Raw genomic sequence first — 128,834 nt, 5'->3', positions numbered from 1 at the left:
ACAAATACACACGAAGGAACTTTAAACGCATGTTGGTAGGTGAAGTGAGTCAATCTGAAAAGGTGACATACTGACTGCATGCTTCCAATGATATGACATCCCAGAGAAGGCAAAACACAGGAACAACAACAAGACCAGTGGTTTCCAGAAGTTAGGAGGGAAAGAGGATAAGTCTGTGGGGTACAGAAGATTTTAAGGACAGTGAAAACACTCTTTATGATAATGGTGGCTATGTATCATTATAAATTTGCCCAAATGCACAGAATTACAACATCAGGAGTGAACGCTAATGTAAACTAGGGAGTCTGAGTGATAATGGCTTGTCAATGTAGGTTCACCGATTGTAACAAATGCACTACTCTGGTGGGCATGTTCACAGCTGGGAGGACAGGAGTTCCACAGGAAATCTCCACATTCTTCCAATTTTGCTGTGAACCTACAGCTGCTGTAAAAAAAAAAAAAAAAAAAAAAAAAGTTTATTTATTTTTTTAATGTTTATTTATGTTTGAGAGAGACAGACAGAGAGTGAGCAGGGGAGGGGCAGAGAGAGAGGGAGACACAGAATCCAAAGCAGGCTCCAGGCTCTGAGCTGTCAGCACAGAGCTTGATGCGGGGCTTGAACTCATGAACCGTGAGATCATGACCTGAGCTGAAATCAAGAGTTGGACACTTAACCGACTGAGCCACCCAGGTGCCCCAATAAAGTCTGTTTTTAAAATATCCACTTGAGGGGATCAACAGCAGACTTGAAAAGCCAGAAGAGGGGCACCTGGGTGGCTCAGTCAGCTCAGTTCCAATTCTTGATGTCAGCTCAGGTCATGATCTCACAGTTCGTGAGATCGAGCCCCATGTTGGGCTCTAAGCTGACAGTGCAGAGCCTGCCTGGGATTCTTGCCCTCTCCTTTTCTCTCTCTTCCTCTCTCTCTGTCTCTCTCTCAAAATAAACATTTAAAAAAAGAAAGAAAAGCCAGAAGAAATAATCATCGAACTTGAAGACAGATCAATAGAAATTATCCACTCTGAAGAAGCTAAAAAGGAATGAAGAAAAATAAACAGAGCCTTAGAGACCTGTGAGACATTATCAGGAATATAAAAATGTATATAATGGGAGTCCCAGAAAGAGAGATAAAAGACAAAGGAAGAAAAAATGTCTGAAGAAACAACAGCCCCAAATTCCCAAACTGGATGCAAAATATTAACCTTTACATCAAAGAAGCTCAACGAGATCCACACCTAGACATATCAGACAGAAGACGCTGAAAGTCGAAAGGAAAACCTGAAGGCAACAAGAGTGGAAGGGCTTCTGCACCGGGAGGTAGTGTGGTGACAGCTGACTTCTTGTCAGAAACAATGAAAACTTGTAGGCAGTGGGATGACATTAAAAAAAATTTTTTTTTATGTTTATTTTTGAGAGACAGAGAGAGACAGAGTATGAGCAGGGGAGGGGCAGAGAGAGCGGGAGACACAGAATCGGAAGCAGGTTCCAGGCTCTGAGCTGTCTGCACAGGGTCCGACGTGGGGCTCGAATCGTGGACTGTGAGATCATGATCTGAGCTGAAATCAGTCACTTAACCAACTGAGCCACCCAGGTGTCCTAGTGGGATGACATTTTTGAAGTGTCAAGAGGAAAACTGTCAACCAAGAATTCCATATCCATCAAAACCCATCGAACTTATATGCTGAAAACTACAAACGCTGCTGAAAGAAATTAAAGAAGTACCAGATAAATGGAAAGAAATCCCATGTTCATGGATTGGAAGACGCGATATTGTCAATATGCCCCAAAGTAAACTACCACTTCAGTGTAGTCAAGTTATATGAATCAAACTTCCTACAGTTTTTGAAGAAACGGAAAAGACAGAATTTGGATGTATGTCAACTTACAAAGAGTCCTAAAATAGCTCAATGACTGTGAAAGGCTAGAATCTGGGAGTACATACAGAAGTCATAAACACAAACTGAAACAATCTTTTTCACAAGGGTTATGAGGGTATGCTATAAAAACTTTATGTCAATAAAATTAGACAATTTACATGAAGTGGATAAATTCCCAGAAATTCCTAGAAAAACATGAATTATGAAAACTGACTCGCAGAACTGGCATATTTAATTAAGAATACAGACCTTGAGGGGCACCTGAGTGGCTCGGTCAGTTAAGTGTCCCACTGGCTCAGGTCATGATCTTGCAGTTCATGTGTTGGAGCCCCGCGTGGGCTCATTTTTTTGTCAGTGTGGAGCCCACTTGAGTTCCTCTGTCCCCCCCTCTCTCTGACCCTCCCCTGCTTGTGCTCCCTCTGTCAAAAATAATGAAAACATTTTTTAAAAATAGAAGCAAGAAGGGGCGCCTGGGTGGCGCAGTCGGTTGAGCGTCCGACTTCAGCCAGGTCACGATCTCGCGGTCCGTGAGTTCGAGCCCCGCGTCGGGCTCTGGGCTGATGGCTCAGAGCCTGGAGCCTGTTTCCGATTCTGTGTCTCCCTCTCTCTCTGCCCCTCCCCCGTTCATGCTCTGTCTCTCTCTGTCCCAAAAATAAATAAACGTTGAAAAAAAAAAAAATAGAAGCAAGAAGACACAAGGAAAGCAACTTTTCCCGAAGCCTCCAGAAAGACGTGCAGTGTTGCTCACACCTTGATTTTAGCCGACTCTGGTCCAATTTGGATTTGTGACCTGAAGAACTCTAAGAGGATACATTTGTGTTGCCTCAAGCCACTGAGTTTGTGGCAACTTGTTATGGCATTAACAGAAAACTAGCAATTATACTGATACCAAAGTCAGACAAAGACATCACAAGAAAGCAAAACTTCATACCAATATCCCTCATAAACACAGATGCATAAGTCCTCGACAAGATATTAGCAAACCGAATCAAGCAGCATATAAAAAGGCTTACATACCACGACCAAATGGGATTTGTCCCTGGAATTCAAGGTTGGTTTAACGTCTGAAAATAAATAAAATAAAGGACATAACCCACATGAGCCTCTCAATAAGTGATGTAAACGTTTGACAAAATCCAACACTCACTCAAAAAAACTCTGAACACTCAGATAGAATGAAACTGTTCCATGCCAACAAAGAGCACTACACAAAGTTCTACAGCTAACGTCCTACTTAATGGCAAAAGACTTGATGCTCTGCCCTAAGACCAGGAAGGCCACTTCTGGCCAACATTGTACTAGGAAGTTCCAGCCAGTACAATCAGGCAAGAAACAGAAATAAAGGGCATAGAGATTGGAAAGGAAGATGTCAAACTGCCTTTATTTGCAGAAACGTGGTCCCATATGTTGAGCACCCCAAGGAACCCGTACCAAAAAAATCCACAAACAACACAAAAGCAAAAACAAAAACAAAATGAGGACTAATAAACAAATTCCACAGGGTCATAGGATCCAAGATCAATATACAAAATTCAATTTTATTTTGGGGGTACCTGGGGGGCTCAGTTGGTTAAGCGTCCAACTTCCGTTCAGGTCATGATCTCGCTGTTCATGGGTTCGAGCCCCACATTGGGCTCTGTGCTGACAGCTCGGAGCCTGGAGCCTGCTTCCGATTCCGTGTCGCCCCCTCCCTCTGCCCCTCCCCCGCTAGCACTCTGTCTCTCTCTCTCTCTCAAAAATTAATAAACATTAAAAAAAAACTAAACAAAATTCAATTTTATTTTTATATGCCATCAATGAAGAGCTTGAAAAGAACAGTAAAACCATTCCATTGGCAATGACACCAAAAAGAATAACGTACTCGGGAATACCCTGAAGACAGGAAGTGCAAGGCCTGCACACTGGAAACTACGTGGAAACCACGCCACGGGGCTGAGAGGACTGAAGACGGGAGCCTGAGTGGCTCCAAGACCACGGACTGGAAGCTTCAATACTATCAAGATGGCGGTTCTCCCCAAACTGATCGCTAGAGTCAATGCAATTTGTATCAAAATACAGAAATTGGTTTTTGTTTTTTGTTTTTTGTTTTTTTTCAGGAACTGGCAATCTGATCTTAAAATTTATCTAGAAGGGCAAAGGACCCAGCCAAAACAATATTGAAAACTAAGAACAAAGTTGAAAGACTCGCGCTTTCCAGTATCAAAACTAACTATAAAGCTACAGAAATCAAAAGAATGTGATTCTGGCATAAGCACAGACACTTAGATCAACAGAAAGGAACTGAGAGGCCAGAAATAAACACTCATCTTTGTGCCCAATTAATTTTTGACAAAGGCGTTATGATGTTTTCTGTGTCAACTTGGCGAGGCTACAGTCCCCTGTTACTCAAACAAAACTTAATCGAGTTTTAAGTTAAATGTTGCGAAGGCATTTTGTAGATGAGATTAACGTCCACAATACAGTGGACTTTATGTAAAAGCACTGATCTTATGTGACCTGGGTGGGCCTGATTCAGTCTGTCGAAAAGACTTAGCACAGCTGAGCCTTCCGGGGAAGGACCAATTCCACCTCTGGGAAGCGGTGCCAGAGTCCTCGCCCACCTTTGCCCTTACAGACCTGCCCTGACAGCCGCCTCCCACTGCTGCTCGCCGGCGCTCTGGTGGAGCCTTAACTGCCGCAGCTGTCGAGGCAACGTACCAGGGAAAGCATGGGCTTTTCAGGAAGTGGTGCTGGGCCATCGTCATCTCACACCATCCATAAAAATTTGCTCAGAATGGTTCATAGACCTAAATAAATGGAAGAGCTAAAACCTTAAAACCATTTAGAATAAAGCATAGGGAAAAATCTTTATGATCTGGGGTTAAGCAAGGAGTTCTTAGCTATGACATCAAAGCTGTAATCCATGAAAAAAAAAACCTGGTAAGTTTGACTTCATCAAAATTAAAAACTTTTACACTTCAAAAGACATCTCGGGGGCACCTGGGTGGCTCAGGTGGTTGACTGTCCAACTGCGGCTCAGGTCATGATCTCACGGTTTGTGAGTTCGAGCCCCACGCCGGGCTCTGCACTGACAGCTCGCAGCCTGGAGCCTGCTCACAGCCTTGGATTCTGTGTCTCCCTCTCTCTCTGCCTCTCCCCACTTGCGCTCTGTCTCTCTCTCTCTCTCTGAAAAATAAATAAGAACATTTAAATTAAAAAAAAAAACAAAAACAAAACACCAAATCAGACTGGCTAGAGTTGTAAAGTTAGGTGGTTCGAGTATGAAGAAAACAAGCCAGTAATCACGTTGAAAGGTGGGTGTTTATCGCCTGGGGTGGGGAGGAGGAGCTGGTGAGTTTCTAGGAGCCTCGCCGTGTCCTTTTTCTTGACCTGAACGGGTGCTTGCTTTGTGGTAAAACTTTGAATGTATATTTTGCTTTCTACACTTTTCCAGATGCATGGTGCATTATACAACATTAACCCCTCACAATACCAACCAAAAATGATACGGTTTTTAGAAACAAATCTCACAAAAATGACCAAGACCTGTCCGCAGAAAGTTACAAAGCTCTACTGAAATATGTTAAGCCAGGCTTTCTACAAAGCGTGGCATTGTCATGGAATCACCATTCCCCAAGCTGATCTCTCAATCAGTGCAGTTCCAGTCAAATCCTAAAAGGTTTCCCCAAGAATCTGACAACATCAAGTTCTAAGGAAAAAAGCCCAAGAAGGAGTCAAATAACTTCAAAGAAGATGTCCCGGCAGCTGTCATGACTTCCAAAGACTAACAGGCCACCGGACAGTGTGCTGCTGACCCTCATCCTGGAAACAGTCCGGCAGGAACCCATTTATCACCGAATGGGAATTACAGAGCATGGAGAAAAGAGGGAGCTGGTTGATAAATAAGTCAACAAAATAAAACTTAAACATCAACAAAGAGTAAACATAAACATAATGTCTGGTATGGAGGGTCGAGTGAGAGGACACAGATGGGACGGCGTGTGCTCAGGGGGACCACTGCCCCCAAATAAAAATAAACAAGGCGTAAAAAGGCAGGACAACTAGAAGGCACAAAACAAAGTCGGAGAAGTTCAAGTCTGTCGCTGCGTTGTAGGCGCTGCTTCCACGCACCGGAAGCAGGAGCGGCGCCGGGGACCTCGGACCTCGGCACTGGACACAGGCTCCTGTCATATATTCGGCCTTAGAGACATGGGGCTCCTGTCCCCAGCTGCCCAGCAAGTGGGATCTGGTGGACAGAGCTGGCCACCCCCCCCCCCCAACCTCCTTGAGGAACAAAGCTTCCCAAGCGTCTCCCCCCTCCCCCCTTCCCGCCAGTTCTCAGAGCCTCTTGGGTCAGCCTGGCCCCATTCTGCCCTTGATTCCCGGGCGCGGGGCCGCAGGTCCGCGGCACCTGGCCAGCGTCCCCCCCCCCCCCCCCCGCCCCCTCCTCGGGCTGACCTTGGCCCAGGGCCGCAGACGGCCCCCAGGGCCAGAATGGATGGGCGGTGAGGGGGCTCCCGCCACGCGGGGCCCTTGGGGAGCCGGCCTGGGATGATTCTGAGGTCTGCGGGGCTCAGAGGTCATGCTGAGCTCAGACGCGGGGTGGGGGTGGGATGGTGCCGCACAGCCCGGCGCCCAGTCAACTCGAGCTTCGCCTCTGCGGGGCCCTTCCCTCTGCTCCCCGGGTCCCCCTTTGGGATTCGCCGAGGCCGGGGTCGCCGATGACGTGTGTGCACGTGTCCCCGGCCCTCGGGCTCTGTGTGCCCTCCTCCAAGATGAGCTGGGCCTGCTGCGGGGACCCGGGCGACAGGGAGACGCGGGACACGCCCCCGCGACCTCCGCGGCCCGGGCGGACACGCGCGGCCACTGGGCGGCAGCACTGAGGCCATCCCAGGGCGCGGGGGACGCGGGGCTGCGAGACCGAGTGGGGGTCGCTTGGACGCGACCGCCGCCCTCCAGGAGCACACCCCCCCCCCCCGCCCGCGCACAAACAACGCCCACCGCGCCCGAAAAGCGACAGGGGTCTGGAAACCTCTGCGGTCGAGTCTAAAGGATCTCTACCTACGGGCCTCCCCCAGTCAGCGACCTGAAGCCAGTTGGTGGCCAGGGCAGGGGGATCGGAGAAGTCAGCGCCACCCCCCCCCCCAACTTGGGCCCTGCCATCTACCGCTGGCACCGCGAGATCCCCCCACCTTCCAGAGCGTTCAGGGGATTCCAATGGATCAATTCATTATGTGTGGACTCCCATCCCCCCTATTGCCTCCCAGGGAGCTCCTGGGCCCCAGAGTCCGGGAGAAATCCGGGGAGTCCATGCCCTTCTCCTGGCTGGAGAAGCACCCAGGACTTTGGTCCCACAGGGTGGGGAGGGGGTTGCGGCGCAGACTGAGAGAGAGAGAGAGAGAGAGGGAGGGAGAGAGAGAGAGAGAGTGTGTGTGTGTGTGTCTGATGGCTGCTGCAGCCATATCCAGCCGCAGGGGACCAACTAGGTGACCCTGGGAGCTACTTTCTCTGAGGCCATACAGCCTCCGTACCGATGCCTGCGAGGAGGGGCACACAGCAGGTGCTTAGGGATGTGGGCTAGGGCCGGGAGGTGGCAGACTGGGGGCACTGATGGGGGAACTGTGACTCGAAGTGGGGGCTCGGAGCCGAGCCACCCCCACCAGCCTCCCAGCGTGAACCACGGGTTAGGGAGGGCGGTGGGGGCTATAAACAGATTTATTAGGGGCCCCAGGCAAATCCACAGGGTCCCCTCCCTCCTACTACCACCAACGACCGAGATGTCCCCGAGATGTCCCCTCGTGCCCACAAGCGTCCGCCGTGTCCAGCCGGGCCCCTGCTACAAGAGGTTCACCGTGGCCACCACCTGCTTGCAGCCAGTGACGGCAAACTCGCGGCCAGCCACGCGGTAGTACTTGAGCTGCGCGGCCAGGAGCTCGGCCCGGGCCTGCTCCGGGAAGAAGCCCTCCCCGGCCATCTCGTCCCGGAAGCAGCTGACCACGGCCCGCTTGTCCAGCAGCAGCAAGGGCACGATGGCCGCGGCCTGCCACAGCGGGTGCTCGCGGACCAGGAGCGCCCGCAGGCCGGCGCGCAGCTCCTCCTCGGCCCGCACGGCGGCCACCGCATCCCAGTCGCCGTGAGCACCGCGGGCGCCGTCGGGGCGCGGGGGCAGCGCGCGGGACGCGTTCTGCAGCACGAAGCGCGTGATTTCCGCGCCGCCCGCGCTGCTGAGGAGCACGTAGATGGCGTTGCGGAAGTGGTGGGCGCGCTGCGGCTGCAGGAAGCCGTGCAGCTCGTCCAGCAGCGCCAGGGGCAGGAGCTCCGCCTCATCCAGCACCACGAGCGGGGTCTTCTCCTCCGCTTCGGCCCGCTCCACCACGCCGGCCACCAGCCGGGCCAGCTCCTCGCGGCAGTCCTGCGCAGCGCGCGCCTTGGGGCAGTGGTGCCGCGCGTGGTACTGCAGCACGAGCGCGCCGTCCTCAAGCACCGCGCGGAAGTGGCGTGCCAGCAGGCGACCCACGTGGCTCTTGCCCACGCCGCTGGGCCCGTGCAGCGCCAGAAGCAGCGGGCGGCTGTGCACGTGCGTGGCCAGGTAGTCCCGCAGCAGCGCCACGATGCGCCCCACGGCGGCCGGCTGCCCGAACACGGCGCGCTGCAGCGCCTTCTCCAGCCCGTCGAGGTCGTAGCGCTGCGCGTTATCGTCCAGGTTCTCGATGGCGTTGAGCACCTGGAAGCCCACGATGGCCACGAGCAGCAGGAGGCAGCGCTGCGCGCGGCTGCGGCGCTCCGCGTGAGGCCGGTACTTGCGCGAGGTCTCCGGGTAGAGCACCACGCGGCTGCGTCGGCGCCTCTTGCGCGGCGTCCTGGACGGCGGCTCCGGGCCGTCGAAGGTGAAGAACCGGGGCTGGTCCGGGTCAGCGTGCGGCGCCCCCGACGCGGAAGCCGACCCCGAGCCGGGCGGCTGGGGGCGCCGCTTGCGCAGGAGGCACACGCGGCGGCGCAGACGGACCACTGCGCGCAGCGGCGCGATCACGCTCGGGCGGGGGACGCCGGGGCCCGCGGCCTCCAGACTGGGCTGGCCGCTGTCCATGGCGCAGGGGCGGCGCTCCGCATGCAGGTCGCCCTCTCTGCAACAGGAAGATGGGGAGGGTCTCCAGGAGTCGGCATGGCCGACTGGGACCCTTCCCTGGAGCGACGTCCCTCCTCTGGGAGGTCCCCAGGGAGTGCGGAGCGCGGGGGGGGGGGGGGGGGGGGGGGGGGGGAAGGGTGACTCCTGGTGCCGGCCTCTCCCCGCTGACCAGGAAGCGGCTCCCCGCAGGGCCCCATGCAAATCTCTCGGGTCCTCCCAGGAACAGCCGCGGGCCTTGAGGAAGTGGCGGCGCGGGGAGGGCGCAGCTTATCGGGCAACCACCCGGCTTCCTGGAGAAGTCGGTGCTAGCTGGCGCCGATTAGGGGTAAAGAAGGGTCAAGGCCCGGCCCCGCTGCCCATCCCTCCCTCCCTCCCGCCCGCCCCGCCCGCCCCGCCCGCAGCTCGGCCTGCCAGGCGCCAGGGGCTCTCTGAATCCCAAGTGGGAACCAAGGGGAGCAGGGACCCTGGCACCACCAGAATCCAGAGACATCCCCCGCGCACTTAAGAACACTTGGGGGGGGGGGGGGGGGGGAGGGTCGATCAGGAACTTCTGCTTTTGAGAATGGGCCCAGGCCTCCGACCCCCCACACCCCCCAAAACAGGGATCCTCCCTGCACCCCAGTGAACACACATGGAGTGGCAGCAGAGAGCCCCCAGACACTAGTAGGGTGGGGTGCAGAGACAAGAGCCAGAGGAGGAAAAGGGCCATTGAGGAGACAGAGCTGAAGAAAGGACTGATGCCCTGGTCTCCAACCCACCCCATACCTGCAGCTGAGTCAGGTTAAGTTCCTGCTGGCCCCCAGCCCACCCAGGGCAGCCCCCTGCAGAGGCCAGATGCTGAGGCCGCAACTCAGGACACAGAAAATACCAGCTTCCTGTCGAGGGTCCCGATGGGGTCAGGGGCCTGGCTGGCAAGCTCAGGCCTGGAGGGGTAGCAGCACCTGCAGGTCCCGGGAGCCTTAGGTCGGGAGGAAACTCTGGGGAGGTTTCCGCTTCTGTGCAGAGGAAGTGAGTCAGGGGTGTGGCAAGTGGGCGGGACTTAGGCTGGATGGAGGCGCCAGACGAGAGCCTGGCTGGCTGGCCCAGGTCCCCTGGCTGGCCATCGGGTCACCCACCCTCCTCAGCCCTGCAGCCCTCCTGGCTGTCCAGGCCCAGGTCACCTGGCAAGGCTTGGGGCATCCCCTCCCCAGAGATCCCACAGACACCTGCATCTCAGTCTAGCTTCCAAGGAACCCCTGCCTCCCCAGGGGCACTGGCACCTGATCCCCCACATGGAGCGGAGGAGGGCAAGAGCAGAGAGGGTGGGCCGGGCCCCTCTGTCCAGCTGGGTGCCCCCAGTCCCTTCCTATTCCCCTCTCCCCCACCTCCCTCCCCTCCCCTCCTGACCCCAACCTGGGGTCATTTCGTTTTCCCCTCCTCCCCTCCCAGGGACTGGGGCTCCATCCCATCTCCCTCTCCTCTTCCCCTGCAACCCCCCACCCCCACCCCCAGCCTAGAGCCCTCCCATCCCAAGGATAACACACTGGAACAGAAATTCTAGCCCTGGGGTTAGACCCCCATGTGTAGCTCAGGGTCCTGGTCAGGGAGCAAATTTACCAAGAACAATTTACCAAGAACAAAGGACTTAGGCAAAGAAGTGGCAGGTGGGGGCTTGTGTGGCCCTGCCCCCCGCCCTAGTCCATCTCTGCACAGTCGGCCTTCCTGAATGACCTTCTGCTCTTCTCATTCTGACCGACGGAGCTGGGCCCTTCCAGGCCCAGAAGCACCTCTCCTGGGCCCAGACCCGTCTGCAGCCCTCCCTAAGACTGGGCCCATCAAGCAGTCCGGCTAGTCTGGTGCTGCCTCCCTCAGTTCCCGAGCCCTTCGGCCGTCCTGCCTGTGGTCCCTCGAGCTCACCCCCTTAGCCTCCCTCTGCCCACACACTGACTCTGTCCCCTCTCCTAACTCTTCCTCGCCTCACAGTGGCACCAGGCACGTCGTGCATCAGGGAAGTGTTGGTCACGGGCTGGAGAGTTCCCATTGTCTCCAGGTATGGGATTCCCAGGCCTCTGGTGATGCATGTTCCTGCCTGCCCTTCAGTCTGGTGCCCTCGGGCAGGGTCACTGCTTCTCTCCATCCTCCCATCCAGCCCTGGGGCCTGCCTCCCAGGACCGGCTGCCCTCCTCTGTGCGGGGCAGGTGCGTGCGGCCTTGGGCCCCCTACCCACCATGTGGCCTGGCAGTACTCTCGGGCCTTCCTGGGGCCAGTGGGGGGGGGAGGGGGAGGACACTGTCCAGGCCGTCCCCACACCCCACGATCCCAGCATAGGGGCGTGGGGGTGGGGTCCTGCCTGAATCTCTGCTTCCTAAGGAAAAAATGGAAAGGGACTACCCCTCAGCACGTGCACCCACAGACGTCTCCCCCCTGCTCCCAGGGGCAGGGCCAAGCATCCAGACCGTGGCCCCCAAAGCAGAAATGTCTTTAAGAAGATACCTGCCTACTTATGCTACGTCCACCCCTCAGGGATGCCCATAAACAGCACACCCCCTGGATTTACCCAAACACCTTTTATTTACACAAGTCAAAGTCTCACTGTGCAACAGTCCCTCACTTGGCCAAGTGCGGGTGCGACTGAGTAAGAGGGAGCACACCCCTCCAAGGGTAAACTGAGGCAGCCAGCCGGTGGCCTGGGCTTTCCTCAGCCCCACCTGCTACATGGGGCGCAACTTCCTGCCTGTGGGGCTCTGGGTCAGCCAGCCGGTCCCGGCTGAAACACTCAGACGCTCCTCGGAAGCCAGGTTCGTTCTGCAGATGGGGGACTCAGCACACTGTATGATTCTGCCCGTCGGTGCCAACAAGGCTGGGCCCACCCCTCCCCCTTGGCTCGGCACGTGTCCCTCTCCCACCCTCGCCCCATGGAAAACAGGTGGCTTTTTCCTAATTCCAACTACTGCCAATCTGCCTCCCCTCCCACAACACGAGGCGGCAACCAGCCAGAAGCTTCCACGGCCTGGAATGAGCTCAAGCGGCCAGGAGGGGCAGAGCAGACCCAGAGCTGTGCTCCACAGAACCAGACGGGGACCCGCGAGGAGCGAAAACACGATCCCGTTCCCGTGGACCACACACACGTCCCAGGACCCAGTTCGTGGGGAGGCGGAGGCGCAGAAGGGGGCCCCACGTGCAGGAGGTCCCAGGGTGGGGGGTGCTCCGCTCGGCCAGCCCCAGCCCCCCCAGCGGCCCGCCGGCCCCCAGGAGAGACGGGGTCCCGTGCTTGCAATGGCAGGGGAGCTCCTCCTGGCCGGCCACGGCCACGGCCCCACCGGGGGCCCTGCCCAGTCCCAAGCAGCCCCAGGTGAAGGCTCAGAGCCCAGCCGGAGTGGACACGGCGGGGAGGGGCAACTCCAGGGCCGGAGTCTCAGCGGCCTGGGCCGGGCTGGGCTTCCGGTGCTCCAGCTGCTCCAGCCGCTCACCGAGCTGAGAGTAAAGTTCCTTCACGGCCTCTCCGCTCTGCAGGGGGGAAAGTGCGTGGTTCGGGGCAGCCCCACCCCCCCCCACCCCACCCCCCCGGGGCCGCATGGGGGCGGGGCGGGCGGCACAGGCCCGGGAGGCAGGGCACCCACCTGGCCCGTGGGCTCCAGCGCCTTCCGCAGGGCGTCCAGCCTGGACGGGGCCACCCGGTGGTGCAGGTGGATGAGGAGCCGCAGCACGTGGCGCTGCACGTTCTCCTTCCTGGAAGAGGCCACAGCAGCGCGGCGGGTGGGCGGAGCCTAGAACCGACCCCTCCCCCCTGGCCCCCCCCCCCCCGCCCCCACCCGCCCGGAGGTGCCGCAAGCTCGGCCTGCAAGCTCGCCCGAGCCCCGCAGGGTGCAGGCAGGGGGTGGGCACCTGGGCGAGGCCGTGAGGAGGAAGCCATCGAAGAGGCTCCTGCAGAAGTCCTCCAGGGCAAACTCATCGGCCAGCAGCGCCAAGTTCCCCATGAGCAGGTGCAGGAAGATGTCCCCAAACGCCAGGTCGCCAAAGGTCTCCACTGCAAACACAGGTGTCAGCCCCACTCAGCCCGCCGCCCCCGCCCCTGGATGGGCCAACGGGGAGGCCGCGGAGCAGCAGCACCCCCTGAGGACGGGGTGCCCGGTTTTCCTGCAGCCAGAACCGGGGCGGCCAGCCGCCCCCACAGAGGCGGAGAAGCAGGGCTGTGGGGATGAGGGTCGGCGTGGGGAGGGCACGCGAGCCTGCTGCCCGTGGTTCTGCCCCATGGCCAAGGGACTTTGGACTAAGTGGACTCGAGAAGAGGGAGAAACTGAACAGACTGGAACTAGAAAAGAAACAGGAAAGTGCCACGGCACCGGCCCCCGAGTTCTACCGGACTGCGAGCTACGTGGTTCTAGAAGAAAGACAACAAAAGGAAAGATTTTCATTTTCTGAAGCCACGGACTCAAACTAAAATAATCAAAAAAAAAAAAAAAATTAAAAAAAAAAACCAACCTAAAATAATCAGCAAAGGTAACTACCAACGTATCTCACTGATGACCAGAGACAGAGTGCACAGCAAACAAGGCCGACGACCCAGCTGGAAGGCAGCAGGTCACGGGGTGGGGGGGGGGACACACATGGGGACACAAGTGCCACAGCAGCCACTAGAGAAGTGCTGGTGCTGACAGGGAGCTGTGACCATGGCACTATCTGAGCCCCAGGCGCCACTGAATGCCACGGGGAGGCCCGGGCACCATCAGATGCAGCCGGGCTGTGCCCGCGCCACATGTGACCAGAGCCCCCGCTGACCTCACGGCCGGGGGCACTTTACAGGACACTCAGGCAAGGGCACGGTCGCCCACCCCAGGGAACACTGCCAGCAAAGTCCCTAATGGGAAACAAATGCCCTGGTTCCAACCCTTCGCACAGAACCCTCCAGACAAGGAGAAACACGAAAGGCAGCAAGGGGACACGAGGGTGGAGGGGAGACGCTAGCTGGAGCCCTGACTTGAACTAACCACCCACATCAAATGTCACGTGACAACGAGAGCCCCGTGGCCACCGTCGGGCCCTGGACCCAGATGTGACCACAGCCCCATTCTTTTGTAGAGACACCTGTCAAGTCCTCCGTGGGTTTACGTCCAGACCATCATCCGGGGGACGAGCGGCACACACGGACCCCCATGCAGCAGGTGAGAGGCACTGGGCTTCACCACGCTGTGCTCTTTGCTTGTAACGTCATCAAAAACCCCCACGATAAAAAGCTAAAAAATAAACAGAAAGGAATTTTTAAAACTGACATCTGATCTTACTAGCACCCGGTAACGACAGAAGAGGACAGCGTACCCATCCTGAGCACAAGGGAAGATCGGAGTCCCAGCGCCCTGGGCAGCAGCGCGTGGCTGGGAGACACCGACGCGGTGTCGGAGGCAGGGAGGGAGGAGCCCTCCCTCACCGGATGCTCCCGACGCAGGCAGGACAGCCCGCTTCTAGCTGACACCGTTAGACGCGAGAAAGACACAAAGGTACTGAAACGAACTGGAACGATGAGACAGTCCCAAACGGCGCCCTTGGAAGTCTCCAGGCTCCAGCCCCTGTGGCCCTGTGACACGTCTACATGTGGACGTGCTACCTCATGTGGAAAGAAGCCCTACGACAGGAGACGACACCGCATGCCCAGGTGGGCCCGACAGCATCACAGGGAGGCGGGAGGCAGGGGGCCAGACTCAGAGGGATGTGCGGGCGGGAGGAGCTGGAAGGGTGAACCGCGAGACCAAGTCAGGAGCCGGGATGCAGGCGGCTCCTAGAAGCTGGAGGAGACCAGGAGACAGATTCTCCCCAGAGCCTCCGGAAGGAGCCAGCCTCGCCCACACCTTGCCTGTAGCCCCGGGACACTCGCTTCACCCTTCCGGCCTCCAGAGCGAGAAGAAAATAAGTTCGTGCTGTTCACGTACATGGAAACTAGATACGAGGTAAGATGCACAAATAGCTTCCTTCCTAAAGAAAACACGGGAAATGTAACACGGGCACCACCCTCAGACGTGTCAGTGATCCAGAAATGCACTTGGCCGGGAACGCGCAGGATCCTTATGAAGCAGCCTCAACACCCCAGACATGAGCCGAGCCAGCAGAGGCCCCTGGGTCTGGGCAAGCATGGGAAGGCCAGGTGCTCCCCAACACCCTTCTCCTTGCCTCCACCTGCGGCTTACTCTTGAAGGGGTCCACTCGGGCCCCACCGGGAAGCAACCGGCCCCCTGGCCCCACGTAGCCAGAGACCGTCGGGGGTGAGCTCTCTCAATCGTCTGAGGCCTTGAGGGGCTCCACCTCCCTCGCCAGTTAGGGGCAAATCATGGTAGCTTTTCCACCACAGCCAAAAAGATGCTTTCACAAACGGTGACAATGGCGAAGGGTGTCCGTGAAACCGCCAAGCCGAGTCGCCCCCACCCCGGCACCAAAACCACCTCCAGAAGACAAAGACGGAGAAGCGCGCCAAGCCAGCCCCTCAGCGCTGGGACAGGGCAGCAGCCCGGGGCCCGGCACGGGGCCTGCCCGCACTCACCCAGCCCCGGCAGCAGGCGCAGGAGCGCGTTCTTGTTCCTTTGCTTGGTGATGTGCAGCACGTAGTACAGCCCCACCTCGCAGGCCATGCGGTGCTCCTGCAGGAACCTGCGCCCGGCAGGGACGGGTCACCCCTGGGCGACGCCCTCCGCACGGCCTCCGTGGGGAGCCGGGGGGGGCGGGGGCGCGGCACGCCCACCCGTGCCCGCGGGGCCCATACTTGGTGAAACTCTCCGGGAGCGTGTTCGGGTACGTGACCGGGGCTTTCTCCTCAGCCGGCAGCTTCTGGTCCACGTTGAAGGTATGGTCGTCGACCACGAAGGACATGAGCATGGGCAGGAACCTGGTGATGAGCTCCGCCTCCTACGCCAGAGAAGACCCAGGAGCGGGTCGGGCACAGCCCCACCTTTGTCCTGCAGGGACCCCGCCCCTCGCCCGCCTGCCTGCATCTACCCTTTGGGACTTCAGCCTGAGGGCCTGTCCCTCCTTCCCGCCTCCCGAGACCCCGCCCTGCTGATCTCCCGAGGCCCCACAGACCCTCTCGAGGAGGCGAGGAGGCGGTGGAAACCATCCCACCCTCGTCCTGTTACCATCTTGGGCTCCTTGAAGACCTGGCTGTCAATCATGTCCCATGCCCCCTGGCCCAGCGCCAGCAGCCTGAGCAGCAGCAGGAGATCGGGACTGTCCTGTGGGAAAACGAAGGCCTCAGCACGTGCTCACCCAAGGCTCCCCTCCACTGAAATCACTCGTTGCCCGGCAGGGTCCTCATGCCATGGCCAAACGCCTCGGCTTCCCCCGCAGCCCCCACGGCACCCACTGCCCATCGGAAGTGCTGTCGTCCGGCCGACACGGGCCTGGCCACACACCCACCCAGAAGGCGGCGTGCAGCCAGCCGCCGCGCTCACCCTAGGCAGGGTCTCCTGGCCGACCAGCTCCTGCAGGTGCCTGACGGTGCTCAGCGACAGGGTGTTGATGGCAAAGGGGTCACACAGGATCATGGACAGGTCCCTGTGAGGATGAGCACACTGCGTCAACATGGCGCGGCCACGGGCGGGCTGCCCTGGCCGCTGTCCTGGGGGGGAAGGCCCCTCCGCGCAGAGCAAGCCCACCCACCCGCCCGCCCTGTGCTTCCTCGGCACAAAAACTTGATGTTCGGAACTTATCCTTAACTTGCTCAAAATACTGAAGGGCTTTAAAAGGTTTTTAAAAAATCAGGCCCCCGTTTTGCTTCTGAGGACCTGCCCCTGACGCCGTAAGCTCACGAGGGCCCCACAGAGATGGTCGCAGAGAGAAAGAGCTGCAAAAGAGAGCTCGACAGAGCCGGTCCCGCCAGCACAGCGGCCCCGGGACGGCGCTGACCACCCACCCCGGTCGCAGTCAGGCCCCGGCTCACCGAAACTCTGAGAGCCTCGGCCCCAGCAGCCAGGTCTCAGCCGTGTGCACGAGCGCCAAGGCAGCTCTAAACCACACTGGAAGCAACTGCAGACACAGCCTGCTCATCCGGACACCTGTGGACAGGACCCTGGGGGCTGGGGCACCGGCGCAAGGCCGACCCTTACCCTAGGACTTGCTCCTGCCCCTTCTTCACGCCGTCAAGAAACCCCTGCAGCTCTCGGGCTCTCTTGCTGTCCACAAACCGCTCACGAATGCAGGCATCCAGGCACCAGGTAAACTGTGGGGAGGGAGCCCAGCCGGGACGTGGTCAGAGGCCGCGGCCTCCAGACGGCTCCCGTGGTCACCGCTCAGCTGCAGCCACCACCCCGAGCCTCACGTCGGCAACAGGACCCGCAGCCTCACGTGGTCTGGCCGGTACGGCGCAAAGGCGCACAGGCCTGAGGTCCCACATGCCCAGCAGGCCGGGTGGTGCTCGGAGCAGGCAGCATTTGTGCTCTGTTCTCAAGGGGGTCTCCCTGGCAGCCCCCACTGCGGGACCCTGATGCCGCACAGCCCCCCGGACCTCACGCTGTCTGGGGCTGCACAGCATCCGCGCGGGAGACAACAGCGGCACAGAAAGCCCCATGCCTGGAGCACACAAGTGGCCCCTGAGGGCTCTGGAGCAGGGGAGGGACAGTGGCCCGGGAAAGACCAGAGAAGGCTACAGCAGGGGAACAAACAGCAGGCGAATACGGCAGACGCGGGGCCGGTGGCTCTGACTCAGGTGCCCCTAAGCCTGGGCGGCAGAGGGGGTGTGGGGGCTGGCACAGGGCTCGTGGCCGGGTGGGTGGGCGGGTGGGCGGCCAGAGCCCTGAAGGGGAGGAGCCGGAGGGAAGGGGAGGAGCCGGAGGGAAGGGGGCGGGGCGGGCGGGCGCCACCTTATGGCAGGGGTCCACGGAGCAGATGTCCCCGACGTCCAGCTCGTGCAGGGACATGAGCAGCTCGGCCCGCAGCGTGCAGTAGTGCACGTTCCGGGTCCGCAGGAAGAGGGTCCGCAGGAACTGCAGCACCATGTCGTACAGCTTCACGTTCTTCCCCACCATCTGCGTCAGCTTCTGCACCACCTGGGGGAGGAGACCCGCGCCTCGGGGTCACGACAGCCACGGGGGCAGGACCGCCCCAGCCCGACTCTACTCCTTCCTGTGCGGGCCGGACCCAGAGTCTCCTCTGTCACAAGACGCCAGCTCTGCGTCAGGTGGTGGCAACCCTGGATCCCACAGACCCTGAGAGCCCATCGGCCTAGGACCCCAGCCTCCAGGGCTGCCCATCAGCTGGCACACGACACTGGGGCACCGCTGAGAGACGCTGGCCACTGTGGCCCCGCCAGGGCTGCCTTGCTCCCTGCGTCCTCCCATGTCGAGCACCTGTACCCCTTCCTCGGCAGGGACCACCCGCCTCTGCAGCCCGCACCCCGCGTGGAAGTCTCCAGCAGCCTCCACCAGCGGGAGGGAGCACGGCTCACCGCGCGACCGTGAGCAGGAGGCAGGCCTCTTGCTCTGATGGTGGGAAGCAGACAGGACGAGCTGGGGTAAGAGACGCCACAGCGCCCCAAAAGCCACCAGGCTGTACACGGTGCGTGCAGGGGGGAGCAGGGACAGAAGCAGTGAGCGCCCGCCAGGCGACCTCGAGGGCCCCCAGCGAGGCCTCTTCAGCAGGCCTCAGGGACCCTGACGCACAGAGCGGACCCGGAGCACGACCCACATCTCAGCACGCGGGCAGCTCCGGTGTGGACGAGGGCAGACACGTGCCTGCCCTGACCACAGCCCAGGCCCACCTCGCCGCGAACAGGAGGCAAGGCGCAGGCCGCTGGGCACGGAGCCGTGGCCCTAGTGGCCGACCCACACCGTGAGGACCGTGGGTGCCACACACACCTGCTACAACCCCCGCCCCCGCAGTGGTGAAGGCCGCACAGGTGGGAAGGACCCAGGCCGACAAGAGCAGGAAGAGACCACAGGCAGGAAGTATCACCACAACCACTGGCCAGATTTGGGGAGAAAGCGTTAGGTCAGATCCCACTTCAACCAAACGCACAACCCCAGGCGAGAAAGCTGAACAAAGAACCAGCAAGACGCCCCCGCACCACTCGACCCGGGCCTGGTGGCCTCCGCCGTTAAGCCATCATGCCGGAGCACGTCAGGCAATTGCAGTGGCCCCCCAACTCACTGGGAAAAGCCAAAGTGTCCATGGTGGCCTCCGGCCCTCCCGAGCTCACCGCCCCCCGCCGCGCGCACACACACTCACCTGCTGGCTCTTGGTTCCAGCCACATCAGCCTTACCTTCCCACACAGCCAGCCTGCTCCCCTTCAGAGCCTGTGCTCACACCCCAGCCTGGCTCCTCTTCCTCACCCCCAGAACCCAAGCTGCCCGGCTCTGCCTTGCCTTGCTCTGGGACCTCATGCCTTGACCCTCCACTCCTCTGGGTGCCCAGCATGTGACATTTACTGTGGAGCATCTGCTCCCTTACAAACTGCAGGTGCCCCAGCCAACAGCCTGACCCCCAGAGTCACCGAAGGGTGCAGGCACTTATGGCAGGAAATCAGAACTCAAGAAACATTCGCTTGTCAGAGTGAGGAACGAATCCGACGTAGAAAGAAAAGACGGGCGCCTGGCTGGCTCAGGTGGAAGAGCACGGGACTCTTGATCTTAGAGTTGTGTGTTCGAGCCCCACATTAGGTGCAGGGATAACTGAAAAATAAAATCTCTAGGGGTGCCTGGGTGGCTCAGTCGGTCAAGTGTCCAACTTTGACCCCGGTCATTATCACACGGTTTGTGGGTTCGAGTGCCGTATCGGGCTCTATGCTGACAGCTCAGAGCCTGGAACCTGCTTCGGCTTCACATTCTGTGTCTCCCTCTCTCTCTGCCCCTCCCCCACTCGTGCTCTCTCTCCCTCTCAAAAAAAAACAAAAACAAAAACAAAAAAAAATAAAAATAAAAATTATTAAAAATAAAATCTTTAAAAAAAAAATTTCCCAGAGCCAAAGGACGACACAATGAACTTCACCGGAAAGGCCTGCCGACTCCCAGAGCACCAAGGACATAAAACCAGAGAGGTCCACGTTAGGCACCACATCACAAAGACCCCCAACCACACGTACAAGCCCACCCCTCCCAGGGGCAGAACGACTGAAACGTGCACAGGGGTGGGAAAGAGGGTGGTCAGGGGGCCCCGTGCCCCACCTCGCCCTGGCGCCTCGTCTTCGGGGAAGGGCTGAAGAAGTTGTGCAGGACGGAGAGCTCGGTGCTGAAAAGCGCACTCTCCTTCTCGAGGATGTACTGCTTCAGCAGCGGAGAAACTTCGTCGCCAAACAGAGCCTGGTTGTCCTGCCAGATCTGCCGTTTCACCTCCACGGCACAGGCCCGGTACAGCTCCTTGTCAGCCATCACCAGCTTCAGCTTCTTCTCCGGAACCTACAGGACCATATCGGCCACCTGTGAGCCGCACCTGTGCCCCAGGGATCTCCCTCAAGACGAGTCAGGAGGCGGGGCGCCTGGGTGGCGCAGTCGGTTAAGCGTCCGACTTCAGCCAGGTCACGATCTCGCGGTCCGGGAGTTCGAGCCCCGCGTCAGGCTCTGGGCTGATGGCTCAGAGCCTGGAGCCTGTTTCCGATTCTGTGTCTCCCTCTCTCTCTGCCCCTCCCCCGTTCATGCTCTGTCTCTCTCTGTCCCAAAAATAAATAAACGTTGAAAAAAAAGAAAATTAAAAAAAAATTAAAAATAAAAAAAGGCCTCAGCTCCCCCAGCAGAAACCACCTCAACCCAGAGCCACCAACAGGGGTGCCTGTGACCGGACCCCAGGCCCCAGCAGATGTAAGCAGCCAAGCTGAACACAGACAGTTCTTGCCGAGTCGCCATGGGTCCCACAGCCCAATTCACACACCAGGCATCAGTCTCCGTGTGGCTTGTCAGGGAAAAGCCAGCACAGAGAACATGCCCCAGGGCTGCTCGGGGTTTGGGCAGGCTGCTCACGAGACCCCCCCAGAGCTAAGGTGCCAGCTTGACGAAGCACATGCACGATGTCCCCAAGTAAGGGCTCGTGCAGAGAGCGCCCTGAGCATGTGGGCCCACGGTTTTTACCTTGGGCAAATGTTTCATGACACACATCACCACTGGCTGCAGGGACGGCATCTTCACCAGAGAAAAGCTCTTTTCTAGAAGATCTTCCAGTTTCTTGTACCTGGAAAGGCTCGTGTGACTAAAGGAGCAGCACAGGACCCAGTCTGAAGCAGCTGTCTGTCCCCAGACAGATGACAGATAAGGGTATAGGTTTCCACGGGCGGGGCACTCGAGTAAAGGCCCCCTTTTCGAGCGGGGGTGTGTCGCCAAGGGAACGCTAAGTGCTGCTGAGTCCGTTCCAAGGCTGGGAAGGGGCCTGCACATGTCACCTGCCCACCTACCTTTCCTCAGCCTTCCCCTCTGAGGCAATGGCGGACACCCGCTCCAGCAGCTTGTCCCGAAGCTCGTCAAACACCGACTGGTGGAACTCCAGCCGAGGTGTCCCATGCAGGTCCAAGAAAGGCAAGGCCGACTGCAGGGAGGGCAGCAGCACGCCATTCTCTGTCTGAGGAAACAGAGGCCGGGGGGTGGGGGGGTCGATTTTACTTATTGGGGCTGGGCTCATGGGGAGGCTACAACAGAAACTTCAGGTCGCTGCTACACCTGGCCAGCACCCCGGATGCCCTGAGTACCTAAGAAGGCAAGGATGCCTCCCAGCAGCCCTGGTTGCAAACCAGGGTATATGTATACATAACGGCAAACCCCGGTACCCAACCAGATGTCCATCAGCGGGGAACCAGCTCAGGGCACCCGCTTCCTCCATCCTTGGACATCTGCCCACTTCCCCCGCGCCCCCGCGCCTCCGGCAGGACTCACGCCCAGATCGCCGGCCTCCCCACCGGGGCCCACCTGGAACTGCTCGATGGCCTTGAGCGGCTCCGTGCAGTTGGTCAGCGTCTCCTTCAGGTCTTCGCCGTTGGCCACGCCCAGGTCCTGCAGCCCCGCGAACATGGCCGAGGCCCCGGCGCCCGCCCGGCTCGGCGCCCCATCCCCGCCGCGCTCCCCTGGCGCCGGCGCGGTCGCCGCAGGTCCCCCCGAAGTCCGCTCGCTCGGGCCTCGGGGACCGCCCGAGCTCCGCTCCCCGGCGCCCTCCAGCTCGGCCAGGTCCCGCCCGCAGCGCGGCTCCGCGGGCACCGCAGCCGCCCACTTCCGCCCTGCGAGGCCGGGTCCGCCGACCGACCGGTCCCCGGGAAACACTGCGATCGCCACGCAGAGGTTCCTGGGAGCGGCGTCGCGCCCGGCTCCAAGCTCAGAGGACGTGAGCGGAAGCTGTGCTCTGGCGCGGCGCGGGCTGTCGACGGGAATCCCGCCCACCTGAGCCCCACCCCAACCCCGAGGCACCAGCCCGCCGCTCTTTTGCGGCCGGACCTCGAGGCGTGTGCTGCGTCTGACCTCATCCTCCTCTGGGGGCACAGCGGGGTGCTGCGGGGCACTTGAGGGTGGGGGAACCGGGGAAGGGGGCCGGACACCGGAGAAGGGGTGCTGCCGGCGGGGTTGGCCTGCTTTACGAATTTCAGCACTGACATTTTAACCAAGTATATTTTATGTTTATAACCATGAACAATCCTGCTGTTGACCTCACAGCAGCCTTTTGACTGTGAAAATAGTTTTGCTTCAAGGAAAGGAGCATTCGACCCCGGAAGCTCCCTGCCCCTGGGCCTCACCAGGTGCTCGACCCTCTCTCTCCCTGGAACCTGGCTCCCTCCTTGCCAAACCGGGACAGGGATGAAGTTCACAGCACAGGGTTGCTGCAAATGCGACTAAAATCTAAGTGTGCCTCCAGAGGTGCCTAACAGAGACCTAGGAAGCGACCTGGGGGCAAAGTGGTATCATGACCAAGGATGGCTATACTCATCACCATGAGCATCTAACCCCAAGTTCACCCAAGGTGGTGGGCCCTCAGGCTGAGGTGTCCATCCTGACTGCGAATTCAAGTTTCAGCTGTCATGGTGTCCCTTGTCCCTTGCAGCGCAAGAAGCTGACACGAAGTCAGTGGCCACTGCCTGGTCTGCACCCTCCCTCGGCTCCTCCTTGCTAAGTGTGCAAGCCCCTGGACCCAGCAGTCAGCCCTCTGCAGGCCCTCACCTCACCAGTTCACCTCCTTTCACCCGAACAGCCCTGTATCCTCCCAAGCTTGGCCACGCCAAACATCACACCCTCTCCCTTTTTGTGTGCGTTGGCTTCTGAGGTTTATCCTGCTAGAAATTCCCTCACATTGCCCAGCAAACTCTTGATTTTTCTTTCTAATGTTTATTTTTGAGACAGACAGAGCGTGAGCCAGGTAGGGGCAGAGAGAGGGAGACACAGAATCTGAAACAGGCTCCAGGCTCTGAGTTGTCAGCACAGAGCCCGATGTGGGGCTCGAACCCATGAACCCGCAGGATCATGACCTGAGATGAAGTCGGACGTCCAACCGACTGAGCCACCCAGGCGCCCCTTGATCATCTTTAAAAGTCAGTTCCTCTACTGCTTCCTCCAGGAAGCCCTCCCTCCTCAGCCCAGCTACAGGGGATTGCTCCATCCTTCCCGCTAGCCCCACTTCTGACTTTGAGCACTAGGGGTTGCCAGTGGTGCAGCAACAAGCAGAGCCCCCTGAGCCACGTTCCCAAGACCAGGGCTCTCACAGCTCTGTCTCTGTTGCCTGCTGCCTGAGCCGGTCAGCCCAGGGCCCTAGGACGGCCATCTGCAGTCCCACTGCTCCGATTCCCAGGGGTGCTGGCACTCAAGCCCTAGAAGAGGTCACAGGTGGGCTGCATTCAGACCCCCTGGGCCTTGGCCCCCCTGCAGAATGGGGCGATGTCCACACCACAGGAGCAGCTGCTGCAGTGCCTTTTTGAAGGGGTCAAGCTCTGGCCCAGGACTTGGGTGGCATAGGGGGGAATCCCCGGAGGAATTGGTGCAGTCACCACCAGCTGCAGTGAGGCCCTTGGAGGGAGGCACTCTTGGCGACAACCCCTGGGTAGAAGGGCAGGTTGCTGCCGTGGGCAAGTGCAGGGCCCTAACAAGTGAAGGCCCAGGACGTCTGTTGGCTGTGGCGTGGCCTGCACAGCCCCAGGCAAGTTCATAGGTCTTTGGTCAGGAGCTGAAGGATGCAGAGCCAGGCCCTGGCAAGCTGGTCCCCTGGGTCCTCTCTGGTGGCTGGGCAGGCTTTGGGTGGGCTGGCAGCTGCACCAGTCTGCTGGGTGGCACAGCTAGATGAGGGTGCTCTGTACTGCCCACAGGTCTCCCTCCCACCCCGTCCCCCGCCAGGAAGTCCCAGGCCGCCACCCCACCCACCCTAGAGAAGAGAGCACTGAAGGGGAAGCAAAGGGAGACCCCTGGCTGAGGAAAGCCAAACGTGGCAGGTCTGCAGCAGGCCACATCCGTGCGACAGCTCACGAAAGACACAACAGAGCTGGAAAGAACCGACAGCATCTCTGTGTGGCAAGGGGGTGGGCAGGTGAGGGCTTCCGGCTGGGCTCTCCTTGCTGTCCGCAGCTCACAGAGGGATTGGCCGGCCAGGAGGGGGCATCAGAGGCGCCCAGAGAGTCAGAAGGCCAAACTGGGCCCCACCCCACCCCCCCACCCCCCGGGGAGACCAGGGTTCCGTGGATACCCGGCCGGCCGGCTGAGCCCAGCAGGGGCTACAGCGTGCAGAAGGGTCCTGTGTCATGGCGCTTGGGTCTTCGCACGCCCTGGATGACCACCCCAGGTGCTGAGGGGAAGCGCGAGTTATAGCAATCCTCCACATGGTAGGCAGCTGGGCCGGGAGTGTGGGCTGCAGAGAGAAGGCGGGAGCCACACCCAAGCTGCGGCGCCAGCTCCCAGCTCCCCCACAGGCTGAGTCCCCCGTCCTGCTCCCAGGGCCTGGCCTCTGTCATCAGAAGCCTCCTTACAGGAGCTGACCCAGGAGGCGAACGCAGGTGAACGGCTCATGGAGAAGGCGGGCGGGCGGTGGCTCTGCAGCCGGCACCCAGGAGAGACTTCGTAGGTGTTGGGGCCTGGGCGCTTCTCGCCCCCCGGGGCCTGAGGAGGGGCCTGGAGCCGGGGCTGGGCACGGTAACCCGCACCCCCGGCCCACAGCAGCCCCGGCCGGGAGCGGGCCTCAACTGTCTTGGAGGCGGGGCGGCGGCCCCCAAAGCTGAAGGCCGGGCAGGCAGGCCGGCTGAGTGGTTGATAGTCCGCGGGCGATGGCCACTGAGGGGAAAGAGGCTGCTGCAGGCCCCTCCCGCCCTCCCACAGGTCCCCTATCCACGCCCCCTCAGGCTTCTCCTCCAACCCTCCCCCACAGGCCCCGCCCCCTCGGGCCCCCTTCCCGCCCGCCCCACGAGCCCCGCCCCCAAAGGCCCCTCCTCCAGCCCGCCCTCCACAGGCCTCGCCCCCACCAGCCCATACCCGCCCCGCAGGCCCCTCCTCTAACACGCCCCCACAGCCCCCGCCCCATAGGCCCCGCCCCTCCCGGACCCCTTCCGCGCACCCCCACGGGCCCCGCCCCCGCAGGCCTCTCCTCCAACCCGCCCCCACAGGCCTCGCCTCCTCGGGCTCCCTTCCCGTCCGCCCCACAGGCCCCGCCCCCTCGGGCCCCCTTCCCGCCCGCCCTACAAACCCCGCCCCCCAAGGCCCCTCCTCCAGCCCGCTCTCCACAGGCCTCGCCCCCACCAGCCAATTCCGCCCCACAGACCCCTCCTCCGGCCCGCGCCCACAGCCCCCGCCCCAGAAGCCCCGCCCCTCGCAGATCCCCTTCCGCGCCCCCACAGGCTCCTCCTCCGACACGCCCCCAGGCCGGCCTCCGCCCCTCTCAGGCCCCCATCTTCCAGCCCGCCCCACAGGACCTGTCCTGCCGGCCCTCCACCTTTTGCTCTTGGTTAAAGTCGACTTTCTGTGTGAAGGGGCTTTCGCTCTGGAACCACGCTGTCTGCCACGCCCTGCGGCCACCGCCCTCTGCAGTAGCGGCAGCGTGGTTGGGGAGGGAAGGCTAGTAGCCGGAGCCCCACTCCCAGGGTAGGGGGCGAGCGGTGTGGAGGGGCGCAGGGAGGGGCCACGCACCGCGGGAGGAGTGCTTGCGGCCGATGCTGAAGTGGGGATGTGGGGAGCACTCGCGTATTGAAGCATCGGGTACCTGGTACTTGGTGGGGCCGGGGATCTGCAGGTCGGTCACGATGGGTGGGCGCCGCTCCAGTACTGGCAGGAAGCAAGCTCTGGGCCTAGAGTCTCCGCAGGCGCCTCCCCCCCACCCCCAGCCCCGCCCGCCTCCCCAGACCAGACGGAGGTAGGGGGTAGCCAGGACCCTTACTCACACAGCTCCTTCAGGTTCTGGGTGCAGATAGGGGGACGCTCCTGGGGGGGACTCATTTGCATCCCGAGGCCAGGTGGGAACTCCTGCCCTCCAGGGGTCCACATCTCCTCCCAGGCGGCCCCTGGCGGGGGGCCCAGCAACAAGACACAGGCCTTGGGCCTATAAGGGAGACAGATAAGCACCTTCCAACCAGTCCAACGGCCACTGCATTTGGGCTGCCCCCCACACACAAACACCCGAGCCCACCCACGGCTCCCTGGGAAGTTACTGGTATGGCACAAGTGTCTTCTGCCTCAGGGGGCCATGGGTCCAGTGTTTGCCTCCATTGATGTAAAAATTTGCCAGGAATTTCACAGCCTTCTGGTCAAAATTCATCCTCAAAGTGTCTTGCTCCCTTCCCCAGGGACACCTCAGAGCTCTGTGACCTCAGTGGCCAGTCAATGGGCACCCCCCGCCTCCGTTGCCAGGGACTCCTTGGAGAAGGAACACTGCCCAGCCCTGGAGGGACTTCCCCAGTGGGCCCCTCTGAGGGGCCCCTCCCCTGGCCTGCCAGGTGGGTCACCCTGGTGTCAGCCTTGGCCGGGAGGACCCCTAGTCGGCCCCAGTGACTCCTGGCTTGGCCTCATTTCCTCTCTTCTCCCTTCTTATCCCAACCCTCTCCTCTCATAGAATGGGGGGTCCCCTGGAGAGCCCGGGTCCACTTTAGCAGGCCTTCTGGGAGGACCGAGGCCTCCGCACAGGGATGAGGCGAGGTGGGTGCTATGGGATGCCCAGCTGTGCAGTGCCATCCAGAATGAGGCAGTAGGGGGGTAGGGTGGAGGGATCCAGGGAAACTCTCTGGAGGAGGAGGGGCTCCTGCTGGAAACCCAGCCTCAAAAAAGAAAAGTAATGGCAGGTGGGCCTGGGTGAACCATGCTGACCGTAGAGGCTGTCTTGGGACTGGAGCTGCCTGGTGGCTACGCGGGTGCCAGGCAGTATGGAGATGTGGGGGCCCGGCTTCCGCTTAGGAGCACAGAGGCTGTCAGGTGTCACAGATGAACGGGGCTGCTCAGGCTGAAATGCAAAGGAACAATAAGCCCAAATGAGCGCGAGCCTGCTTGGGCACCATGGCCCTTGCTGTGCCCTCTGCAACTGACCAGCCTGTCAGCCCCAGCCCTGTTCTTGACCTAATCGGTACAGACAGGGCCCAGTCAGGAACATCTTATCCTCCAGGCCCACCCTACCTAGACCCAGTCTCTTTCTCTCCTGATCCCTCCCATCCAGCACTGACCCTGCCTGGCCTCCAGAGGTGCTCCAGATGGAGGGACAGACGGACAAATGGAGACTTGCTTGAGGAAACGTGTGTTTCCTTAGGGTGAGGGGCTCATGACCTGTGCTCAGGGCCCTTCCCTTGTACAGTGTTCCCTGAGAGCATAATTGACAGTGGCTGTAGGGGGAGCTTTATTAACAAAGCACTGAACGTTTGGGTTAGTTCTGATTGCTCCCTGTAACACCTGTTACTGTGATGGGTGACACAGCACAGACGTCTTCAGCTCAATGTCAGTCATTCCTTGGAGTAGATAGATTCCTACGAGTGGAAGCGCCCCGTCAAAGATCGTAGTGTCTTGTATGGGTGTGGTATGTATTCCAGGTGCTGTCTGGACAGTGCCTGGGACCTTGCTGGCAATGAGCATCAAAGACTCCCAACGTCAGACCTCAGCCGTGTTTATTTCAGGTTCGGTCTTCTGTGTATAGACTCTGGGGTCTTAAGATGTTCGTGACATGGGCATTTTTCTATCATTGCACTAATTTTTCTTGTTTTTGTTTTATAAAGTTTCTATACTCGTACATGTCTGTCCACAACACTCGTTGCAATCTTTGTTCCCAATTCGTAGTCTGCCTCTGAGTATTTTTTTTTTCAACAGGTACTAGAATCTGCTCATTTCTTCTTTGGTTGGTACCTTCCTTTGTTTTTATAGTTGGAAAGTCATTCCTATACAACAAAATAAAATCAAATCAGGAATTGTTTAAAATGGAAGACAGTGCCCAGTTCCAGGGGAAAGGCTCTCCAGAATGGAGTCGCAACAGCTCTGAAGCTCAGAAACCCCCGGACGAGGCTTCCCACGATGCTGTGAAGCTTCCAGAGCCTCTGGTCTCAGGAGTGGGCTTGGGTGGGGAAGCTACTTTTCAGCTGGCTGCTGGCCTCCTGGGGGCAGCAAGAGTCCACGCCTCATTCCGCCCCACACTTCCTGACAGGCCCAAGACAGCTGTCCCAATTCTGTGAGCTCAGGGAACCTCAGTGTGACACCTCCTTAGCCTGTTGCTTGTCTGGGCCTAGGCGTCCCACCTGTAAAATGGGAGCACTCACAGGGTTAAGGAAGGGCCCAGCCCAGGTAGGGCCCAACAACGGCAGGCCTCTTCACAATGGTTTCCAGGCAACAGGGACTCCTCTCAGGGAAGGGAGTCAGACACTGAAAGGGGCTGGAGCCATCAAAGGCGCTATTGAGGCAAGATGACAGCTACTCAGAAACACAACCTCTTCACGCCAGAACCTCACTATATCCCTGGGTAAGTGCTGGAGCCCCGGGGGAGTCTGGGGTCTGCAGAGGATGGGGGAGGGCAGCAGGGGAAGGGCTCAAGGCCACCTGTGAAGACGGCACAGAAGCTGGTCTCCAGGGAGTGGGGAAGAGGGCCCCGGAGAGGCCTGGGGCAGGAGTGGTAGGGCCGGGGCTGCCAGGGGCGCAAATCTCCCCTCCCCTCTAGCACTGTGCTGAGAGCCCTACCAGATGGCCAACAGGTCTGATAAGAGCAGAAAACTGGGCACGGCCTGGCAGCTGGCAGAGGCTGGCCAAATAAACTCCGGACGCTCACTCCATAGAATGCTGCATGTTAGAAAGACATAAGCATCCGGAGTAAACTGACCTGCCAGGCTGCCAGGCTGCCTTACTCGGTACCCCCAAGGTAAAAACTAAAGTAAAAGTAAGCCCTCTCTGGAATATATGTGCACACCTACACACACACACACACACACACACACACACACACACACACGGGAAAGAAAAAGTCTGGGACACCTGGGTGGCTCAGTCAGTTGAGTGAGTTCAAGCCCCACATTGGGCTCTCTGCTGTCAGCAAAGAGCCCACTTCAGATCCTCTGTCCCCCTCTCTCTGCCCCTCCCCTGCTTGTGCTGTCTCAAAAATAAACAAACATTAAAAAGAAGAGAAAGAAAAGAAAAGGAAAGAAAAGACAAGACAAGAAAAGAAAAGAATCCAGAAAGGAGTCAGACCCGACTTTCCAAATGGTTCTGGGCAAACATCACGCCAGGTGATACAGAAGAGGGCTCTTACCCTTCTTGCCTCCGTCCTGCTTATCTCTCAAACTAGCAATTCTGCATTCACTTTGACAGTTTTTAAAAACGCTTTTTAAACATTTATTTAGTTTTGAGAGACAGAGCATGAGCAGGGGAGGGGTAGAGAGTGCGGGAGATACAAAATTGGAAGCAGGCTCCAGGCGCCGAGCAGTCAGCACAGAGCCCGGTGTGGGGCTCGAACCCACAAACCGTGAGATCATGACCCAAGCCGAAGTCGGACGCTCAACCGACTGAGCCACCCAGGCGCCCCCACCCCTTTGACGATTTTTTGAAAGAAAACAATTTGCCTTCCTTGGGTGATCATACAGGCCCCACCGCTACCCCCATTTGGGGCCTGCACTGCGATGCCTACACTACTCCTATCTCTCAAGGACACTCAGCCCGGGGCGTTACCTCCTACCAGCAGCCCTCCCACCTGCTTTTCAAATCCTGGCTCCACACAGTTGGCTACTGGCCTCCCGGGGGGCCAAAGTCAGTGATGCCTTCCCGGGATACCACATTGCGTAGACTGGGCTGTGCCTCAGTCCGGTTCTGGGACCTGTCCCCATCCCTGTAAATGCTTCAAAGGGGCAGAATCCCCCATTCCCTCATCTTTTTTTTTTTTTTTAACGTTTATTTATTTTTGAGAGAGAGAGAGAGAGAGAGAGTGTGGGAAGGGCAGAGAGAGAGGGAGACACAGAATCCGAAGCAGGCTCCAGACTCCGAGCCGTCAGCACAGAGCCCGACGCGGGGCTCAAACTCACGGACCTCGAGATCATGACCCGAGCCGAAGTCGGACGCTCAACCGACTGAGCCACCCAGGCGCCCCCACCCCCACCCCTTCCCGGTCCCTCGTCTTTAAGCTCCTTGTTCGTGGGTGGCTGGGTAGAGAGTGGATGGCAGTCTGCTGGTGATAGGACTGCGTCTCACCGGTGGGGCAGACCTATTGTCCGTGCTTGGCCTGTGCCGCCCATCCAAGCCTCGAGAGCCTCCGAAAGCCGCTGCTACTGAGATTCCCATTCTGTGAGGTCAGGTACCTTCGCCTGTGGCCGGCAGGCTGGATCCACACCCTGTCACAAGGGCCCTGCCCTTGCCCACTGGCCCTCCTCCTCCTCCTCCCTCCGCAGCTATGCCGGCTTCTATCCGCAGCTGCGCTACCAGGTGGGGAACACCTACGGGCGCACCACAGCGCAGCTGCTCACAGACCCCAGCGTGAGGAAGAGCCCCTGCTCGGTGTTGTCCCCCATATCCAAGCCCAAGTTCGTCGAGGACTTCAGCAAGTCCAAGCCACCTTTGATCCCCTGCCGCGACCTGACTGAGCCCTACATCCCCCACTACACCGGTGAGCCCTCCGCCACCAGTCTTGCCTGTCCCGGGCCCACCCTCCTGGGTGTCATCGCTCACACTCACCCTATCCATACAGGTGTGAAGCCCTACAAGAACTTTGAGATCCTGGGCCGGTTCCCACCCCAGGAAGTGAATGCCCAGGAGGGGCCGTCGGGGGCAGAGAATGTATCCAGGCAGGTCCTGCGGCCTGCAGGCTTCATGCCCTACCCCCCTTACCCTCCGTGCCCACCAGGCAGGAAGGGGGACTCCAGAGACTTTGGACACCCAGGCCTGCGGCTGGCATACGGTGAGGAAGGCTGGAAGAGCACCACCCCTGTCCACGAGGCCCCTGAGCGGACCCAGGTAACTGGGAGATGTGCTGGGATCAAGCCTCACCCCTGCCAGACCCAGGTGGGGCTGAGACAGTGACTTGCCCCCCTCCCATCCCAGCTATACCACTGCAGGAGGGATGAACACCCACCCCCAGCCCGCCAGCAGGAGACATTAGACGTGGGCAGGTTTCACAGGCTGCCCCAGCTGGACCACCCCAACCTGATCCAACGCAAAGCCATCTCAGGTGGGTGCCCAGGGCCTGGGTGCGAGCACACTCCCGCCCCGCCCCACCCCCCCAACAAGGCTCTAAGGAGCCCAGGCAGGATGAGGGGGAGCAAGTGAGGAGGGCTGCCGGTGGGTCTGCCCCCACCCATGCTCCTGCCCTGACAGCGGTTTCCTAGAGCCCAGCCTCTCCCAAGGTGGGATACTCCAGTCCACCCACTGCCGCCCGGCCCCAACGGGAAACTCACGTTTAGGGAAGGAGCCCCAACAGACTTCCCTGGCATACCTGGGGACAGGTGGGTATGCCCAGAGAAAGGTGGAGGGGACCTGGGGCAGGACCCTGACGACTCCATCCCCTAGGCTATGCTGGCTTTGTCCCTCGCTTTGCCTGGGTGATGGGGGTGAATTACTGCGATGGTGTCACACAGGCTATGGACGAGTTTGACAAGAATCAGGTAGGAGGACGTCATCTCTGGGCCTGCTCCCAAATGCCCATCATGGCCCGCAAGGTGGTGTCACACCTCCCGGGAGGCAGGAGCCCGGCCAAGGCTCAGCCGGCTTCCCCAGAGGGGGCTGTGGAGGGCAGGCTTCCTTAGAGGCCTGGGGAGCGGGGCCTGCCTGGCCCAAAGAGGCTGCTCCCCCTCATGCTTCTGACCAGACCTTGGCTCACTACTCCCCAGCGTTGTGGGGAGAAGGTAGGGCAGAAGAGACCTTGGGAGCATTAGCCACCTCTCAGATCACCAGCCCAGCCTCCACCATTACCTGTCGCGCTTACTGGTTGGTGACGGCAGCACGTCAGCACCTGCCTGTTTCCACAGTTCCTGATCAAAATTCCCATCTGTGCCCTGGGTGAAAGGCTGCCCAGAACACACTGGCCCAGCAACACCATCTATAACAGCAAGGGCCTGATACCTTTCTACATGGGGTTTATACCATGTGAGTACACAACAGACACCCCCCCCCCCCGCCCCCACCTGCTCAACAAGGGCAGAGTGACCAGGCTGCTCCAAGAAGGAGTTGGGTGACTGGGGTCCCCTACCCACGCTGTACCACTGGCACAGAGCCAGCTGTACGATCCCAGGGTTCACATCCCCCCCTGGTGTGAAAGGGGCTCAGCCCCTTACTCAAAGCCAGAGGCTGGCTGCTTCTAGACCATGCTGGTCCTCCAGAGGTTCAGTGTGGACAGGCCAAGCCCATCTTCAGGAGGCAGGTGCCCAGGGTAGCCCTCTGAATGCCCTTCCCGGGTGTGGGCAAGGCTGGGGCTCAGCTGCAGTGTTCCCCCTTGCAGCCATGCAAGACATCTACGCGATGACGTTTGGCAACAGCACCCGCAAAGCCTATCAGAAGGAACTGGAGAGGCGAGACCAGACACTATGAAAATGCTTTAATGGTGGCGTCTGTACAGCACGTGACGTCAAGACAAGGAAAAGAGCAAGTGCACACAGAGACATGGCTATCAGAGAACAGACCGTGAGCGAATAAAGAGTTCACACAGCTTCCGCGTGCTTTACCGGGTGTCAGCTCTAGGCCACCTCTTCCTCTGCCTCCTCCTCAAACTCGCCCTCCTCCTCGGCCGTGGCGTCCTGGTACTGCTGGTACTCGGACACCAGGTCGTTCATGTTGCTCTCGGCCTCGGTGAACTCCATCTCGTCCATGCCCTCGCCCGTGTACCAGTGCAGGAAGGCCTTGCGCCGGAACATGGCCGTGAACTGCTCCGAGATGCGCTTGAACAGCTCCTGGATGGCCGTGCTGTTGCCGATGAAGGTGGCGGACATTTTCAGCCCCCGGGGCGGGATGTCACAGACGGCGGTCTTCACGTTGTTGGGGATCCACTCGACGAAGTAGCTGCTGTTCTTGTTTTGGACGTTCAGCATCTGCTCGTCCACCTCCTTCATGGACATGCGACCCCTGAACACTGCGGCCACGGTCAGGTAGCGGCCGTGGCGGGGGTCACAGGCAGCCATCATGTTCTTCGCATCGAACATCTGCTGGGTGAGCTCGGGCACCGTCAGGGCCCGGTACTGCTGGCTGCCTCGGCTGGTCAGTGGGGCGAAGCCGGGCATGAAGAAATGCAGGCGGGGGAAGGGGACCATGTTGACAGCCAGCTTGCGCAGGTCAGCATTGAGCTGGCCGGGAAAGCGCAGGCAGGTGGTGACCCCGCTCATGGTGGCTGACACCAGGTGGTTGAGGTCCCCATAGGTAGGAGTGGTCAGTTTTAGGGTTCTGAAGCAGATGTCATAGAGGGCCTCGTTATCAATGCAGTAGGTTTCGTCTGTGTTCTCTACGAGCTGATGGACCGAGAGGGTGGCGTTATAAGGCTCCACCACCGTGTCCGACACCTTGGGCGAGGGCACCACACTGAACGTGTTCATGATCCTGTCGGGGTACTCCTCCCGGATCTTGCTGATGAGGAGGGTACCCATCCCAGACCCGGTGCCCCCGCCCAGGGAGTGGGTCAGCTGGAAGCCCTGCAGGCAGTCACAGCTCTCGGCCTCCTTCCTCACGACATCCAAGACCGAGTCGACCAGCTCTGCACCTTCCGTGTAGTGCCCCTTGGCCCAGTTATTCCCGGCACCGCTCTGACCTGTAAGAAGGCAGCCAGTCACTCTTTGCCGGGCATGTGGTCCCCGCTGGTCACCCGTGCCAAAAAACCCCCAACGACATGGTGTGAACTCAACCCGCACGTGGAGCAAATGGGCCCCCCAGCCAGAAGGTTAAGAGCCTGCCCGATTAAAAATTAAGTTAGGAATCAAGCCAAGGTGGCTTAACAATAAGCCATCCCCTCCCACAGGCGGTCCCTGCCAATTCTCAAGGACAGATGAGCTGCAAACACAGCTTCCACTGCCTGCAATTCAACGTTTGTAGCAGAAAGATTACATCTGCTGACTCCTTCCCTGCGGGTGGACAGCTGGGCCTCCCTCCCAAAGCCGCTTTACGAGGAGATTGACTCCAGGGAGAGGAGGAAGGTGTCCACGGGCGCTAGCGTCTGCTCAGGGGGCAGAGTGGATCAGGATCTCAGCTCTGCGGTACCGACGGCGGTGACCTTGGGCACCCCTTGACCTTTGAGCCGTCCTGGCTATCAAGCCGCCGCCCAGCCCCTGACGCGGCTCACCGAAAACGAAGTTGTCTGGCCTGAAGATTTGACCGAAGGGTCCCGAGCGCACGGAATCCATGGTGCCCGGTTCCAGGTCCACGAGCACAGCTCGGGGCACATACTTGCCACCTGGGACGGCGGGGGGGGAAGGGTAAGAGAACGTCAGCGAGAGAAGAGCCGCGGGGGAGGCAGGAAGGAGTTAGGAAAGGGGCGTGGTGTCTCACCGGTGGCCTCGTTGTAGTACACGTTGATCCGCTCCAACTGCAGGTCGCTATCGCCGTGGTAAGTGCCGGTAGGATCGATGCCATGCTCGTCACTGATCACCTCCCAGAACTGCGAGAGACGCCGGCGGGCCGGGCCGAGGCTGAGTCACGCCGGCGGGGCCCGGAGTCGGCCCCGCCCCGGATGGGCGCGGCCCTCCCCTCCCCCGCCACCCCGCGGCCGCCTCCAGATCCGTCCCCGGGGGCCAGCGCCGCCGCCCCGGCCCCGACCCTGTGCCGGGCCGCAATGCGGGTCGCCGTCCGCCCACCGGCCCGCTGCCGCCATCTTTTCCGCCGCCCGCCCACCCGCCCGGGAGACCCGTGCCGGGGCCCGTGCGCCCCACTACCCACCTTAGCGCCGATCTGGTTGCCGCACTGGCCGGCCTGCAGGTGCACGATCTCCCTCATGGCGGCGGCGGCGGCGGCGGCGGCGCGGGCGGAAGGACGGACGCAAGAGCCGAAGAACGGGCGCGCAGAGTGCTACAACCGACGCTCCGCCAACGCTTATATATCCGTCGCACCCGCCTCCGCCAGCCTCGTATTGGGCCGCGAGAACGAGGCTGGCAAACATCCTGGTTTGACTGGCTGTGTTTCCCGTCAATCCAGCCGCCTAACGCCCACCTTCCCACCGCCGTTCGCTCTTCATTGGTCAGCCTCGGTCTCTGCTCTCCCTATCAAAAACCCCTCCCTCGCGCTGCAGTACTCTGGCCATTGGCTGTTTCAAATGATTGATTTGTCCTCTCATTGGCTGGCTCCGGAGAGCACGCCGACCTAGGGCCAGCGTCCTGGTAACCGCCGCAGTGCCGCGGGGACGCGCGCGGGCGGGGCGGGCTCCGGGGGCGGGCTGCGGGCGCGGGCTGGGACTTATCGCCCCAGGGAGGGCCGGCCGGACGGGCCGCGGGGTGGGCGCAGTCCGCGGTCCGCGCCCCGGGAAACGCAGGTGGGGCGGCGGCGTAGGGCTGTGCCCTGGCGGGCCGCGCGCGCACACGTGCAGGAGACTGCAGCCCCGGGGGGCGAGCGCGCGGGCCGGGCCAGCCGAGCGCCTTCTCCGGCACGGCTGCCTAGGACCCCGGGGAACGAAACGAGGGGGCGGGAGCGGGGGCGGCGCCGGGACGAGCGTGTGGGCGAGGCCTGGCGGTCCCGGGCTGCCCTCCTCGGTCCCAACGCCCGCTCCGGTCGCGGTCAGGTGAGGGAGCACGTGGGGCCTCGGCCCCGGGGCCTGGGGAGGGGAGGGGAGGGGAGGGGAGGGCGGGGGCCTGCCTGGCCGCGGCGCGCTCTTGTTGTGGAGACGAGTTGGCCCCGCGCCGGTCGCCTGGTGCCTCGGCCCCAGGGGCGCACAGAGCTGCGTGGAGACGAGGGCGGGCCCCCGATCTCCGGGCGCTCCGTCCCCGCTCCCCCCCACCATACCTGGGCTTGACAAATGCGTTTACTTTTTCTGTAGTTTGTGAAGGAAAAACAGTTAAATTCCATATGGTCGCATTTTTAATCAGTCGTTTTAAAAACTGCATTTGCGTACGTTTTTGTAACATTTTAGAACAACTGAATCACACCCTTTGGGCAGCCTTGAACTGTCTCCCTTGCTGTGGCCACTGGAGCCTCCCTAGATTCTGGTTTTCTCAGGGAACTTCCTGCTTCCTTTGTCTCCCGACCCAGAGGTGTTGGGGGGCAATACCTGGTTATGTTCTGTAAGGAGAACGCACTCTCTTGCGTCACCCCCTACGGTATGCGATACCGCGTTACTATGGCTTACGTGCGACCTTAACATATTATGGAATGCGACGTCCGAAACTGAACTGTGGATGAAATTGTTGAGACAAGCAGCATGCTGGCACAGAGGTTAGCATTTTCATCCCCTGGAGAGCGGTCTGCAGCTGGGCTCCTCCGGATTGCGGTCCTGGCCCGGAGGGTGAGTCAGCAGTCAGTCCCAGCGGGGCCTGGGGAACCAGCCCCCTCCCCCACATACCTGCGGGGAAGGTGGACCTAGCTTCTGTTGCTCATGGGTCTCCCTCCCCCCCTCCCCCCCGCAGGTGCTGTGCACAGGGTCACTGCCTGGCATCCTGGTTTCCTCACAGGGCCCTGCAAAGTAACTCAGCTGCCCAAGCAGCAGTCGGCAAGGCCCGGCTCTGTGGCAGTCATAAACCCACAAATCGGGTGAGAAAGAGAGAAGCTCAGATGTACCCCCCCCCTCCCGCCCCATGAGCCAGCGGGTGGTACAAAGCCCTGGGGAGGTTGCTCTTTGAGGTGTCTGTCGAAGCCTTCTCTTCTCATCGCCCTCCCCCAGGGTGTATGGCCTGACATCCCCACTTTCTGGAAAAGGCCCGAGCCCACAGTTCAGTGTGGCACCTCCGCTTCATATGGGTGATGGAACAGAGGCTGTGTTTCTGCCCAGGTGTGAGCCTCCGAGCTCTGAGACACCAGCTTGCCCACCTCGCCCTTCCCGTTGTCCCCGTGAGATGGACACTGGGAACAAGACAGCACGAGTCTCCCTGTGGCTCTCAGGCTTGAGCCCAAGAACCAAGGTGGCTGCTGCTGCACTGGGCTGGCTGGCGGAGGCCCTGCAGATCCCCACCCTGAGCCAAAGCAGTTCCTGCCACAGTGTACAGAGATGGGCCTTAATGGGGCAGCAGGGCCAGCCCCAGGGGCCTGGGCCCCGTGGGGGTCTGTGGCCGGGAGCCATGCAGGGCAGAGAGGGCCAGACGTGCTGGGAAGCCTGGGCAGGGGCCGTGGGAGTGCTGGGCGCCTGCCCCTCCCGCCCCAGCCTGCAGCTGTTGGAGGCATCCACAAACGAAGGCTCTGTTTACTCGTGGCCATGGTCCCAGCGGGAGGGTGCGTTACCGCCAGGCAGGGGCAGCAGGCAGACAGCCCTTCACGGCCTCAAAGGACCTGCAGTCAGCCTTTGTGGGCGGCCTCACCCGCCCCGGAAGGAGGGATGCATGGGGTACTTTCTTCCCCTCTCTCTGTGTCCCCACAGTGGGGACAGAAGGCTTCCACCACCACCACCACCCCCAATCTCCCCAGGGAACTAGCCAGGCCCAGCCCCACCTCTGGGAACTTTCATCAGAGGAACCTTGAGGCTGATGTCCACCACCAGGAGCGTCCTGAGGTCACTGAAATCGGAGGGAACCAAGCTGTTGTGGATGAGCCTGCTGCGGGGGTCTTGATCCCATGAGCCCCAGAACAAGTGGCTACCTCCCTCAGTGGGCAGTGAACCTCAGGCTTAGGAGGCCTGGGATCTTGGGGGGGGGGGGGCAGGGGACATGGGGAGTGAGGGGACCGAGAGCTGAGAGGACATGGGGAGGGCTGGGAGTTCTGAGGGGGAGTGGGAAGGCGGGACCGAGGACAAGAAGTGATCTGGGACTCCTCAGGCCTCCTCTTCCTGGCCATTCAGACCTCTTCCCACACTGGGTCCCGGTAGGCAGACCCAGAGGGCCTGGGAAAGAGGTGCCTCCCCCAGCGGGCAGCATTCCCTGGACAAGGAGGAGGTGATGACCACAGCAGCATACTAAGAACTGGGCCACCCAGACCCCTGCCCAGGGTCATCTCCACTTCTGATGGAGGTGGGCATGTGCCCCTCGGTTCGTGAGTTCTGGGTGACAGATGTAATTCTACCTAAGAAGCTTTCGTTGTTTTGGGGGGGGGGGTGGGGAGCTGAGAGAGGTGCTGTAGGAAGCCCTGGGATGGGAGCAGGGAGGCCCTGACTCCCTGGAGTCAGCTTACTGGCTGGCAGGCAGACAAGCCTTACAGGGCGGAAGTGGGCCACGCCCCTGCCGCAGGGAGGGGCAGGGGCAAGCCGGAGCCCGGGTGGGGGGTGCACCCTCAGGTGGGTGGACATCGCTCAGCCTCACCCCCTCACCTGAACTTCGCCCACCTCACAGCCGAGGGGCTTGGGGAGGCATGGGCTCCAGGGGCAGGTGGCTCTAGGGGCAGGACCTGCTTCCTGGGGGGTGCTGAGTGCCTGCTCTGCTGGGCCCAAGACAGCCCTGTGTCTCACCCGGACACTGCCCTGCACCCCACCCATCTGAGAGAGACGGACAGGGGCAGCCTGGGGCCTCCTGGTCCTCACACTGCCCTCCTCGCTCCCTGTGCGTCTGCGGGACCCATGGGGCTGGCCCTCGGAGAGGTTGCCCACGCCTGGCTCCCAGGCCACGTCCTCTGCAGGCGCGGGGGGGGGGGGGGGGGGCGGGGAATGGGAGACGGCTGCTCCTCCCCCCTGCACCCATGGGGAAGGGCCCCGGACACGTCCAGCCTCCTCAGAGCACAGGTTCTTGCTGAGGGATGTCTCCACCTCCAGAGTGGCAGCCGCTTGGCCCTTTCTTTCCCTGGAGGCTCAGGAGAGAAACGGTTACGGCCTGGGGTTCGGGGGCCAGCTGCCTGCCCACACCCACATGGACTTGCAGTGGGTCCCGAGTGTCGGCTGGGGGACAGCTGGCGCTTGTCCACCTCCACGTCCCCCGGGAGCCAGCTCAGGGGCCGTCCCCAGGCGGGGGGAGTGAAGACCACTCACACCTGGTTTATAGCCTTGTTTATTTGGAAAGAAGCCAAGCTAGGTGACTCGGAAGTCTCCTGCTACTGGGATCCCCCAGGGCACCCAGAAGTCCACGAAGTGGGGGTGCCCACCCTTCACAGCTGCTGGGAGGCCAGGACCTCAGGGTTCTCGTAGCAGTGGGCCTCCTTGGCAGCGGCTGGAGGGGGGCTGCAGACCCTGCAGGGGCAGCAGCGGCCCACCAGGCGGTCCCAGGGCTCCAGAGAATGGAGCCAGAGCGGGAGCCAGGCCCAGGACCGCAGACGGCGTGGCAGCCAGGCTGGCCGGTGCCGCTGCAGGACATTGACCAGGATGACGAGGAGTACCAGCCCCACCAGGGGTCCTCCGACTGCAGCCAGCACGGTGCTCCCTGCCAGGGAGAGCCCGAAGGCGGCCAGCGGCAGCAGCAGGAAGCTGAGCAGCAGATAGGCGATGGCCACCCAGCGGTATTTGGCGGTCACGTCCCCGAAGCGTTTGGCCAGCGGGATGGGCAGCCGCAGGACAGGCACCACGTACCACAGCAGGATGCCAGCCAGATTGAAGAAGAAGTGGATGAGGGCAACCTAGAGGTCCGGGGGCAGGCAGGGGCTGGGAGCCTGGGCCTGGCACACAGGTCCCCCTAGGCTACCCAGGACACCTCCTCCTCCTCCTCCCCACCCCCAACCTAAAGGGTACTAAATCCAGAGCCCGATAGAAGGGCCACCCAGGGGGACAGATTCCGGCCAGGTGTGGGTGCACTCCTCGGGTTCGCCTCCTCTCCCCCACACACACTCAGGGAGCCCGGTCCGGCATCCCAGTGTGGTGACTACGCCACCAATGACCACAGGGATCTGGCCCTCCCCTGGGCTCTGGCCTGGCTCCTGTGGGGAGGAGGTGCAGGGCCACACGTGCAGGGAACAGAGTCCCCTCCAGGGGCTGCTGGACTCGAGGAGTCGGCGTGAAAGGTGCAGTCTGGAGGGCTTCCTGGAGGGGGTGGACCAGGGCCCTGCCCCGAGAGGATCCGAGTGGACAGAGCAGAGGCAGAAATGCAGGTGGATGGTGGGGAGGGCTGGGGCTCATGTCCTGGTGGGCAGAAGATCTATCTGGGCTTTCAGGAGCTGCGCCTGTCTGGGCATTGGGGCAGAGCCAGTGGTGGACGGAAACCCGAGCCAGGGCAGTGGGCCAAAGAAGGGGTGACGAAGAGACGGAGTCGGCGGGACTAAATGTGACTGGGTGTGGGGCACAGAGCTAGGGGACTAGAGGGAGGCCTCCTGGAGGCAGAATTGCGGTCGTGTGCAACAACAACTTGAAGCACCTGGCACAGGTGAGGCGGGGTTTTGGCAGAAAGAGGGCATGTTGTCGGGTTTAGATGGCAGGGGAGGGGGGTGCATCCCAGAGGAGGTGCAGTAGAGGGGCTTAAGGCCCCCCAGGACCAGGATGCCTTGGAGGAGCACAGCCAGCAGCACAGGGTTGGGAGTGGAGCACGGGGGTTCCTCGAGGGAGGCCGGGCAGGGGCTGCCAGAAAGGAAGAGAAGGCACCCAAGACCACATGATCCTTGAAATGACGTGGGCCCAGGGGAGCAAGAGCGGGGGAGGGCCGTCCACAGGATCCCTAGGGTTCGAGGAGGTGGGGCTGTGGGTCCGGCCCAGCAGCCGGAGATGGGTCCCAGGAGAGCTTGGGCCGTGGCCAGCCTGGCCGCGGGGTTGGACAGGAGGGAGCTGAGTCTAAGGGGGAAGCCCCAGGCCTGGATTCCGAGGGGGCCGGGGAGGGGGGCGAGGGTGGTACCTGGAGGGCGCTGAGCAGCATGTCCGCGGGACTGGCCAAGGCGGCCAGCAGGGCTGTGGTGGTCGTGCCGATGTTGGAGCCCAGGAAGAGGGGGTATGCGCGCTCCAGGCTGATCACTCCGACCCCTGGGGGAACCGGGGGGGGGGGGGTGTCACCGCCGGGCCTGAGCCCTGGCGCCTACCGCCCAGGGCCCAGGGCCCGCCCGCTGCACTCACCCATGAGCGGCACAACGGCCGCCGTGAAGACACTGCTGCTCTGGAGCACGAAGGTCAGGCCGGCGCCCACCAGGATGGCCAGGTAGCCGCTCAGCCAGCTGAAGGGGAAGGGGAAGTCTGCAGGGTGGGGGGAACGGGGTCACCCCCGCCCGGCCGCCGGCCCCGCCCCCACCCCCATGCCCCCATCCCGGGCCGCACCAGCATTGATGACCTTCCTCACGGCCTGGGCGATGCGGCCGCGCAGCACAGAGTTAAGCAGTTTGACGATGAGGACGAGGCAGGTGCAGAGCAGGAGCAGGGAGGCGGCCAGCAGGATGAAGCCCACGGCCAGGTCCGTGAGCGTGGTCCCCACAAACAGGTGGTGGCCTGGGGGCAGGGCGGGGTTGGTGAACCACGCGGCGGCGGGGGGGGGGGGGGCGAGGGGCGGGGCCGGAGGGGGCGGGGGCGGGGCCTCACAGGGCAGCAGCTCCACCGCAGCCGTTCCGTTCCTCTCAGGGCAGGGGCCGGAGGCCGCCGCTCCACAGTCGCTGCTGTTCCCCGAGGTCTGGGGAGGCGAGGCAGGGCAGGCTCAGGACCGGCTCAGAGCCGGCGGGCCCGAGTAATTCGGCAGGTCAGAGATCAGGGGTCAGAGGCACCTCACCATCACCTCCCTGGTGCCGCACCATTGCTTAATGAGGCTGCTGTTGGTGGCGTTGCCCGTGGCACTGCTTGCAATCGCATCAGTGTCCAGCTGGGGGAGAGAGGCGTTGTGACCGGGTACTGGACCCGCTCGCCTGGACTCACGCCCACAGCCCGGCTCGTTCTGCCCGCTGTTCCCCCCACCCAGTGCAGGGCCCAGGACGGAGGCTGGGGCTCCCCACCCCCACTCCCCGCATTCCCGGCCCGAGGGGCCACCCGAGGACAGCACTTTCCTCACCTGCACGATGAGGTGTGTGAGAGGCTGCGTTAGCACCTTGAGGATGTCGGGCGCGTGCCCCCCAGGCTGCAGGCTGGTGGCGCCCAGTGTCAGGGCGCTGAGCCTCTCCAGCAGGGCTATGGCGCTCTCCAGTGGCAGCAAGATCAGCACCGTGAGCCAGTTGAAGATACCGTGAACAGCTGAGCCGCCAAAGGCCCTGCCGCGTTGAGCAGGGATGGTCGGTGGCCTCAGCGGTTGCCTGGCTTGCGGCCCCCGGCCCCCCCCCCCCCCGCCCCAGCTCCCAACTCACCTCCGAAACTCATCTCGGTCCCCTGACTGTGCCATTGAGACCAGGGTGCTGGTGATGGACGTGCCCACGTTGACGCCCATGATGATGGGCACACACGCCTGGACGGTCAGCACTGTGGGGGTGCTGCATCAACCTCCCGTACCCTGCCCAGCCACCACCGTCCCGGGAGGAGAGGGGGTGCACTCACATTTGGAGGCCACCATGCTGACCACAATGGAGGAAGACGTGCTGGAGCTCTGGACGAGAACTGTGACCAGCACGCCGATGACCAGTCCGGCCACAGGGTTGGACAGCACCACGTTTTCCTTAAAGATGTCTCCAGTCACCTTGCCTGTGTCCAGAGAGCGGCGCCCTGAAGCTGTGCACGACAGGCCGCCCGCACGCTGCCCCCCACCCCCCACACCTCCCCCCCCCCGTCACTCACTGCTCAGCAGCTGGAAGGCGGAGCTGAGGATGTCCAGGGAGCAGATGAAGAGGTAAAGGCTGCCCAGGAGTCCACAGGCCTTGAGGAGGCCAGTGGCCACCCGGAGCACCCTGCCGGCCACGCTGAGCTCTAAGAACACGGGACAGGGCTGTCCCCGGTGCCAGCCCCCGCCCAGCCCTGCCCTGCCCGTGATGCCTCCCGGGCCACTTCCTCCTGTCTCCCTCCAGAGCAGGGCCAGGGCCCCCCTTCCTTGTCTCTTCACAGGGCGGGGCCTGGGTCTGCCTCCTTGTCCCCCAAGGCAGGGTCTGGGTCCCCTCTCTGTTCCTTGGCAGGATGGCCAAGCAGACTACTCCTGGGACCTCCCAGAAGCCTACTGGCCGGCAGGAGGAGGGGCAGGCTGGGTCAGGGTGGCTCTCATCTCCAGACAGGGCGGGCAGCTGATCTGTAGGACAAGGATCCCTGGGGCCGTGGTCTGCATAGTAGGTTTCTGTACGGCCTGCTGAGGCAAAGCTCCTCCCTGCGCTCTCTCCCTAAGGACCCTCTCCACGCTCAGACCCTGGGGGGTCAGAGCCCCATTTGGCCTGTTACCCAACACTTCAAGACCTACCTTTCCAGGACTGGCCAGTGTCCTTCAGCTGAGGGAGGGCCCAGGGGTCCATTTTCCCCTCTTCCAAGACTGGGGCAGAACCGGAGGTCCCTGTAGGAGCCAAGGTGAAGTAGGGCCAAGGACACCCCAGGTGGGGGGCCAGAGGGGGTGAAGGGGACTGTGGCATAGGGGCTTGGGGTAAGAGAGAGGAAAGGGGGCCTCCAGCTTGTCTGGCCCTGACCGGAATTGTCATGAGTCCCCATGGGCTCTCCAGGAGATAGGCAGGAGCCCCCTCCCCACTTGCACAGAGCAGTGGGTCAGGGGCTAAGTGGATAGGCAGAGAGGCAGGCTGAGGCCTGGTCCCTTGGGGCTCTTGGTACCTGCATTTCCCAGGCTCCGGTCCACCAGGCCAACTGTGTCCAGAGTAAGGGGGGGGACCTGGCCACCCGTGAGGGAATTCGGCATGGATTTCTGGCAGGGATAGACCAGGCCCAGGCCTGGATCTGCTGGGGGCGGGGAAAGCAGGTCAGATACATAGCCTCCCCCTGCCCCGCCAGGTCCTGGGGTCCTCTAACCTGAGATCTGGCTTCCCTCCCCTCCCCCCACACCCGCCTTGCCGACTTCCTGCTTCGTCCATCTATGGGGGATGGCTATAGTGACCTCAGGCAGCTGTCAGGAGAGCCCAGTCCCGTTTCGGGGGCAGAGTCGAGGGGACCCTGGCTCCCTGGCTCCCTCGCTGGTCCTGGCTGGAAGAAGACCTGGTGGGTGGCCCAGGGCACAGGGTGCCGGGTGCCGGAAGTGGCTAGGAGCTGGGAACCCAGGGACCTCTCCTATCAGGTGTCATCAGGGACACTGCAGATGGTCCCAGCTTAGACTTTGGCATTTGATACCAGACCGTGACGTCTCTGCTTGATAAGGGCCCCACCCCCAGTGATGGGGGCAGGGCAAGGGGCTTGGGTGCCCCCGCCTCGCCTCAAGGCTCCTCTCTTCAGCCCTCTGGGTCTGGATCCCCCGTCTAGTCGTCTACCCCATCTCCCTCCCAGGCCCCAGGGTCCAGGTACTGGCGAGCTTTCTGTCACCCTCCCTCCTGTCTCTCGTCCTCAGCTCAGGAGGCTCAGGGTGGGGCCTGAGCCCTGGGCCGGGAGGTCACCAGCCCTTGTCTCGATGTCCCTGAGCCCCCACCTGGTTCTGGAAGCTCCTACCTGTGAGGGTAGTGAGGGGGCACCTGCGGGGAGGAAACACAGGGCGGGAGCAGCTGCCGGTCAAAGATCTGCTGGGCGCACACATGACCTGCTGTGTACTGAGCCCCATTAATGTTTACCCAGGAGTTGAGGCTCCCGAGGGGTACCTGTCACAGCCCCAGGTGCCTGCCTTGTCCACGTCGCACCGCTGCCCTATGGCAGGTGCTCTGGGCCCCCAGCCCAGCCCTCTTCGAGTGGGCTTCCTCCCTGGATGGGCCCTGAGCCAGGCCAGGGGGGTTGCAGGGCTGGGCACAGGCTCTGAGTGCAGGCCTAGTGTAGGTAGACCCCTACGTGGCACGACCAGACGCTGTGTGCCGCCTGCCCTGGGTGGGGCGGGGAAGGGCAGGGCAAGGGCAGGATGCTGGCACTCTGGCTGGTTGGCTGGAGGCCCCTTGAGAAGTCTGCCCTGAGCTCTGCAGACCTTACTATGGTGGTCCCTGCCCCATCAGAAGAGTGGGAGGGAGGCGCTTTGCACCCATCGGGTGGGTGGGTGGGGAGGGCCCCAGCCCCTGAAGGCTTCCAGTTCAGACCCAAGTTCAGGGCAGGGCTGGGCCCAGCAGCGCTCCCAGCGGGCCCGGCCTCAGTGGCGGGCAGTAACGGTGGAGGGCACTGTGCCTCCATCTGCAAGTTGGGGGTGGGGGCAGGGCCCGTCCCCCAGGCCGCGGTGCTGCCCAGCCCACTACCCGTCCCACCTGGACCGGAAGACTCAGCCCATCCTGCTCCCTCCCCCCGGAGAGTCCTGACTGGCCCCGTGGCTTGTGGGTGCCTCTCGGGGTCAGTCCCCTTCCTGCTGCCCCTGCTGGGGCATGCTCCTTCCCCTCCCCCTTGGGCCACGGTGCCCTGGTATAGTTGCTGCCCACCAATCGCTGTGTGCCCTGGGGGACTTTGCCCCAGAGAAGGAGGAGGTTTCTGAGTGTCCTCTCAGCAAATTTTCTTGTCCCTCCCTGTCCTGCACCCACTGCCCGGGGCAGGCCCAGCAGTTCCTCCCAGAGGCAGTGTGACAGTGTGACAGCTCCTTTCGGGATGGGGATAGGGATGTTGCAGCCTGACTTGAGGGAATGTCTGTGTCCACAGCCTCCAGAACCTTCTCTGGCCTCTCTGAAGGGTCTGTGTGGTGGCCATTATGAGGTAGACGGAAGCGGAAGCTGAAGGCCAGGAAAAGGCCTAGTGTGGGAGTGGTCCTACTGAGCTGTGCAATCTCGGGCAGGCCCCCAGCCTCTCTGGGCCTAAAGCCAGCCGTGCCCTGGGGCCCGCTCCTTGGACATCTGTCACAGCAGGGACTTTGTGCCTGCAGGGGACCCTGCCGGAACAGTGCCCAACACGTAGTGGGTGCTCAGTGAGCTTTGTTGAATAAATGAACTTCACAGGGATGCTTTGCAAGACAGGGCTGAAGGAGGCGGCTCTCTGCTCTGGTTCCCACCTGTGGGACTTTTTTAGCCAGACACCCGTGGAGGCGTCCTCTGAGCTGAGTCCAGGCCTGGGTTGGGCTTGCAGGAGACTCTGAGCGCAGCAGCCCTCACCACGCACACAGTCAGGCTGGCCTGAAGCCCTGGAATCCTGGCCAAGACGGGAAAGAGGTAACCGGCTTCTCAAAGAGCCTCACGGTACCGTGGGCACAACCCCCACACTTAGGCTGCGGTCTGGGGGTGTCCGTGTGGGGCCCCAGGCCGTTCCGGGCTGGTTGTGCGGCGGTCAGAGGTTCCAGCCGCTGGAACTCAGACCTGGGGACTGTCCAGGGTGTCCCAGCAGAGGCCGCAGCTGCAGCAGCATCTGGGCTGGGGGAAGTGGGGCTGGGTGCCCAAGGTGGGGCGGAGCCCGGCTGGCTGCTGAGTGACAGCGGTGCTGCCTTTGGGGGGCGCGGGGCGCTGGGGCTCCATGCGAGGCGGCTCCCGCTCAGCCCTGACAGCCAGGAAGGCGGCCAGGTCGAGGTCCAGCATGGCCACCCCTCCACGGGGCGTGGGTGTGCTCTGGCGGCACTGCGGGCAGGGGACCCAGCGCTGCTCGTGGGCCACCGTGTCCAGCCGCCGCACGCACGCCTGGCAGAAGGTGTGGCCGCAGTAGAGGCGGCGCGGCAGGTGCCCGGCCAGGTCGTAGGCTGAGTAGCAGATGATGCAGTCACCGCGCCGGGACCCAGTGGCAGTCCCCTCCTCGGAGACCCGGGAGCTCTCTGGCTGCAGCATCCTGGGGGAGGCGAGCAGGGGCGCTGCAGCCCACCCTGCCTGCCTCTGCCGTCGTCTGGCACCGTTTGGGCCCTGACCCCGGGGGTGGGGGTTGGCCTGGGCCTCTGCAGACCTGAGAGGGTGGGTGGTGGCCAGTGGGGCCCCAGACGCCGGGGCCTGGGCCCAGGCCGGGCTCCTGCGGCTGCCGACCGGGCAGCATCCCGTCCCCCTATTTGGGCCCTCCTGCCCAGCTCCACGCCGCCCCGCACCCCAGCCTGCCTGAGCCCCAGGCCTCTCTTACCTGCATCCGCTCTCATGGGCGGCTCTGTCCGGAGGATGTCCGGGGCTTGGGGGGGGGGGACCCAGGCCGCCCTGCGGCTCCCTCGCTGGGGCTCGCATTACTGGCCGAGCACAGGCGAGGCAGCAGGGAGGCAGGCAGTGGGCTCTCCTTTCAGCCACAAAGCGCTTGCAACTGGATCCACCGGGCACCACCAACTCAGCAGGAGATAAGGTGCCCCCCCAGTCTGCCCTCACCCCCCCCCCACACCCCTCCATGCCTGGACCCAGCTCCACTAGGCCCCCACCCAGGCCCGGCTTCACAGCTCACCATGGTCCTTGTCCCCACCCCGGCCTCCCAGACCCTCTCCCACCCTCCTCTTAGTGCTCCCCCCACCTCACACCAGGAAAGCTCTCCGGCCTTGACCTGCGTGTCTCCATCCTTTGGCTCCCAGCTCGAACACCGCCTCTTCCAGGAAACCTGCTACAACCCTCACGGGCTCCGAGCCCCGAGGGGTCCTGCTCCCCCAAAGCTCAATCATAGTGTGTGTGTCCAAGTCGATTTGTCCCAGCACCTTCCTCCCACCTGGTCTGTCCCCTCCGTCCCCATCATACGGCAGTGGCCAGCCCCACAAGGTCCCAAGGGGGTGCTCAAGCACAGGTGTGGAGACCCCCCCACACACACACACACAGGGACCACCCAGAACCTCCCTGAGGTGCAGGGCACTGTGGCTAGCCCTGGTCGACCCCGTTAGAGGCTACACCCCGCCCCCCCAGCATCTGCCTGGCCATAGCCCCCAGGCCAGCCCAGTGACCGTGACTGTGGGCACAGCAGAACGGGGTGTGTCAAGAACGGTCCGGATGGGGTCAGGACCCTCGGCACCCTCACTACTCAGCTGGGAGGAAGTCAGAGCCAGAGGGGCTCCTCCTTACTCCTACCACCCTGGCAGTCCACAGCCTCTCTGTCTGGTTGGACAGGTTTCCGGGGCTGGCCTGGGTGGGGTCATCCTCTGGTAGAGGCAGGCCATGGGGCAGGGGCCAGGAAACTGGCACACCGGAGCCCCTGTACAGTCAGGCCAATGACATATCCACCCACACCCAGAGACGGGTCTTGCCCTGTGGCCAGTCACCCTGGGTCGGGGAAGGGCTGGCACCGGGACCCGTCCATCCAGCAAGGCCAGCTCGGCTTCCTCCTCTGGCTGGCCCTGCCTGGCCCTGGAAAGCACAGAGTGCCCAGCGCCAGCCCTACCACTCGCTCCTTGCCCTGGCATCCCAGCCTCCCCTCGGCAGTGAGGTGAGGACAGTGCTAAGCAGCTCAGCTCTCCACTCGTCCCCCCCACCCCCCACCCCAGCCAGGCACATCACCCTGCTCAGACAGAGGGGAGACATGTTCTCCGAGGGGCCTCACCGGCCAGTTCCTTTTCTGCTCACCTCGTCCAGGAGGCCCAGGCCCTGGAGGCTGGACACCAGATGAGCAGCATGGCTTGGGTGCCACACAACAGATGTGCAGGAATGGGACGTTTCACGGGGAACCAGAAAAACACCCCAGCCGAGGTAGGGCCGTGACTCACGGGTGGGCAGGGCTCGGTCCTGGCTGCCTGGGCCCCCGCTCCGAGAAACTTGCCAGTGCTGGCCCCACCCGCGCAGTCCCGCCAACGTGACCCTCCTCCTGGAGGCCTTTCTTAGGGCTCCACCCCCCTGGCTCCAAACACCACATCCTCCTATCGTCCGACCCACTGGCTGACCTCTCAGGCTCGGCCTCAGCCCTAAGGAACACAAGACAGCTTGAACCCAGGCCCGTCTGGGCCAGGGCAGGGGACACACTCCCACCCCTCCTGTCCAGCCTCTGGGTGGACCGGGGACCTGCAGCACAGGTTAGGATGTCATCAGTGGCTTCCCCACCCCTGAATGTACCACAGAGGCTTGAGGCCGGTGGTTGTGTCCAGCCCGGGACCCACTTCAAGGGGGCAGCAGCAGAGAAGAGTCACCAGAACAAAGGTCACTCTGATTTATTGCCGGGGCTGCGGGCCCTGAGGGAGGTGGTCAAGGGTGTCCCCAGGGCTGCCATTACAGCCAGTGCCCAGGGCTCTGTTTCAAGGGGCCGGAGCTGGGCTGTTGGCCTCTGTGGCGGGTAGATACTCCTATCCAGGGTGGAAAGTGGCCACCTCCCACGACAATGGTCCAGTGGCTGCCCCAAACATGTGGGCACCGCTGTGGCTGCCTGAGCCATGTTGGGGTCCTGCGGGAGGCCCCTCGGCCCGGCAGGGGCTGGGCTAGGAGATGACGCAGCAGCAGCTGTGGCAGCGGCAGAAGCGAGGGCAGTGGCAGCAGGAACAGCAGGGACAGCAGCAGCAGTGGTGGGCGATGTCATCCCCGCGCCCGATGGGTGGCAGGCCAGCGTAGGTCAGTCCTGCCGGGCGCTGCCCACCGCTGTAGGGGTTGCAGGGCTGCTGCCAGCTCTGCTGGCCCTGGACCCGGGTGGTCCCCTTGGCCCCCTTGCTCCCTGGAGCCTCCTCGGAGGGCTGCAGGAGCCCGGTGGGCTCTGAGGTGCAGGATCCCACAGGCAGAGGCTGGGACCCCAAGGAAGGAGGAGCCGTCTCCAGCCGCTGCCCCAGATCAGGCCGCAGGTGAGCCCGAGGGATGCTGACATGAGCATACGGGTTCTTGACGACCATCTCATGTGGGTCCATGGCCCAGCCTGGCGGGGGCAGGCAGAAGAGACAGAATCAGCTCAGCGGAGGGGCAGAGCTGCAGCCCAAGAGGGTGCCCAACCCGCAAAGGGCCTGGCTGTGGAGACACCAGGGTGTACAAGGCTTCTGTGTCGTGTGGGTGCGCATGGGAGTGAGCTGGGTGTGAGGGCCGAGGTCTCCCAGCTGCCCTCCTTGCGTGGCAGTGGGGGATGGGGTGGGGAGGCTGGCAGATGCAGCTGTGCCATCCCCGTGGCTGAGCCCCAGTGCAGGGAAGCCCCTCAGCCCAGGACCCACCTGCAGTGCTGATGGCAGCGGTGTCCCCTCTCGTCCTGTGGGCCGGGTCCCAGTGCCTGTGAGGCAAGCCACTGGCAGCTGCCTTTTCCCTCCTGGGGAGGGGCGGGGCCGTGGGGCGGAGCTCAAAGATGGGGTTCCCAAGATCCCAGGAGGCCCCAGCTCTCCCAGCACAGCAGCCACCCACCCTTCCTTCTCAGGTGGGTGGTGGCCCAGCCTGGGCTCCGAGGGGCACGGCCAGCCTGGGTGACTCAGCCTCCATGCATCTGAGGCACGTCGTCATCCCTCCCAGGACCTGCAGCTCGCCAGGAAGGAGGGCAGGAGGTGAGCCTGAAGTCAGCCTCAGCTCCCCGGCCTGCGGTGGGCCGGGGAACCCCAGCCATCGCTCGCCTACCTCAGGGCCCCTGTTTTGAGGCACTTCAACCAACAGCCTCTGCCTGGCAGACAGAGGCTAAGATGTCTGAGAGCACAAACTGCTCTGAGGTTTATAGGTTTCTAACTGATAAAAAATGTTTTATTTACACACCTTTGCTAAAACTGATCTTACAATTGGCGACGACAGGGGCTTCATTCGCAAGTGTTGTTTGTAGCTCATTTCTGAAAATGCAGCTTCTCTTGGCGCGCTCAGGGACCACCAGCTCCCCACCCCACCAGCGTCTCCCACTTTCATCTGTAAGTTGGCAGGTAACACCTGCCACACAGGGTCGCCGTGTGTGTGCGTGCGTGTGTGTGTGTGTGTGTGTGTCTGTGTCTGTGTCTGTGTGTGACGGGATGACAATGGATGTGAGTACTTGGGTCTGGGCCTGGCACTGGTGATCTTCACCCCTCGGAGCGATTAGGGCAGTAGGGTGGGTCAAGGACCTGCGCCCCCAGTCTTTGGTGCCCAACGGAGCCCCCAGGAAGGGCGGGATCAAATCAGAGGTGGCCCAGAAGCCAGCGTGACCGGGGTGGCCTGCATGAGGCCAGTCAGACCGGTCCGGACACGAATTCCACCTTTGCGGCACCGGGTGTGGAGGGAAGCGGGCCCCCGAGCCCCTCGGACTTCGCAGGTGTACGACCGACGCTCATTGCGCAGGCTCTAGAAGCCCCACCCACTGCCCCTACAGACTCCGCCCCTTGCTGCGAGGCGGCGGCTGGCGCATGCGTGAAACAGGCCTAGGGTGGCCGGTGGGAACTTTATTCCCCAGAAGCCTCCGCGTTCCAAGGTTTCTCTAAAGACCCGGTTCGGGGTCTGCTTGCTCCGGACGGTCCAGGACACGGCCTAGGCCGCTCAGCTCTGACCGCCGGAGCTCCGGAGGCGCGGATTTGGGCGGGCTCGGGAGGTGGGCCTGAGGGGGCGGGACCTCGCTCCAGGGGCGGGGCCTCGGGGCAAGGGGTGGGGCTTGGTGGCCGGTGCCTCCTTGGGTGCTCGCCCAGCGGGCGGGTGGGAAGCGGAGCAGCCCCGGAGGGAGGCCGAGGCTGGGCGCCTAGCCCTCCCCTGACCGGGGCTCTCTCAGTTGTCCGTCTTAACCAGAGCCCATAAGGCTCTCGCTGCCCATCCCGTCAGGCACCTGCTCACTTGCACACCTCCCACACCCGCTCTCCCTAAAAGGCTTTGGAAATGAGACCCAGACACTAGCCTGAGGTCACACAGAGCAGCAAAGTCGGGCCCCATGGGACAGCTCCGCTGCTCCAGTCTGTTTTGCCCGCGTGGGCTTCGTCACCAGGAACAGCGACCTCTCTGAAGGAGTGGGGCAAGGCCCATAGCCAGGTGCGGTTCGGCCTGGACAGAGCAGAGGGGCTGTGGTCAGAAGAGGCTGAGACTGTCCAGGGTCAGGCACAGGGCCCAGTGCTGGTCACTGGAGTGCTAGCCTGCCACGTGGTAGCTGGGTTAGGTCAGGGGGTGGCACTGCGGAGGTCCCCGGCAGCTGTGGTCCCCTGCCCAGTAGTCGCCAACACGTCCTCTGTCCTTTCTCTCACCTGAGGGTTCCCCACAGGCAGAGAGAGGGTAGACACCAGGGAATCAGGGAAGCCCGGCTTGAGGAAACAGAAAGGAATGGGGCCTCCATGCTGGGTGGGGTCAGGTTAGCACACAAATACGTGACAGCAGGGCACGTGCTGACCTGATGGGATGCCGGAAAGGGCCACCCCACCCTGGGTGGGTGCGTGTCCTCGTGGGTTGCCCCACTGGCCTGTCCAGCTGTCTGTCGGACCTTCCGCATACCCCTCACCCTGTCCAGCTGTCCATGAGTCCTGTCCTCGGACCCTTCTCCCAACGACTGTCCCCCTCTCCATCCACTCCTCTGCTAGCTTGCTTGCCCACACCTACTCGGCCTCATGGTCACATCATTCTCTTTGAGCCTGTCAGCGTTGAGCACAACCTGGTTACACTTGTGAGCCAGAGGCATGCCTACTGGGGGCACAGTGGAAGGACAGCAGTGACGCTGACTCTCTGGGGGGGGGGGGGGAACACGGCAGTCCTGGGGGGGGGGGGGCTATGGGAACCAGCTTTGCTGAGACCCCCCAGTCTGCTCCTCTTGTCTTCTTCCCTCTGGCATTATGAGGTCTCGGCTTCGAAAAGCAGGATTTGCCTTCTAGAATTGGGGGTGGGGGTACTCGACTAGGACCCAGGATGGGTCAAGCAGGACTGGGGTGGGAGTACTGGAAAGGGGTGTCGCGGGGGTCCCGATTCACACGCGGCCCGCAGGGAAGGGCCACCCCGGGAACGGGCACCAGGCCCGCGGCGATGGAGGGGCGGCTGAGAGACTGGCCCCGCCCCGCGGACCCCGCGCGGGTCCCCAGACGGGGGGTGGCGCTGCGGGCGCGGGCGGGAGCCGCGCGCACTGCGGTCCCCGCGCCTCCGCCGCAGAGCGCGCCACGCTCCGCACGCACCTGCCGCCGCGCCGCGCTGCCCGGAGCCCCGCGCCCCGCGCCCCGAGCCCCGCGCCCCTGGGAGCCGCCGTGCCGCGCCATCGCCCGAGGTCGCCGCCGGAGCCGCTGGAGCCGCCGGGCCGAGGCGCGGGCGTCGCATCCGGGCCTGCCTTTGAGACAACCTCTGCGGCGGCGGCGCGCGCGGCCCGGGGACGCCAGGCTGGGGCAGGTGAGCTCGGGCGGGGCGGGGCGGGACGGCCGCGGGGTCGCGACTCGCCTCCCCTTCCCACCCGGGCAGGGGTTGGGCCTCGGGGGCGGGGGCTGGGGAGGGGGCTGGGTCCCAAGTCCAGCGAGGGTGAGGGTCAGAGGTCGGGAGCCCTGTCTTTTGTGCGGGGTGAGGGTGGGCCCTGGGCGCTGCCCTCACGCTGTCTCTCACCTGCAGCTCGGGCCTGGTCCAGGCCTCTCTTCTGCTCCCGCCGCCGCCGCCGCCGCCGCCGCCGCCGCCGCCGCCGCCGCCGAGCCCGCGGCCTGGGGCCTCCCGCAGCCTGGGCTCAGGCTAGCTGCCTTCCCTGGGAGCCTTGTCCTGGAGCCATGGGGCCCACCTAGCCCCTGCCTGCCCGGATGTCCCTGCTCAGGGACTGCTGACCTCGGCTGCAGGGGGAGCCCCCCCCACGCCCCCTCTCCAGCCTCAGCAGCCAGAGACCCTGGGTGAGCCCCTGGGCCAGACCTGCAGCCCAGGGCAGCCTCCTGTACTCCCCTGCCCCCGCCTCCCTCCTCCTCCCCCACCTCTTCCTCCTCCTCCTCCTAGGACTGGACCGGAGAAGCCACTGTGGCCACTGGGGGGGGCCCTGCCCCCCCAGCTCTCGCCGGCCGCCCCCAGGAGTCCTCGGGGCGGCCGGGGTCCCCACCAGGCCTGGCGGGACCAGGATGCTGCTCCCTCTCCTCCTCCCCGGCCTCACCCAACGCCCCCACCCACCCGAACACCCAATCTGATTGGAGACAGCCGGATGCCGGCTGACCCTGGGCCCGAGGTGGGCAGTGGCTGGCCAGGCCTCCTCATGTCCTGCCTGAAGGGCCCCCATGTCATCCTCAAGATGGAGGCCATGAAGATTGTTCACCCTGAGAAGTTCCCCGAGCTGCAGGCGGCTGCCGCTTGCTTCCCGCCTGCACCGAGGCCCACCCCTGCTCTGGCACCCAAACGCGCCTGGCCCTCAGACACAGAGATCATCGTCAACCAGGCGTGTGGGGGGGACATGCCCACCTTGGATGGGGCGCCCCGCACCCCTCCGTTGCCACGACGGCCCCGAAAGGGCAGTGTGGAGCTGGGCTTCCCCCGCGTGGCGCCAGCGGACGAGGTCATCGTGAATCAGTACGTGGTGCGGCCCGGCCCTGCCGCCTCGGGGCCCCCCGCCACGGCGGCACCGGCTTCAGGTGAGCCCCTGGAGTGCCCCACCTGCGGGCACACGTACAACGTCACCCAGCGGCGGCCCCGCGTGCTGTCCTGCCTGCACTCCGTGTGTGAGCAGTGCCTGCAGATTCTCTATGAGTCCTGCCCCAAGTACAAGTTCATCTCCTGTCCCACCTGCCGCCGGGAGACTGTGCTCTTCACGGACTACGGCCTGGCCGCACTAGCCGTCAACACGTCCATTTTGAGCCGCCTGCCGCCCGAGGCACTGACCGCCCCATCCGGGGGCCAGTGGGGGGGCGAGCCGGAGGGCAGCTGCTACCAGACCTTCCGGCAGTACTGCGGGGCCGCGTGCACCTGCCACGTGCGGAACCCGCTGTCCGCCTGCTCCATCATGTAGCACCCGCCCGCTCGACGCTGCCCGCCAGTCCTTGCTCGCCGCTTCTTCGGGGATCCGGCCCTGCCCTGTCGCCTGTTGACCCCTCACCCACCACCGCTTCCGGCCCCTCCCCGTGTGGCACTGCCGCTGCAACCAACTCTGCCATTAAAACTCTTTGCCAAAGTTTGCACCTTGTTCCCTGGACTGAAGCCTGCTCTTGCGGCCTGTGCCCAGGGCTGTGGCCCAGACGGGGTCCAGCCCGGAGCCGCCGGAGGGAGGCCCAGTGCCTCTTGGGGCCAGCCTGCTCTGCTTGCCAGGGAGGGACCAGGCTGGGCCAGGCATGCCGCTCAGGAGGGCTGGGCCTGGATGTGCATGTGCGTGTGTGCACGTGAATGCCCCGCACGTCTGTGCAGAGCCAGCCTTCTGTGTGTGCTGGTGTGGGCAGAGGTGCAGAATGGGCAAAGGGCAGACACGTCCTCTGCACCGGCCCCTGGATGTGGGGGCAGCTGGACGGGGGACACCTCAGTCCACCGGGCTCCTGGTGCCCACCAGACCCTCTGAACTTGAATGGGAAGGGCCTTTGGGCCAATCTGAGCCAGGACTGAGACCAAGACTGGCTGAGATCCTGGTGGGGTAGGAGGACTCGGGGGCCTTCTATCTCATACTCCACTACCTGGATTTGGGGAAGAGCCTTTGCAGTGGAGGGGGGAGGAGGGAAGGGTTGGGGAGAGTCCCCGGATGCCGAAGAAGGGGTAGAGACAGCAAGGACACAGTAACAGTGGTTTCAGGAGAGCTGCTGTCTATTGAGAGCCGTTCCTTGCGCTGGGCACAAGCCCGCGAGGTCGTTCTGTGTTTGTCCTTTAGATAAAGGGCTCAATGACATGAGGTTGCAGGGCACTGGGCCTCAGCTCAGTGCTCCCCAGCTCCAAGGCCTGGCGGGGCCCTTGTTCCTTGCAGTTCGGGCACCTGGCCGCTCGGGCCGCCCCCTTGGGTCCTGACCCAGCCAGTGAGGGAGCTATTTGTGGCCTGAGCTTGCGCGGCAAGGGCCCCTCCCCTCTGGCGCCCTGTCCTTCAGGGAATACACACTGGCCCTCGTCTGGAACATGACCGGGTGGGGGGACCTGCACCCAGGGCCCCACTCTCTTCAAGGAGTCACCTCACTACCAGACGTCTCTGTTCACTTTCGTGTCCGCTGTGTCCCTCTTGCAGACAGGCTGGGCGGGGCAGGGAGACGGGGTGAAGACGGCTGTGTCAGTTTGGGACCCTTCCATCGAGGGGGTGCTTGGGGGGCCCTGGTTGCAGACCTCCTCCAGCACCGCCCTTGGGCATCAGTAGCGTCTGGGCAGCAGGGTAGTCTGAAGTCTCTGGCTCGGTCGGAGGCTGAACACAGGTTCCTGGGTAGCCCTGGCCCCAGACCTGGTTCTTGATTGAAGGCCAGTGCCCCACTCAGTCTTGGGTTTTTCAGCTTGGCCCTCAGGCCTCAGGGCAAGCCCGGGCCTCCTGGCCCCTCGGCGGCCTTGGTGGCACGGGCGGCAGGTGTGCCGGGCCCTGCTTAGTGGCCAGCGCGGTCCAGCAGCATAAAGAGGAGCCCCAGCAGCATGAGCGGCGTGAAAATGAGCAGCAGCCCCAGCAGCTCGAGGGCCAGCAGGCCCAGCAGCACTAGGCGGCGGGAGCAGGGTCCCCGTTCCCGCAAGGCCCAGAGCCGGGCACCCAGGCAGGGCGGGCAGGGTAGGAAAGGCAGGCAGCCCCGGCCGCCCACGGGTCCCGCCAGGAAGCGGAGCTGGTACCGGTGCTCCAGGGACGCCCAGGGCCCGGGGCCGCGGCGGGCAGGTGCAGGGGGCGTGGGGGGCCGTGGGCCCTGGGGCCCGTCCGCCTGCAGCAGCTCCTTCTGCAGCTGGCAGATCTCCCACTCGAGCATGGGTGTCCTCTGGCGACAGAGCGGGCAGCAGACCCGGCCCAGGTCGGCGCTGGGGGCCGCGACCAGCAGCTGGTGCAGGCAGTCCACACACAGGCCGTGGCCACAGTTCAGCAGCGCCAGGCGGTGCTCACGGGGCCCGTAGGGCTCTGTGCAGATGGGGCATTCCTCCTGCCCCGGGTCCCCCGCTGGCTCCCCCTCCTCGCCCTCCCTTGCTCTCCCAGCCCAGGGACAGGCTGTGGCTGCGGCCCCCAGGAGGGGTTCACTGTCTCCAGCCCCTGCACCCTGGGTATTCCCAAGAACCCTGCCGTCCACCTCTTCATCTGCCAGCCCTGGGTGCGGGGGGGCCGGGCGTTCAGGGCCTGTGGAAGGTGGACGGGGGAGCCCAGCGCTGAGGTCACGGGGGCCATGCGTGGGGGCCCCAGGGCAGGGGTCAGGATGGGTGGGTGGGGTCCCCAGGGCGGTGACGAGGGTGGTTGGGGCCGTGAAGGTCAGTGCAGCCCTCTGGGTGAGGGCAGGGCCTGGCACAGACCTCGAAACTGCCGCAGCCTCGCCCCACCCCGGAAAGTCAACTTCACCTGGGCCCCAGTGCTTGTGCTGGCTCCGGGCAGCTCCTGGGCCCACGAATGCCGTCTTCACGGGATCTGCCCCAGCCCGGACGTGGCCGCCTCGGCCCACCCGTGTCAGCAACTGGCGGACAGACAGGCGGACTCCAGGCAGCAGCCTTGTGGGTAGGCGGGAGGGCTCGACTCCTCCTACAGGAATTCCCCTCGGAGCACCGAAGGCCCTTCCCAGGGGCGGGGACAATGGCTGCCCCACCCGAGGGACGGCTAACTCCTGGGACCGCTACTCCTGGGACTGGCAAGGAATGGTCGATCCCCACTTGGCCAGGGCCTCCCCTCACCCTTCCTTCCAGGGCCCGCTTAGGCTGCCCCCTGCTTGTCGGAGTCCGGGCAGAGCCCATACAGCGTGGGCAAGTAGGACACATCGCAGAGACTCAGACCCGGAGAAACTACTGCAGCAGACGGCTGAGCTGTGGTGCATTTGTGCTCGCCATGACTGCTGTCCCCGTCCAGACACTGTGGGCCCACACACGCCCTGAGGCACCCAGACAGGCACGAGGAAGAGCAGGTCAGAAAGAGACAACAAGAGCCCACAGTTTATTACGGAGGTGTTCCAGGAACAGGGTGAGGAAAGAGTGTGCTAGCTGGGGGTCTCCCCTGGTCCTGCCTTCCAGCCCCAGCCCCGGCCCTGCGAGGCCCTGCGAGGCCCTGCGACAGCACCGTGTACTTTGTGGGTGGGCACAGAGATGTTGCAGAGGGGGACTGGGAAACTGCTGTCCCCTGGGACAACCTCAGAAGGCCCTCCGGGCTCGCATGCTGTCTGGAAGCTGGTGTCTGGGGAGCACCCGATGCCCATCAGGCTGCCCGTTCCTTCCTGGGGCCCCGTCCTTATGCAGGGTGGGGCAGCCCAGGGACCATCCTGACCAGGACCCAAGCTGGGGCCAGTGGGGAAAGGCCGGCAGTAGCCTGCAACCCTGGATGGGGGCAGGGGTGGGATGGTGAGTGGGCAGCGATGTCAGGGCTGGGTATAGGACCCCAGGTTGACTGAAGTGAGGCTGTGCAGGGGACAGGGTGGAAGGTGACAGTAGCCCCCCAGAGGGCAGCGTTTAGAGTGGCCAAGGCTGGCAGGATGGCTTCTTAGGCCCACGTCTCACTCTGGAAACGCATCATCCGCTGGAGCCTGGCAAGGTAGTTGGCTGCATCAGGGCCGGAGAGCCCACCCTCCTCCTGGAAGACGGACGTCAGGGCTTCTGACACATCTGCCGGCATGCCCTTGGCATTGCTGGAGGGACGGGCCAGGAGGGCTCAGTAGGGCTGGGACCTCGGGAAGGCCGGCTCCCACCCCTACCCCCCGGGGGCCCAGGCTCACCCCGCCAGGTAGAAGTAGGCACCTCGGCGGTCCAGCAGCTCCCACACCAACGGCCCGAGCTCCCGGAGCCTGTGCTGCACGTACACTTTCCGCTCCTACGGGGAGGGGGCGGGGAGGGGGAGCGGAGGGGGTGGGGGCGGGGCATGGGGATGGTGCATTCTTGGCCTGGCCCCTTCCCTGCCGGCACCGCCCTGCTCAGCACACCCACCTGTTCCCGGGAGAAGGCTGTGAAGAGGGTCAGGCAGCCCTTCCTCTCCAGCTCCAACCACTCAGATTCCCAATAGAAGTCTTGGTCGCGCCAGCGGCAGCCGAAGAACAGGAAGTTTCCTAGGGGATCACAGGTGGCCTCAAGCCTGGACCCAGGCCTGTGAGGCTCGGCCCAGGCAGCCCCAGCTGCCACCCTGCCAGAGGCCCTGCGTGCTCACCGGTCTGACCCCGGGCCACCCGCTCCTGGACAGCTGCTCGGAAAGGGGCCACACCGGTGCCGGGACCCACCATGATCACAGGTGTGTCCGGTGTCTCCGGGAAGGTCAGGCTCCCGGGCCGCACCCACAGAGGCACCTGGACAGGTCCTACGGCAGGAGGGAGGAGGCGTGAGGAGGCTCCGAGGACCAGGGCCCCGGTCCAGGACCGGCTGTGGTGCACAGAGAACGGGGGCCCTGGCCCAGTGCTCTACCCGCCCCCCTCCAGAAAGCAGGGGTCACCTCGCCCCGGATCCAGAGACGCCAGCCAGGAGGAGCAGAGGCCCCGGCGGGGCTCTTTGAGGCGCGTCTGGTAATGGACCACAGCGACGAGAATCTGCAGCCTTGAGGGGTGAGCCTGGGGATGGGATGGCGGGTGCTGTGCTCCACGGGGCCGCCTGCCTGCCAACCGGCCTCAGACTCCACCCACTTCACCCGGGCGGTCCCAGACGTGGGGCAGATGTTGAGGGTCGCCCCACCCCCCCCGCCCTTCGCGATCCCGGCATCCCTGAAGCCGGTCCTGGGCTCTGCCCGACAGGCCCTCACCAGCAGAGAGGAGGCAATGGAGAAGGCCCGCGGGCGGATCGGGGGGATGAGGTCCAGCAGGTAGTCTGCGGGAACAGCTCCAGCCGTGTGTGGGAAGTCACACAACACCTGGGCAGAGACAGCCCCGGCTAGGCTCCGGCCAGCACCACCACACGTGGCTGTGGCTCAGAGCCCTGGGCCTGCCCGTCTGCCCGCGCCTGCCCGCACCTCCAGGACGGTCCTGCGAGGCCGGTTGCAGTACGAATACAGCTCCTCCTGACCTTGGGGGCACTGAATTGCAGCAGCTTCTCCCGCTCCAGCTCGTGGGGAGACAGACAGGCCAGGAGCTCGAAGAAGGAACGGCGGGGCACGCTGGCGACGTCCAGGTAGTGGGACACGAGGTGCCTCACGGAGCAGGGCTGGGGCAGCTGCGTGGGGCAGGGGACACCTGCAGCAGGAAGCGGGGAGCCTGTGAGGGGTCGGGACACGGCTGGGCAGGCCGCAGACCCCGGGAGGGCGGAGAGAAAGGGTGGCCGCAGCCGGGGTCCCCGGGCTCACCTGGCTCCCGGGGCAGCAGCGTGAAGTACTGGTCGGGGTCCAGGCCCAGCACCCGGCAAAACTGCCGGACGTGGCTGGCCTGGTTCTGGGGCCGGATCAGCACCACGTCGCCAGCTGCAAAGCTGCGTGGGAAAGCCAACGGGAAAAGTGAGGGAGGGTGCGGGCAGGGCACTGGGGGCTCAGGGGAGGGCTGGGGGCGGCGGTCCTCGGATGGATGTGTTTCCCGGCAGCCCGGCTGGCACCCCCCCCCCCCCCATCCCTCGGCCACCACCCACCTGGTGTCTCAGGCCCCTCACCTGAGCCCAGAGCCTGTGATGTCAAACTCGATCAGCCGTACGTCCTGGAAGTGAGAGGGGCTGGTGACCCTCTGGTTGGTGACCATGGGTGCCAGGAAGGGCTGCTGCTCTGAAGGGGGACCTGGGGGATCTGCACCGGCCACATGCTGCTCCTCAGAGCACATCTCGGGGGCCTCCGGGAGGAAGCGGAGGGTGAACTTGGAGGGCAAACTGTAGGGAGGACACACACCCGTCAGGCCGTCAGCGGGGCCTCACGAGTGGCCCCGCGGCCAGGCCGCTCTAACTGCACCTGCGGGAGCCCCCACCGAGGCCCACACTCACGGGACTCCGGGGGGGATCACGCCAAGGTCAGGGGGCACCGGGTAGAGCCCCAGCACCTTCTCCCACAGATCGTGCAGCCAGGGGTCAATAGCAGCGTCGGGCCTGGAAAGAGAGCATGTGCGCGCTGTTCTGAGGGGCCCCTGCCCCTGGCCGGGCCTGCAGGAGAGCTGCCCCCACCCCACTCACCCCAGCTCATGCCGGTCATCTCCCAGGCACGCAGGCAGGAGGGCGCTGCCCCCAAGCTGCAGCATCCGTCGGTGCAGCTTCTTGGCCACGAAATTGAACCTACAGAGAGAGAGCCAGGCTTGCTTGGGCCGGCCCTGGGCGGAGGGCAGAGGGCAAGCAGCCCCGAAGCAGCAGAAGACCCCGGGCCTCGAATGACACCCCTCCCAGAGAGCGCTGTCGGCAAGATGCCTGTGTGTGTGCTGCCGTGAACCAACATCTACGTTGTCCACAGAGCAAAACCCCGGGCACAGGAGTGTCGCGCTGCCCTGTTCACCTCCGCGAGCACAGTCCTGCCCTTGTTGCGTCTGGCTTTGGAAGCGTTGGTACGACCAACGACCCCCCACCCCCACCCTGCCCGCCCTGTGCTGGACTTTCAGTGACCTAATGACATGCGAACCCTCACACACAAACTCCTCGGTGCTTCTTTAAGAAATCACGCAAAGCAACATCGTTCTTGGCTTAGGATACGGATAGGTCCTGAAAATTGGCAAGAACAAGGCCGAGGCGGTCATGCCACCACACCCAGGGAAGCCGTGGCCTTGGAGGTGGCTCCTGGGGCTGGGGGGTCTTCCGGGCCCCTTGCCTCATCCCGCTGTGCTGTCTTCGTGAGCCCAAATATCTCATGGAAAAGTGGGAAGAGCCAGGTAGGCCTTTGCTGCCCTAAGTCACGTGTCAGCCTATGGTGCTGCCTGAGGCCCCTGATGTCCAGTTCCAGACGTCACTTCCTGTCCTACGAGACACCTTGGGCCCACCCCGGAGTTTTGGTGCCCACTTTCCTGTCCTGCCAGCCTCCTGTCTGTGCTCTGCTCACCCTTCAAGCCCAGATGCTCCCCGATGGTCCCCACAGCCTGGCCATGGCCCAAAGTCTAGAAGGAGCCCTGGGGGCTGAGTCACCTGTCCCTCCACCAGGACTTTGTGCTCAACCCCAAGGGCAGTCCCTGCAGGCCAGCAGCCTTCCTGCCCCTACTCACTTGGCGTAAGAGGAATCCCCGAGGCCCAGAACAGCAAAGTCCATCTGACAGAGGGAAGTCGGTGGCAGATTCTTCCGGAATATGAACCTCCAGAAGTTCTATAGCCAGAAGAAGCCAAGTTAGAGGCCCTGCTTTGGGCCACCAGGGCCCTAGGGTGGAGTAGGGAGGAGCCACAACCTAGACCCTCCCTGTTCCTTCAGATCTTTGTTACTGAAACCAGACCATTTTTTTATTCTATCACAATGGCAAAAGATTTGGAAAAAGGCAGAAACTCGTAAACCATAGAGCTGCCCCAGAGCCACCACCAGAGTGTGGAGCCCCACCCCTTCCTGGGCCGGGGGCCCTGCGAGGGCTACTGGCACCTGCCCCACTGCCTCCCCAGGGCAGGAGTGGCACCTGCCCCTGCTCAGGCTGCCCCTGGGACCACGTCCTCCCTTCACACTGAGCCCCATGTCCCAAAGACCCCTCTGATATCAGCTCTGATCCTCGGGGCACCACAGGACCCCTCTGTGGTCCCGGTCTCATCCCATCAACCCAAGTTTCTCTTCTGGAGCCTTCTTCTAGCCCTGGGCCCCCATCAGGCTGCTTTGTGCTCACTGCCACCCTCACGGCCAAGGACCCAGACCTGTGTCCTTCCCCAGGACACCCTCCCCTCCATGCATCTGACCAACCCAGGGGCCTTACAGCCAGACCCCCAAGGTCACAGCCCAGGTGCCTCTTCTTCCCTCATTGGAGCCCGTCTGGCCCACACTCTGCCCCAGCCTCCCCACAGGCCTCCAGAAGCGCTTCTCAAACACCGCTCCCCATCACCTTCAGCCCGTGGTGACCTGGGCCCTGGACACCAACTTTCACATGTGGTCCAGGCTTTAGCTGCATTCCATGTCCCTTGTACTTCATAACTGGCACGGAGGGGCCCTGTTGGGGCACAGCTCTGCTCACTGGTCCTGGACCACCCTGGACCACACCCCAAGGGCTGAGCTGCGTCAGCCAGTACTGGGGACTACACTCTCTGCCTCTGGAGACCTCTCCTGCATGCTCCTCCTCAAAGGCCTGTTTCCCGAAGCTTGCCAAGAATATCCTTCCCAGCGAAGGTACACTTCTCACAACTCCGCACCTGCAAATGCTTGGCAGGTTGGCAGGGCACACTTCTGGTGGAAACGGTTTTTCCAAAGAGCCCGAGTCCTTGCTCCAAGCTGGTTCAGCTGGGCCACCGCTGCTGAGAAACCAGCATCATGTGTCCCCCTCTGTCCCCCACCGGCTACCTGGGCACTCTCGATCCCCGAGAGCCGTAACCCACCATGATGCGCCTTGGCGGGAGCCATTCCACTCAAGATGGGCCCTTCCCAAGTAGCCGGTGGGCCCTTTTCCAGTTCTGGGATGTTTTGTTAGTTGCTCTCTTTGGTCAGTTTCTCCCCACTGTTTCTCATTCCGAGGTTACTAACACGACCTTAGAATTTTGCTGTTTCCTTTCTTGGTTCCTCGTTCATTTTTGGCTACACTTTCCAGGAGAATTTCTCAACTCTGCTCTCTGATCTTTTCAAGTTTTCCTGCTATCGTCTTAAGGAGCATTCCCAGCGCTTCCAGCTTTTGCCCTGTTTTGTGTGTCCCTTCCTGTCCTGTGGGTGCCGAGTTCTGGACGGCCTGCTCCGCCTCTACTCCTCCAGGGTACCTGAGGGTATGGTGGTTCTTCGTGGTCTATTTGTACTTAAGACGCTGACAGAAAACTGTGAGTTTGGGCCTGTCACCCAACGTGCGTTTCGTGGCCGGGATCCTGCGGGACTTGCGCTGTGGTTAGTTTCCCCACAGAGGGCTCCTCTGGTCCACTAGCCGGGAGCACGTGCCTGACCACAGTGTTCTGAGGACTGAGGCAAGGCAGCCAGTGTCTTCCTGTTTAGTACACAGCTGGTCACTAAGCCTGGTCTTCAGCAGGTGCCGCGCCCCCTCCTCCGTGTTCCTGGGACCTCAGTCTGCAGCCTCTCCAAGGAGCCTGCAGGTCGCACTGTGGCCAGGGAGGGCCCCTCCTGACCACCTCCGTGGAGGTGTCCATGCCTGCAGTCTTCGTTGTGCACCCTCATCCAGGGTGACCATCACCACCTTCATGCTGTTGGCTTCTGATGTCCAGTCTGCACCCCAGCCCAGCTGACCTCGTAGAGGTCTGTGTTTCCCCTCCCCTCCCCTCCCATGTCCTGTGTCACGGGCATCCACAATTCACCTCCGGCCTTTGATCCCCTCACACTTGCCTTCTCTCCTGTCCCTCTTCTTGTCTCAGACCTCTCCTGACTGTGCTGGGGTCCTGGCCCCATGTCTCCCATCGTCCCCTGCTCTGACCCTGCTCTTCGGTCATGAGCCTCTTTCTCCCCCACCACCAGCCTTTAACAGGTTTCTCTCACCTTAACACCTTCTTTCCAACCCCTTAGCCCCACTCACAGCCAGAATCTTTCTCGTGATTGTTTAATGTACAGACGTCCTTAAGATTCTCTCCACTTACCGGCTGCTCCCCTGTGACCTCGCTTCTCTCCCAGTACGTCGCTGACACCACTTTCCCCAAAGTCACCAGCAGTCCCTTTGCTGATAAACCCTACCAGTTCTGCTCAGGTTTTATCTTACTTCACTTCTGTGCAGCGTTGAGTGCTGGAGACCTTTCTCTCAGAACAATCACCTTCCTGCCTTGACCTTGGATTTGGGGCACTCCCTCTTTTTGCTGTTGGAGCCACTTTCCTGCCCCTCACAGGCTTTTCTCCACCTCCCGTGCCCTCCGTGTTCAGGGCCACCTGTCCCAGGGGAAAGGGAGGGGCTTTCTCATGCCTCGCCCAGGGTCCTCGCTAGAGCTCCACACCTACCTCGTATCTCCCCCTGGACGACTTCCAGCCCTTGGCCCTCCTGGTCTCCATCTCTGTGCGTGGAACTACCATCCACTCTGGTCCCTGAGCCCGAATCCCTGTCTCGACTTCATCTTTGTTCCCAGCTTTTAGGCCTGTGTGATTCCACGTCCTCTCAATTCTACCTTAACGTCTCTGGAAGGTGTCTTGTTTTTCTCTGCTGTCTGCCCCCCTCCTGCCTTCACTGTGCATCCTCTTGAGTTGTTCTTGGCTCTCCTACAGCCTGCCCTCCCTGCCGACACGTAGCAGTTTCGCCAGAACACAAATATGACTGTCACCCAGTGGACTGCATGGCCCTTCACCTCAAGCCCATCCACCTTGCTGGGGCGGTCCAGCTTCTTGGGATCAGGTCTGGCTTCCTGCCTCTCGTCTCCCCTCCCCCCCCGATGCATTCCTTGGCTCTGTCATCCCCAACTGCTTTCTGCTCTTCCCTGAGCTGGTCTTTCTCCTCTGCACAGGCTGCTCCCAGTTTCCTGGTGCCTGGCTAGCCCCCACTTATCCTCAGGACTTAGCCTACACTCCTTTCTTCCAGGAAGCTCTCCCTGAGCCTCCAGGTCGGGCTAGATAGCGTTTATTAATGTCCTCATGACGTCTGGCACTTTCTCTGGCAGCATGTATCTCCTCGTATTGTAACTGCCTGTTAAACTTGTTGCTTTTGCTATATTGTGAGCTCCCTGAGGAAAGAAATAGGTTCCTGGCTGGATTCCCAGCACTAGATCATGTTTGGAATAGAATGTGTGTTCAAAAGATGGTCAAAGAATTGAAGAATGTTCCCAGAGGAAGGTCCAACAATTTTGAAACACTCACAAGACCCAGACCAGATTCATATATAGCCCTGGAGAAAATACTAAAGGTTAAAATGGAGAACAAGGCTATTTAGTGGCCTGTGAACAGTTTATTAGGGAGGACAGCCAGAGCCCCCAGTTCCCTCCCAAATCCACGGCTAACGTGCAACAGATATAGGAGGGCAACTGTTCATTGTGCTTCTTGGACTCCCCAGGCAATGAAAACAGTGAGGGTCCAGGGCAGTGATCTGAGCTTCTGAGCAAAGAAAGCCTTCAGGTCGGCCTTACCTTCATGTTGTCGGGGGGGTCTCCTTGGCCTGCAGTTGCACAAACAAATATCACCAGGGGCTCACTAATCAGATTCACCTCAACAAAAAGACACATGTGTTAAGACCTCGGGCTGTAGCAAGCAGGTATGCTCTCCGCAGCCTGGCCCCTCTCCTTCACTCGGGGGGTATGGCAAACGGAGTCACGAAGCACCCGTGAGCGGCCGGCCTGCCTTTGCCCTTTCGGGCTCCATCCTCCCACCTTGCCCGTTTCTCCATGTGCTAAGCCCTGCCACTGTCCCCAAGTTTTCCTGCCCCCTAAACCCGCCATAATGGAACGGTCCGCTCTCACACAACACACGGTGCCCTGCGGTCGAGGGCTCAGGGGGCTGGCGCCCCCGGCCTGCTCGGTCTCACCGCCCAAGCCCTAGGGCTCCCTCACCACCGAGTAGGAGTCCAGGGCCTGCACCCGGCAGTCAAGCCGCCGGCGCCGAGCCTCGCGACCCAGCCTCTCCGACACATCCTGGGCCGTGCCTGTCTGGCTGCCGAAGAGCACCAGAAGCCCCGGGCTCGGCATCCGGGCGCGCCGGGAAACCCCGGCACCCAAGCACCGGACCAGCTAAGAGCTCCCGCAAGCCTAGGTGGCCCGGACCGGCTTGGACTTCCGACTTCCGGTGGTGGCCGGAAGTGACGCCCTTAGACCGCGCCCGGCAGGGCATGGCGACCGAGGGGGGCGGGTATCCGTTAGCGGCCGGTGCTGGGTCCCGGGCCGCGGCCAAGATATTGGCGACACGCCAGGACCGAGGGCCGGGGCAGGCGGAGCCGTTCGCTGCCTCGTGCTCGCCGCAGCGGCGCCGGCGGCGGGCGCCGGCGAGGCCCACGGGGAGAGGAGGCGCAGCCCTGCCGGTGGGACGCTCGGCCGGGCCCCGGCCCGCGCTCAACCGGCGCGATGCTCTTCTCGCTCCGGGAGCTGGTGCAGTGGCTGGGCTTCGCCACCTTCGAGATCTTCGTGCATCTGCTGGCCCTGTTGGTGTTCTCCGTGCTGCTGGCACTGCGTGTGGACGGCCTGGCCCCCGGCCTCTCCTGGTGGAACGTGTTCGTGCCCTTTTTCGCCGCTGATGGGCTCAGCACCTACTTCACCACCATCGTGTCCGTGCGCCTCTTCCAGGACGGAGAGAAGAGGTTGGCAGTGCTCCGCCTCTTCTGGGTCCTCACGGTTCTTAGCCTCAAGTTTGTCTTCGAGATGTTGTTGTGCCAGAAGCTAGTGGAGCAGACTCGGGAGCTCTGGTTCGGCTTGATCACGTCTCCGGTCTTCATTCTCCTGCAGCTGCTCATGATCCGCGCCTGTCGGGTCAACTAGCCTCAGGCGGGAGTGAACTCTGGACGGCTAGCATGCTGGACCCCAAGCTGAGTTCCTACTTCCACCGTACCAAAGGAGAAGTCTGGGTCTGAAAGGAAAGCCAGCTCCTGCCCTGGCGAGTTTCCAATTTTCTCTCTACCAGTCCATGTCTGAAATTGTTCCCTCAGCAGGGCTAAAAAGAGCAGCCTTGATCCTTAAAATGTATTTCCTGTTATTTCATGCTTTGAATAGCTAACCCTGAATTGAGATCCTGAGAGGGACCCCAGGCCATTTCTCTGACAGTAAAATGTCCTGATGGGCTCTGCGTATGTTTATGGATCCTGGGAAAGTACTCCCTGTGCAAGGGCCGCAGAGCTGGTCTTATGGATTTCCTCTGCCCAGAAGCACTAACCTAAGAGTTCACTGCCCCCTCCATCTGGACAAGACTTAGATGCTTGAGCTCAAAGTGTAAACCAGCTTGTGTCTCCTCCCCTGAGCCACTGGGGAGGATGGCCTCTTCTTCATTCCAGCTCAGGCAGACAGGAGTATGTTGAGTAAGCACGACTGGGACCCTATTTGGAGATCTGTCGCCTGAGAGAACTTTGCTTATGAAGCGCTGCTTGGCTTCCTATCCCAGCGGATTGCATCCTCCACAACTTTTCCACCACCACCTTGTGGCCAGCACTGTTAGCACACCTGAGACAGATTTAGGCCTCCCTCAAGGGACCAGAGAGAGGAACAGCTTTGATGCTCATAGGCATCGAGACTTGCAAATGGTCTTGGCCCACATCTGTTGGCCTGAGGTCTTTAGTTTAAGGTGCCAAATGAGAACGTTTGCTGAGATAAAAAATAAAATAAGAGAATGTTTTGCTGAGATGCACGATGGTTGCCTGACCTCTTGAGGGTGAAACAATATGAATGCTGAGAAGGTCCCTGCTGTGCGATGTAGCTGGCTACAGAGCTGACTGTAGGGAGACAGGAATGCACTAGAGTTTCTTTAGCCAATGTGTATGTGTGGTGGGGGGGGGGGGGTGTTCCCTTGGGGAATCCTTGCTTCCTGCCTGGGGAGCCAGGGTGAAGATATAATGGGGTAGGCCTGTGTTGAGGACCTGCTGAATGGTTTGTGTGACATCAGAACCTTGTCTTCCTGCCGGTGTGCAGTCTTTGTAGGCCTTGCTGTGGAGCAGGGGTCAGCCAACTATGGCCTGAGGTTTTTGCACTACCTTTCAGCTAAGAGTAACTTTTCCATTTTCAAAGGATTATAAACATGAACATGTGACAGAAAGTGAATGTGGCCTGCAGTGTCCAGGGTCTCTCAAACTTGGCACTCTTGGCCTTTCGGGTCAAGTCATTCTTTGTTAGGGGGGGGCGGGGGAGGAGCTGTTCTGAGCATTGTAGAATACAACATCCCTGGCCAGCATCCCTGGCCTCTACTCACTAGATGCCAGTAGCACGCCTCACTTGTGACAACCAAAAGTGTCTTCATACATTAACAAGTCTCCTGGGGGACAAAACTGCCCCTGGTGAGAACCACTAGGCTAAAATATTTACTGTCTGGCCCTTTCTAGAACAAATTTGCAGTCTTATTCTGGTGAAGCAGCTTTGTGACCCTTTGCCTAGAATGGATGCTGCATGGCCTGAACCATTGAGATGCTTGAGTTGGAGACTGGTCTGGTGTGTCCCACAGCTATAAAAATGTTTCCTACCCAGTATTGGCCTAATTTGCATCAAAGTCAGATACAAGCTGAACATTAGAAATGGACTTTTATTTATTTAAGTTTATTTACATAATCTCTACAACCAATGTGAGACTCGAACTCACGACCCCGAGATCAAGAGGTCGCACGCTTCTCTGACCGAGCCAGCCAAGTGCCAGGGAGTGTTTTTTTCCCTTTAATGTTATTTTTAGATCGCATGTGTTGTTGTATCCTGTTGTGTTCTGTAGTTCAGGACTGAGTGATCCTGTTGCTGTAGAGGTGATGTGCATGAGAAGGCTTAGTTTCCTTTGGAAAGGTGATTTGATGAGAGCCGAGGAAGGAAACACTTGACTTCAGAAAGCTGAAATCCAGTTTATTTTCTCGGCTCAACAGAATGGAGAGGTGTAAGTTAGTCAGTGCAGACCACCACGGGACCCAGAAGCTGAGAAGGGCACCCAGGTTGAAACCTGCCCCCGGTCTATGCAGAGCCCCAGGTGTCCTTGGAGCCCTGTCCCTGAAAGGTGAGTGATGTAGCAGGCAGTAGTGCCATTACTGGGAGAGAGGAGGGGAAGGCTAGTAGCATCTCTGTGCCCGTGCCCCCCAGTTTCCCCTTCTCCCCTTGGCTCCACTGGGCCTGAAAGAGTGTGGTGGGTGCTGTGCAGCCCTCAACAGGGAGTGAGCTTCTTCATGGCATGTGGGCAAAGAAGCTGTGCTCTTGGGGTCACTGGCACCCCTTCCAGCCTTGGGATGGGGGAAGTTCAGCAGATGTTAAGAGGAGTAGTGTGGGGAGGCAACAGGGTGAAATGCACAGTGTGGCTTTTGTGGCTCCTTCTGCGTTAGAGAGCTGTGTGCAGGGAGCTTTGTGCTTCCTCACAGCTTTGCACTCCCGTCCCTGCTTGGCGGGCCCTGGATGGCAAAGTGCGGAGTAGCACTTCTCCCAATTGTCTGAGTAATAGGGTGAGTTCTGGGGGCTGGCAAGAGCTAGGGGTTCCCGAGAAACCAATTCCTCAGCACTGGGTGGATCTCTGGCATTGGCATCCCCACTAAGTCCGCAGAAGACCGAGGACCACAGGTGGGCAGTCCCTGAATGGAGTCAGGAGGCTGGTGCACAGCCCGTGTACCACTCACGGGAGCGAGAACAGCTTTCCAGTCCTGGACAGGCCCTTCTCCCACTGCACTCTGAGCTCGAGGAACAGGTGGACTGGGTGCTGGCACGATGAGGAAGGGCCGAGCCCAGCCAAGGTCACCCACCGCTCTGGGCCCGGGGGTCCGGCTGGGACTGCCCGCCAGGACCCGCCCCCTCCGGGCTCCGCCCCCCCGGTCGCTGCAGACCAATGGCGCAGAGGCGGAAGTGGGGCCGCCAATGAGCGGCGTGAGGGGTCGGGGGCGTGCCCAAGAGGCCCTTTCCCCAATGGGGACTGGCTCCGGAGACCGGCGCTATCCAACTAAGTCCCCGGGAAAGAGAGGTCAGGGCGAGCGGTCTCCAATCAGCGCGGCCGGCCGTTCTCCCCTGTCGTAGGTGGGGCCGCCGGGCGCGGGGCGGGTCCGAGCCGGCCCCCCGCCGTAGACGGCGGGCGGGGGGCGTGGCCGCGGCGAGAAGGCCGGCGCCGGGCGGCGGCCGCAGTTCCCGGCGCGCGCTGGCTCCGGCGCCCGCTCCGCAGCATGGCCGGCCTGGGGCGGCCGGGCCCGGGGCCCCGCGCCGCAATGCCCGCCTGGAAACGGGAGATCTTGGAGCGTAAGCGGGCCAAGCTGGCTGCCCTAGGCGGGGGCGCGGGGGCCGGGGCCGAGGCGGGCGCGGCGGAGCCCTCGGGGCCGGCGGCCGAGCGGCTCGTGCTGGCCGAGAGCCTGGGCCCGCTGCGCGAGAACCCGTTCATGCGGCTCGAATCGGAGCGGCGGCGCGGGGCGCGGCGCGGCGGGGGCGAGGGGCCGGCGGGGGCGCGGCCGGTGCAGCAGCTGCTGGAGCTGTACCGCCGCGTGCCGGGCGTGCGCACCATCCGCGCCGACAACATCCTCATCATCGAGTCGGCTCCCGGCTTCCAGCCTGCGGGCCCTGGCCCGGACCCTGGCCCGGACCCTAGCCCTGGCTCGGCCGCCCGCATCCGCGCAGCCGAGGTGCTCGTGTATGAGGCGCCGCCGCCACCCGGCCGTGTCAGCCGTCTGCTCCAGAAGTTCGACGCTCCGGCCGCGCCGCTCCGCCGCGGGAGTCCGGAACGCGGCCGCCCCCCGCCGCCGCACCCACAGCCCGCTCCCGGCCCCGCCGCCCCGCGCGTGGGCGAGCGCGCCGCCCGCTTCGAGCCCGAGGGCCGCGCTACAGGACCCGGGACGCGGCGCAGCGATTTCCTGCAGAAGACCGGCAGCAACTCCTTCACCGTCCACCCTCGGGGCCTGCACCACAGCGCTGGCCCTCGCCCGCTCCCCAACGGGCCTGCGGCCCCCGAGTCCCGGGCGGGTGCTGCCAACGGCCTCGCGGGCTCTGCGCCTGGGCCGGGCGAGTGGAAGCCAAAGGTGGAGTCGGGGGAACACCCTATCCACCCGCCCCCCAGCCCCGGGCCCCCCAGTGCCACTCCAGCCGCGTCCCTGGCCTTGCCCATGACCAACTCTGCCAGTGCCACTGCCAGCCAGCGCCAGTGGGTCTCCGCGGCCACCAGCGCCAATGACTCCTTCGAGATACGGCCAGCCTCCAAGCCAGACATGGATCGAATCCCCGCTGGGGACCTCCAGGCCCGGGCCCTGGCCAGCCTCCGTGTGAACTCCCGAAACTCCTTCATGTTCATCCCTAAGCGCAAGGCCTCTGGGGCCCCTCCTCCTGAAGGGAGGCAGGTGGGGGGACTGCCAGAGGGAGAGGTTGGCTGGGCCTCCCAACGCCTGGAGCTCGAAGCCCAGCTGGTGCCTGCAAGGGATAGCGTGCCTGCTGGAAGGAGGAGCCCCTTGGGGGTCGACGAGGGGGGGTGCCCCAGGCCAGCTACCACCCTTGTGAACCAGGCTGTTAGGCGCCAGAGGCTGCCCTCACCACCCCTGTGTCCCTTAGCCGCTGCAGAAGCTAAGCCTGCCCAGGGCCTCCGGGTTTCCAGCTTGGCCAAGGATGGTGGGGAGCCTGGGAGGCCAGGGTTGCCTGTCACCTTCATTGATGAGGTGGACTCGGAGGATGAGGTCCCTCAACAAGCCAAACTGCCCTGCTCGGGAGCTGGGGGACCTCCTTGGTATCACCCGCACCCCACCGGGCCTGGGCACCCATCAGGGCTCCATCACCGAGGTGGCAACACCTTCACCGTGGTGCCCAAGAGGAAGCCGGGGTCCCTGCAGGCCAACGGGGAGCCCGGGCCACAGGGGGCCGAGGAGGAGGAGGAGGAGGAGGAGGCAGGCAGCTTGTCAGAGACCCCTGCTGCCCTGGGGACCTCACTGAAGAAGCACTATCCCACCGTGCATGAGATTGAGGTGATCGGTGGCTACCTGGCCCTGGAGAAATCCTGTCTCACCAAGGCCGGCTCCTCCAGAAAGAAGGTCAGCAGGGGGCACAGGGGAAGGGGTGCTGGCTGGGCGCGGGGGAGAGAGAGCTGTGGTGTAGCAGGTGCCTACTTCCCAGGACAACTGGCCTGGCTGGGGGATGGCTTCTGTGTGGACCAGAGGAGAGCTGGGGCTGGGTGGCCATGCATGCTCCTGGAGGGCCTGGGCTGGGGGAGATCCCTGGTCTGGGTTCCAGTAGAGCCCTAATGACCCAGAGAAGACAGCTTGCTGATGGTGTACTTCGCCAGGCTGGCAGGGAGGGTCGGTCCAGCCAGCACCGTGTCTGCTTTTTTGTTCTTGCGGCTCCATCTGGAATGGGCAGGGCAGACCTGTCTCATCAAGGGTCCAGCTGCAGGAGGTAGTCCTGGGCCTGCTGGTTCCACTCCGGCCTGGCTTTGAGGGTGTAGCCTGCCGTGGTCTTCTGGAGTCCTGGCCTACGTGGGCCAAAGGTGCCAGGACAGAAGTGGGAAGGGGCAGGAGACCTGTGATTTGGGTGTGGTCAGATCCCTACCCCACTGTCAGCCTAGGGGCACAGTGCTGGGAGCTATTCAGTGGCTGGGGGCGGCGGGGGGGGGGGGTGCTCTCAGCTCTGCAGAAGGCAGGCTGCCCTGGTGCTCAGCAGGACCAGGCTTCATGCAAGTGTTTATTGAACTCCTAGTGTGTGTGCCAGGGCCGGGGTGTGTTGCTAGGAGCAGTGTAGACTCTCCCTCTCATGGGGGAGGACAGGCCTCAGACAGAGAGACCCAGGTGCAAGACCAGGAGCCCTGCTGGAGCCTCAGTCCCCAGCTGCTCAGCGACCCGGAACCCTCTGGGCACAAAAAAAAAAAAAAAAAAGTTCCTCAGATTCTTCCTGGTCATTCCAGCACCTGTGTCTGGCCCTGGGGCAAATTCCAAGGCCAACCCCACATGACCCCCCTCAGCAGGCATGGGGCAGACGTGTCTTCCCCTGGAACCGAGATGGTGCCTGGCAAGCTTCCGTGTCGGCCAGTGGTATCTCCAGGCTCACCCTTGAAGCTACTTCTGCCCTTGGCCTCCCTTGCCTTGGGCGATGGGGGTGGTGATGTGCCTTATGTCCACGGAAGCACCCCCCCCTCCCCACCGATGCCTGCTGGTCATCCAATCACATAAGCCACCTCCTCCCTCTGACATGAGTTGGACTTGTCTTCCTCCGTGATCACGCTCTGCTCCTTGGGTGAGGGCATCGGTGCTCCTGCCGTGTCCATCTGCTGAGACAGGCATCCACACCCAACTCCCTTCGTACTTCCGGAGGGCCCGACCTGCCTGCCTGACCTTGACTCACCCTCTCTTTAGTGCCACAGCTCTCCCACCCTCCCTCCTACCCTTAGACACAGTCATCAACGCCACCTCCAGGCTCTAAACCACCCCTCCCCCTCGTTCCTGCTTCCTGACCTTTGACCCTACACTCTAGGAAGCAGTACCTTTCCATTCTGGCCCCAAGAAGTGGAGGTGATAACAGTTCCCCACTTTGTAGATGGGGAACCTGAGGGTGGCAGGAGGTCGTGGAGCTTGTGGGGCAGGAATTGAGTGCTGGTTTCTGCTTCTAGAGCCTCGCTCATCTGGCCCCAGCTGTGGGGGTCCTGTGTGGTAGGGTTGGGGCGAGAAGGGCGGGAGGAAGTGCTGGGAGGAAGCAGGCCCTGGCCTGGTCTCCATGCCAGCCTGAGGGAGTTGGGGGTCCAGATGGATGACGCCTGGCAAGCCGAGTGGCCTCACCAGGGCCCTGCCAGAGCAGCGTGACTACTGGAGGTGACTCCTCCTTGTGGGCACTGCCCCACCCCCACACCAGCTGCCGGGCAGGAAGAGCCAGAGCTCCTGTTGAGTGGGACAGAGGTGTGGGGCTGCCCGGTCCTTCGGGGCAGTCCGCTGGCTCGGGCTGTCCCCTGTATCTCGTCCGTTCCCTGGTGGTCCTCCAGCCATCCCTCCAGGCCCTGGGCTGCGGGACCTCGCCCTCACCCGTACCACTCCAGCCAGCTTGTGGTTTGGGCCCTTGTCCTGTTTGCCTCCATCCTGACTAGGGACTTAGTGGACTGGAGGTCAGTGGGACCTTGGGGCCCTCTGGCTGACCCGGGTAGTGCTGGGAGGTACTGGGGTCTTCCGGGGGCAGGTGAGGTATGGCTCTGCGGGGGGACTGTCAGGACAGCCTGCCCTTGAGCTGGCAGGTGCGTGTAGGGTGTTGTGACCTTGCTGGGCCTTGGAGGGCTATAGCCCTGTCTTGGTGGTGGGGGCACCCAGCCTGCCATTGTGCCTGGGAGGCCTGCCGGGGATTGGGGGGCGTCTCTACTTGATTGTCTCTTGGCAGAATTGCTGATGCCCTATCTGTCCCTCCCTTAATGGCCAAGCAGGGACTGGCTGCTGGGGGGCATCGTGACCATGCCCCCTCTCACCTCTGCCCCAGCCCCCAGGCTGTGCTGCTGAGTGGGACTGTCCAGCTGCTCTCCACACCTGCCTCCCTCGGGGTTGGTGGGCTGGTGCTGAGGGCCTCTCCCCTTTGTGAGGTGCCACCTGGCCAGGTTCCTGCTTTTCTGGCAGCTCCTTCCCCTCGCCTTTGCCCTCCTCCCCTCCTTACCCTCTGGTTCTCTGCCCAGCCTGAGTGTGTCAGTGTCCCCAGGGCTCAATCTATGACACCCTAGGCCATCTGCCCTCACTTAGGGAATAACTGCCACCCGGACACCCCAGTCTTGCTGGCCGGGGCTTGGCCCTCAGCCTCGCTCCAGTCCCCAGACCTGTGGTGCGGCTGCCCCAGTCACCTGCTTCCCTGCCGGTGTGGAACGCTGTGCCCACCACCACCGATGTGTCATGGCTGTGTCCCCTCTGCCCTCCTTCCCCCGCTTCCTACCTGTCCCCCCCCCCCCCCCAGCTCTTCCTGTAGGCACCCACCCTTCATGTTCTTCCTACAGCCCAGGTGCCACGGGGCAGGCCTGGACCCTGCTTCACTCAGCTTCCCCACTGCCAGAGGGTCTGCCTTGGGCTGGGGCATCCGGAAGCAGTGTGGGAGCTTTGGCAGAGACTGTGTGAGGTGGTCCCGTTGTCCCCGAGAACGCAGACTGAGTGGGGGATGGGAGGAGGCAGGCGTGTGCCAGGGAGTGAGGACAGGGCGGGTGCTCACCCCCAGCAGGGGGACTGGTTGAACCCGGCTCCCCGACCAGAGTCCAGGGTGGACGCCCTTCGGTAACCTGAGCTGGGTGTGCACGGGTAGGGCAGGGTGGGGGGGACAAAGGGCCTGTGAGAGCTGGAAGGTGGGCCGACCCAGGACCCACCTGCCGACTGTACTTGGCACAGAGGGCAAAGTCCCCAAGAGCCAGGTGCGTGCAAGTGCCAGCCCCTGGCCACGCCCAGCCCGTCTGCCTGGGGTCTGGAGGCTGGCCCTCCCCAGCAGCGTTTGTCACAGGGTGTCTTGTGATTCAGAGACCTGCACCCACAAGGAGGCCTGTGAGCCCCGCCAGGCCACGGAGTGTGGAGACTGAAGGGAGGCGGATGTGACCCAAGCCCTGGGCCCCAGCTGGGCGCAGACAGCGGCCTGTGAGCGCCGCCCCGCCCCTGCCCGGCCAGGCTGTGCCAGGCTCAGTGCCTGTGCGAGCCCAGCCCCCTCGGTCTCCCTGCTAGGAGCTGGTCATGTGGACTAATGAGGGCACGCTAATCCGGCCGGGCCCTGGCAGCCAGCCCTTCCTGTGTCTTCGGTGGTGGGGGATGGGCCTGGAGGGCTCAGGGTCGTTGGGGACAATGCTGTGTACCCAGGGGCGACTGGACGCCCTGGTCGCTGTGGGGCCTTGGGTCAGGGGCAGGCCCCTGGGTTAGGCCTCTGTCTTGCTAGGCTTGGGGTGGGGGTGGGGGTGGCAGCTGGAGGGGTGGGTGGGGCCTGCTGTGGGGACCAGGCAGATTGAGGAACAGTGTGCCTTCAAGCGACGGGAGCAAGTTATCTCTTGCTTTTGCCCGACTTGGGTGATCTGCGCTCATCTGCTCTTGTCCCCGACTGTTCGTTCGCGCCGCTGGCTGGGGCAAAGCTGACTGGGCCTGGGCCTGAGATTCGCCCGGCAGGTCCGTGTGTGAACCACACTCAGATGGGAAGCACGCGAGCTGGGGGTGCCGGTGGCTGTGTGGGGCTGTGTGCGCGCGTGTGGCTGTGGGAGGGGGCGGCTGGAGCATGTGCCCTTGTTTGGGGACACTCACTCAGCCTGGCCTTGCCCCCTGAGGCCAGTGCCGGGGCCCCCTCCGCTGCCCAGGCTGCGAGTCCAGCTTTCCTGTGAGGCCCCTGCATGTCCCGCTGTCGCTGGGCCCCATGGTTCTCTGCCTGGGGGCCCAGCTCCTGCCTCCGGCTCCTTCCAGGGGAGGAGGGGAACTTGAGCTGGCTGCCGGAGTCTTGTGCTCAGGAGTTTAATGTTTCGGGCTCCCGCAGGGCCGCTCCCATCTGCTGCAGGCTGGTGCCTCTCGTATTCGTTACCAGCCTGCTGGGCCTGGCCGAACCCTGCTGAGCAAGTCTGGTGGGGCTGCGGCTTTAGTGGGGAGTGGAGTCCTGGGTCAGGGAGCGCGAGGGTCCATCTGCCATCCTGCTTGCGCCTGACCTCGCTTCCTCTCCACACCAGCAGCCTCGTCTGCACTCTGAGGCCGTTGGGAGAAAAGAGGATTTGCTCAGGCATGAAATTCTGCAGCCTGCAGAGTGGGCAGGGTAGACAAGGGCCAAGTGGACAGCCCAGGTGGGAGGAAAGGGTCAGCGCGACCCCCACTTGGGTGCAGTTTTGGTCTAATTCTGACTTGGTCTGTCAAATGGGGTGATGGCATTTGGTGTCGCCCCCCTGGGGTTTGGCATATGCCAGCCACCCTGCTTTGTCACCCCATGGACGCCCCGGGGGCCTGGCCTTAGGTGTGTGCCCCGTCCTGCCCAGCAGCACTGGTCCATGCTGAGCTGTGCAGGAAGCGTCATTCGGGTGCCTAGCAAGCCGGGATGTGAACTCGGTCCTGGAGAGAGACCCCAGCCAACAACACACTGCTGGTGGCTGAGGAGGTGGGCCCCCCGAGTGCCGTCTCATTTAGACCCTGCTCCTGCCATAGAGCCTCTAGGTGGCTGGTGCTCCCCTGCGAAGGCAGCCCTTCAACCCTAGGAGCTGCCATAGAAGTTTCTAGAGACACTGAGACTTTGGGCTCCTGGTGCTGGCTAAGGTCTGGTCCCTGGGCAGGGCTGGTTACCCAAGGTGATGTGACCCTGGGCCTGGGGGGAGAAGGGGATGGGTGGGGTCTGGGAGGCAGGCGTTTGGACACACTGGCCCTGGGTTGCATGGGCAGCCAGAACAACCTTCCTGGGGTCCTTGTGGCCCGGGCCTGCAGGGTGCCGGTAAAGGAGTGGTCTCCGATGAGGGGTAGCCCCCCCACCTTTCAGTTCTGAAGGGCTGATGGCATGTTCTGCTACCTGCCTGGGGCCGCCAACCTCTACCGTGCCGTCCAGGGTCACTGTGCCCGGCTCAGCCTGGCTGGAGTAACCCCTGGTAGCCAGGCAGCAGAGCCCTGCTCATGTACCTCCTGTCCTTAGATGAAGATCTCCTTCAATGACAAGCGCCTGCAGACCACATTTGAGTACCCTCCTGAGAGCTCGCTAGTACAGGAGGAGGAGGCTGAGGCCCAGGAGGAGGACAGAGAGGAGGAAGAGGAGGAAGAGGAGGAGGAGGAGGAGTCCAGCTCAGATGGGGTGGTGGAGAAGCCCTTCTCGCTGTTCCTGCCCCGAGCCACTTTTGTGAACAGCGTGGGGCCCGAGAGCCCTCACCTGCCGGACGGCAGCTCAGGTGAGTGCCCACGTGTGGGAATGGGCGGCCCAGTGGGTAGCCGGGCCACACGTCCTCACATGTGCCTCTTGGCCCACAGGCCTGTCCGGCTACACTCCAAAACACTCTGTGGCCTTCAGTAAATGGCAGGAACAGACACTGGAGCAGGCTCCGAGTGAGGTGGAGCCCACACCCAAGGAGGTCATGGTGAGCAGGGGTGCGGCTGGGAGGGCCAACACCCAAGGCCCGGGGTGGGGGGTGTCTCTAATGCCTGGATGACTCCCATTGGCTCCCTCTCTGTCCCTCTCTCTCAGCTCACCCCTGCCAGTCAGAACGACCTCTCAGACTTCCGAAGTGAGCCAGCCCTCTATTTCTGACCCCAGCCCTGCCAGGATGGCCAAGGCTGAGCCCTGGGAGCCGGGCAGTGCCCAGAAGCCCGCCCTCGCTCTGCACCCCCCACCTCTCGCTGCCCTGTTGGGCTCTGCCCTGCCATATCCCACCCTCCCTTCCTGGGGTTGGCCTGAGCCTAGGGCGCCGGGGTCTCCTGCTTCCCTTGAGGCCGAGTCTCACTCTGCAGCCCTGGTTTGGGGGCACTGCCTGTGGAGGATGGACAGGGTCCAGCTGAACACCATGCCAGCAGGTGTCTGGTGCATGTGTGAAGGGCTAGGTTGGCTGCCTGTCCTCTGTGGGACTTCCAGCCCTTCCCAGCCCACACCCCCCAACTGCAGACCTCAACTCGCCCTGTTTGTGATGAACGGCAAGTTTTTTCTTGCCTCTAATGATGGATTCAATAAATACCACTGGACACGGCCTCCTCTGCCTTCCCTGTGTGGTCCTTGGCCAAAGAAGCAGGGAGCAGGGGTGGGGTCTGTGGGGCTCCATCGAGGCCCTGGCAGCGAGGAGGAAGGTACAGCGGGAGCCCAGCCAGGACATCTGTGCCTGGGTATGGGGTAGTCCTGTGTGGCACCCCCACACGTTGCTGTCTGGCGGTCCAGGCGTTCACTCCCGTAGCCCCGCCTGCCCTGCTTCCCCTCCCAGCCACCCCCTTGGGGGAAGAGGGACCCCCGTGAGCACTTGTGGTCTCTGGGCTGACACAGTGGGAGCTGTAGGGGGAGGAGCACTTTGGGCTTGCTCTCTGGGGTCGGGTACTCTGGCTGGACCAGAGTCGTTTTTAAGGCCAAGCACCTGGGAGGGGACGAGGAGCGGGCGGAACCTCAGGGATCTCGCCTCCTGTGTGGCTTGGAAAGCCACCTGACCGACAGGAGCCCGCAGCAAGGCTGTAGGAGGCAGACCACTTCCCTGGAGTCAGTGCTAACGGCTGGCAGGAAAACCCAGCAGAATCCAAGAGGAAACAGGAGACACAGAACTGCCTGCTCAGCTTGGAGCTGGGGAGCTGGGGCTGCTTGTAATCCAGGCAACGGATGCAAGTACATCCCTCCTGAAGAGTCAAGCCCGTGAGAAATGCTGCTTGGCCAAACTTGGGAAGGAGAAGGGTGTTTTTAGTGTTCTGGGTGGAGTGGGCCCAGGTTTCTCCAAACCTTCTCAATACATGCTTCTCAGACCTGCCTAGCTGCAGGGACCCCCATAGGAGCTAACTGGCCAACAGAGACAGTCCCAGAGAGGACTCGGGGTGGAGGGCTGGGCCCCAGGCAGCGTGGGAGGCTGGAAGTCGGCACGCTTGGTGGGACCAGGGAGAGTGGGGAGTGGTGGTGCTGTGGGGTGGGAGCAAAGTTTAGAATCCTGGAGCTGGGGCACAGCCCTGGCTGGAGAGCGTCTCCCTGGGCCAGGCCTTGTGCTGGGGAATAGGGCATCGCACAGACCAAGCCCAACAGGCAGAACACCACCCGACGGGGAGGCTAAGTGCTGGAGTTGGGGGCAGGGGGCCAGCAGCCCTGGTGGGGAGAAAGGGTGGGTGACAAGGTCCCAGGGAATGCTCAAGGGTACCCTCAACTCTGTCCCCAAAGCCAACAAGGCTTGTCACAGGGAAAGCCACTCCAGGCCCTCCTCTGCCAAGGAGCCATACGGCTGGGCTCACATTGGTTCTGGGGTTGTGCAGCAGTCCCACGTCCCACACGCAGGACACAGGACACAGGCAGTAGCTACCTTCACAAAGACAATCTTTACTGACAGTCATACATAGGCCACCAGGGCAAGCTCTGAGGGGGTGGGCCCCAGCCCCTCCCCTGCTCCCCTGGCCTGGGCACCGAGGTGAGGTGGCTGCCGTGCTGGTGAAAGTAGGGAGCAGGGTCTTTCTGGCAGCCCAGGGCGGGGGTGAGGGGACCTCCGCCCCGAGCGGAACTCACCCAGAGCCTGTCCTTCCCATGTCCTGTGAGTACAGGGCCAGGACCCCCACCTGGTGGGCTGCACCCAGGGCTGTACTTGTCACCTGGGGCAGGTGAAGCTGGGCAACTGCCTCTTGGCACCCGAGACAGTGAAAGGAGGCAGCTGCTACCACGAAGAATAAAGATGCTTTGAAGACAGGCTTGTTGGGGGTCGAGCCACTGAGGGACGTGGGAGGCAGGCCCCTCCCCACCAATGGCCTCCTCAGCTCTCCCTGCCTCCACTGCTCTTGTGCTCCGAGGCTGTGGCTTTGGTCAAGTTCCCGGCTTCCCTCTTCAGGACACTAAGCAGAGTCTGCGAGCTTTCCAGGATCTGGAAACGGGGACACGAGACGGCTGTCACTATCCCTCTCGTCAGAAGGCTCGCACAGCCCAGCTCTGCTCCTACCAAGCCGGTGCCAAGCCTGGGGCAGAAGCAGGGAGAGGAAGCCCCTGACAGGAGGGTCGGACAGGGTCGGCAGAGCCTTTAGCCCAAAGCCCCCCTCCTTGCTCCCTGGGAAGCCAGACGAGATGAGCTCTGGCCCTTGCTGCCGCTCTCTGCCCGTGGTCTGGGACAAGCCATAAAACTACGGTGCCCAGAACAGGACTTGGGGCGTGCCGGGCCCCACTGACAGCCCCACTGTCATCCCACAGTGGTCCTGACCATGTTGTAGTCCTGTCGCCTCTGCCCGTGGGTGCCCCCAGGCCACCCCCCACGGGCCACAGGCACGCAGGCTCCCTGCCGGCCCTAACCCCAAGGGGCCCCGAGCCCCACCTTGAGGTAGGCAGCCTCTGTCTCTGCGATGGTCCGGTCAAACTCGTTGCGAGAAGCAATCTTGCGCGCCAGATTCTCGTTGACTCGGGCCAGTTTCTCTGTCAGCTGCCTCACCTCGCTCTGCAGCCGCTGCTTCTCATCCTCCTCCTGCTGGATCTGCCGACACAACTCCTCTCGCTTCTGACACAGCTCCTCGATGCCTACAGTGGGCCGAGTGGGGCAGGCGCTGTGGACCCAGGGCAGGAAGGACAGCAGCACCCCTGCCACTCTGGAGCCCACTGCTGTGTAGGAGGAGAGGGAGGCGGGAGGCCCGGGGCTGGCTCGGCCACCTTCCACCGCCGCCAGGCCAGGCTCCGACCGCCAAGGAAGTTCTCGGGGTTAGAGAAAGCACCACACCGGACCAGCGGGCGTGGCGCCCGGGCGGCAGTGCGTGCTCTGGCCATTCGTTCCTTGGCTCTCTCCACAGATACCCAGGGCTTGGTGCGTGCCACAGAGCGGCCGTGCGCCGGGCAGGTCCGACGGCCACCGGCGCCTTCCCAGCCGAGACACCCACGCACGGACCGTGCACCCCACTCGGCCGCGCGCTGCGGGCCAGCTACTGCCTCGGCCTGCACGCCGGCGAGCCCCGCGCCCTCCCAGCCCGCCCGGCAGACCCCGCCGCGCGGCCGCTCACACTTGACTAGCTCGTTGTTGTAATTCTGCAGCGCCGCGCCCTGCTGGGTCATGGTCGCCGCTTGGGCCGCGACCACTCCAACCGCCGCCAGCGCCTCGCCGTTCGCGCCTGCGCACTGCCTTCCGACAGCGCGCCCTCCGATACGTCACCGCGGCGCGCCTCTCGTGTGCGTCATCGCCGCGCGCCTCGCCGCGAAGCCCTGGGAGCTGGTGGGCGCAGATGGCGACGGCGGTGCGAGACGGCGACCCCGGGCCTGCACAGGAACTGTTGGTGGCCTGGAACACCGTGAGCACCGGGCTGGTGCCGCCGGCCGCGTTGGGACTGGTGAGGCCCCGGAAGAGGGCAGCGGGTCCGCGCGGGGTTCCGGGGACCCTGCGCGCTTTACTAGGACGTCCACCCTGGGGTTCGTTCCGCTGCCGAGGCGGCCCTTCCCTAGCGTCGGCCAAGCATCCGTGCGTCGTGGACGAGGAGTAGCGGAAATCCCGCAGCTTCCCCTCCGCTCTGTCCCTTTCCCCGCTTCTCCCCGCGTGTCAGTGCCCTTCCCACCGCTACTCTGTGTCCCCTTCTCACGGTTCCCTGCACTCCAGGCGTCCTCCCGGACCAGCGGTGCGGTGCCGCCAAAGGAGGAGGAGCTTCGGGCGGCGGTGGAGGTTTTGAGGGCCCACGGTCTGCATTCGGTCCTGGAGGAGTGGTTTGTAGAGGTGCTGCAGAACGACCTGCAGGCCAACATCTCCCTTGAGTTCTGGAATACTATCTCCCAGCGTGAGAACTGTGCAGACGAGCCCCAGTGCCTTCTGCTTCTCCTTGACGCTTTCGGCCTGTTGGAGAGCCGCCTGGATCCCTACCTGCATAGTCTAGAGCTGCTGGAGAAATGGACTCGCCTGGGCTTGCTGATGGGCGCAGGCGCTCAGGGGCTGCGGGAAAAAGTCCACACCACCTTGCGGGGCGTCCTGTTCTTTTCCACTCCCAGAACCTTTCAGGAGATGATTCAGCGCCTCTATGGGCGCTTTTTGAGAGTCTACATGCAGAGTAAGAGGAAGGGGGAAGGGGGCACAGACCCAGAACTAGAGGGGGAATTGGACAGCAGGTATGCCCGTCGCCGGTACTACCGGCTTCTGCAGAGCCCGTTGTGTGCGGGATGCGGCAGTGACAAGCAGCAGTGTTGGTGCCGCCAGGCCCTGGAGCAGTTTCACCAGCTCAGCCAGGTCCTGTGAGTACTCGTGCCTGTGTGGCCACGCCTCTGTTCTTGCCTCTGGCTGGCTTTCCTGCGTCCAGCTGGCTGGGTGGGGTGGGGGGTGGGGTCTCTGCCGGATCGTCCTGGGTGTGGCCAGGGGCGGGTCCCCAGGATCCCCGAGCTGTGAATTTATACGTTTTGTCTTGGACACAGGTGTGTGTCTGCCACTCACACTAGCCCTGGGTTTCCGCTCTTTGCTTACTCTGAGACCCTAGGGATTGCAAATTTTCTGGGCCACGTAGAATTCTGCTGTGCCTTCTGTAGGCTCCCTGGGGAAGGGATGGTGTTCATCCTCTCTTGTAATTACAAGAGGTGGGCTTGCTTTTTTTATTCTTTCCAGACAAGTTGGGGATTAGGCTAACACGCTGGGCAAGCAGATTGCTTTTCCAGCCTTTTAAAGAGGAAAGGATTTTGCTGTCGCCGTTAAAGCTGGGTTCGGAGCTGTGAGCCTTTAATCCTTTGTGGTTTCTGGTAATGATCTTGTCACGTTGAGTGAAGCGGCAGCAGCACAGCTGTTGGGAAGGGGGAGGGGCTTCTAGCTGGACTGAGGGAGGGGCCCTGTTGCTGGCGAGGGTCAGGGAGGCCCTGGATGGCTTTTGCTGGTTCATCCCAGATGCAGGGTGCCCAGAAATGTTCTCTCTCGTTTTCTCGGGTTCATTTGCCATCGCTGACCGGGGTCTGCACCCAACAGCATAACTGGTGGCGTCTATGCTCACGTGGTCAGGACGGTGATACATTTAGCTGTTGCTTCAGAGCCATGTTTGAGGAGATGCGGTTTTAGCCCTGAGAGCCACACCCACTCCTCACATGGGCAAGGCCAGGGTCTCAGCCTGGGCAGAGAGGCCAACTGGGGAGGGCAGGGCTCTGTCCTCCCCAGCAGCTTTTCCTTGAAGCCTTCGGGACAGAGGGCACTGGGTGTGAGGGGGAGCAGGGTACTCCGTGTGCTCCACGAGCAGGGCTGTCCTCCAGACACAGGCTGAGTCTGTTGGAGCGGGTCAGTGCGGAGGCTGTGACCACCACCCTGCACCAGGTGACCAGGGAGAGAATGGAGGACCGCTGTCGGGGCGAGTACGAGCGCTCCTTCCTGCGAGAGTTCCACAAGGTAAGGACAGCCTCTCGGGCCCTGTTCCCTGGGGGCTGTAGAACAGGTTTCTGGCCAACCTGACACCCTAGTGGTCTTAGAAGCAGCCACAGTATGGGGACTTGGACGAGCGAGGACCTGGCTGGTGGATGAAGCTGTCTTGGTGCTGGGTGGAAGCTGGCCCTTCCCGGCCTGCCCTTGTGACCGCAAGAAAGAGCCCGTGACCTGCTCAGCAAGGTCTGTGAGAAATCACTTGGCTGGAGGCGGTGCCAAGGTCTGGGGTGTCCCGCTGAGAGGCCTCAGGGCGCCCATGCTGTTGGGGCATGGTCTGGGGCTCTGCCCTGGTCTCCCTAGAGCCGGGGAGGTGCTGGCCCAACCGCAGGGGACCGTCCAGCCTGCCCCTACTTCCCGCATGTCATTCTCCGCCGCTTCCTGGTGTCTGCGTCCCAGGGCGCAGATTAGCTGTGGTGGGGGTTCAAAGCAAGTGTCTGTACAGCAGCGGTCTGGAGTGGGTGTGAGCCCAGAGGCCTGGCCGGGGCACCTGTGTTGCCCCCAGGTGGTAGAGTATCAGGATGTTGTCATCAGGGGCTGCGTAGTTTGTGGGGGAACGTGGGCATCCTAGGCTCTGTGCGGCTGTTTTGCCTATAAGTTTCTGCGTGTGTGCTCAGAAGGGCCCTTCCGTTGTCCCAGCGTGGTGGGACTAGTCAGGTACGTGGCCCCCAGGGTGTGTCTGTCCACCAGGTCAGAGGTGAGCGTTCTCTCTGTGCTCTGCATCAGGGCCACTGTTGCTAGAGATAAGCCTGGGCTCTGGTGCTCATCGGGTGTGGGGACACATCGATGGGAGGCCTGGGAGGCCCACTTTGGACCCGTTATCCTGCTGGTTTCAATGTGCTCCTAGTGTCCAGGAGCCTTAGAGGCTCCCCAAGACTGGCTGCAGTGCGGGTAGCCTCTGCTCCGTGTCGGGCTGGGGCTCATTCAGCTCCTCACCTCCCTACACCTGTGCTCTCCCGACAGTGGATCGAGAGGGTGGTCGGCTGGCTCGGCAAGGTATTCCTGCAGGACGGCCCCGCCAGGCCCGCGTCCCCGGAGGCTGGCAACACACTGCGCCGGTGGCGCTGCCACGTGCAGAGGTTTTTCTACCGTATCTATGCCGGCCTACGCATCGAGGAGCTCTTCAGCATCATCCGAGGTCGGCCCCCTGCCCGCTGAAGTGGCCACCTTCCCCGTGCCTTCGCCATTCAGATCCTGCAGGCGGTCAGGGGCACTTAGGACAGACAGTGGCGTCCCAAGCAGAGCTGGGCCCGCCAGTGTGGCCCCCACACGGTGCTTCTGGGCGTCCACCCCCATCCTGTCGGCGGCCTCATGCTCTTGCTCTGTCCTTGGGCACTCGGGGGCGGGGCGGGGGCTGGAGGGCACGTGACCGCCCAGGGATGGCCTGGAGCACCTAGCGGTGTTTCTCATCACTGCTGAGTGGAGGCGCCACCGCTCACCTTCTGGGCCCTGCCGACTTTGTGTCCTTTCTTGCACGCACAGCATTGTGTGCTTGCACGTGTGTGTGCAAGGGTCCACACTCTTCCTACAGACTTCCCAGACTCCCGGCCAGCCATCGAGGACCTCAAATACTGCCTGGAAAGGACTGACCAGAGGCAGCAGCTGCTCCTGTCTCTCAAGGCTGCCCTGGAGACGCGGCTCCTCCACCCAGGTGCCTGAGCTGCTGCCCAAGAGGCCAGTCTCCTCTGCCGAGGGGCCTGTGTAGGGTGTGGGTCTGTGCGGTCCTTAGGAGCTCTGCCTCATCCTCCCTTGAAGAGAGTCCTGGGAAGTGATGGGTGTGGCCTGGGGCCGACTGCCCAGTGAGGGGAGGGCTCGGACCTTGGAAAGTTCCAAGGAAAGCACGTGAGAGTTAGGGGAGAAGGGGGACAGCGTCCCGTGGGCCACAGTGGTATCCTGGGGAGGGAGGTCACAGTGGTGGCCGAAAAACCCACCTGGCCAGGGCGCTGCCGCTCATGGGACAACTCCTGGGTGCTGCTGTGACTACTGTCCTTTCTCCTGGCCGTAGGGGTCAACACGTGCGACATCATCACCCTCTATATATCCGCCATCAAGGCACTGCGTGTGCTCGACCCTTCCATGGTCATCTTGGAGGTGGCTTGTGAGCCCATTCGCCGCTACCTGAGGTGAGCCCCGTGGCCAAGCTCCAGGCTGCTGCTTGGACCTGGGGTCCTTGTCTCCTGGCTCCATTTGTGCAGCCAAGTTCCCCGTGGGTCCTTGTGGCCCCCGAAACACCAAGGACACTCTCTCTCTCCTGTTGGGCCACATGACCTGGCCACGGCCCGGGCTTCTTCGTCTTGTGGGTGCCACCACGTCCATGGGCAGACACTGGGAACCCCACCCTGCAACCCTGCTCTCTGTTCCCATCCCGTTTTCCTAGTCCATAGAGGCCCCGACTCAGCTTTAGCTTGCTGACCAAGACCCAGGCTGAGGCCGGGGGCGGGGAGGGGACCCCCGTGCATGAACGGCAGTGACTCCCAGGCTGTCTGTCAGAGGATGTGTTTGAGCAGGTGCTGGGGCACAGCTGTCTGGAGACCCCTCGGGACAGTAGAGGCTCAGGGCTGGGGCTGGGAGGCATCTGGAGCTTCCCTGACTCACGTCTGCTGCCTCTTGGTTGGGAAGGCCCTGGCCTAGATCCCGTATTATTTTAGTTCTCGGCGTTCCCGAAAACGGTGGGGTTTATCTTAATTATTATGATTAGTATTACTGATTTCTGAGAGAAAGTTTGATGGACCCATCTTAAGCATGGGGCCAACGGGGGTGCTGGCTGCCGGGGTGAGGTGGGGTACCGTGGTGTGGGCAAACAGGGAGAGAGGTACCGTGAAGGCCAGCGGTACTCACATCTGGCAGGACGCGGGAGGACACGGTGCGGCAGATTGTAGCTGGGCTGACGGGGGACTCAGATGGGACGGGGGACTTGGCTGTCGAGCTGTCCAAGACAGACCCGGCGAGCCTGGAGACTGGTCAGGACAGCGAGGATGACTCTGGCGAGCCCGAGGACTGGGTCCCTGACCCTGTGGATGCCGATCCAGGTCAGTGCCACCAGCCCCACCTGGCTCTGGATTGTGGGTGACGCTCCAGCAAGGCAGGCGTCTGATTCCACAGGTGCCCGAAAGCTTGAGGGGATCAGTTGTCAGCACCCGCCCCGACCCGCGTCTGCAGGGGGCTCTGGCTGGCTTGAGTGGGCCCACGGTGGCCTGTGTCTCCGTCCAGCTTGCTAGAAGAGCAGATTCCCAGGCGGCCTGTGCACTACCCACCCCGCCCCTCGCCTGGGATCTGGGCCTGGGCCTCACGGGCGTGGCAGGGTGGGGCCTGCGTGGGCACGGACGGTGCTTCCTCGGTCCCTGCGAGATGCCACTGGTGCCGGTCCCCGTGCCGTGCAGGGAAGTCCAGCTCCAAGCGGCGCTCCTCGGACATCATCAGCCTGCTGGTCAGCATCTACGGCAGCAAGGACCTGTTCATCAACGAGTACCGCTCGCTGCTGGCCGACCGCCTCCTGCACCAGTTCAGCTTTAGTCCTGAGCGGTGAGGCCCGCAAGGCGCCACTGGGCCGCAGGGGGCGCCGCTGCCTGCTCTCCGGCGGGGAGGTGCCCCCCGTGCTCAGCCGTCACCCTGGAGAGGCCTGGGGGGAGGCCCAGGGGCTCGGGGAACCAGATCCCCGGGAACCCCTGGGCCTCAGCCGGGACGGAGTCCAGGGTCTCGGTGGCTGGAGCTGCACTCCCCTCCCCTCCCCCCCAGGGTGTCCCTGCGCTGGGTGGGGGAGGGTGCCCGCTCCGCTACGGGTGCTGCTTGGGGTGGGGGCGCGCCACGCCCCCTCAGAGATGCGTTCTTCCAGGGAGATCCGCAACGTGGAGCTGCTGAAGCTGCGCTTTGGCGAGGCTCCCATGCACTTCTGCGAGGTCATGCTGAAGGTGGGCACGCGGGGCTCCTGCCCACCTGGCCCGGCCTCACCCTGAGCCCAGCCCCGGGGCCTTCGTGAGACCCCGTTCCTCCCCCCAGGACATGGCGGACTCCCGGCGCATCAACGCCAACATTCGTGAGGAGGACGAGAAGCGGCCCGTAGAGGAGCAGCCACCTTTTGGGGTCTATGCCGTCATCCTGTCCAGCGAGTTTTGGCCTCCCTTCAAGGACGAGAAGCTGGAGGTCCCCGAGGACATCAGGGAGGCCCTAGAGGTCTACTGCAAGAAGTACGAGAAGCTGAAGGTACAGGCCACGCCTCCCCCTGGTGGCAGGTGGGGGCTGCGTCCTGACCTGGTGACCCTCCCCAGCAGGCTGTGCAACGGGACCTGGGTGCGACCCGCCTGTGCGGCTCTCTGCTGACACCTCTCCTGTGCCTCTGCGTCGGGGCAGGAGGGCGCAGCCCCCGTTCTGCTCCCCTCGTCCCTTAGGAGCCTCTGCACGTGTGCGTGCACACCCACACTGGGGGAGGGGCCGGGCCGCTTCTGCCCTCCGCGCCTCCGGGTGGCCCCACCTTCCCGGGCTTCCTCTTCCACTGTCTACCCTCTGACATCTCAGAACTGGGGGCTGGGGCACCGGGCTTGCCCCAGAGAGAGTCAGGGGGCTGTGTGTGCCCCATGGGCGTCTGCCTCCAAGCAGTCTCCAGATTGCTCATGAAGCATTTGACTTGCAGGACTCTGCCCCGGCCTTGCCACTGCCTGGCTTGCTTCCCTAGAAGCTGCTTTCCCAGAGGATGGCTCAGCCATGCCTTTCTGCTCGGGCCTAATGCACCTGATGTGGTGGCCATGCCTCAGCGTGCTTTGTCCTGACTCCGGCTGGACACTAGAGTGGCAGGAGCAGGCCCCGGGGCGATGCTGGAGGTCGGACCTGTGGCCACAGTGTCTCTGCCTCACACCAGAGCTCTTGGCCTGAGGATCACGTTGGACACGTGGGTGGCCACACAGCCCACAGAGTATCCTTGCTTGTGGTTTCTGTTGGTGGCCTTGCATCTTTCCCGCTGCAGGCTGCAGTGGTGGCTGTACGGTCGTGGGCTTGGAGCTGGAGAGCCTGTCTGTGGCTCTCCTGCTTGTGACCTGGGCAAACTGTGGGTTCTGCTTCCGTTTCCCCCCTACAAGGTGGGGTTCTCTGTTGCCTCCTCCTTTGGAGCTGAGGGGGTGAGGGGGTTACTGAAGACTCCCTTGTGTTGGTCAGCAACCAAGTGCCATGATCGGGGCTCAAAACAGTGCAGGTGTATCGTGTTAGTTCTGGCAGCTGGGAGTCCAGGATCGATCATAGGGCTGCACTCTGTCCAGAGGCTTGAGGGAGGGTTCCTCCTGCTGCTTCCGGCTTCTGGTGGCTCTAGGCATCACTTGACTTGTGGCCACATCAGCCCAACCTCCGCCTCTGTTGTCACGTGGCATTCTCCCTGTGTCTCTTTGTGTCCACGTTTCTTACAAGGACACCAGTCATGTTCGATTAAAGGCCCACCCTATTCTAGAATGACCTCACTTGAACGAATTGACGTGTGGTAATCTGATGTCCAGATACAGTTACATTCTGAGTTATCAGGGGTTAGGACTTTAACATCCTTAACTATGAGGGACACAGTTCAACCTAGAACAGTCTACCCTGTGCCCCCCCCCGCCCCAAATTCGTGTGCTTCCCACGTGCAAAACACATTCATCCAACATCCCCAGAAGTCTTAAGCCGTTCCAGCACCACGTTGACATCACCCCACACCTCAAAGTTTGGTGTCTGAGTAGCATCTGAATCGGGCAGGAGCGAGACCGAGCGCAGCTCATCGAGGGCAGTCCCTCTCCAGCTGCGAGCCTGGGAAAGCAGAGCGTGCCTGCGAGGTGTGGCACAGACCCCTCCGTTCTGAGAGGATGACTTCTCAAGGAAGGAGGGGGGTCACAGGCTCAAAGCAAGTCCAAAAGCCAGGGGAGGCACTGCTCTGGGTTCAAGGCTGTCTTCTGTCTGCCCACCCTGCCAGGCCCGCTGAGCCCTCCTCAGCTGGCCGTCTCTCCGTTTTAGTCCGGGTCGCCGTAAAATTCTCAGGAGCCTCGTCCTCCCTGCAGCTCCCAGTCGTCCAGGCCTTTGGCCGTGGGCCCTCACAGACACCCTTCCTGGTCCGCCCGGTCTGTCCCGGCTCTTCTGAGGACGCTGGTCGGCTCCCACGTCAGAGCTCGGGTCTCTGGCGCCCTCTCGGCTCTGTCTCTAGAGCACACAGAGAAGAGCAGCACCCCTGCCTTCGCGCTGGCTCCCCTCCGCCTCACCCCTGCTGCCGCTGCGAGGCCATCCCTCCCACATTTGCAGAGTCTCCTCAGCTCAGTGTTGGTTCATCGTGCTGGGGTGTGCTTTCTGCCCAGCAGGGTCGTGCTCAGACAGGATTCTGCCACCACATAGCAGGCCACACTGTCTTCAGTTGGCCGTGGCCTCTTCCTCCTCGTGACACCTCTTGTGGCTTTCCCGGCCGTGTCCCTGCCGACGGTCTCTCCGGGGCAATTCAGGCTCTTAGAGGCATGCAGCCCACAGCTCTCCCAGCCTCTGCCTGTCACCCAGCTCCGTGGACTCACACTTCTGGGAATTTGTTACAGCAGCACCCCCTTCCCGGGACCAAAATGTGTCACTTTCTCGTGGCTGCCATAACAAAGTGCCATGACGCGGGTGCTTCCAACAACACAGATCTTTTTCTCCGCTCTGGGGGCCAGAGCAGAGGTCAGGGCGTCAGCAGGGCTGTGCGCCTCCGAAGGCTGTGGGAGAGGGTCCCTCCGCCTCCCCAGCATCTGGTGTTGCAGGCCACCCTCGGTGTTTCTCGGCTTGTGGCTGCATCCCTGCCGTCTCTGCCTGTCTTCACACTGTCTTCCCTCTTGCAAGGGTGCTGACCGAGCTACATCAGGGCTCGCTGTACTTCGGATGACCTTGTCTTAACTAAGCCCGTCTGCAGCGGCCTCGTCTCCAACCCAGGTCACGTTCTGAGGTCCTGGGGGTTACGATGTTGGACGTCTTTCAGACACCGTTAACTCACCAGCAGCCCTCATTGTTCAGTCCTATCAGATCGTGGTAGTGGAGGGTGTGGGAAGCGGAGCCCTGTCTTCTATCCACCCTGCTGCCCACTGCCGGGGGGGGGGGGGGGGGGGGGGGGGTGAGGGAGCTCTTCTGTCACCTGGTGCCAGGTGGCGGAGTCTCACTCAGCTGGGCTCAGCCAGGCCCCCGGGCTGCTCGTGCTGACTGCGGCCCTCCCCAGGCCATGCGGACCCTCAGCTGGAAGCACACCCTGGGCCTGGTGACCATGGACGTGGAGCTGGCCGATCGTACCTTGTCTGTGGCAGTGACTCCCGTGCAGGCGGTGGTCTTGCTCTACTTCCAGGACCAAGGTGAACCCACTGGCCCCTGGCTGGCCTGCCCCAGCCTTGCCTCCTGGGGGGGGACCAGTGCCAGGCGCTGCTCCGTGTGGCCGGGAGGTGGGGGGGGGTTGGAGGTTGGGGGCAGGACTCGGCCTCCTGGGGCTGCCCCCTGGGAAGGTGAATGGGCCGACGAGGCCCAGTGGCTAGTGTTCCCGGCCGCTCCGTGCAGCCAGCTGGACCCTGGAGGAGCTGAGCAAGGTGGTGAAGATGCCCGTGGCCCTGCTGCGGCGGCGCATGTCCGTGTGGCTGCAGCAGGGAGTGCTGCGGGAGGAGCCTGCCGGGACCTTCTCTGTGGTGGAGGAGGAGCGGCCCCAGGACCGGGACAGCATGGTGCTCCTTGACAGCGACGACGAGAGCGACTCCGGCATGGCCTCCCAGGCCGACCAGAAGGAGGAGGAGCTGCTGGTGCGGCCAGGGGCGGGGGCGGGGGCCCGGCTCGGCCTCTGGTGCGGTGGCCGCGCGGGGGATGGCCTGACGGCCGGCCTGGCCTCTGTGTCCCCAGCTTTTCTGGACGTACATCCAGGCCATGCTGACCAACCTGGAGAGCCTGTCGCTGGAGCGTATCTACAGCATGCTGCGCATGTTCGTGGTCACCGGCCCCGCGCTGGCCGAGATCGACCTGCAGGAGCTCCAGGGCTTCCTGCAGAAGAAGGTGAGGGACCAGCAGCTGGTCTACTCAGCCGGCGTCTACCGCCTGCCCAAGAGCTGCAGCTGACGTGCCCACTGCGCCCTTCCCGCGACGTCCCCACGGAGGGAGGGTGGCTGGGGGGGTGCCCCCCGTGCCCCTGCCCGGCCCCCGGAGTGCAGAGTAAAGCAAATGGTTCTCTATCCTTTCCCTGTCCTGGTGGCTTTGTGGGCCCATCGCGGGCGTGGGGTCCGGGTTTGCCCTTCACAGCGGCCTCTCCAGCTCAGCCTAGCAGGGCCTGGCTCCCTGGGAGCAGGTGCGGGGAAACACACGCGTGTCCGGGCCCAGCCCTGCCTGCACACCTGTCACCGGGCTCCAGACCCACGGTCCTGGCATGTGGGTGTCCCTGGGGCACACGAGGGGTCCTGGCACCGCCCCCAGCCCCTGAGGTCCCGGGAGGCAGGGAAGGGCGTTGGCTGGACGCAGGCTGGAGGTCTTCAGAAGCACTGGGCACCACAGCCTGCGGTGCAGGAGGCTCCGTGCTGGCTGGTGGTGCCAGCCTCCTGGGCAACAAAGGCCCTTTGGAACGAGCCTCCGGCGTCCTGTTCCCGCCCACCCGGGGTGCCTTCCCAAGCCTGGAGTCCTGCCTGTTGCCCCCAGACACCCTTGGGCAGCCCCCTCCGCCAGGCTGTCTTCTAGTGCCTACCCCCACCTCTCCACTTTGACCTGTTCCCCTGGGGCCCTGGTATCAGTCCTTGACGGGACCCCCTCTCACTCCAGAGTGTCCTGTTGGCCACGGGCTTGGAGAACGAGCGGTAGGACTAGGCACGTAGCCTTAGCAGTTCCAGGATTCTGGCGAGCCAGTGTTTGCCTCACTTGGGCTCCACCCACCACCGAGGCTGCCGTGCTGTGGTCACTAGGAGAGGGGCTTCCCGCTTTCCTCTGAGTTCTGCTGGAGGCCCAGAAGGCTCTAACACCCACCGTTCCCTCCAGGCGGAAGGTCACCTGGCATGGGGCTGAGTTTACTTCCGTCATCCTAACCCGGATGCAAACCGGCTAGACGGGTCTGGCGGGGCAGCGGGGCAGCTCCTGGGCACAGGCACACGTCCCTTTGGACTTGGTTTGTTAACGAAATGTGAGAAAAACAAAAAAGCTGCATCTCGGGTCACAGCATCACACAACAGGCACAGAGGTGTCCCAGAAACTGCTGGCTGGTCCCCAAGGAGGGTTCAACGCTAGGAGGAGACACCTGTGTCAGAGGAGTCAGGGAGGTCCCCAATGACAAGGAGTCAGCCAGGGCCCCTCTGCACCCTTGCCCCTGGTGCCCTGTGGGGTCATCCGTGGTGTGGGACAGCTCCCCCTGCTGCCTGTGTGGTTTGCTGGCCTAGGTCCTTAGGGGAGGAGGGAGGAGGCCTCTGGACTGCGAGGCCAGGGGGAAGGCTGAGGTTAAGTCCCACGATGCCAGCCTGCAGCTAAGTCCCTCAGGCAGGAAGATGCAGAGGAAGGAGCCCTCAGGGCAGGGGGGCTCTGATAAATGATACAGATTGGGAGCCTCAGATGCTACCGGTAGCCTTTTCTCAGCCAGAAGCGCCTAGCGGCTGTGGCTGTGGGAGGGCCTGTGGGCAGCGCCCCCACCTCCTGGGGGATCGGAGAGCCTGGCGGTTCCTCCGGCCTCCGGCATTGCTGAGCTGGGGGCGAGATCCTCCCCGAGACCGCCAGTGCGAGGGAGGGCAGCGAGCACAGGCCCATGCCTTGCCCCTTCTTGGCCCCTGCTCCTGGCAGCCTTGGGGGAAGGATGGTGGCATAGGTCAGCTGGGGCCCAGGCCTCACGTGGGCTGTCACAGTCCCTGAGAAACAGGCCTCCCGCCGTCTGCTGAGGGCCCCCCCAGGGTTTCCGGGTCAGCGTCTCCACTATCCCAAGAGCCTAAGGGTGATCTCCACCCCCTTCCCTGTAATGCACCATCCCCTGAGGCTGGATCCAGTAGGGCACTGGGGAGCAGCTCCCAGGCCCCCAGCCACCCTATCTGCTTCACCCCGGGGGTTGCCTGCCCAGGGTTCCTCTGCTCCCACACGGAAGTTCAAGTGAAGCTCCGGCTGAAGCCCTGCCCACCCCCACACACCTCCCAGACCCCCGATTCCCCCACCACCCCACCCTGCTCCACAGCCCTATTGTGAGGTCAGCGCCTTCCAATAGGTTCCGTCCAGAGGTGTGTGGTGGGGCTGGGGGCTGGACATGGCCCCCTGTCCCCAGCCTGACTCCTGCCTGGCTGGCGGCCCTCTCGGCCTGATATGTCTGTCCCTTTTGCTCATCCCTGCTGCAGGTGCCTCCTCCTGTCCCTGAACCCCGCCCCAGTCAGGGCCCCTCCTGGGGTGAGGGGCGGCCCCGGGGGCCCTCCACTGGCAGGTGACGAGGGCCCCTCGGCCACACGGGCCCTGTCTCTGCAGCTGGAACGTACTGTGAGTGCAGCCTCGGCCTCAGCCGCGAGGCCCTCATTGCCCTGCTGGTGGTGCTGGCGGGCGTTGGTGCCAGCTGCTTCTGTGCCCTCGTCATCGTGGCAATTGGTGCCATGCGAGCCAAGAGGTGTGTAGGCCCCGGGGCGGGCAGGGTGGGTGAGGGCCACGGGGCCCTGCTGGGAGAGGGGCCTCTGCCCCAGGTGAGATGTCAGCCAGAGCTGGGGAACGCTATTTCCCGGACTGGGCTGTGAAGAGGTGGGGTGTGGGAGGGGCACTTCTGGGCTCCTGGGGGCCAGCTCCCCTGCTCCAGGACTCACACCTTCCTTTGTCCCCCAGACATGAACATGCCTCCTGCAGACACATGGACAGCAGGTGAGTAACCTCAGGGGAGGACCCCACGGGTGAGCTGTGCCCCTGCTCCTGCCCCACTGGGAGGTGTGGTCACAGATGCATCAGGGGCACTGACCTGAGAGCCAGGCCTGCCCTGGGAGGGGGGTCCAGTCCTCTCGAGCCCGTCCTGGTGACTGCCTGCAACAAGCCTGACCCAGCCCGTGTCGCGCAGGATGGTGGGGCACTTCGGGGTCCAGGAAGATCACACGGACCTGCACACGTTGCACGTGGAGTCCCACCTCATGGACCCTGACCTGGAGGTCTCCCTGATGCCTCCCCTGGAGGCTCACGGCCTCATAACCATCCCCATGGACCCGATGGCCCCAACTCTGACCCTAGAGGAGCCAGCCCCTCTCACCCCCCCACCTGAGTAGGGCTGCGGGCAGCCTAGGGTAAGAGAATTAAACGGTATTTAGTGCTTCTGCCCTGTCCTCTCTGCGGGCTCCTCCTAGAGCCGCTGTGCGGCTGCGTGAAGGGGTGGGGAGGGGTCTGTGTGCACCTAGGTCATCTCCTTTATCTTGGATGGCGGGTGTGTGTGTGTGTGTGTGTGTGCGCGCGAGTGTGCGCTGCCTGCCCTTCAGGGCAGGAGCCACAGCCCTGGTGTTTCCATCTCCTCCTGCCATGGCCTCCGTCTAGCTCCTCCCGGCATCGTCCTGCTGCCTTGCCCTACGAAGTTGGCATGGCTCCTGGGCCCCTGCCCACCCCACCCCCACCCCAGAAAACCCCAGGACAGGATGTGCAACTCTGGTGACTCCAGAGGGAGCAGCATTTGACTAGAGAACTTGGGCTGGTGCCTGTGCCCTACCCACACTGTCTCCTTGAGGTTCTAGGAGAATCCTCATAGGGCCAGGTAGGGCAGACACGACGGTCTCCACTGCCTCAGGTATGCAGTCCCCGCTCCACCCTACGGCCTATCCCCTGGGCTCAGGCTCCCATCATGTACTCCTGACCCCACCAAACATCCACTATGGAGATGGGACCATCCCTATACGGGGGGTGCGGGGAGGGGGCCCACTGTGTGTGTGCTAGCGTCACTTTGCTGGGCAGGAGACAGGCAGGGACGAGTGAGCAAAGAGGCCCCTGGGTCCCATTCCATGCGTGGCATCCATGAGTTTGATGGGTGTGTGTGTGTGTGCGGGGGGGGGGGGGGGGGGGTCATCCAGCGGCTTAGGCCTCAAGGGGGGCACAGGGTGGTGGATACCCCAGGAGAGGAGAGGTGGGGCTTCTCATCGCCGCAGCTGGCGCAGAGCCAAGAGGAGCCCGGCTCCGGGACAGGTGGCTGGCAGTGCAGGGTGCTGGCTATCCGCCCAGCCCCCGCCCTGGGCGCGGGGACCAGCCGTGGAACAGGAACTGCCGGCACTCGGGCTGGAGAATTAATATTTGTGCAGGCGCGGCAAAGACGCACTGGCTACGTGAACGCACGGGCAGCAGGCCTTGAGCTCTGCCCCCATGCGGAGCCTCTCCTCTCTCTCGCGGCGGCCGTCGCCGATGTTGCTGCTGCTGCTGTCGCCGTGGTCGGTCTGGGCCCAGTTGTCGGCCGCGGCCACCTCCTCGGGAACCCCAGGCACCCCGGACTGCCCGGAGGCGTGCGCGTGCGCGCCGGGCGGCCAGGCCAACTGCTCGAGGCGCGCGCTGCCCGCCGTGCCTGCGGGCCTGAGCCGGCGCGTGCGCGCGCTGCTGCTGGACCATAACCGTGTGCGCGCGCTGCCGCCCGGCGCTTTCGTGGGCGCTGACACGCTGCTGCGCCTGGACCTGCGCGAGAACGGGCTGCGCTGGGTGCACGCGCGGGCCTTCTGGAGCTTGGGCGCGCTGCAGCAGCTCGACCTCAGCGCCAACCAGTTGGAGGCGCTGGCGCCCGGCACCTTTTCGCCCTTGCGCGCGCTGCGTTCCCTCTCGCTGGCAGGCAATCGGCTGGCGCGCCTGGAGCCGGCGGCGCTGGGCGCGCTCCCGCTGCTGTACGCGCTCAGCCTGCAGGACAACGAGCTGCCCGCGCTCGCGCCGGGACTGCTGGCCGGCCTGCCCGCTCTCCGCGCACTGCGCCTGCGCGGCAACCCTTGGGTCTGCGGCTGCGCGCTGCGTCCGCTCTGCTCCTGGCTGCGCCGGCACCCGCGGCCGGCGCCAGGTGAGCCCTCCGGGTGGGGGTAGGCGGGCCGGGAGCCACGGCCACGGTCCCCGCCGCCGCCACCTGACTGTGCACCTGTGTCCCGCAGAGGCCGAGACGCTGCTCTGCGTGTTGCCAGGGCGCCTGACGCTCAGACCCTTGACCGCCTTAACGGACGCCGCCTTCAGCCACTGCGCGCAGCGGCTCGCCCCCCGGGACCTGGCTGTGGTCTACGCGCTCGGGCCCGTCTCCTTTCTCGCCAGCCTGGCCGCCTGCCTGGGGCTGGGCTCCGTGCTCACCGCCTGCCGCACGCGCCGCTGCCGCGCCACCGCCCTGGGCCCGCTGAGGAGAGCGCTGGCCCCTGGCCCCGGGAGCCCCGCGGCCGCTGCTCAGGACTGAGCGGGCCTTGGCTGTTCTCGAATCTTCCCCTGTCCCCTGCCCTTCTTCACTCTCCCTGCAGGCGTCAACAAGCGACACAGACAGAAAGTTCCGTGACATTCCTTTAGACATCACCACTGCACACACCGGGTCAGGGGGCGGCGCGCGCCGGGCCCCCGGGCGGAGGGGCAGCGCGCGGCTGCGCACGGGCCGCATGGGGAAGGCACGCGCTCGACACGGGAAGGGCTGGGCCTGTACAGGTTGGCGGGCAGGGCTGAGGACAGTCCCGAGCCAGTGTGGTGGTTGGCGGGGGCGGGGAGCCTATCTTGGGCTGCGGGCTGGAGGACGCGAATAGCTGGCCCAGCCCTCGTGGGGATTGGAGAAGGTCGGAGGCAGTGGGGGAACCCCAGCGCGCTCCTAGGAGGCAGCTGCCAGCTGAGGGTCAGAGTCTGCCACTGGGGGACGGGCAGGGCCAGCTGGATGGCTAGGGTCAAGCAGAGAAGGGAAATGGGTCAGAAAAGAGGGGTGGAGCTGAGGCTGCCAGGAGCAGGCGCTGGAGGAGGGGGTGGCCCAGCCAGTTGGGGCCTCGCACCCCCACTGTGGCTCTGGTAGTGGCTGGAGAAGGATGGGGCTTCAGTCTCTGCTCCAAGCCCCTCTGGCCAGGTTAGCCCCTCTCCCCACTGCTTAGAGACCCCAGGGCCCTGCCTCTGCCGGAGTGCCCTGTGGCCCTGCCCAGCCAGCTCAGCTCTGGCCTGTCCTCAGCCGCTCTGGTCCGAGCCTCGGTCCAGCAGGGGCTGCCCGCCAGGCAGCAGGGCGGACAGACAGACGGGAGGCCCAGGGTGGGCAGTCTTGGGCGGGTGGGCTTCCCTCAGGCCTTCCCGAGCAGCAGGACCCATCAGTGTCCTTGGCCGGGCTAACTGGGCAGGTGGGCGCCTCCGGGGGCCTCACACCACGGTGCTGACCGAGGGATCTGAGAGGTTGAGCGTGCCCGTGATATCAGTGGGATGATACTGCTGCAAAATAGAAATACACAGACAAGGCAGCCCGTTAGCCCCCATGCTCGGGGGCACGCGCAGGGCCGGGACGGGTGGACCGGCCAGCCGGCCGACCGGCGGGCGGGCGGGCGCGGCCTGGGGGAGGCTGGGGGGCGCTCCTCCCCCTGACCCCGTCGTGCTCCGGGACTCTGCGTGGGCCGGGCCGCTGTCCCGTCCATCTGTCTGTCTGTCTGCGGGGGAGGGGGGCAGAGGAGGGCGGGCAGGGCGTCTCAGCTCTCCCTATGACGGGCACACATCTGCAGCTGGCCCTCCTCCCTCTCAATAGCGCGTCGCGGCAGCACTGTGTCTTTTTGGTTTTGCAAAGCGCCGCGTCCACCCCCGGTGCTCTATAAATAAGAACCAACAATCAATACCCGCTGGCCCCGCCGGCCGCCAGGGACCCCAGCCCTGAGCGCCCAGTGCTGCCCTGGCCCGGACCGGCCACAGGACAGGGGCAGAGGATCTTAGCAGCCGGACCGACCCCACCCCTCCCAACAGAGCCCCCCACCCAGGCCTCCCTCCAAGCAGGCGCCCAGCCCGTAACGGGGGAACTGGGCTGCCCTCCCCCGCCCAGCCCCTCCAGGTGGCAGTACCCCCAGTCACCCCTACAGGGCAGAGCCCCAGCCCCAGATGCCACATGGCGTCAGGGCTGGCCTGGAGGATGGTCCCTGGTGTCCACAGAGGCTCAGGCAGAGTCTGTTGGGAGTGTGTCCCCAGAAAGGCACCTCGAAGGTCTCTGAGCTACACCTGGACAGGCTAAGGGCATGTGTGTGTTCTTTGGGCAGGAGTATTGGTTGGGGGGGGGGGGTGCTCAAGGAGGCCCTCAGAAAGTTCCCTGTGTAGCTTTTGTGCTCCTCCCTAAAAGTGCTGTCTGTGAGGATACCTTGTCTCCAGGCCTGCCCACCACCCCTCCTCTCTGGTCTTAGGTTTCTCCTTGAACCCCTTGGCAAGGGCCACTGGCTCAAGCTCTGCACACTTTTGGGCTCCCAGCTCCCCGACCCTCAGTCTCCACCCGCTGCCAGTGCTGAGCCCCTCCTGGGAAGCAGAGCGGCCCAGGTCTCATGGGCCGCTCTTGGGGCACCCTGATGGCTTTACCCTGGACTCCCGATTACTCTGTACAAGCCCTGTCTGTGCCCTGGAGATGTGCCCCCCTTCCAGTGGACCGTGTGTGGGGGAGTGTAAATCCCATATCCACCTTGAAGCATGAGCTTCTGCGGGCCAAGCTGCCCCTGGACTGCAGGGAGGCCAAGGGCAGTGCTAACTCTGGGCGGCCCCCTCCCCACCTCAGACCGGGGTGCCTCTAGCAAGGCTGGGTCCATTTTAGGGGCTTTTATTCCAAGTGTGCGCATCTGGTGCAGCGACAAACTGCCCAAGTTAGGAGGCCTGCTCTGACGTGGCCCTGTGGGGAGAGGAGCTGGAGGATCAGGAGCTGAGGCGCTGGTCCTCTCCACGGACGCCTCTCCTTCCTGGGCCTCTGTCTGGGAGCCTCAGTGACTCCGGCTCTGTAGGCCACAGCTCAGCCTGGGGTGGGTTCCACCCCCTCTGCTGCCACCCAGTCCCCGCCTGACAGTCCCCTGTGGCTGGGGGCCTGTTCCAACTCCAGGCCCCAGCCGTCCACCCAGACAGAGCCAGGCCCGGCCCCCAGCCCCGGCCCACACAGAGACCACATGGAAAGGGTGCAACAGGCATGGCTCTGGTGAGACACGTGAGACAGGTGTCTGCGTGGTGGGGCTGGCGGCCAGACAGACGGGCGGATGGGACATCACAGCCACCCCTCCATGGATGTCGCAAGGGGGGGGGGGGGAAAGAGGGCAGTGGGCCGCTCTGGGAGAGGCTGGAGAAACGGACGTAACAGAGAGGTGGTGTGGCCTCCTGACAGTGAGGAGTCCGGGACAGATTGGCGCCGGGCTCCCGGGGCCCTGGGCGCAGCCCCGAGTCGGTGAGGCTGACCGGCTGACCAACAACATGACACAGCTTCAAGATGGCGCATGGCGTCATGGCATGGGGGGCAGACCAACGCAGAGACACATGGGGAAAGAGGGCCCAGTGAGGGCCAGTGGGAGAAAGGACCAAGAAAGGTCTAGAGAGTCAGAGAGTGAAGACCTCGTGTGCTGGGCAAATAGAGATGAGGGCAGAAGGGCCACAGCGGTCAGAGGTGGGGTGGATGGGATGGTGAGGGAGAGGGCACGCCTGATGCACGGGACACAGACACGGGGGCGGGGCGAGATAAGAGTCGGAGACGTGGGACTGGGCGTTCTTCCCCTTACCGTGTCTTTGGAGGACCTACGTCTCTTGAAGCTGGAAGCCAGGGTGGAGGTGATAGCCCTAAATGTGGCTTTCTTTTTAGGGTCGGGCTCTGCTCTACCACTCTTTCTATCCTAAAATGAATATGTATAAGTGATTAGACGGCTAAGGGTGGCGGCCACACCTGCCCTCGCCTGCTTCTCGGGGGCTGCTGCCCAGCCTGGCCGCCGCTCAGGCCCTCGCTCCTGCCTGCCTCCCTGTGCTGGACAGACGCACCAACAGCCGAACATGTGCAGGCGGCCTCTGCTCCTGCCCGGTCTTGGGCCTGACCTTGCTCGTGCTGGGGCTGGACTTGGGAGGGGGGGGGGGTCCCGTCTGGCTCTCTTCCTGGGACGTCTGCCTGGCTCCCTGGCTCCTGGGTGGCCCTGGATTACAGGTGTCCCGAGGAGAAGGGTCCCCCAAGCACCGGAGGAGTCACCCCTCGGGCCCTGCCAGCGATTCTGTCCCCTGAGGGGGCACGCCAAGATTCAGGAAGGGGCCGAGGGGCCGAAGGCAGGTGGCGAGATGAACTGGAGAGATAGATAGATGGAGGTGGCTTCCAGACCCTGGCCTGGGGTCTGATGGCCAGGATGGCCCTGTGCCAGCTAGTGAGAGCAGTGACCAGGTCCCAAGAGCAAGAGTGGGCAGATGAGAGGTGTGGGGGCTCCAGCAACCCATCCTCCCCCTCCCCCGCCCCGGACCTGGCCCTCCCTCTCTGAACATCAAATTCATCCCAGGACACAGGCTCTGGGGAATCGCCCAGAGAAAGAGAAGAGAAGAAGCAAGCCAGAAAGGACCCTGGGGCGTGAGCCCGCAGGCCTGCACAGGCCCCACTACCTGCCCTATTCCAGGTGGGCCGTGGCTGCCCCGTGTGCCGCCTGTTTCCAGCTGGCAGCAAGTTCCCACAGACACGGCCTGGAGTGCCAGGCAGGGCCAACTCGCCCCATTCAGGCTGGAGTTATGGAGCACAGGACACAGCAGGGCAGCAGGGAAGGGGGTCCCTGGAGGGTGCCGAGGGGAGGCGTGGGGCGGCGAGGGCAGAATGTCTTGGACTCACGTGCTACACCCAGGTGGGTCCCTGTCTTACCCTGCCTCAGTTTGCCTTCCTATGGAATGGGCGCCGGTGGGCGACTCTGGAGACAGAGGGGCCAGGCGGAGGCTTGGAGCCGGGCTTTGCAGGGGGCGGCCACCCGCAGGTGGCCCCCAGCAGCGCTGCCCCTGGCTGTGGCTCCTAGCTCCGGTCCTGCCCACATGGGCTCCCGGGGGGCCAGAGCCAGTGCTTCGGCCTGCGGGAATGGAGGAGGGCCGGGGCCAGGCCGGGCCGTGGGCACCAGGCCTCGGAGAGTGCCTGTCCTACCTGCAAGTTCTTTCTCCACACGTTCACCGCGGCAAAGGCTAGCTGCATCTGCTTCCGGCGAGCGTCCTTGTGTCGCTTGTAGGCGATCTCAATGAAGATCAGGAAGATGCCGGCCACAATGCCCCCAGCCACCAGCATGAAGACCCCTGTGGGCCAGGACCCAGGGCCTTAGCTGTTGGCTGCCGGCCTGCAGGCCCCTTGGAGAACCCCGCCAGTGTGCGCAGGGGGACGGAGGGCGATGGGGACACCCACCTGCCATGTTCTCGAAGGTAAGGGTAGCAGGGGCGTTGCTGCGCGAGTCACACTCCTGGTACCGCACCCACGTCTTGTCCAGGTCTTCCATGAAGCCGTTCTCGTGGGACCTGGGGGAGGGAGGGCGGGGCCCGGAGTGGGCGGGGCCCGCGGTGGGCGGTGTCTGTGTGCCGCGGCGGCGGCGGGGTCGGGCTCTGGGGACGGGACCGCCTCCGGTGGGAGGCTCTCGGAGAAAGGTGCAGGACCGCGGGCGGCGGGGGAGGCCGACTCACTTGAGGATGGACAGGGAGACGTTCTGCTTCCAGGGGCTGTCCTTGCGCATGCCGATGCCGAAGCCTGAGCGGAAGAACAGCTCGCCAGTGGTCACTAGGTCGCACTTCTGCGAGGCCTCAAACTCCAGCACCGCGGAGTCCCAGATGAAGGCATGAAGCTTGCTGCGGGCAGGAGCGGGGGTCATGGGCGCGCGGCACAACAACCGGTCTGCCCTCGCCCCTGCCCCTGGTACGCCTTCGTCCTGCCCGACCCGATTCCTCACCTCTATCTCCGTCCCGTGGTTCCCGTCCAGCCTGGACGGACACTCTTCCTGTGGGGGTGGATGCCCCTCCCCCGTCCGCCCCCTCGCGTGTCCCGCACGCCCCGTCCCCCCCTCACTTGTCGCGCACGGCTTGGATGGCCTCGGCCGCGCTCTCATAGTTGTGCTTCTCCATGTGTCGGTACATGGTGCTCAGCTCCACCTGCCGCCGGAAGTAGATGTCCACCGAGCTCTGCTTCACAGTCGCGTAGATGAACTTGTCCGAGGGATTCCGCAGCTGCCGGGTCAGAGGGCAGGGCTCGCGGCTGCTCCCGGGCTCCGCCCGAGGCAGAGACCCGCCGACCTCACGCCGGCCGCCCGCAGCGGCTAAGCCTCACCCGCGGGTCGTTGATGCCGGTGATGCGCTCCTCGGGCCGGTCCAGCACCAGGAAGGCCGCCAGGTTGGCGGTGTAGGAGGCCACGATGATCATGGCGAAGCCGGCCCACACCATGCCCAGGATGCGCGCTGAGAAGCTTCGGGGGGCGCCTGCGGGCAGAGGCCGGTCAGCTCCCCGGCGGGCGGGAAGGGGCGGAGCGGGAGGCGGCCGGGACGTGGCCTCACCTTCCCCGATACCCGAGTTGAGCAGGACACCCCAGGAGAACCACATGGCCGAAGACAGGGTCAGCGCGTCCTCCTCCTCCTCTTCACTGTTCACCTTGAACCGGCCGAAGGGGCTGCGGGGAGCAGAGGGCCGGCGGGAGAGGGCTGGAAGGGCAGCCCTGCCCCGCCCCTCGCCGGGCTCCGCCCGCCCCCCCCCCTCCCCCGCCCCCGCAGGTGGAGGCGTCAGGCCCTCGGGCCGCGCTCACCTGAAGCGGTCCAGCAGGTACAACATCACCGCCACCACGTGCACCGATAGCCCCACCAGCAGCCACAGTGTGCTCTGGAAGGGCTGCATGAACGAGTCCAGCGTGCTTCGGGGGATCTCCTGCAGGTGCATGGGCCGTCAGCGCCGCCCGACCTCACCTCGGACCCCGCCCCAGCCGCGCCGGGCCCTGCCCACCTTCTTGACCAGAATGGTCAGGCCCTGGTACTTGAAGGGCTTGGAGAACTCGATGTACTGTGCACGCTCATTGTTGATGGTCAGGGGCGCCACGATCATGTCCGCCTGCCCGCTGAGCAACTCGCCCATCATCCCGTTCCACTCCTTCTTATTGCTGTTGTTCACCTGCGCGGCGGTGCTCCGGTGGGTGCGCGGACACCGTCCGTCCCACTCCAGCCGCCGGCTCCCGCCTGGGCTCAGCTCTCGGGTCACCCGCTCCAGACCCGGCCCCAGTCTGCAGGCCCCGCCTTGCCCGCAGGCCCCGCCCACGCCCGGTCCCGCCCGGTCCGCAGGCCCCGCCCACACCCGCTCAGGCCCCGCCCACCCCGTCCCTGTCCCTGGTAAGACTCGGTCCACCCGGTCCCGTCCCTCGTGGCTCCCAGCAATCCACGCGTACCCGCTCTTGAGTGCCAAACTTGCCATCGGCCACCAGGTGCACCTCATAAGTGAAGTTCATGGTCCGCGCCAACTTGATGAGCAGGTCAATGCAGAAGCCATAGCAGCACTGAGGCACTGTGTGGCGTGCTGGGGAGGTGGACAGGGGCGGTAACCACCGAGCTCCTGGCTACTCCGCTCCGCGCCCGCGCCCCACGCCCGTCTGGCACTCACGGCTGCCCGGTGACGTGTCATTGGGTCCTGTGCAGATCACCTTCTTCACCGGGTCCCCATTGACCGTGAACTCCTCCTTGCATGTGCCATCGCTCAGCGTGGGCTTGACGTACACGAAAGGCTCCTGGTGGATCGTCACAATCTGGGGGGGGTGGGGGTGGGGGGGGGGATGGGGAGAGACCCAGCCTGGACCATCCACCCTCAGCGCCCAGACTCCCCTGCACTCCCTCCAAGCCCCTGGTGTCCCCCCACTCCGGCCGCTTCCCTTCTGCTCAGCCTCAGGGGGCCAATCCACATCTTCCCCGGCCACCATCAACAACGTCTGGCCGTTGCCCTCAGGAGGGTCCCCAGACTCCTCAGCATTCAGTAGACACATGGCCTCCTGAAACAGTGTGCCCTCCTCTTGGCCACTTGGCTTGGGGATCTCGGCTTACACATCACTCCTTCCATCAGAGGAGCCTGCTGGAATGGCCAGTGTGCCCAGCACCTTCTCTGATCTCTCAGGGATGAGAAACTCCCTGTCCCGGCCCAGAGCATGCACCCTGCCTGCCACCACCCACCATGAGGACAGGGGCGTGTCTGACATCCACTCTGAGCCTGCACAGGACCTGGGACCCGCGGGGATCACCCTTGTCTGACCACCTGGCCTCTCCTGGCCTTCAGCCTCTTCAGCAATGGCTATCTGATCATCTATCTGTCCTGCCTTCCTCTTTCCCTTGCCAATGCTGTCCTCTCTCCCGTAGCTTGCCTCTCAGCCCAAGGGGATACTTGAGGCTTATGCTGGGGTTCTCTCTTCTTATATTCCAGGGACTCATAGCCTAGGGGATGAGGGGGACAGATACAGGACACGGGGGGCTGAGCCAAACGCAACAGGTTGAGCCTGCGGAGTGAGCAGGGATCAGTTTGAGAAGGATTCTCTCCCGGCACATGGGGGACGGTGGGTCTGCAGGGCGGGCTGGCCAGAGCCTCAGCTGTAAGGGCAGCATTTTGACTTTTCCCCTGGGGGATTGGGAGCCCCTGCAGGAGCTGTGTAAACTTTCATCACGTTTTTCTATTATACAAGCAATGTATGTTTGCACGTTTAAAAAAATCGGTGAGACCAAAAAAAAAAAATAATAAGTTGAAAAAGCCATCTGAATCTGGCAGCCTGGATGGGACCATCTGGACCATCTGGCCAGCAGTGTTTTGGCTCTTACTTTCACTTTCCAACACAAGGTATCGAACTACAAGGAGCCGGGTTGGCTTTGGAAAAGCCCACTCTGCCTGTCATGAAGGATGGTGACCTGCGGGCGGGTGCTGGCATGGGTCTGGGTGAGAGGCCCTAGGGGGTGGCCTCAGAAAGGAGACTAGGTCAAGAGACATTTGAGGACCTGGGCGTGCCGGGAGAAGGTTCACTGGGCCCACGGCACTTAGGATCTCTGCCTTTGGTGATCTAAGATTCTGGCCCAGTGCTGCTGTGGGCCGGTAACAGGAGGGGCTCTCACGAGAGTGCCGAGGAGGACATAGGGGCCCAGGGATGAGCCCAAAGGAGCAAGGAAGAGGAGTTGTGAGGGGAAAGGCCAGCCAGGAGGGTCTCCCAGAGGCCCCAGCAGGAGGGTCAAGGAGGGAACAGCCTGCCATGGAGAATGCTTTGCGGGGGGGGGGGGAGGGGGCAGGGGTGAAAGGACGGTTTGACTCAGTCATGGTGAGAGGCTGTGAAGACTGGGGGTGGGGTGGCTAGGGTCCCCCAGAGGGGCGATGAGCGCAGGAGCTCGAGTCCACAGAACAACCTCTGTCTGTCCCTCCGTCCCCTAGCAGCTCATCCCCGGGAGAGTCCCATCCCACACGGCTTCCTGACTGAAGTGCATTTGGATCCAGAGACGCTCTGGAGAGAGCCCGCGGGACGGGGCCCGGCAGCTGCCTCTCCTCCCTCCACCTGCTCTCCCTGCTTGCTCTGTGTCACCAGGTGTGGGCTGTGGCAGCCGGGCGCCGGTCCATTCCCCACTTGCTTCGGTCCTTTGCACTGGCCTCACTGTCCCCTCCTGTGGGCCCGCGGAGCTGGATGGAGTGTCTGGGTGTGGATGCTGGCACAGGGCGGTAGGCCCCCACCTTCAGCCTGGTGGACATCTGGTACCCTCGGGGCTTCTCTGTCTCTCCACCTGGCCAGATGATCTTCCTGTCGTTGGGGATGACCTGGGGGTGGGAGTATGAGATGGAGGGTGGCCACGCAGGGGTCTTGGCCCCAGGACCCTAAGGCCCCAGCCCCCACCCCCTCATGACCCCCACCTACGTGGGTGCCGTTGTAGATGCCCACTTGCACCAGCTTGCGGTTCTGCAGGTTCATGATGCTGTAGTTGGCGAACTTCCGGTCCCCGTCCTCGTTGAACTCCACACGGCCTGTCACCCCGTCTGCGTACTTGGAGGACATCAGCACCCTGGGGAGGGCGGTGTGAGCACACTTACCGGACACGTTCCCTCTCCCCGGCCTTCTGAGCATCCCCAGCCCCTTCCTCTGCCTCAGTGCCAACAAGGAGAGGTTAGCAGGAACCAGAGCCTCGTGCTGGGAGTCGGGCGGTGTGCCTGCCTGCCGGCACCAGACGGAGAGCACCGCCGTGGTAGCCCAGCAACTCCCGAGCCCACGCCCCATTCGAGGGCTTTCTGCGCTTTGGGACACTCGAGCCTCCCAGCAGCTGTCCTTGCCCCGGGAGGGAGCAGTAACCTGCTCACCAACAAGGGAAGTAGGGCCGATGTGCTGTCCTGTTGTACGTGCACGCGCAGCGTGCCCACGAGCCATACACGTGAACACACGTGGCCCTTGTGTGGATGCATCCCTACGCATGAGTGCGTGCCACGTGCCTCGCCGAGTCTGTGCCCGTCTGCTGCACGAGCCCGCCGTTGTGTGTGTGCTCCTGGTGTGGGCGCCATAACTGTGGTTCTGCACATGCGATTCCGCGTCTGCTACTTAGTGGGGTGGAGGGGGTCTGGTGATAGGCTGAGTGGCCTAGTGTCCAGGCTGCTGTGAAGTAACTCCTGCCCCACCATGTCCATCCACTTGGACATCTGGCCAGCCCTGGCTCTCTACAGGCTTAGGTTCCGTCCTCAGGGGGCTCCTTGTCTGATGTTCTCGGTACTTGGAAGCCCCCTGTCCCCATCTGCAGCAGGAGCCTCCTCCCAACGGCTGTCGGCTACCCTGGGGAGCTGGGGTGGGTCTCGGGGTCAGGAGCAGTGGAGGCAGCCACGATTTCAGTGACATTTGAGACATTAATGTCACTGTTGGAAATGGGACAGATGATTATCACAGTGGAGCTGGAGGTGGTGGTGGAAGAGAGATGGGGGGCCGGGGGGGGCGTCCGGGAGATGCCTGTACGTGTAGGATGTCCGACCACCTGCTGAGGAGCGACCACTGTCATCTTCTGAGAGGCCTCACCCACCTCCAGAATAGAGTCCCGCCCACCTCTAGAAGACAATCCCGCCCCCCCCACCTCTAGAAGAGAGACCTGCCCCTCCTCCAGAAGAGTCCCACCCTCCTCTTGAAGAGACCCCAGCCACCTCTAGACGACAGTCCCGCCCGCCCTCTTGATGAGAGTCCCACCCTCCTCTAGAAGAGAGTCCCGCCCCTCCTCCAGAAGGGAATCCTGCCCCCACCTCTAGAAGAGTCCCCGCCCACCTCTTGAGGAGAGTCCCCGCCCACCTCTTGAAGGCAATCCCCGCCCACCTCTTGAAGAGCGGCCCTGTCTTCCAGATGTTGGTGTTGCCCACGCAGCCCCGAGGTGGGTCGGTGATGTTCTCCTTCTCCAGGAGTTCGTGCACCGCCTGGGCCACCACACCGACGGCGTCACTGATGTGGGCCGACTCGTTCTTGCCATTGATGAGCTGCAGTCCGATGATGCCTGGGGCGAGTGGGGTGGGCTTAGTGTCCGTGGGGGGCCCCTGCCCACCGGGACCCAGAGAGGTCCAGCACTCACCGTCCGGGGCGTAGCGCAGGGCGTTCCCCGAGATCTCTCGCTCCCCCACCAGCCACACATACCCGGAGCCTGTCATGTTCAGCATCGCGGCTGCGCGGTACACGGTGGCGGCGTCGTCCTCGCTGTGGGGCAGAGGGGGGTGACGGGCCCGGCCAACCCTCCGGCCCTTCCCCACCGGACCTGTGCCTGTGGGTGCTCCGGGTTCACAGGTCCTCCTCTGGAGTGTGGCCCTGGCCCCGCCCCCCAGCCCCTCCCTCCCCTGGAAAGAGGCCTGGAGACACTGCAGAGGTGACAGGCCCGGCACCCCCCCACCTCCAGCCCTTCCTGGGTCCAGTGATGTTGCAGAGCGGACAGTCCCCGGTACCCCCCTAGCTGGGCCCACTGACCCTACACAGGTGACCGGTCCCAGCCTGCATCGCCAGCCCGCACCTGGACCAGGAGAACACCCCCCCCCACACACACACCCCGACAGCAGAGGTGACGGGTGGAGGGTGGGGATGGGGTGACGGGGCCCAGACCCCCAGAGCTTCCCAGGCCTCTCTTGCTGGCCCTCCCCCCTTGGTGAGCAGGGTCACGGCGCCCCAGATGGTGACGGATCATTGTTGATTGCTTACTTGCTCACGGTACCAGGCACTGCTCTGAGCGCGTTACACGGACTCTCTTACTTAATTCTCACGGTATCCCTACGAGGCGGACATCAGTACTATCCCTGTGTCAGGAGGGGAAACCAAGGCACCCAAAGCACACCGGTGACGGCGATGGCAGACCCGGGCGTGCGTCTGGACAGTCACCCCAGGGCCCATGCTCCTGTGACCTCCTGGATAGGCCGCGCACATTCTGGTTCTCCAAGTCCACACATGCGAGACGAGGGGCTGGGGACTCTCCAGGCGGGTCAGATGTCGGTGGGACCCAGCGTCTGGGAACTGCCCCTAGCGCTGCAGCGGAAGCTGCTGGAGGGGGCCGTAGCTGCTGCACCCGTTATGCTTTGTGTCCTGCCGCCTAGAACCGGGCCGTCACGGGGGACAGTGCAGGTGGTCCTGAGCTCTCGGGATGTCCTTACAGGCGAGCCCCTGTGCACCCGATCCCCTAGGGGTCTCCTGGTCAGGACGAGGATCCTGGGCCCGGTAGGGCCATGGGGGCCACGGGGCGGGGGAGTGCGGAACCACCCCTTGCTTCTCTGCCGGACTGGACCTGGCCCCACACAGGCCTAGACCACACCTGGCACTTTGCCTCTCTAACACGTGGGCACTGGGGCACAGAGAGGCTGGACGGATGGAGCGTTGGCTTATTTTCACAATGGCTGACTCTGGAAACCCGGGTGGCCCGAGGCTCCCTAAGGGGTCTGCCCTCGATTTTCTCAAGAATGAGCCAAGACCTTCAGTGTTTGCTCTACGTGACATGCTACTCAGACATAAGCAGCGCAAACAGAGGTACTCCAGGCAGCCCCGTACCCGAGGCCAAAGGAGGATATCGAGCCAAGATGACCCGGAAAGCCCGGCACTGTGTGTGGAGGGGCACCCGTGCCCCCTGTCAGTGGTGCTCACAAAACCTGGCAGAGAAGCTCATCTGCCTGACACAGCGCAGGTCTGTGACTTTTGACTTAGCGGAACGAGCACACGCCTGTGCTCGTATCTGTGAACGTCGGTATCGCCAGTAAAAAGTTGTGCGTAAAATCCTGATCGATCCATCAAAACTGTTTGAGGGAAGTGATCGGCCCCAGAAGGGACCATCTCCAGAAGATAGGAATGAGAAGTCTGAGGAACGACTTCTCCGCCCTCCGTAGGAAATGGCCCAGAAATGAAGACTGGCTTAATGAGGTCTCTCTGCAAAGTGCTCTCAACAGCCCTCAAGAAGGAGGAGCCAGGGTGTGGGGGGAGGTCCCAGGGTCAGGAAGGCCTGTAGGTGCCGCTCCTGGGGAGCTGGGAGTGCTGGGGGCCGGGCTACCCTCTGTCGTGGGACTGGGGCGGCTCTGCTCCAAGGAGCCCCGTATGTGAGCGGAGGGGTCTGTTGCAGTCTTAGCAGTCCAGGCGGGGGCCTCACAGGAATTCAAGAGGGGGTGTTGGTGGCTGTGTGGTCGATACGAGTGCTGTGCCTTTGTCGGCAGCGTGTGTGCGTGTGGGGTGTGTGTGCGTACGCACGCAGGAACACGTGTGCGCTGTGCACGCGGGTGTGGAGTACGTGCATGTGTGGGGTGCACGCACCTGTGTGCAGGTGTGCATATGTCTGCACATAAGTGTGGTGAGCCTGTATGCGCACATACGGTGTCTGTGCGTGTGAATGGCTTGCGTGCATACGTGTAAGGTACGTGTGTGTGCACTGTGTATGGATGTGTGGGTGTGAGCGTGCAAGCTTGTGAGTGCGTACATGGCGTGCACGTGTCTATACAGCACGTGCGCGACGTGTGTGCATGTGGCGTGTGTGTGCTCGGTACGTGCTGTGTGTGCCGCGTACGTGGTATTTGTGCAGGTGAGTGTGTGAACGTGTGTGTATATGTGTATGTGTGTGACTGGCGTGAATATGCCATGTGCCTGTGTGCACCCGTTTGCTGAGGTGTGCGTGTGCAGATGATGGGTGTGTACGTGTGGCGTTATACGGTGTGTGCTCGCGTACTCGTGCACGTGCCCCTGTGTGTGTGGTGTGTGTGCAACTGTCTGATGTGACCACGTACCCTTCCCCGGGCTGGCCTTTTTGTTGGACTCACATCTGCCAAACCCCTCCTTGACCCTGGGGGCTGGTGACACAGGGTGACCCCTCCCAGCCCGAGCTCAGGGGGCTTCAGGGTGTGGTGTGGGATCTCGCTGACCAGGCGAAAACCGACCAGAAAGCACCCACCCCTCTGCTGGGACCCGGGTGTGGTGGGATTGCGTGGGTCGGTTTTACCTGTGGCTTTCTGGCCTGCGTCCCGGTGGCCACTCTGATCGCAGTGTGTGGGCTGGACGGGTCTAGTCTGACGTGACCTCATCCTTTGTAAAAGCGCCCAACGGTTGAACATCTATGTTCTGGCATAATGAGTTCCTCAAGTTGCTCTGTCCCGGGGGAAGGGGCCTTCTGGCTGCCAGCTGACCGTCCACTGGCCCACCCACCCACCCTTCACCCCACCGCACCCACGGAGTCTGTCTCAAGCCCTATGATGGGTGAGGGGGAATAGAACCAATCAGAGGATCTGGCGGCACCTTCCTGGAGGGGCTTGTTCTGGGAGGGACCGTGCAGCCCCCTGACCTTGTCCGGACAAGCCCTCAAACCTTTCTCCTCCCCAAGCGCCCAGGGTCGGATGGTTGGCTTGGCAAGTGGCCCGTGACGTGGGTGAGCGGTGAGTGAGGGCTTCCTGCCTTCCAGCCCAAGGAGCCTTGATTGGCCCCACTTTGCTCCTGCACCTCGAGGTGGGGCGCCCGGCTCTGTGTCAGAGATTTGCTGACTGAATGCACAACGGACACCTGTCCTGAGCCTCGGGGTATTGCTGTCTGTCTGTCTGTCTGTCTGTCTGTGGTCTGCCGGAGAGCAGCATGTGGGGAATGCTTCTCTGGGTGAGGTGACCCCCGTTGGTCCCCCGCTCTGTTGGAGCCTGGCAGTGCTTCTAGGAAGGGGTGGCCGGGGGGCCGTGCCCACCCAGGCCCTCCTGGCTGTTCCGTGGAGCGGGGCTCTTCCTTTTCCTGCTCCGGGTGGCCTGCCCTCTCCCTTCCCAGGGGATCCTAGCCATTTACAGACAGGGAGAGGTTCCCTAGGGGCTCATTTCCAAAGTCGAGGTGTGGGTCAGGCCCTGTCCGGCGGCGGCCTGGTGTTCACAGGTCCCTAACTGGTTCCCTTCTCCGTGCTGCCCACTCTGACCATTGCAGTCTTCCCGTCCTAGGACTCCGGCTCTCTCCCCGCTGTGGCCTTCTCGCCTGGGCTCACCTGCACACGTGTCACTTCCCACTTCCCTGGGCCTTCTCCCTGCGCCCAATTCCCAGAGTCCTGTGACACGTCTATCACCTCGGGCCGGGTTTGCCTTCCTAAAGGCAGGGGCTGATCCGTCGTCCAGCTCGCAGCGAGCGGCGGCAGGCGACGGGAAGGAGTTGGGATGGACACGTGGAGGGCGTGGCATCTGCCAGGGCACCAGCTGTGTACACGGGAGCGGGGGGGGGGGGGAGGGCGGCGGGGGTCTCCCTGGCGATGGCATTTCGGAAGCTGAAACTCCACTTTGGCCCCACAGTGCCCGTGGCCCAGGGGCAGCCCTGGGTGAGGTGGAGGGAGGGGCCCGGCCCAGCCTCACCTGGCAGAGAGGATGATGACCCGGGCCTCCAGCTCGCGTGCCTCCATCAGCAGCGCCGTCACGTTCTTGGTCCCCGGGTCGAACTGCAGCACCTTCTCAGCCTGCGGTGTAAGCGACAGTGTCAGCGGACGGCTGCGGCCGGGGACACAGCGCCTCAGGGGCGAGAGTCGGGCCGCAGCTGCTAGGAACCCAGAGGCGGCGTGGCTCGGGCTGCCCCGGCCTGCGCCCGCCTCCTGCACTGTGCACCTGCCTGCCTGGCTCCTGCTGGCCTGGCCCGGCCTCGCTCGCTGTCCCTTCTTCAGCCTGCTCGCTCTCCTGTCCTCACTTTTGCACTGAGCATGCAAGCTGAAGTGGGCTGAGACTCAGAAGGACGCGTGCAGCGGACAGGAAACAGAAAAGAGTTTTGGAAGGCAACCGGGAGCAGAGATGGGGCCGACTTTTCCAAAACCACGGGAGATCCTCTCAGGCCTGACCCCGCAGGCCCCCTGCGAGAGCGGCTGGACCGGGGGCAGGCGGGCGGCTGGGCGGGCGGGCTCCCTCCTGGGCTCCACGAGGAAACCCGGGGGGGTCCCAGAGATTCGCATGCACTTCCCGGAGAGCGGCTCCTCCTGCGGGCCGCGCCTGCTTTTCGGCGGCGCAGGCCAAGGCCGGGGCCGCGGTGGGCGGGCCGCGGACACCCTCGCGGCCCGCTCCTGCCCTCTCCTGCCTGCGGCTGCCTGCCTCACGAGCTCACTCTCCTCACCGCTCGGGCCTGCGGCGCGGCAGGGCCGGGCCGACGGCGGCCCTAGCGGCCGAGGCGCCGGAGCAGGGCCCCCTAGCCGGTGGGCGGCGTGCACGTCCATGCATATATACCTTGGGTCCACGCTTGTTGTCATAGGACAGTTGGTCGAGGTTTTCATAGTTCCTTTTTTTACTCTGATGAATAATGTGCACAGAGAAAATATGCAGACACAGAAGAAGATTATAAACGGTTGAAAATGACGGCGCTAAAGCAATCACACCACCTCCTCGGCACGTCTGCAGACGGGCACGTACCTGGAGCTCGCAAACACCTAGGCCCGAGCGGGGCTGGGGGCCAGGGCGGTGCTGGGGACGAGGGGGCACGGGGGCCACCGGGGCTCCCGGCCACGGAGCTGTGCTCTCGGACACGGTCATACTTGGGAGAAAGGGAGGCCCTGTCTGTGTCCACACCAAACGTGTCCCTTTGGGGTCCCGCCTGCCCTCCCGACCCCTGCCATGCACCTGCCGTGTGGCCCCAGCAGTACCCACCCCGCCCCAGTCGGTCCTGAATGGGGGGGTGGGCAGCCCCTCCCTCATGCCCTGTCCCCTCTGTCCCTCCGCCCGTGGCGTCCTCCCTTCTGTCTCCCTTGGCGGCCCAGGTGCCTGTTCTCACTGACCGGTGTGTGCACACCCGTCGGCCCACACGCACACGCGCGCAGGGGTGGCGAGCACCTGTGGGCATCTGTGTGAAAGTGTTAGTCTACCTACGCTCTTCGGTGGGGAAATGAGGGCCAGAGCCATCTGAGCCCTGGCATGTGTGTGCGTGTGCATGTGTGCGTGTGTGTGCAAGCATGTGCGTGTGTGTGAGCCGGGGGGGGGTGAGTGTGCCCGTGGGCTGCATGCCCATGTGTGTGCCCAGCTGTGGTCTCAGCGTGTGGTGGGTGACGTGAGGTGTGAAGGGACCGTCTTGGGAATGTTAGCACGTCCCTGTGACCAAGGGTGCACGTGGGTGGATGTGCAGGGACGTGGCTGGTGAGCGTGTGAGTGAGTGTGTGCGGCCACAGGTGGGCACGCCAGGAGGTGACCGGCCTGCCAGGCGCTGGGGGATGCTGTCTTGGGAGGGGTGGGGCCCACGACGCTGGTGGTCAGCCCTCCCTCTCAGACTCAGTGTCCCACAGCAGGGCCCCCCCAGGACCCTCTGAAGTCTGCCCTCTGGCTCCGCCCACCCCAGCCGGTGCCCTCTACTCCCTTCAGGGGCCTACGAGGGGCCTGGGGTTGGCGCTAAGTTTGTTGAAGCCAGCTCTGACTCCACAGGCCGAACGTGTTTCCCGCCACCCCCTTGGTCTGGCCTCCAGGGCCCGCCCCAGCCTAGGCCTCCCTCCCTCTCTGCCCGGCTTGGCCTCGTCCTGACTTAGGGACCGTGGCACGGGTGTTGAGCACCCAGGGCTCTGTGCTGGGTGAAGGCGGGACCCTGGGCCTCCTCAGGCTGGCAGTGGGGGTGGGGATGGGGGTCACCTGGACCCCCAGAAATTGCCACTCTGCTCTCTCTGCAGCCCCAGAGTGGGCGCCAGGCTGGGGCTGGTCGGCCAGTGTCTCTTGTTGGGGTCCAGAGCCCAGCCCCGGGGTGGGGGTGAGGAGGGGACTCGCAAGGGGCTCAGTGGGGAGGGGAGCGGAGGGGGAGGCCTGAAGGGGGCAGAGCCCAGGCTGAGGGGTCCGGGTGGCAGATGTCGTGGATGAGCTTTGGTGAGGACAATGGGCAGCTGAGAGGGGGCGGGCAGCGTGGGGGGCGGGGGGGGGGGGAGGCGAGGCCTGCGGACGCGGAACGCGCGTCACAGCAGCGAGGGTACAGGGTCCTTCAGGGAGGGGCCTGGCGCCGGGGCCGCTGTGGCCCTGAGGCCGCTGGGGTTGGGGAGTGGGAGGGGCCGAGCCGGGGCCTGGCTGGGGAACTTGGGGGGGGGGGGGGCGGGGGTAGACGGTGGGGCGGGGGGCGGGGCTGCGAGGGTCCGGCCGCGGGCGGGGGGCGGGGTGGGGTGTTTGCGGAGCTCCAGGTGGTCCTGCCCTCGCCCCGCAGGGACTGACACGAAGGAGATTTCGACTAATGGCAAAGCGAGTGAAATGAGCCGAGAACAGGCTGGGGCGGGCGCTCGCCAGACGTAGTGGTGCTGACCATGCACGATGGAAAGAAAGGGTGTTCACACACGGGCCACAGACACAGCGGCAGGCAGCGCGCCGGCTCCTGCTCCCGCTCCTCCGGCGCCTCGGCTCCTCCTGCTCCTCCCGCCCGCGGCCCGGGCCTCACCTTGGACTCGCGCTCCTCCAGCAGCGTCTCCAGGCGCTTCTGGGCGGCCCTGCCCTCGTGGTCGTCGCTGACCAGGAGGATGATGTGGTTCCAGCTGTAGACGCGCATCATCTCGAACCAGACGCTCGACTGGTGGGAGTAGGGCGGCACCGTGCGAAGGAAGCTCAGGTGTATGCTCTGCGGGGACACGGAGGGGGCTGAGGGGCTTCGGGGACGGGACCTCGGCCCGCGGCCAGCGGGGGGGGGGGGGGGGCGCTCTCCCGGGGACACGGAGGGGGCTGAGGGGCCTCGGGGACGGAGACCTGAGCCCGCGGCCAGCGGGGGGCGCTCCGCCGGCCTGCCCTCCTGCCGCTGGAGACCCTGCTTCCTCCTACCCCTACCCTCGCACCATTGGGGGACACCTGCCAGACGCGGGGACCCTACTCCCACTGCTGCCTCCCTCCCCCCTCCCCCCCCCAAGTCATCTAATCTCAGAAACAGCCCCCGTCGAATTGTTCCTGAGGCGACCAGCCACCCCCTGCCAGACAGCCTGGGCTCAAGAAAGTTCCCACTGACTTGGGGAGCTTCCCAAATTTGCATAACTGTAGTATTTGTCAGGAAATCTTTATTTGGGGCTAAATATTTCTTCTCTTCAAGTCCAGGGGTTATTGGTTGCTGACCCTGCCTTACTTCTCTGTGTGCGTATTTTTGAAGATTTTTTTTTAAGTTTACGTATTTATTTTTGAGAGGGAGAGAGCGCGCGAGAGTGAGCAGGGGGCGGGGGGCAGAGAGAGATGGAGAAGGAATCCTAAGCAGGCTCTGTACCATCAGCGCAGAGCTCAGCGTGGGGCTCGAACCCATGAGCCGTGAGATCATGACCTGAGCCGAAATCAAGAGTCAGAGGCTCACGGACTGAGCCCCCCAGGCGCCCCTCTGTGTGCAAATATTAGCAGCCAGCCAGGGGCGTGGCAGGACACAGCATGTGCGCAGCCCTCCTCGGCCCAGGTCCTCTGTGTTAGCCCCTTTGGTGACCCCGCAGACCCACAGTGACCTTGTGGTCCTCTGAGACGTCCAGATTAGTCTTTTACCTGCTCCCTCGTTGTGACCCGAGGGGCAATGTTTTGGAACCTGGCTGTGAGAATGCCCCTCTGCCTCTGTCCCTCATCCACTTGTAGACAACATGGCTACAAGGGGGTTATGGCTGGGGTCCTGGACTGACTCTGACCCAGGCCTTCGTGGTCCAAGTGCTGGGCACAGATTCGCAGTGGGCCGGGATGGTGAGTGGGGCCAGGCTGGATTTGTGAGGTTCGGTCATTTGGTTGGACCTCATACTGGACCAGGGAGCTGGGCCTCAATCTGGGTCTGGGCTAGGGTTCTGCCCTGGAAGAGGGTGTCTCCTCCCTGCCTGTGAGGTGGCCTGTCGGCCGCTTTCCCTCCTTCTACATATGAGAGGACTGGCGCCAGAGAGCTAGGGTTGGGGGGCCCAGGAAAGGACCCCCCACTTCTCTGCAGCTGAGGGCAAGCGCATCTGAACAGTTTGGGTGCCTCGGCTGCGTGCCAGGGCTCCCAGAGCCTCGGGACACACACATCCCTGACCTCCCCAGACACCCCTGGCCCTGGCTGGGATGACCTCGTGCCTTAGGCGGCTTTATCTAGAATCGTGGGCTCCCAGCAAGACGAACTTGGAGGGGATGGGGAGACCGGGCAGCCCCCACCACACGGCCCCTCCTCCGGCCCCTCCCGATCTGTCTGCAGGTAAGCCCAAGGTCTGAAGGAGGATGTGGGCCAGGCTGTGGGGCCCTCCCAGCCTCTTGGTGGCTAGTGGCACCCCCAGCTGATGAGTCCTCCCGGAATCACGAGCAGACGCCGTGGGAGAGCAGTGTGACCTCAAACAAGTTCCCCACCTCTATGGGAAACCACCCCAGTGGCCTCCTGGCCTTTCCAGCTGCTACTCCAGGACCGGATGGCTCCCCCACACCCCTCCTGGGGACCACAAGGGCTCTACGCGCTGCTGACGGGTGCTGCTCCCGGCCCTGGGCCTGCAGACCCCAGGCCAGGCTCTCCTGACGCAAGCCGCCTCCTCTGTTAGCCTGCGCGCGTGCCCACATCCTTCTCAGCCATGCCCTGCGGTGGGGAGGGCTTCTCCCGGCCCACGGGGACCTCTGCTGCGCCCAAGGGCTTGCTATTGGTGCCTGCCACCTGCCAGTGGGACACCTGCCAGGGTGGGCGTGTGCGTGTGCGTGTGCATGAGTATGAGTGCGTGGGGGTGCCTGTGATGGTCGGTCTGTGTGCTGGAGCGTGAGTGTCTGTGAGTGTGTGCGTGAGTGCAAACGCAAGTGTGTGATGATGTGGTTGTGCACGTCAACGTGCGTAATATGCGTGTGCGTGTCAGAGCACACAAGTGTCCGTGGGAATGTGTTCGTGTGCACATGAACTTGGTGCGTGTGGGCGCGAGCGAGCGTGTGGCTTTGTTTGTACCCGTGACTCTGTGAGTCTGAGTCTGTGCTGGTGTGTACGTGCATGCGTGTGGATGAGTGTGCGTCTCGGGCTATGGGTATGGGTACGAGTGTGTGCACATGCCTGAACGCGTGAGCTCACGCATCACCCTGCTGCTCCTTGAGCCCGGAGCCCCTGGTCCGCGCACGTCTGTGCCCCGCCCGGCCTCCTCCCCCTCCCCAGGGCAGCTGCCTCCGGCGGCCACTGGGTCTGAACACAGGAACAGAGCCAGCTGGGTCCCCACCGAGTGGTCAGGCTTACCTTGTCTGAGTAGATGGACATACGGGTGGTCAGCCCCAGGACGGGGATGCGGTAGAAGCCGGCTGTGTAGGAGACGGGGGTGGGAGTGAAGTGGTCGTTGGGGGTAGGTGGGTGGCTAACTAGGATGGCGTAGACCTGTGGACACAGGGGACAGGGTCAGCGCACGTCGGGGGTGAGGGCGGGGTGGGCACGGCACTGGAGCTGGCTGCCGGGAAGCAGCAGAGGCTGACTCAGCAGGCCGGGGGTGGGGACAGGCAGGGGCGCCGACTGTGCACACATACAGCCCCAGGGGACACGCTCCCAGCCAAGGGGACAGGACCCTATAACCACCCTCAGAGGAGAAACAAATCGCAGGGGTGAGCCGGAGGCAGAGCCGGACTGCAGGGTGCAGCAAGAACACAGAGGGAGGTGACCGACCCCTCCCCACACCTCCCCTGCCGGGGCCTCCCTTCATCCTCTCACACTGGGCGGGGGGGGGGGGGGGGCTGTGCTGGGGGCGTGGTGAGACCCTGACAGGGAGGGGGAAGGACTGTTCTTGTGGTGGCAGCTCCTTGAGCGTGGGCTGGGGAGAGTGACTGGTCCCGCATCATGATGACAGGCACACCCATGCCACCCACTGGCCCTCCTCCTGGGTGCGAAAGCCCGTAGTTCGGAGACTGGGAGGAGCTCCAGAAGGCTGCACCTAAAGCTGCACATTGAGCCTTGTCTGGAGAAGCCAGGCAAGGAGCCCCTGGAACCTTCCGTCTTTTCGCCAGTGTCTTCCGGGGGCCGGCTGAGCCCCGCTTAGTTTGGAGGAGACCCAGTGCTGATTTTGAGCGCTGACCACATCCTCACGGAAGGGAAGGGAGGGGCTGGGGGGGGGGGCCAGCCCAGCTTTCCTGCCCAGACCGAGGCCCCCGGGGGCAGGTCTGAAGCCAGTGGCTCAGCTCTGCAAAGCAGAGAGGTGGTGGGGGGAGCAGATGTCTGGGTGATTCCACGCTACCCTCACGGGGAGGACCTGTTCTGTCCCAACTTTGCCTTCTACTCTCTGAGCAACGGGGTGCCCCTTTTCCTGCAAATGGGGTGGGGGTGGCAGACTCTGGACCCATCTGGTGGGGGCGACGGCTGCCATGCTAGCGTGGCACTTGCCCATAGGTCGCGCTCAGTGAGTGGCAGCTGCTGTCACCTTTGCTCTTGGCACTGGCTGTTCTCTGAGGGAACAGACTGTGTCCTGTGAGTTGGAGGAGGGGCCCCCGAAAGGGCCCTGCCTGGACTCTCTAACTCTACCTCTTTATGTCTCTCCCTCATCCCGGATGGGACGTGTGACCAAAGCTGCCAGCCACAAAGGCTTCACCCAGTCGTCTCTAGTGTTCGGGGCTGGGAGCGTGGGGTGGCTTATGAGGTATGCGGGGGGGGGGGCAGATTTCTGAGCAAAGCTCAGCCCTGTCCCGTCTGCAGTTGGAGCTGTGAGGACTGGTTATCCGTCCCAGGCCGTCCCACCAGTCTGCACCCAGAAGTGCCCGGTCCGTGTCTGGATGAGTCTCTGGCCATGCCAGTGCCCACGAGTGTGTGCGGGATGTGCATTGTGTATACATTTATGGCCCAACATGTCCATGTGTATACTGTGTGTGTGTGCACGATTGAGCCCGTGTGTGCGGGCACATGTGTTTGCACGTACACCTGGGTATGCCAGGCAGTATGTGGCACATGAGTGTGCGTGTCCACGGATGTGCACGTGTGTGTGGGCAAGTGTGTGTGAGTACGTGAAATTGGCTGTGTGATGCTGATGTGCGTGAGTGTGTGCTAAGGTAAGTCTGTGCGTCTCTGTGCGTAAACCTGGGTGTAAATGCGTGCATGTGTGAGTGTGCGTGTCCACAGATGTGGTGTGTCTGTCAGGTGAGCAAGGACGAGCCTCGTTTGGCCCCGTGTCGGTCCTGGCTCTTACATAAAGGGCTGCATTGCAGTGATCCCGTGCTTTCATTGGAATTCAGCAGGCAGCACGGCACAGGGGCGGACAGCTCTGACAGGCGAAATCCCAGGAGCCATGTCCTCCCCCGCAGCGCTGGCTGTCGGCGGCCGCCATGCTGGGCCCTGACACCTCCCACACGCTCAGCCCCCACTCCCACCCCACAGAACACCCTGCTTCGACACCTGGGCCGTTTCCCATCTCAGGCACACCCACGGATGGGGGGAGGGGGAGGAGGAAGGGAAGGAGGTCTAAAAGCGGAGACAAAGATGGCCCCGGGGCCCATCCTGTTTCGAGACCCGCGCCTAGCGCGCGCTTGTGGCTGGGACAGCTTCTCTGCCCATAAGCCCAGAATGCCCACCCCCTCACTGACACAGTGAGGAAACAAACCACGAGATGCTTGCCACATGTCTGCACACACTGGTCGGGATCTGGAGCCCTGAAACCCTTGCGGGGACCGACCAGGGTGGCAGGTGACCAGCTTAGGGGAGCAAGATGGGGAGGTGGCGTTCAGCTGCTAGTGAGACCAGCTTGCTCCAGAATGAGCCAGCTCACTTAGGAGTCGTCTCTTAAGAGGGCTGGGGAAGGCTAGGATGAAACTGGAACAGTAGGAGGGAAGATGGTGGGGAGGCGGTGGGGGAGGGGCAAGAGCAACGCAGTGGAAGCCCTGGCGGGGGGGGGGGGGGGGGGGCGGGGAGTGGTGGGCACCTGGCTGGAGATGAGGTCCTCGCACACCGACAGGGCCATCTGGATGGCGTTGGGCTTGTGGGTGACCGAGGTGGCGTTGAGCTGAATCTTCCAGGAGCCATGCCGCTTATTGGCCTGGTTCACGGCCTCACGGAACATCTGCTCATGCTTTCGCGTGCTCAGCACGGCTCCGATGTTGACAATCTTGGGGTCGCAGGCGGCACGGGCAAAGGAGCAGGAGAAAAGCAGGGCGAGTGTCAGCAGGCGCATGGTGCTCATGGGCTCCGGGCAGAGCCCTAGCTCTGGGCGGCGCGAATGCGGGGCCCTCGGCGCATCCCCAGCGGGGTGTCCCGGCCGTCCTGCGCGCGCCCGATCTCGCGGGCTGGGGGCGCCAGGTCTTCCCCCGGAGCCGTAGTCCTGGGGCGTCTGCGGGAGGGAAGAGGGCACCCGAGCCCCGGGCCGGCGGGCGTTGTGCTGGGCGCGCGTGGGTGCCTCGCTCCGCGCGAGCGGCTGGCGCTGGCCGCGGTGCTGAAGCGCGTCCCGGAGCTGCTCCAGGCGCCCGGCGCCGGGAGGACGCCGCGGCCGCGGCTCCTCTGCGGGCTTCGCTGGTGCTGGTCCCGACGCTGCGGCGACTGCGGCAGCTGCGGAGCCGCGAGTGGGGCCAACGTCTCCTACCCCTCCCGCCGCCCCCGCTTCCCAACACGGAGGGGCGCCTCCCGCGCCAGAGTGTGCGCCTGCGTTGGTGTGAGCATTTATCAGAGCACGCGAGCGGGGGAGCCTGTGCGCGAGTATGCGTGTGTGCGCGGGTGTGCTTGGAGGGGTCGCCGGGACAGTGACCTGGACTGTCTCAGACCTGCAAGGAGGAAGAGTTTGGGGAGGTTAGAGGGGTTCGTGTCACTGCGTGCAGCCTTGTGTGTCTTTTAACATGACCGAATGTGTCCCGCCAGTGTGTGTGTGTGTGTGTGTGTGTGTGTGTGTGTGCGCGCGCGCGCGCGCGCACGCGAGTTCTCACCCATAGTCAACGATATTTCTGCCCGACTCTCCTGGCTGGAGACCTAGGGGTGTGGAGATGCCCTAAGCCATGCCTCTGGTGGAGGGACAGTAAGGATCCCCTCTCCGAAAGGCTCAAAAATGGGGGACAGACTCCATCTGCCTGGCCATGTGATTTGCGTTCCCCCCAGAGAGTTGGTAAGAATAGAAGGGGGTGACGGTGGCTGCCCCCATGTAGAGCTGGATCTTCCAGGAGAGTCTGGGGGTCTGGACCCAAATCAGTTATGGAGAAGCCAAGGCCAGAGGGAGTTGCATTTTAGCAGATGGGACTAAGGTTAGACATCAGAAAGCACTTGCTCTGGTGAGGTGTGTACCAAGATAGACATCCCAGATTCCTTGCTTCCACTCTTCCCCAGCCCCTTTCCTAATACACTCCCGGCCCCCACTCCTCCTGCCCCTTTCTAGAGCCTCCCTTGTCCCTCTCGCCCTCATGATCCTAATTATTCCCCCCCACCCCCCGCCCCAGAGTGCTTCACCTCCCTAAAGCAAAGGATGGCTCAAGCTCCGCCCCCTGCCAGTGACATCATTGTTTCCAATAGCAACTGAGGATTCTGCAAACCCAACTGCAAAAGCCCCCAGTAGGGATAATGTAAGGGCGGTCCCTGCACTTAAGTGCTGTTCTGAGCATCAGGCAGGGGAGAAGCCATGCTGTTCCCTCAGGGTCTCACTCCCTGTCCCCTGCAGTCCTCGGCACTAGGCTGACGCTGCCCCCCACCCCTCCAGAGCCAAACACGGACACCGAGGGACATCTCTGGCTCTTTGAGGCAGGGGCTCGGCTCCTGGCATGCTCCCTGTCTCCGCCCCCTTCTTTCTCAATGCCAGGGAATCATTGCTGGGGGGGGGGGGGCCAACCTCCCACAGCCTGCTGCAGGCCCACACCTCTCTCTGTTCCGGGACTGAGGTCCACAGTGGAAGGACACAGCAGGCTCACAGAAAGATATACTGAGGATGCTTGGGGGCCCAGAGCTAGCCCCACCTCCACAGGGTCTGTGGTAAGCCTCCAAACTTCTGTGGCCTGTGGCAGACCAGAGCTTGGAGGCTGTGTGGTTGCATGGGGGCTGGCAGCCAGCTCCGGTGTGGCCCAGGCAGCTCCAGGATGCTTGAGGGAGGAAAGAATTCAGCAGGGGGCTGCAGCCAGAAAGCCCGGCCTCTCCCATCTACCCCCATCTGCCAGTCGGGTGCTGGGGCAACTCCCATCAGCCCTGGAGGGGAGGTTTCTAAACCCGCAGAAACCTGCCAGCTAGTTTTCACGCAGCTGGGAGCTTCAAGTTGGCTGTGGTGGAAACGGTTATGTCAGGGAAATTGTCAGACCTTGCAAATCGGCGCTGATGTTTTCCCTTTAGAGCGTGAGATTACCGGCAGATCGCCACCTCCCCTGGGCTGCCAACGCTGAAGCTTTTGTCTCAAGCCTCTTGCACAGATTCCAAACGTCCAGGGATGGGGTGGAGGCTATGCCCGCCCACCAGACCTCGGTCGCCTCCCATGAGTGAGTCCCTCCTGAGATCTGCCCCCCACTTTCCTTTCCAAGGGGGTTGGTGGTGCAGCCATAGAAGGCCTGGACCTCGCACTGCTCCCACTGTGACGGAAGAACCCGCCTGGACTTTGGCGCCTCTGAATCCTCCTCATCAAATTCTGTGGGGAGGACTCAGGGGCCTGGGTGTTTCCACCGGCCTGGGCGGAGAGGGAGGCCTGGGTCTGTCCCAGGCCTCCCCCAGGGGAGATGCTTGAGGCACAGCAGGCCCTATGGAGGGAGCTGCTCCTCCCCTCCCCCACTCCGGGCACCTCCCCGCGAGCGGCTGTCAGTCACCGCACAGCCCTCCTTAGAGCCTCAGTCGATGGGCCGAGGGGTTGGCCCAAGACCGAAGCAGACCACTCAGGGTTCTTCCGTAGGATTTTGGCCAGATCAGAAACTGGCACAAGAACCCATCTCTACATCCTCCGAATTAGGACTGGGGAAATGCGGCGGGCTGCCAGTAGGCCTGGCCGGTTGTCGACACGGACTGGCGTCGGGCTCTCTGTCCCCTGATCTGGGGACGCCCCAGGACTCCCACAGAGGACAGCCACAGACACCAGTGATGCCGTCTGGCTTGCTCTCGTGCTGATTTCCACTCGCTTTATCCACATGGTTCCGCTACCTGCCTCCACCACGAGATTGCTCCCACCCCTGTTCCCACACTCTGGTTTCCGCTAAGAAACCAACCTGACAGAGATTGCGCTGACTTTATAGACCAGTTTGAGCAAGACTGCTGGCTTCCCAGCACTGAGTCCCTTTGGTCCATTTATTTAGACCATCTTTACTTTCGGCAACGCTTCGGAGGTTTTAATGTACGGGTGTTGCTGTTAGTTTTTTTAATTTAATTTTTTTATTTTTTTAATTTACATCCAAATTAGTTAGCATGTGGTGCAGCAATGATTTCAGGAGTAGATTCCTTAATGCCCCTTGTCCATTTAGCCCATCCCCCCTCCCCCAACCCCTCCAGCAACCCTCTGTTTGTTCTCCATATTTATGAGTCTCTTCTGTTTGGTCCCCCTCCCTGTTTTTACATTATTTTTGTTTCCCTTCCCTTACGTTCATCTGTTTTGTCTCTGAAAGTCCTCATATGCGTGAAGTCATATGATTTTTGTCTTTCTCTGACTAATTTCACTTAACATAATACCCTCCAGTTCCATTCACATAGTTGCAAATGGCAAGATTTCATTCGTTTTGGTTGCCGAGTAATACTCCATTGTATATATATATATGCCACATCTTTATCCATTCATCCATTGATGGACATGTGGGCTCTTTCCATACTTGGCTGTTGTTGATAGTGCTGCTATAAACATGGGGGTGCATGTGTCCCTTCGAAACAGCACACCTGTATCCCTTGGGTAAATGCCTAGTGGTGCAATTGCTGGGTCGTCGGGTAGTTCTATTTTTAGTTTTTTGAGGAACCTCCAGACTGTGTCCAGCTTGCACTCCCATGCTGTTATTTTGTTAAATTTCTTCCGAAGTACTTTATTCTCTCTGATGTAATTATGAATGGAATTGTGTTCTTCATTTCATTTCTGGTCTATTCATTGCTGATATGTAGAAATAAAATTGACTTTTGAGTATGGGGCTTTCCAGACTCACTCATCCTAGTAGGTTTTTTTGTTTGTTGAGCCCTTAGCATTTCCAAACAGGGTCATGTTGTCTCTCAGTAGATGGCTTCCTTCTTCCTCTCCAGGCCGGGTGTCTCTTGTTTCTTTTCTTGCCGAGTGAGCTGGGTAGACCCTCCATCCCTGACAAACAGAAGTGTCTGCCTTGTCCCTGATCTCACAGGGGAAGCATTCAGTCTTTCACCAATAAGCACAATGTCAGCTGCAGGATTTGGCAGGTACCCTTACTGGGTTGAGGAAGTGCTCTCCTAGCCCCAGTCAGTTGAGAGTATTTATCAGGAATGGATGCTGGATTTTGTCAAATGCTTTTTCTGCACGTACTTTTTGTGACTTATTTTATGAATATGGTGTAGAACACCAATTTGGGAATGTCAAATCAGCCTTACATCCTGGACATAAATCCTCCTTGGTTATGTTATACTTTTTATGTGTTGACACATTGTTTGCTAATGTTTCGTAGCGAATTTTTGCATTTATGTTACTAGTGGATATTGGTCTGTAGCGCCTTATGATGTCTCCGTCTGGTTCTGGTTCTGATATCAGGTTAACGCTGGCCTCGTGGAATCAGTTGGACCGTGTTTCCTCCTTTTCTGTTTTCTGGAAGAGTCCATGAAGGATCGGTGTTAATTCTTCTTCAAGTTTTTGGTAGAATTCACCAGCAAAAGCCTGGCCTTTTGTTGGGGAGAGAGAAGGGAGGAAGGTTTTAAAATCACGGTTCCAATTTCCTTGTAGGCATATTCATATTTTCTTTTTCTTCCTGCATCAGTGTTGGGAATTTATATGTTTTTAGGAATATATCCATTTCATCTAAACTGATTTATTGACATAAAGTTGTTCACAGTATGCCCTTTAACCCTTTCGATTTCTGTAAGGTCAGCGGTGATGTCCCCTCCTCTATTCCTTTTTTTCCCTTTTGTAAAAAATTTATTTTTATGTAATCTCCACACCCAATGCAGGGCTCAAACTCATGACCCCAAGATCAGGAGTCGCCCACTCCAGTCAGCCAGGCTCTCTTCTTTTCCTGATATTATTTTTTCTTCATTGGTCTAAATGTTTGTCGATTTTGTCAACCTTCCCAAAGAAACAACTTTCTGTTTCACTGATTCTCTGTTATTTTTCTGATTTGTTTCACTGACGTCTTCAACTTTTACTCTTTTCTTTTCCTTGCTTTGGATTTAGTTTGCTCCTTTTCCCCTCAGCTTTGTTTTTCGTTTAAAGTGTATTTATTTATTTTGAGAGGGAGCACGCGAGTGAGTGGGAGACGGGCAGAGAGAGAGAGAGAGAGAGAGAGAGAGAGAGAGAATCCCAAGCAAGCTCTGCACTGTGAGTGTAGAGCCCAATGCAGGGCTCGAACCCACAAACTGTGAGATCATGACCTGAGACGAAGTCGGATGCTTAACTGACAGAGCCACCCAGGAACCCCTCAACTTCAGACATTTTAAACTTACCTAGATTTGTTTCATGGACTAGCACATGTTCTGTGCTGGAAAATGTTCCATATACATTTGAGAAGAACATATAACCTGCTGCTGTTGGGTAGAGTATTGTATAGATGCCAGTTAGGTCAAAGTGGTTGCTAGCATCGTTCAAGTCTTCCTAACTCTTGCCGGTATTCTGCTGATACATTGTTCTGCCCATTATTGAGAGTGGAATATTAAATACTATTTTTGAATTATTTTTCTCTTCACTTCTGTAAGTTTTTACTTCATGTATTTTTAGAGCTCTGTTGTTAGGCGCATACATGTTTAATTGTTATACTGGACAATGCTATACTATGAAAACAACCATAAGTGAACTGGAGTGTTTATACTCATATCAGATGAAATTGACTTTAAGACAAAACAATGTTACTAGAGACAAAAAGTTCACCACCCCCCTCAGAATTTTGAAGGTGTGCCTTTCCTTTCTGGGATCAGAGTAATGATGGCTATGGCCGGCCTGCTTTTTCTCTCTGAATTATTCTGAGACCTTCACTGATCCTTGGAGGTCTAAAACTTCACAAGGGTGTGTCTAGCACTGGGCTTTGTTCATCCATCCTGTCTTGAAACGGGAAGGTTTTCAGCTACCAAATTTCTTGTTAGGCTCCGACAATTTTCTCCATTCTATTTCCCTCTTGTTCTCCTTGCCTAATTAACCCAGAGGGATTCTAAGTATAGTCTGTTGGACCAGCTGTAGCAGCAGCATCCCCTGGTAAGACTTAGGAAATTCAGAACCTCAGGCTTTACCCCAGAACCCCAGAGCCACAATATGCATTTTAAGACCTGCAGGGGGCACCTGGGCGGCTTAGTTGGTTACGGGCTCCGTGCTGAGCCTGAAGCCTACTTTTAAAAAGAGATCTGCATGTGGTTTGTCTGCACAAAAAGATCTGAGCAGCACTGGGGCCGACCTCTAATCTTTTCTTTCAGGGTATCTTTTTGCTACCACCACACCCCTTTTTGGTTTTCATTTCATATTCTAGCAGATTTCCACTATGTTGTCTTCCAGAATAGTTACGGAGGATTTTTTCAGCAGCAATATTTAAAAAATTTTTTTTCAACGTTTATTTATTTTTGGGACAGAGAGAGACACAGCATGAACGGGGGAGGGGCAGAGAGAGAGGGAGACACAGAATCGGAAACAGGCTCCAGGCTCTGGGCCATCAGCCCAGAGCCCGAAGCGGGGCTCGAACTCACGGACCGCGAGATCGTGACCTGGCTGAAGTCGGACGCTCAACCGACTGCGCCACCCAGGCACCCCTCAGCAGCAATATTTTTAAAATTTTTTCTTGCTCTTTACTTATTTTTGAGAGACAGAGACAGAGCGCGAGCAGCGGAGAGGCAGAGAGGGAGACACAGAATCCGAAGCAGGTTCCTGGTTCTGAGCTGTTAGCACAGAGCCCGACACGGGGCCCAAACCCATAAACTGTGAGATCATGACCTGAGCCAAAGTCGGACGCTCAACAGACAAAGCCACCCAGGCGCCCCTATGTTTTTAATTTCTCTTGTTCGTTTTCTTTTACGGCAAACGATTCTTATTTAATAGATGCGATGCTTCCTAGAATCTGTCATGGTGTTTAAACCCCATTGATCCTGGATTCTGCTTTCAGGGGCACTGTTCTCCTTGCTAATGTGGATCTCTCTCTTCCAGCAGCTGGCTTCCTTCAGCCCCGAATCAGCCATGGTTGAATGCTCCTGGTTCAGAAAAGGTGGCCGAGGCTTTTCCAGGAGGCTGCTGTGCAGGTTTTTGTTGTTTACC

At 62.3% G+C, this 128,834-nt stretch overlaps 18 protein-coding genes and 1 long non-coding RNA gene across 40 annotated transcripts; 8 read left to right on the top strand and 11 right to left on the bottom strand.

Annotated features, from left to right (window-relative positions):
* Positions 1–7,501: 7,501 nt before the first annotated feature.
* On the bottom strand, positions 7,502–10,315 carry TOR4A (torsin family 4 member A). The gene is made up of 2 exons (XM_045470447.1): positions 9,746–10,315; positions 7,502–8,978 (listed from the first exon to the last, which is right to left on the bottom strand). The coding sequence occupies exon 2, from the start codon at positions 8,939–8,941 to the stop codon at positions 7,691–7,693; it is 1,251 nt and encodes a 416-aa protein (XP_045326403.1). The 5' UTR covers positions 8,942–8,978; positions 9,746–10,315; the 3' UTR covers positions 7,502–7,690.
* Positions 10,316–11,966: 1,651 nt separating this feature from the next.
* NELFB (negative elongation factor complex member B) lies at positions 11,967–22,150 on the bottom strand. The gene is made up of 13 exons (XM_045470446.1): positions 21,824–22,150; positions 21,316–21,479; positions 20,996–21,095; positions 20,099–20,329; positions 17,800–17,985; positions 17,047–17,159; positions 16,393–16,495; positions 16,078–16,173; positions 15,708–15,850; positions 15,489–15,595; positions 12,845–12,986; positions 12,580–12,688; positions 11,967–12,466 (listed from the first exon to the last, which is right to left on the bottom strand). The coding sequence occupies exons 1-13, from the start codon at positions 21,923–21,925 to the stop codon at positions 12,320–12,322; spliced, it is 1,743 nt and encodes a 580-aa protein (XP_045326402.1). The 5' UTR covers positions 21,926–22,150; the 3' UTR covers positions 11,967–12,319.
* Positions 22,151–24,369: 2,219 nt separating this feature from the next.
* STPG3 (sperm-tail PG-rich repeat containing 3) lies at positions 24,370–28,189 on the bottom strand. Of its 5 annotated transcripts, none has more exons than XM_045469177.1 (7): positions 28,078–28,189; positions 27,170–27,302; positions 26,251–26,408; positions 26,000–26,134; positions 25,806–25,894; positions 24,860–25,150; positions 24,370–24,731 (listed from the first exon to the last, which is right to left on the bottom strand). In XM_045469177.1, exons 3-7 carry the CDS (start codon positions 26,351–26,353, stop codon positions 24,453–24,455), a joined length of 897 nt encoding a protein of 298 aa, XP_045325133.1. In that variant the 5' UTR covers positions 26,354–26,408; positions 27,170–27,302; positions 28,078–28,189; the 3' UTR covers positions 24,370–24,452. The 5 variants fall into 5 exon arrangements, with proteins under 5 accessions (XP_045325133.1, XP_045325132.1, XP_045325131.1 ...); XM_045469176.1 differs by lacking the exon at positions 28,078–28,189 and adding an exon at positions 27,520–27,883; XM_045469175.1 differs by lacking the exons at positions 27,170–27,302; positions 28,078–28,189 and adding an exon at positions 26,518–26,653 and having other exon boundaries at positions 24,850–25,150.
* Positions 28,190–28,635: 446 nt separating this feature from the next.
* FAM166A (family with sequence similarity 166 member A) lies at positions 28,636–32,958 on the top strand. The gene is made up of 7 exons (XM_045469178.1): positions 28,636–28,796; positions 30,706–30,920; positions 31,002–31,267; positions 31,355–31,481; positions 31,820–31,914; positions 32,278–32,395; positions 32,748–32,958. The coding sequence occupies exons 1-7, from the start codon at positions 28,741–28,743 to the stop codon at positions 32,834–32,836; spliced, it is 966 nt and encodes a 321-aa protein (XP_045325134.1). The 5' UTR covers positions 28,636–28,740; the 3' UTR covers positions 32,837–32,958.
* Positions 32,829–35,322, bottom strand: TUBB4B (tubulin beta 4B class IVb). Its single transcript, XM_045469171.1, has 4 exons — positions 35,165–35,322; positions 34,778–34,886; positions 34,572–34,682; positions 32,829–34,043 (listed from the first exon to the last, which is right to left on the bottom strand). The coding sequence occupies exons 1-4, from the start codon at positions 35,219–35,221 to the stop codon at positions 32,983–32,985; spliced, it is 1,338 nt and encodes a 445-aa protein (XP_045325127.1). The 5' UTR covers positions 35,222–35,322; the 3' UTR covers positions 32,829–32,982.
* A 3,998-nt stretch (positions 35,323–39,320) lies between these two features.
* SLC34A3 (solute carrier family 34 member 3) lies at positions 39,321–46,305 on the bottom strand. Of its 7 annotated transcripts, none has more exons than XM_045469167.1 (13): positions 46,192–46,305; positions 43,911–44,033; positions 43,552–43,641; positions 42,945–43,073; positions 42,708–42,851; positions 42,521–42,632; positions 42,232–42,427; positions 41,956–42,045; positions 41,772–41,859; positions 41,514–41,681; positions 41,316–41,432; positions 41,101–41,225; positions 39,321–39,898 (listed from the first exon to the last, which is right to left on the bottom strand). In XM_045469167.1, the coding sequence occupies exons 2-13, from the start codon at positions 43,993–43,995 to the stop codon at positions 39,434–39,436; spliced, it is 1,809 nt and encodes a 602-aa protein (XP_045325123.1). In that variant the 5' UTR covers positions 43,996–44,033; positions 46,192–46,305; the 3' UTR covers positions 39,321–39,433. The 7 variants fall into 7 exon arrangements, with proteins under 7 accessions (XP_045325123.1, XP_045325119.1, XP_045325121.1 ...); XM_045469163.1 differs by lacking the exon at positions 46,192–46,305 and adding an exon at positions 44,733–46,185 and having other exon boundaries at positions 43,911–44,036; XM_045469165.1 differs by lacking the exon at positions 46,192–46,305 and adding an exon at positions 44,733–46,185 and having other exon boundaries at positions 41,962–42,045; positions 43,911–44,036.
* On the top strand, positions 44,932–47,721 carry LOC123593422. Of its 2 annotated transcripts, XR_006710309.1 has the most exons (4): positions 44,932–45,046; positions 46,266–46,348; positions 47,386–47,441; positions 47,614–47,718. It is a non-coding gene; the product is annotated as an uncharacterized LOC123593422 (long non-coding RNA). The 2 variants fall into 2 exon arrangements; XR_006710308.1 differs by lacking the exon at positions 47,386–47,441 and having other exon boundaries at positions 47,614–47,721.
* RNF224 (ring finger protein 224) lies at positions 46,095–48,888 on the bottom strand. Its single transcript, XM_045469180.1, has 2 exons — positions 47,232–48,888; positions 46,095–46,952 (listed from the first exon to the last, which is right to left on the bottom strand). The coding sequence occupies exons 1-2, from the start codon at positions 47,483–47,485 to the stop codon at positions 46,487–46,489; spliced, it is 720 nt and encodes a 239-aa protein (XP_045325136.1). The 5' UTR covers positions 47,486–48,888; the 3' UTR covers positions 46,095–46,486.
* Positions 48,889–49,199: 311 nt separating this feature from the next.
* On the bottom strand, positions 49,200–51,845 carry CYSRT1 (cysteine rich tail 1). Its single transcript, XM_045469181.1, has 2 exons — positions 50,191–51,845; positions 49,200–49,904 (listed from the first exon to the last, which is right to left on the bottom strand). Exon 2 carries the CDS (start codon positions 49,894–49,896, stop codon positions 49,480–49,482), a length of 417 nt encoding a protein of 138 aa, XP_045325137.1. The 5' UTR covers positions 49,897–49,904; positions 50,191–51,845; the 3' UTR covers positions 49,200–49,479.
* A 1,771-nt stretch (positions 51,846–53,616) lies between these two features.
* On the top strand, positions 53,617–55,007 carry RNF208 (ring finger protein 208). Its single transcript, XM_045469179.1, has one exon. The coding sequence runs from the start codon at positions 54,045–54,047 to the stop codon at positions 54,840–54,842; it is 798 nt and encodes a 265-aa protein (XP_045325135.1). The 5' UTR covers positions 53,617–54,044; the 3' UTR covers positions 54,843–55,007.
* A 592-nt stretch (positions 55,008–55,599) lies between these two features.
* On the bottom strand, positions 55,600–57,751 carry LOC123593413 (ring finger protein-like). Its single transcript, XM_045469172.1, has 2 exons — positions 57,641–57,751; positions 55,600–57,426 (listed from the first exon to the last, which is right to left on the bottom strand). The coding sequence occupies exons 1-2, from the start codon at positions 57,722–57,724 to the stop codon at positions 56,374–56,376; spliced, it is 1,137 nt and encodes a 378-aa protein (XP_045325128.1). The 5' UTR covers positions 57,725–57,751; the 3' UTR covers positions 55,600–56,373.
* A 117-nt stretch (positions 57,752–57,868) lies between these two features.
* Positions 57,869–66,641, bottom strand: NDOR1 (NADPH dependent diflavin oxidoreductase 1). Its single transcript, XM_045469170.1, is given in 15 exon segments — positions 57,869–58,581; positions 58,669–58,763; positions 58,877–58,995; positions 59,094–59,240; positions 59,373–59,487; positions 59,676–59,783; positions 59,883–59,941; positions 59,944–60,102; positions 60,213–60,334; positions 60,509–60,718; positions 60,830–60,931; positions 61,016–61,114; positions 62,026–62,123; positions 65,978–66,055; positions 66,398–66,641. Coding segments are annotated over 15 exon segments (1,791 nt in total). The 5' UTR covers positions 66,533–66,641; the 3' UTR covers positions 57,869–58,436.
* An 11-nt stretch (positions 66,642–66,652) lies between these two features.
* On the top strand, positions 66,653–68,168 carry TMEM203 (transmembrane protein 203). The gene has a single exon (XM_045469182.1). The coding sequence runs from the start codon at positions 66,905–66,907 to the stop codon at positions 67,313–67,315; it is 411 nt and encodes a 136-aa protein (XP_045325138.1). The 5' UTR covers positions 66,653–66,904; the 3' UTR covers positions 67,316–68,168.
* Positions 68,169–70,575: 2,407 nt separating this feature from the next.
* On the top strand, positions 70,576–79,075 carry TPRN (taperin). Its single transcript, XM_045470369.1, has 4 exons — positions 70,576–72,492; positions 78,035–78,284; positions 78,364–78,470; positions 78,578–79,075. Exons 1-4 carry the CDS (start codon positions 70,654–70,656, stop codon positions 78,638–78,640), a joined length of 2,259 nt encoding a protein of 752 aa, XP_045326325.1. The 5' UTR covers positions 70,576–70,653; the 3' UTR covers positions 78,641–79,075.
* Positions 79,076–80,363: 1,288 nt separating this feature from the next.
* SSNA1 (SS nuclear autoantigen 1) lies at positions 80,364–82,163 on the bottom strand. 2 transcript variants are annotated; one of them, XM_045470387.1, is made up of 3 exons: positions 82,030–82,163; positions 81,357–81,556; positions 80,364–81,006 (listed from the first exon to the last, which is right to left on the bottom strand). In XM_045470387.1, the coding sequence occupies exons 1-3, from the start codon at positions 82,079–82,081 to the stop codon at positions 80,887–80,889; spliced, it is 372 nt and encodes a 123-aa protein (XP_045326343.1). In that variant the 5' UTR covers positions 82,082–82,163; the 3' UTR covers positions 80,364–80,886. The 2 variants fall into 2 exon arrangements, with proteins under 2 accessions (XP_045326343.1, XP_045326344.1); XM_045470388.1 differs by having other exon boundaries at positions 80,364–80,915; positions 82,030–82,161.
* A 35-nt stretch (positions 82,164–82,198) lies between these two features.
* ANAPC2 (anaphase promoting complex subunit 2) lies at positions 82,199–92,565 on the top strand. The gene is made up of 13 exons (XM_045470367.1): positions 82,199–82,353; positions 82,617–83,239; positions 84,233–84,365; positions 85,359–85,533; positions 85,927–86,046; positions 86,401–86,518; positions 87,243–87,424; positions 87,776–87,917; positions 88,228–88,303; positions 88,392–88,595; positions 91,576–91,705; positions 91,905–92,140; positions 92,238–92,565. Exons 1-13 carry the CDS (start codon positions 82,249–82,251, stop codon positions 92,448–92,450), a joined length of 2,457 nt encoding a protein of 818 aa, XP_045326323.1. The 5' UTR covers positions 82,199–82,248; the 3' UTR covers positions 92,451–92,565.
* Positions 92,566–93,753: 1,188 nt separating this feature from the next.
* On the top strand, positions 93,754–95,626 carry TMEM210 (transmembrane protein 210). The gene is made up of 3 exons (XM_045470389.1): positions 93,754–94,681; positions 94,806–94,941; positions 95,353–95,626. The coding sequence occupies exons 1-3, from the start codon at positions 94,594–94,596 to the stop codon at positions 95,576–95,578; spliced, it is 450 nt and encodes a 149-aa protein (XP_045326345.1). The 5' UTR covers positions 93,754–94,593; the 3' UTR covers positions 95,579–95,626.
* Positions 95,627–95,741: 115 nt separating this feature from the next.
* On the top strand, positions 95,742–97,791 carry LRRC26 (leucine rich repeat containing 26). The gene is made up of 2 exons (XM_045470385.1): positions 95,742–97,326; positions 97,415–97,791. Exons 1-2 carry the CDS (start codon positions 96,654–96,656, stop codon positions 97,702–97,704), a joined length of 963 nt encoding a protein of 320 aa, XP_045326341.1. The 5' UTR covers positions 95,742–96,653; the 3' UTR covers positions 97,705–97,791.
* A 1-nt stretch (position 97,792) lies between these two features.
* GRIN1 (glutamate ionotropic receptor NMDA type subunit 1) lies at positions 97,793–122,110 on the bottom strand. Of its 10 annotated transcripts, none has more exons than XM_045470358.1 (21): positions 121,431–121,809; positions 118,778–118,912; positions 116,042–116,218; positions 113,875–113,937; positions 113,023–113,123; positions 108,774–108,895; positions 108,524–108,698; positions 107,099–107,243; positions 106,918–107,001; positions 104,830–104,971; positions 104,618–104,745; positions 104,182–104,346; positions 103,988–104,106; positions 103,743–103,855; positions 103,519–103,667; positions 103,261–103,418; positions 102,882–103,043; positions 102,610–102,719; positions 102,358–102,503; positions 100,985–101,095; positions 97,793–98,696 (listed from the first exon to the last, which is right to left on the bottom strand). In XM_045470358.1, exons 1-21 carry the CDS (start codon positions 121,686–121,688, stop codon positions 98,628–98,630), a joined length of 2,832 nt encoding a protein of 943 aa, XP_045326314.1. In that variant the 5' UTR covers positions 121,689–121,809; the 3' UTR covers positions 97,793–98,627. The 10 variants fall into 10 exon arrangements, with proteins under 10 accessions (XP_045326314.1, XP_045326319.1, XP_045326317.1 ...); XM_045470357.1 differs by lacking the exon at positions 97,793–98,696 and adding an exon at positions 98,829–99,064 and having other exon boundaries at positions 121,431–122,110; XM_045470366.1 differs by lacking the exon at positions 97,793–98,696 and adding an exon at positions 98,829–99,064 and having other exon boundaries at positions 118,778–118,839; positions 121,431–121,544.
* Positions 122,111–128,834: the final 6,724 nt, after the last annotated feature.

The sequence above is a fragment of the Leopardus geoffroyi genome, chromosome D4 (genome assembly GCF_018350155.1).
Source record: "Leopardus geoffroyi isolate Oge1 chromosome D4, O.geoffroyi_Oge1_pat1.0, whole genome shotgun sequence".
NCBI lineage: Eukaryota > Metazoa > Chordata > Mammalia > Carnivora > Felidae > Leopardus > Leopardus geoffroyi.
Note: the sequence above shows the minus strand (reverse complement) of the source record. Positions and strands in the feature narration are given on the sequence as shown.

Excerpts from the sequence above, each read along its gene's own strand:
- RNF208 (XM_045469179.1), top strand. The coding sequence starts at position 54,045 with ATGCCGGCTGACCCTGGGCCCGAGGTGGGCAGTGGCTGGCCAGGCCTC.
- GRIN1 (XM_045470357.1), bottom strand. The coding sequence starts at position 121,688 with ATGAGCACCATGCGCCTGCTGACACTCGCCCTGCTTTTCTCCTGCTCC. Across the intron at positions 116,219-118,777 it reads TGTCCATCTACTCAGACAAG|AGCATACACCTGAGCTTCCT; the intron begins GTAAGCCTGACC and ends GTGTCCCCGCAG. Across the intron at positions 104,972-106,917 it reads AGATGTCCACCAGGCTGAAG|ATTGTGACGATCCACCAGGA; the intron begins GTGGGGGCCTAC and ends CACCCCCCCCAG.
- SSNA1 (XM_045470387.1), bottom strand. The coding sequence starts at position 82,081 with ATGACCCAGCAGGGCGCGGCGCTGCAGAATTACAACAACGAGCTAGTC. Across the intron at positions 81,557-82,029 it reads CAACAACGAGCTAGTCAAGT|GCATCGAGGAGCTGTGTCAG; the intron begins GTGAGCGGCCGC and ends GGCCCACTGTAG. Across the intron at positions 81,007-81,356 it reads CAGAGGCTGCCTACCTCAAG|GCTTGGCACCGGCTTGGTAG; the intron begins GTGGGGCTCGGG and ends CTTCTGCCCCAG.
- RNF224 (XM_045469180.1), bottom strand. The coding sequence starts at position 47,485 with ATGGAGGGGTGTGGGGGGGGGGTGAGGGCAGACTGGGGGGGCACCTTA. Across the intron at positions 46,953-47,231 it reads GCCCATGAGAGCGGATGCAG|GATGCTGCAGCCAGAGAGCT; the intron begins GTAAGAGAGGCC and ends CGCCTCCCCCAG.
- ANAPC2 (XM_045470367.1), top strand. The coding sequence starts at position 82,249 with ATGGCGACGGCGGTGCGAGACGGCGACCCCGGGCCTGCACAGGAACTG. Across the intron at positions 83,240-84,232 it reads CACCAGCTCAGCCAGGTCCT|ACACAGGCTGAGTCTGTTGG; the intron begins GTGAGTACTCGT and ends GCTGTCCTCCAG. Across the intron at positions 86,047-86,400 it reads GACGCGGCTCCTCCACCCAG|GGGTCAACACGTGCGACATC; the intron begins GTGCCTGAGCTG and ends TCCTGGCCGTAG.
- TMEM203 (XM_045469182.1), top strand. The coding sequence starts at position 66,905 with ATGCTCTTCTCGCTCCGGGAGCTGGTGCAGTGGCTGGGCTTCGCCACC.
- CYSRT1 (XM_045469181.1), bottom strand. The coding sequence starts at position 49,896 with ATGGACCCACATGAGATGGTCGTCAAGAACCCGTATGCTCATGTCAGC.
- SLC34A3 (XM_045469163.1), bottom strand. The coding sequence starts at position 44,841 with ATGGGGCTCAGTACACAGCAGGTCATGTGTGCGCCCAGCAGATCTTTG. Across the intron at positions 42,428-42,520 it reads GACCGAGATGAGTTTCGGAG|GGCCTTTGGCGGCTCAGCTG; the intron begins GTGAGTTGGGAG and ends TCAACGCGGCAG. Across the intron at positions 42,046-42,231 it reads TCACACACCTCATCGTGCAG|CTGGACACTGATGCGATTGC; the intron begins GTGAGGAAAGTG and ends TCTCTCCCCCAG.
- TOR4A (XM_045470447.1), bottom strand. The coding sequence starts at position 8,941 with ATGGACAGCGGCCAGCCCAGTCTGGAGGCCGCGGGCCCCGGCGTCCCC.
- TUBB4B (XM_045469171.1), bottom strand. The coding sequence starts at position 35,221 with ATGAGGGAGATCGTGCACCTGCAGGCCGGCCAGTGCGGCAACCAGATC. Across the intron at positions 34,683-34,777 it reads GTACTACAACGAGGCCACCG|GTGGCAAGTATGTGCCCCGA; the intron begins GTGAGACACCAC and ends CCGCCGTCCCAG. Across the intron at positions 34,044-34,571 it reads GCCAGACAACTTCGTTTTCG|GTCAGAGCGGTGCCGGGAAT; the intron begins GTGAGCCGCGTC and ends GCCTTCTTACAG.
- FAM166A (XM_045469178.1), top strand. The coding sequence starts at position 28,741 with ATGACAGCTACTCAGAAACACAACCTCTTCACGCCAGAACCTCACTAT. Across the intron at positions 28,797-30,705 it reads GAACCTCACTATATCCCTGG|CTATGCCGGCTTCTATCCGC; the intron begins GTAAGTGCTGGA and ends CTCCCTCCGCAG. Across the intron at positions 31,482-31,819 it reads CCAACGCAAAGCCATCTCAG|GCTATGCTGGCTTTGTCCCT; the intron begins GTGGGTGCCCAG and ends TCCATCCCCTAG.
- LOC123593413 (XM_045469172.1), bottom strand. The coding sequence starts at position 57,724 with ATGTGTCCTACTTGCCCACGCTGTATGGGCTCTGCCCGGACTCCGACA. Across the intron at positions 57,427-57,640 it reads AGCGGGCCCTGGAAGGAAGG|TTGCTGACACGGGTGGGCCG; the intron begins GTGAGGGGAGGC and ends TCTGTCCGCCAG.
- TMEM210 (XM_045470389.1), top strand. The coding sequence starts at position 94,594 with ATGGCCCCCTGTCCCCAGCCTGACTCCTGCCTGGCTGGCGGCCCTCTC. Across the intron at positions 94,682-94,805 it reads TTTGCTCATCCCTGCTGCAG|CTGGAACGTACTGTGAGTGC; the intron begins GTGCCTCCTCCT and ends CTGTCTCTGCAG. Across the intron at positions 94,942-95,352 it reads GGTGCCATGCGAGCCAAGAG|CCTGACCCAGCCCGTGTCGC; the intron begins GTGTGTAGGCCC and ends GCCTGCAACAAG.
- TPRN (XM_045470369.1), top strand. The coding sequence starts at position 70,654 with ATGGCCGGCCTGGGGCGGCCGGGCCCGGGGCCCCGCGCCGCAATGCCC. Across the intron at positions 72,493-78,034 it reads CCGGCTCCTCCAGAAAGAAG|ATGAAGATCTCCTTCAATGA; the intron begins GTCAGCAGGGGG and ends TCCTGTCCTTAG. Across the intron at positions 78,471-78,577 it reads CCACACCCAAGGAGGTCATG|CTCACCCCTGCCAGTCAGAA; the intron begins GTGAGCAGGGGT and ends CCTCTCTCTCAG.
- STPG3 (XM_045469173.1), bottom strand. The coding sequence starts at position 26,624 with ATGAATTTTGACCAGAAGGCTGTGAAATTCCTGGCAAATTTTTACATC. Across the intron at positions 26,409-26,517 it reads AAGACACTTGTGCCATACCA|GCCCAAGGCCTGTGTCTTGT; the intron begins GTAACTTCCCAG and ends TCTCCCTTATAG. Across the intron at positions 24,732-24,859 it reads CACCTGCGTTCGCCTCCTGG|CCCACACTCCCGGCCCAGCT; the intron begins GTCAGCTCCTGT and ends TTCTCTCTGCAG.
- LRRC26 (XM_045470385.1), top strand. The coding sequence starts at position 96,654 with ATGCGGAGCCTCTCCTCTCTCTCGCGGCGGCCGTCGCCGATGTTGCTG. Across the intron at positions 97,327-97,414 it reads GCACCCGCGGCCGGCGCCAG|AGGCCGAGACGCTGCTCTGC; the intron begins GTGAGCCCTCCG and ends TGTGTCCCGCAG.
- NELFB (XM_045470446.1), bottom strand. The coding sequence starts at position 21,925 with ATGTTCGCGGGGCTGCAGGACCTGGGCGTGGCCAACGGCGAAGACCTG. Across the intron at positions 16,496-17,046 it reads GGGCAGGAGCAAGTCCTAGG|GGACCTGTCCATGATCCTGT; the intron begins GTAAGGGTCGGC and ends TCATCCTCACAG. Across the intron at positions 15,851-16,077 it reads TCTTCAAGGAGCCCAAGATG|GAGGCGGAGCTCATCACCAG; the intron begins GTAACAGGACGA and ends TCTCTGGCGTAG.